The sequence below is a fragment of the Petromyzon marinus genome, chromosome 16 (genome assembly GCF_048934315.1).
Source record: "Petromyzon marinus isolate PM22_M1 ecotype Great Lakes invasive population chromosome 16, UKy_Petmar_22M1.pri1.0, whole genome shotgun sequence".
Lineage (NCBI taxonomy): Eukaryota > Metazoa > Chordata > Hyperoartia > Petromyzontiformes > Petromyzontidae > Petromyzon > Petromyzon marinus.
Genome location: NC_133682.1, coordinates 27,501 through 169,248, shown reverse-complemented (window position 1 = coordinate 169,248; position 141,748 = coordinate 27,501). Strand labels below are relative to the sequence as shown.

The window sequence follows — 141,748 nt, the reverse complement described above, 5'->3', positions numbered from 1 at the left end:
AGGTAAAAGTAATGGTGATGAAAAAAATTACTCTCAGATGGCCGTGTGTTCAACGGAATATATCAGAAAAAATATGTTTTTTACATGGAGAAACAAACATGGGAAGAAGGCGGACTGTCTGCTAATTTCAAAACTGGGCTGGCTATGGGTCCAAACGGGATTGTGAGGTGTCGCGTTAATGTGGTCAATGTTTCTCCACGTGGTCACAGAGGGCTTAGTGTGGGCTCTGCACTGACCTCGTTCCTACATCTCCTCCGCGCTCCTCGTGCGGCGTGAAGGAGCAGCACGACAGGAGGTTAAGGGTCATCTAAGAGGTTTAATGCAACACAGGACAATGTACATTTGATTCTGGCCTCACTCTGCAAAACATTTCATAGTGTACTTGGATTTCTTCCAGTGTGCTTTATCGATACAGTATTATACCTTTATTATAGTCATAGTTCACCTGTTACATGGGACATACGAGTACGGTAAATACACACGCGCGCACAAGGCGTGAACTCGTGACGACGTCGTCCACTGATACCCCCCCACCCCCCACAAAGCCACAGTGCCCCCTCCGCCCCTCACCACCCTTCAGCAAGCCACTGCCTCCCTCGTCCACAGTTCCCTCTACCCGTGCTCCATGCTACGATGGTGGCGGGGGCGTCCGTTTGATCCGCTTTGTGTTTACATCGCAAGCCAAGTCTACACACTTAAAAATATAAAATACGAGAGGTTCGTTGGCCTCGGCTCGTGGGGCCAAAGGCGCGATGCCGAGAGATCGCGGTCCCTCTCGTGGCATGATCGGGGAGCAGCGAGCGCCGTGGCTGTCGACTCAATCGGTGGAGAGGATGAGTGCACAGAATCGGACTTGCGGGGAGTGTGCCCAACGCAGCAGAGCACGTTTCAAATGCACGTGCACCTTGGCATTAAAGAGCTCCTCTCGTTCTGTCACGAAAACGGAACGAGGCCAGATCGCAGAATGAACCAGAGCCGCTTCGAGAAACCTCCCAGGAGGTGAGGGGATGGTCCCAAAACTTAAAGCTTTTAAAACAGGGCCCTGACCAAACATCCCAATGCTGAAACAAGCCCTGCAAATGACTCAACTGGGATTAGACATTGCATTGTCGCCCACGACTGCGAAAACCTGGCAGGACCCTCCTGAAAAAGAGTCTTGAGACTCGATCAAGCTTCCTGGGTAGATGAACATAATATGAATAAAAATTAATACTTTTTCGCTGGCAAATATCAATAAAATACCTAATTTTCAGGTCTCAATGGGAGCAAAGTGGGGAGCATCTGGCCCATTGCCCCCTTTGGATCCACCACCAGAACGAACTGGGTGAACAATGCAAGAAGTCACTGCTCACGGGAGATGCTGCATCCCTTCCACGTCTCTCACCCTCGCCCATACATCTCCCAGCGTGTGCTCAGCCATGTGGGATGTTTCCCATGATCTACGCCTGGGTCCGATTACTCGGAACTCGCCACCTCCACTCCCATCGCTCCCCAGTCTCACACCCTGTCCAGCACGTCTCTCGAACGTTACAAAAACTTCAGACACGGTACAGCTTGCTCTACCGCATGGTTAAAAACACCTCATCGTTTCATTGAGCCGTCGATAATGTGGTAATATGATGGCTAATACGTTTACACCACAGTATTTGAAATTAAATGTAAAGTATCTTCTATGAGTTGTCTACATGGGTATGCGTTCATAGATTACACAGACTAGGGACACTTAAACACAGGACTGGGGGAAAAGCGGGGTTCATTTGAAGCCCAGATGGTTAACCCCCTTGTACTGCATCATATCAAACAGTGCATCTTACTCAGAAATAGCCCTAAAAAGTACACGGCACATAAATGCTTAAAAAAACACCAATATTAGTGGTGAGAGGTGCTCCCCGAGTGATTACGAATCGAGTCACTTCCCACGGTTAAACAACGCCAGCTGTGTGCAACCACGGACTGCCTGTGACAGCAGCGTTGGACCAAGCAGTGCGGTTGCTGCTGCTGCCGCCGGTGTAACCATAGCAAATGCACGTGGCAGCCTCTAACACAGATTCAAAGCATTTCTTGCTGCACTGGGAAACATCGATGTTTCGTGATGACGGGACTCTTTCTCGAGAAGAACTCGTCGTGGGGAACAACACTCGTCGCTGTGAGGTTGGTTTGTCCACCTGTACGAAAAACGTGTTGCCCGGGTTGAGTCAAAGAGCAGGAAAGTGTGTCTCAGACCCCGTGCGGAGTGGAGAGACAACGTTCCTGAATCCCCCGCCATGGGATTTGTTTCTATAAACGTTTAACATAAATGGCACGATACGGTGGTGTAGGGGCACGACATGGTAAATGGTGAATATTGTATAAGCAACCAAAGATGCAGTATATACATTGTGTATTTTGTGGTTAAATGTCACCGTTTCCCATTGACGTTTAATCATATTCTGGAGTTAGAGCAGGAGATTACCGTGTCGTAACTAATTTGCTTCTATGGAAAAAACACGTATTTTCTGCTTGGGAGGTTTCCGTTTTCAAAGGGCTGTGTGCGAGTGGGACAGACATGCATGAGCAGACAGTACTCGCTCGCTCGCGTCGTGTCCCTAGGTGACTCGATGTATCCATGTGACTCGCCACATGTTCTAACCATCTGCCAAAAAGGTATGCTCGGCTTGACAGACCTCGTCAGTGCAGCCAGCGGCAGCGCCGCGCGGCCCGCCCGCCCGCCCGCCCCGTCACTGCACATAGTAGAGCCAGTAGACCGCGTTGAAGAACCCGAAGGTCACGGGGAAGATCACGCGCGACCACTTGTCGATGGCGTTGACGTTGCTCAGATCCGGAATCTTGATCTTGAGCTGCGAGGTGCGGCGCTGCAGCCGCGTCTTCTTGGCGCCACCCTGGCCACGCTGCAGCGTCCCGCGGCCCCGCTCGCCACGGGCCGCCCGCTCCAGCGTCTCGCCGCCTCCCTGCACCGGCTTGCGCAGCTGCACGCCGGGGTGGTGGTGGTGGTGGTCGAGGCCCAGGCCGGTCGCACGCGGGTCCCCGGGGAGGCCCGGGTGGCCATAGCCAAGCGGGGAACTGCGGGATTCCCCCACGAGCGCTGAGTGGCTGAGACCCAGCGGGGTGTTGCGCATGTCGCTCGGCAGGCCCGGGTAGCCCAGGCCCAGCCCCATGCCCCGCATGTCGCCCGCGAGGCCCGGGCGGTCCAGGGAGAGGCCGGCGGCTCGCACGTCGCACACGCCCTCCCCACCTGGGCCACCCATCTCGTTGCGGATCTCCAGACTCGTAAGCAGGATGTTACCGTGGGCATCCACCTGCGGCGAGCAACGGCCATCACGCCCAGCGAGCGATTTTCAACTTTCACGTTTTTCTTGTTTAATTATTCGGTGAGAATTCAAGAAGGCAGGATAGGCTCTCATTGCAACGGTGAGTTGAGTCACCACAACGAAAAAAGCAAAAAATTAACAGAGTTCAGCAATGAAGCAAATATAAATCAGAACAGAGACGACAGAACAAATTTAAACTACTTCACAAACGAACGGGAACACGAATGTGAATAGACTTTCTGTCTGGAAAATTAACTCTGACAAATGCCTTGGAGTGTTGCGAGTGTCGATAGAAAATTCAGCTCCTGTGTTGCTGTGTGGACCAACTACAATGCAACTACAATGCACTTGCAACAACTACAAGTGGATGGAAACAAATAACCAAACAATACAACTCCTTCATAAAAGATTTGTCTCTCTAAACAGAGATGCTTTAATACACATCCTATGAGCCACGTGGTTTTCTAAGCGTGCAAGTGGTCAGCAGCATTGTTTAATGCAAACCATTTATCATATTTTGCTACTAACAAAGGAGGTTCCAATGGTTTATATGTTAACCCCGAGCTCTGATAACTCTGATGGTGCATTGCCTTTGAGTTGTGCGCCTTTTGGCCTCATCTGGTCCAACACCATGTGAGACGAGGCTCTAAGGAAAGCTGTCTCGGGTGTGGGCCAATCAATTTCAAGGACAGTGCCAATACATTATCAGAGTTATGTTTTTTGTTTGCATTCCGACCGCAGGTATTGTGGTCAATGCAAACATAACTCCTTGTAAAAAAGGTGTCAGTTTTGTTGCCAGAAAAAGGGTAAAAAACCAATTATCATTCAGCATCTCGTCAACTTATGCATTTAATTGTTTATATTCCCCGCGATGATGCCGTTTATTATTTGATTGTAAGTCGGGGATCTAAATCAAAATATGTGGCTACATATTTGCAATGATCAGGCAGAACTGGCCGCACTGGGTGGGACACTCATTACACATAAAGTGTTTTCCACAAATGAACCGCAATACCTTGCTGATCTCGTCAAGGAGCTTAGTCTAACAAGCGAACTCCGGTGATCTTCGCAGCAGCTATTGGCTGGCCATTTAACATAGACGGTCACTGCATCGCGCACTTTCAGATGCACTTCTGCGCCGTCTGGAATGCTCTTCTTTCCATTATTCGGAAGCCACTGGAGCTATAAACTTTAAAATCATCTAGATTGAAAAATATTTTTTTCTACTGATTTTTATGTTTAGTTTGTTGTCCTTCCCCGGCACCTTTGATGAACAATTGGCTACGTACAGTGTGAATGGAGGAGAGCCAGATGCCCAGATAGGCATTGGAGTGGTTACTACGAGTCCGGCGACCTAAGAGTAGATGGAGTTGGTCTACTGTAAGGATAGATCTATGAGTACGCGTAGCTCTCTGTGTGGATCTACTGGCCTCTGTAGGAGTCTATAGGTCTCTGTATGAGTCAATGGCGCTCTGTGTGGGTCTTTTGGTCTCTGGGTGAGTCTTTAGATCTCTGTGGGAATATATTTGCCTCTGTGAGTCAAAGGGCAGATGGTGTGGGGAGACTGTCAGGGCAGATCTTGGAGGTCACCACTCATCTCCTGTGCAACAGCCGTGGGATCTGGCTCAGGGTGGAACACATCGGTAGCTCGGAGGCATGGTGGCACCAACGACTTTGGCTAAGATGACATCTCGATTTTGAAAACCAAACTTTACTAAAATTCCCTGACCCGCGCGACATACCCAACTTGCGCCACCCTGGCACTCGTAGCCGTCCCGCGGCCCCTCACCTTGCTGGTGTCGGCGGCCCGCGGCTTCTCATTGTTGGCTCGAGCGATCCTCTCGGCCGCCTTCTTGGCGCGCTGAGGCCCGCGGCCGAAGAACAGATAGTTGACGGCGGCGTACTCAAGCAGCGCCAGGAAGACGAAGCAGAAGCAGCCCATGAGGTAGATGTCGATGGCCTTGACGTATGGGATCTTGGGCAGCGTCTCGCGCAGGTGAGTGCTGATGGTGGTCATGGTGAGCACCGTGGTGACGCCTGCGAGGAGGAAGCGAGTTCAGCAGAATCATTGTTATTCTGCTTGTTTATCTAGGAAAGCCTCCTGCTTTTCCAGGAGGGTCCTACCAATAATTTGCAGTCGAGGGTGACATTGCTGCCATGTGTGATTTCAATTGAGTCATTTTGTGGATAATTTTTCAGCAATGAGATGTTTGGCCAAGATCAGTTACGTTGCATGTGTTTAGCTATGGAAATAAACTGGAGGACCAGGAGAAAAGCCACGCAGAACAAGAGGAGAACATACAAACTCCACAAAGAAAGGTGCCCAAGTGAGAAATTTAACCCATTCACTTTTTGCTGTGAGGTGCAAGTGCCATCACTGTGCAGCCCTGTAGGGCAGTTTGACAATGCATCTCAGAAATTATTTGAGAAATAAAGCATTTCTCCTATTACAGAAACAAAAACGATGATGATGCGCCATGGCAGGCATGGGTGTGGTTCACACAGTGGCAGTGTTTCCATTGCATGCCAAGTCGACAGCAACAAACAGCAATGTCAAAGTCTTGATTTGCACAATAGCTTGGGGAACACGATGATGCGAGGAGGGAATTACAAAGTGAAGCAGTGTGAGGGAAGATGCAGAAAGAAAGGTGCAGTGACCTGCAGTGTGGTGGGTGAGTGAGTGAATATGTTGTTGTGATTCTGCAGCAGTGTGGTGGGTGAGTGAGTGAATATGTTGTTGTGATTCTGCAGCAGTGTGGTGGGTGAGTGAGTGAATATGTTGTTGTGATTCTGCAGCAGTGTGGTGCTTTAATGCAACATGGATGAGACAAAATGATCAGTCTGGTAGACTTGGTCCTATCTACGTGACTTTACCGAAAGACCCAAAGAGTATGGGCATAGTAATCAATGAGTCAGGTTCATGGGGACAGTGACCGCCATAGTAGCGAAAGAAGAGTGACAAGAAGGTGACTTCGGTGAGCGATTGGAGTAAATCAGTGAGTGCTGGATCATGAATCACACTGACTGCTGCTTTACTCTGAATTCTATCGGATGCAGCAGTGCGGTAGGAACTGGGCTCTCCACCCTAGATGTGACAGCTGCAGCAGAATTCCATCTCAACAGGATTCAGCCACACGTGTGCTCTGTGCAGCAGCAGTGATCATTGTTGAGAGTTAAAGAGGAAAGTTTCAGCACAGAAAAGGAAGCTAAACAGAAAACGCTGACACAGACTCCTGTCCACGAGCACCTCGCATGCTGGGCAACAATCCACACGCAGCAGTGTCTGTGAGTTTTAAGCACTTATATAACAAACGCCTATTCATGCAGCAAAGTAACACTGAGTAGTCTGAATACCTTTTTTTTGGAAGGTACTGCTACATAGGGATGTTTGGCCAATACAAATGATGTTGTGGGCGTGTTTAGCTATGGGAGGAAACTGGAGAAGCTGGAGGAAATCCGTGTAGAACAGGAGGAGAACGTAAAAATACACACTGAAAAGCGCCTGAGATCAGGAATTGACATTAGGCCATTCTTGCTGTGGGGCACGAGTGCTGCCCCTGCGACGCCGCCGATGCCGTGCTGCCGCCCTGGCTTGCGGGTGACCATGGTAGGACTGTGGTGTGCCATCATACCCAGAGCGACACGTGCGGCGGACGCGTCGTAGTTGATCCAGAAGGAGACCCAGGAGAGGATAGTGATGAGGATCGTCGGCATGTATGTCTGCAGGATGAAGTAGCCAATGTTTCTCTTCAAGCGGAAACTCAGGGACAGCCGAGGGTAGGAGCCTGTGTCCAGCACAAGCACACGTCATTGCGCATTATCGTACGTCATTCCACCAAGTTTTGGCACAAAACTGTGCAATTGACACGAGTTGGCAGTACTAATTGTGCTGCCGATCCTCGTGCGAGTCACGAGCGGGTCTCACCGGTGGCGAACTGCACGTTGCGCGACACCTGGTTGTGCTTGACAATGGTAAACTGAGGCAGCTTAATCTCCCCCACGCCCGTGATGGCCGTGTCGCCTCCTCGCCAGTAGAATTTAATGTCTTCCGTGGTGTAGCCGTCTGGAGAACGTACGCACAGAAGTACACGTGTGTGCTATGCTAGAGTACGCGTGCGGGGTACAAGAGTACGCATGTCGGATGTTTACTGGACATGTCTCTATGTCAGGAAAAAACGGTGATTATTTTTGTTTAATAAAGCAATTTGTCGTCTCACTCACAGCTCTCGATCTCCAAGGTACAGTTCTGTTCATCGAGGGGGTATCGCCGCAGATCCATCATGCAGGCCGCCGTGGTGGTGATTCTGAGACAGGGGTGTATTAGCGGTGCTGTGCTCGCCCACGTATGCACGCGTTCGCAGACACAGGCGCTGTCACACGCTCTTCTTAAATACGCAGTGAGCGGTACCCAGTGGCTCACCAACAGAATATTGCAGGTTCAAGTCCAGATTTGCTCGACAAAATGAGCAAAAGTAGTTATCCTATGGATAGACTCACGGCCACGATAGGAATGTGGAATTTCCACCGCTGGATCTGTAGACTCTAAACAGGAGATATACACTGACTCAAGGCTCATTTGAGCAGCAGGAAATCAGTTGGACATTTTAGTAGACTGGAAAAGACAGGTGACTAGTCCCTACAGTCCTATAATGGATGTGGTGTGCCGGATGCGGGTATATTTTTAGGTTTTAACGGGTTGAGATGAAAGTCGCTTGCAACAGCCAGTGCGGCGGTGACGCGAAGGACGCGAGCAGCGCAGGGCGCTGCTAGAGGAACACGCGCCGGGGGCCAATGCCCAAGAGGACATCTGGTGCCAGGCTATGCCGCTGTGCCACCCCAGGGACCCCCTTGCAATGGAGATGTCCCATCTCAAGAGATTATGCAGGTGGTAATGTGACCTGGGTCAGCTCCACACGGAGACCCCTAGTCCCCTGCACACGCAGGCGCTGCATTCGTTTAGCTAATTAGTGGTACAATGGCGTGTCCGTTTGTCCTTGATGGGTGCTAATGCAAGGCTCCTGGGTTCAATGCGACACAGCGTCACAAGGGAGAATGCGCCAGTCAAGTGAAGCACGTTGATGTTGCTGTTTATATTGAACTATCAATCATTTAAATATAACTACATGCGTCCATATAAGATAATGCGTGATACGATCTAATTTCACGGGGTGTAGGGACTGGTCAGAGCTTTAAACCTTGTTAATGTAAATGTGCAGCGTGATGTCCTGCTACTCGCCCTGAGCCATATCGAGGCATCGATGCTTATCTCCTGTTCACAGCCCTGGAGAGCCAGTGGTGTAATTCCACATCCCTATGTCAGGGATGAGTCTCTGTGCAAAACAAACGATGTTGACTTCCCCACAAAGTGGTGCTCATTGTATGGACCCAGGGGGGATAATGGGCTGAGTCAACCCTCCCCCCCACAACCAGGATTGAACTCGCAACCATCCGATTGTGAGCTGCTCGCTCTACTGCTGAGCCACTCGATCGTGCCACACTTATACACGGTCCAAAAACTCAACACATTCGTCAAGAACACTGTTGCCTTAAAAGAAAACAATATAGAGTATAATTGGTGACGTTTCATACAATGACCCTTCTTCATCACAGCCAGAGTGAATAATACTGCAATGTACGCCATGGGGCCCAGTTCAAAATTAAATAAAGGATTAGCATAATGTATAGTGAGCTCACCTCACAGCGAACAATACGTTTAACCACTTCGTATGATAATTCCTCTTAATTAGTGTTGAGTGGTAACTGCACAGCAACATGAACATTCACAGGAAATGGATATATCATTCCGGTTTATAAGTGCATCACTCAAAATTGCATACATTCAACTGAGACGGTTCTTGCCCCGACTCCCTGCGAACTCTCCACCCACGTGCTCTGCTCACGCACCGCTGCTGCGGGCACAGCTGGCTGACCGTCGTTGTCCCGGGCCCTGCCCCCGTGACTCACCTGAGGCCGTAGAGTACCGTGCCGTCGGGGTGCAGGCGGATCATGCGGTTCTTCACTGTCACCACGTGCACAAACGACTTCTTGTCGTTTAGGAAATAGGTGTCGGGCACCCAGAGCTGGTCAGCCACGCGGTTATCGAGCGTGAGGTTGAGAGGAATGTCCGTGTAGGAGAGGCGCTTGTCCTGCCAGTACTGTTGGAAGTACATGGTGATGGTGTAGTCCTGGGGTGGAGAGAGGGGAGGGGAGAATGGAGACGCACATCGCTCTTGTTCCACGTGTGCCCACCCACTAAGGACATGCTTCACGCACAGACGACACAAGGCGCACGCTAAATATTTCTTTTAACACGGTTGCTGAACGCAGGCCCAAATACCCAAAACGCCAAGCAGCTAGGAACAAACAGCAATATCAAAGTTGTAATCGATAAATAATTTACACAGTTTTTTATTTTCACGAGCTTGTTAAATCAGAGCTTTGGGGACAAGAGTCGATGTGAGAGGATTCCAAGATGGAGCAGGATGGGGGGAAAATCAGAAAGAGAAGGGCTGTGACCTGCAGTGCGGTGGTGGTGGTGGTTGACTACAGAGTAGAGAGGTCGGGTTCACCGAGTCCTCAACGTCGGACAAGTGCAACGTGGAGGCGACCGGCCGCCGGTGACCGAATAAGCCAGGTGGAGTAAATCCGCGAGTGCTGGATCATCAATCACTCTGGGACGGAGGGAACGAAGGAAAGTCACTCACCATGTTCACCTCGGACACCATATCAATGCTCGCGATGTCAATGTTCATTCCCACAGCCACGGGCGTCCCTAGACGTGGGCACCCGGACCAACAAACAAAGACAGAGATCCCCTCATAGCCTTAACAGACTGTTGGGGCAAGTGCTGTTAGCCAGCACACGTGAAAGCCGACACCACAAGAGGGGATGGGTGACGAACACCACGCCCGGCCGCCTTTGTCTCCCGAGTGGCAATGTTTACAGATCTCACCAGGTACTCATTTGAGGCTGAGTCGACCTAAGGAAGGCCCAGAACCGCGCACGAACATACACATAGAAACGCACGGGACACACACAGATGCACGCGTAGATATACAAAGCAAACATCGCCCGTGTAGCCTACACAGGCTGTTTGGGCAAGTGCTGTTATCGAGCACCAATGAATAATGGCAGGGTGCACAAGGGAGTGGTGTGGTCAGTACGACGCCTGACCGCCTTTGTCTCCCCTTGTGCTGCTGTTTACACCACTGCACTAGGCACTCATTTAATATGGAAGTTTGAGGACTCGTTAAGATAATTACTCCTTATGTTATCAGAATAATTATTTAAACTGGATGGAATCCGATGAGCTATGAAGCTCTTTTTCATGGATGTCCAATATAGGCATGGTCAGGATTCGAGCTACCGGGTTCTTAGAGCATTGTGCTCAAGAGTACACTACCGCTTCTAAATACAGTACACGTAGCCACACATACCACGCATAACACACGTGTCCGTCGTGTCGATATTGCTGTTTCTGTTATCACCCGCCCCGACTGTATCAGGACCAAGTTTCTCACTCCAGACTCTTGGTGGACAGCCAGAGCGAGAGGTACACTTAATGTGGTATACCGGCTGTGCAAATGCACATACAGTGAGGGAAAAAAGTATTTGATCCCCTGGTGATTTTGTACGTTTGCCCACTGACAAATAAATGATCAGTCTATAATTTTAATGGTAGGTTTATTTGAACAGTGAGAGACAGAATAACAACAACAAAATCCAGAAAAACGCATGTAAAAAATGTTATAAATTGATTTGCATTTTAATGAGGGAAATAAGTATTTGACCCCCTCTCAATCAGAAAGATTTCTGGCTCCCAGGTGTCTTTTATACAGGTAACGAGCTGATATTAGGATCACACTCTTAAAGGGAGTGCTCCTAATCTCAGCTTGTTACCTGTATAAAAGACACCTGTCCACAGAAGCAATAAATCAATCAGATTCCAAACTCTCCACCATGGCCAAGACCAAAGAGCTCTCCAAGGATGTCAGGGACAAGATTGTAGACCTACACAAGGCTGGAATGGGCTACAAGACCATTGCCAAGCAGCTTGGTGAGGTGACAACAGTTGCTGCGATTATCCGCAAATGGAAGAAACACAAAAGAACTGTCAATCTCCCTCGGCCTGGGGCTCCATGCAAGATCTCACCTCGTGGAGTTGCAATGATCATGAGAACGGTGAGGAATCAGCCCAGAACTACACGGGAGGATCTTGGTAAGGATCTCAAGGCAGCTGGGACCATAGTCACCAAGAAAACAATTGGTAACACACTACGCCGTGAAGGACTGAAATCCTACAGCGCCCGCAAGGTCCGCCAGCTCAAGAAAGCACATATACATGCCCGTCTGAAGTTTGCCAATGAACATCTGAATGATTCAGAGGACAACTGGGTGAAAGTGTTGTGGTCAGATGAGACCAAAATGGAGCTCTTTGGCATCAACTCAACTCGCCGTGTTTGGAGGAGGAGGAATGCTGCCTATGACCCCAAGAACACCACCCCCACCGTCAAACATGGAGGTGGAAATATTATGCTTTGGGGGTGTTTTTCTGCTAAGGGTACAGGACAACTTCACCGCATCAAAGGGACGATGGACGGGGCCATGTACCGTCAAATCTTGGGTGAGAACCTCCTTCCCTCAGCCAGGGCATTGAAAATGGGTCGTGGATCGGTATTCCAGCATGACAATGACCCAAAACACACGGCCAAGGGAACAAAGGAGTGGCTCAAGAAGAAGCACATTAAGGTCCTGGAATGGCCTAGCCAATCTCCAGACCTTAATCCCATAGAAAATCTGTGGAGGGAGCTGAAGGTTCGAGTTGCCAAACGTCAGCCTCGAAACCTTAATGACTTGGAGAAGATCTGCAAAGAGGAGTGGGACAAAATCCCTTAGATGTGTGCAAACCTGGTGGCCAACTACAAGAAACGTCTGACCTCTGTGATTGCCAACAAGGGTTTTGCCACCAAGTATTAAGTCATGTTTTGCAGAGGGGTCAAATACTTATTTCCCTCATTAAAATGCAAATCAATTTATAACATTTTTGACATGCGTTTATCTGGATTTTCTTGTTATTCTGTCTCTCACTGTTCAAATAAACCTACCATTAAAATTATAGACTGATCATTTCTTTGTCAGTGGGCAAACGTACAAAATCAGCAGGGGATCAAATATGTTTTTCCCTCACTGTATGGCGTGGTAGTGGCAGTTATCAGACATGTGCAGGCCTCTGGCGATGATACGCACAATCAGCTGGTCGATCGAGAAAGAGACCGCGTTTACTGAACTAAGTCCAAGGGTTAATACACCCACTCGCAGTATTAACCAGGGCAGACTTTCACAGAAACGAACCGCGAACCTCCGTAGCAATCGGTGAACGTGCTAGCCCTGGGCCCCAGCTCGCACGCCAGATCGCGATTTCGTGTAAGCGGGCCTCACCGCCAAAGTCGGGTCGCAGCCGAATGTCGTAACCCTTGAGCAGCTTGTCCACGGTGTTCTTCACCACGGACACGTTCCTGGGACTCACGCTGCGCCGGGCGTGCCGGTGAATTCGTGGGTATGCAGGGTGAATGCATGGGAGTGTGTGGGGTGAATGCATGGGTGTGGGTGGGTGAATTCGTGGGTGTGCGGGGTGAATGCATGCGTGTGTGTGGGGTGAATGATTGGGTGTGTGGGGTGAATACATGGGTGTGGGTGGGTGAATTCGTGTGTGTGCGGGGTGAATTAGTGGGTGTGCGGGGAGTGGTGAAGGGATGGTGTGCGGGGTGAAGGCGTGGGTGTGCGGAGTGAATACGTGGGTGTGGGGGGTAGGCAAGACCAGAATTATTCACGGGTAGATTGCACTTGGACAATCGATAACGTAACCATGTCATTATTATAACACAACGAAGCCAACGTGGTGTTATTTTAACGTAACACAAAACACGCGCAGATGAGACGAATGGAAATGGTGGCTTCTAAGACGCGGGTAGAGGCGGGATGGGATCTCTGTGTGCGAGGTTCATCAGCGTTCACGAGACATGGAGGCGCGATGTCGGAGCAGACTAATGTCTCTGTTCCCATTATCCTCGCGGACACTGAGAGGCAGTACAATGTTTGTCCGTTGTTTCACCTTCATCAACTCACGCAGGGCACAATGTGACACCACCCAGCCCGCTCTCTCTCCCACTGAGCTCGTCCATTGTTTAATGAACGCTCATCACATTCGTCAATTCACAATGTGGCTCTACAAGGATACAACATATATACATAGAGCGACGGTTTGGGAAATGGTCATTCTTCATGAACGAGTGTGAGCGTGAATGAAATATCAGATATTGTTCAGCGTCAACATCCACGCTAATCGCTGGGTTACAGACTATATACACTCTACATCTACACTCTACATACACTGCCACAATGCTAGCGATGTGATATATAGAAAAGCATTGATAATTATATGAATGCCTCTAATAGCTGTAGTGACGTCGAGTGCATTGTTCCGCTGTAGGAACACCGTGGCGTGACAGCGGCGGTGCTGCAGCGCCTATCCCGTGGTGCCACATCACGGTATCCGTGGCGACAAATCTGCGCATTGGTGAAGGGGGTGAACACATTGATCGACCCTTTCGTCCCCGTGACTCGAGCACGCCCTATATGCCCGTGCCCTGAACCCCCTCGATCCCCTTGGTCCCACTTGACCCCCCTCGGTTCCCTCGTTTCCCACCTCAGAGTCCCGCACGCAGCCACGAGTAGAACCGTGGTGAGTGGCCCGTCCAGGCAGCTCCACGCGCGGCTTCCTCGCCCCATCACGGCTCGCACCCGAACCCCGCGACCTCCTCCTCCTCCTGTGTCGCCTCTTCCTCCCTTGTTTCTCCTGATGTAGGCGCAGTCAGGCGTGCGTCCTTGGGCGCATTACAGAGCGAGAGATGCGATCAGAGGCTTCTGCTGCTTCGACGTCAAAATCTCACGGCCGCCGTCGAGAGCCCTTGGTGCGCGACTCGCAGAGAAAATGGAGGTTCACGGTACGCGAGCGCGATCTCGCGTTGCGCAGCGCCGTGTCGACGTTCCGTGACCTGCAGCAGGAGCAGAGGTAGCAGCGGCGCTTCGCATGCGGATCCTGCAGCAAAAGCAGCAGAGAGAGAGATGGGAGGGGCGGGGCGGGGGGGCGAAGATCCCCCAACCTCACCCCTCGCTCCTTTATCCTGCACACTCACATATTCATCTCACACACTCCTACCCCGCTCACAATCCACACGTACAGCACACCCCCATACTCCACACAACCCACACAAATACCACACACCACCACTCTCCCACACAACTCCCCCCCCCCTCCTACACACACACCACTACCCTACACAACCCACACACCTCTACGCTGCACCACATGCCCCGACCGTGGGAACCCTAACCTTCGCTCGTGCTGCACGTGTGCTGCTGCTGATGCTGCTGGTACTGATTCTGGTGATGCTTACAAGCGGATCGTGTTCTCCCTGCGATTCACACGAACACCCAGCGTGCTCATTGGTTTTTTTCGATAAAGTCACGTATGTAGAAATACAATAAAATTATATTAAAACAATCACGACGTTTCGATCACAACGCAAGCGATCTTCATCAGGTGATCAACGCAAGCGATCTTCATCAGGCGATCTTCATCACGTGATGAAGATCGCTTGCGTTGTGATCGAAACGTCGTGATTGTTTTTTGTTTTAATATAATTTTATTGTATTTCTACATACGTGACTTTACCGAAAAAAACAATGAGTAATTTTATGCAGTCACGAAAGCTTTACTACTTTATCCAGCGTGCTCCCTCGGAGCGGTGACACGGCACAGCAGTAGCGAGTTCGCCCGCTTGTTGCACAGGTTCACGGTTCGAATCCAACGGCCGCTCTGGTTATTGCTACGAGTGTTTACCATAATACATGCGCCGTCTGCTTTACAGTGGGTATCTTTTGCAAAATCATGTCATTGCGTGCCGGCGTCGTAGTCCAAATTTGAAAAATTACCCACAAATGACTCATTACGATACACGCAGTATCATTGCCCCCTACTGGCAGACTACAGCTTGGTGGACCCAATGACTTCCTCTCGTTCGTCACCTTTCTGCCATTCTCTTGTTGATGCAGCCATTGAACGCGCTTACTCTGTAACACACTGCCGCTGTTCGCCTCTTAAGTTCCAGTAACGTCACCTCAGCGCATGTGCCAGGCTATGTGCGCTATGTGTCGAAGGCCGCATGAAGTGTAGAAGGCTCGCTGGCAGGCGGTCACGGTACAGACTCAGGTGCCATAGTTTGACTGAGATTGAATGGCAGATGCACCATCTGTGCTCCCCACTGTGGCACATCGCTGCTTTTTTAGCCACCCGGCGCTCCGCGTGTCACCGATGTTTGTCGTGAGCGGGAATCGAACAACTCCCTCACACACACAGCGTGGTGATACTCGGCTCTCGACACGTAGTCATTTTTGGATCCGAATGCCGCTATGGTTGGTGTTGATGCTGAGACCACCTACAGTCTAGCCTGCAGTCTACACGTGCAATATAGCCTTCGACACAACCAATCATCTGTGGAGCTTTAGCTTGGTGTTTATGTGTGCGTCCGTACGTGTTTGTGCCTGGACAAAGTCCTATCGGTGAGCTCCTCTGGCAGGCAAGGCTGCGTTGGCTGGGTCATGTAGCCCCGCATGCCCAGCCACCGCATGCCGAAACAGCTTTTGTTCGGCCGGATCGAGGGGGCTAAACGGGCGCGGTACGGGCTAGAGAGGAGATGGAGTGATGTGGTACAGGAGGACGTGGAGCTGAGTGGACTTGCCGATGACTGGTACCAGCGGTGTCAAGATCGGCCTCTGTGGAGGAGGTTCGTGAAGGACGCTGCTGGGCAGTTGGAGGCAGTCGCCCTCCAACAACAACGGAGGGCGGAGGAGCGACGCTCACAACAACGAGCAGAGCGCCGGGTGGCTAAAGCACAGCAGATTGGCACAGTAGGAGGCACAGGTGGTGCATCAGCCAGTCATCTCAGTCAGTCGACCCGTTGCACCTGGGTCTGCCCCGTGACCTCTTGCCAGCGAGCGTTCGACACTTCACGTGGCCTCAAGGTGCACATGGCCTGGCACAAGCGTCGTGGTGACGTCACCGCCACCTAGTGGCGAATGGCGGTTGTTGTTGTGCCTGTTCCGTGTCTTTGTCTTTGGGGAGCGATAAGTGTTGCAGTTAGCGCGCTACGCTACGAACCTGGCGACCCGATTTCGATTCTTGCTTATGGTCAACATCAGTGGCGAATATCTGAACTGGTCCAGGGCCTCCCCTAGGTCGACTCAGCCTCAAACCAGTACCTGGTGCGGCGTAAACATCGCCACTGGAGAGACAAAGGCGGCTCTCACCCCCTCGTGTGCCGTGCCTGCCTTAATAGGTGCTCGATATCAGCACTTGCCCGAGCAGTCTAAGGCGATATTGGGGATCTTTGTGCGTGCGCAGTAATGGCGGGCGGGGGTCATGCGAGGCTACGAGAGAGAGGGGGGGGGGTAATTAGCTGCTTCACCACTGAGACTCGCGCCCGTCAATGGCCATCACCACCAGCAGGAGCCTCTGAGCATGATGAGCCTGCAGTGGTCGCCGGCTCGGCGTGGGTGGGACACGGGGACACGGAGCCCGTGCGCCCTCGCCTTGACAGGGCAGTGAGGCGTAGGCGAGACGTGTCAGGCATGCGGAGCGACTCGGGCCTGAGTGCGGCGTGCGTGTGAAGGGTTGTGACTGTGGGGTGAGTGTGGTGTATACGGGGTGTGAGTGGGGGGGGGGTGTGGGGTGAGTGTGGTGTATACGGGGTGTGAGTGGGGGGTGTATACGGGGTGTGACTGTGGGGTGAAAGTAGTGTATACGGGGTGTGAGTGGGGGGGGGGGTGAGTGTGGGGTGAGTGTGGTGTATACGGGGTGTGAGTGGGGGGGGGGGTGTGGGGTGAGTGTGGTGTATACGGGGTGTGAGTGGGGGGGGGGTGTGGGGTGAGTGTGGTGTATACGGGGTGTGAGTGGGGGGGGGGTGTGGGGTGAGTGTGGTGTATACGGGGTATTAGTGGGGGGTGAAAGCGGGGTGATGGTGGTGTATACGGGGTGTGAGTGGGGGGGAGGGTGAAAGTGGGGGGGGGGGGGTGAGTGTGGTGTATACGGGGTGTGAGTGGGGGGGTGTTAGTGGGGGGGTGAAAGTGGTGTATACGGGGTGTGAGGGGGGGTGTTAGTGGGGAGGGGGTGAGTGTGGTGTATACGGGGTGTGAGTGGGGGGGGGTGTGAGTGGGGGGGGTGAAAGTGGTGTATACGGGGTGTGAGTGGGGGGGGGGGTGAAAGTGGTGTATACGGGGTGTGAGTGGGGGGGTGTGAGTGGGGGGGGGTGTGAGTGGGGGGGTGAAAGTGGTGTATACGGGGTGTGAGTGGGGGGGGGGGTGTTAGTGGGGGGGTGGGTGTGGTGTATACGGGGTGTGAGTGGGGGGGGGTGTTAGTGGGGGGTGAGTGTGGTGTATACGGGGCGTGAGTGGGGGGGGCGTTAGTGGGGGGGTGAGTGTGGTGTATACGGGGTGTGAGTGGGGGGGGGGTGTTAGTGGGGGGGTGAGTGTGGTGTATACGGGGTGTGAGTGGGGGGGGTGTTAGTGGGGGGGTGAGTGTGGTGTATACGGGGTGTGAGTGGGGGGGGTGTTAGTGGGGGGGTGAGTGTGGTGTATATGGGGTGTGAGTGCTGCGTGTGGCCGCTGTCGCCTCGCCCCCTGCTGTGCTCCCTCTCAGCTTCAGTTCTCGGGGTCCGCCCCTCAGCGTCTGATTGTGTTTCGCTCGCACAACGAAGCGGTGGACGGCGGCGCGGTCCCTGTCGGGGACACTCCAGACGGGAGACACGAGGCGGAGACACCAGACGGGACACAAGACGGGACACAGGGAGGTCGAGACAGCGAGCGAGTGAGTGATCTGCAGAGCGCCGCAGTGGAGTGCTATTCATGGAGACGCAGGGAGAGTCTCCAATCAACGCCTTTGCGAGTCTCCTGTGTGCGCTCCGCGTCTCTGTTGCGGGAATTCAGAAGCATCTGGATTCGTCGTCGCCCGGGCGGGGCTGGATGTGTCTTCGTGCGTCGTGGTAGCGGTGTGATTTGAGCGCTGCGCAATCGATGTCGCAGTCGGAACCAGCGCCACGCGGATACGCGTGATGCTTTGCGCAGAACCAACCAGTGAGATAAAGTCACAGCACAGGTGGCTTCAGCCTCTGTGGAGATCTCTTGCGCGGTAGAAGGCGAGGAGAGCAGGAGGGAGGGATGTGAGGAGATGAGCAGTTGAGAAGGGAGGTAAGCAAAGTCGATCTGGAGATTTGAGGGGTTGAGGATAAAGTCGTGTATTGTCTTTGCCTGGTGTCCGTGTGGAGCCCAGCTCCTTCCACGCGTGCCCCTCTGCGCTCTCGGCAGCGGCGCGTGGCCGGGATGAGGCTGAAGTGCCACGCATCTCACTGCCAAGGCGCCTTGATTGCGCAGATTCTATGCCTCAGCCTCTCCTGCCTGCAGGCGAGCTGCTGGTACGAGAACCCGCCCCTTCCGTCTCTCCCGTGCCCCGTACACTGCCACATACACGCGTACTGAGCAAGCCGCAGGACAAACGACGTACACAGTGCCGGATTAAGCTAGTGCGGGGCCTGTAGCATATGTTATCAAGGGGCCCTAAATAAATAAAAAGTATTAAAACACAACATTTTTACTTGCATAGTAAAGTAATTTTATTTTTTCATTTTCTATACAGCCAGATAATAGATCAGTCGCTAACCTTAAACACCCAGTCGTTCATAACAGTTGAAGGCAGGGTAGTACTATAGTAATAGAGCAAGTGCAGACTCACTGAACTGGAATTGATAGCTTGAAAGCATTGAGCGCGGGGCTCTTGAAAGTGCGGCGCCCGTAGCATTTGCTACTTTTGCTACTAGGGTAATGCGGCACTGGACGTCCACAGTCACCTCCTGATCACTCTTCTATCGTTATTACCTCGGTGAACCCATCAACATCGCTCGTTGATTCTGCCACCCATGCTGAGGACTCGGTCTACGAGACTGTTTCGTCTCATCTACACTGTTAAATCACCACACTGCAGGACACAACTCACTCATTGTCCCACTAACTCACCCACTCACCATACTGCAAGTCACCTCACTTCTATTTTTATTCCCGTGCACTGCTCCACTTTGGAATTCCTCCCATCATCCCATCTTTAATGTCTTTATTGAACCCGCAATACGAAGGGGTTAACAAACTCATGCATGGGGAGGGAAATCCCATCATAACCTCTTTTACAAAAAGCTTCTAACACAATACCCTTGCTCAATTCAAGAAACGCGTTACACTCTTACAGATTAAAACTCTGATACTCGTGCCGTCTATTGCTGTCCGAGAACGTGTTGTCGATAACCCCGAGTATTCATGACGTGATGCGTGTGCCGTGTGTCCCATGGCGGACCTCAGCCCAGGTCAGCTGAGCTTCCCGCCCGCGCAGGGCGCCGATCAGGATGACATCGCCGTGTTCACGCAGATCCTGGATCGCCTCCTTGATGGATACGACAACCGACTTCGGCCAGGGCTCAGCGGTGCAGCCCTCGCAGTGACACGCACATGCGCGACTTGTCTCCAGCATTTGTCTTATACCTATACATATGTTTATTGTTGTTGTTTATCCAGGAAAGCCTCACTGAATCTCAAGGTTATTTTTCATGAGAGTCCTGCCAGATTTTTGCCATAGAGAGCCATGTTATGCACACATCCAACTTAGAAATTTGGGGGGGGGGTGTAACTTTTCAGCATTCTAATGTTTTTAACCAATATCAGTTAGATTGTATTTTTTTATAATGTGAAGAAACCGGAAACCCCAGAGGAAACCCATGCAGAATAGGTGGAGAGCATACAAACTGCACACAGAAAGGTACCCGAGTCGGAAATCGAACCCAGGTGCTTCTGGTTGAGGCTAGTGCCATCCCGTGGACTCCCAACTCTTCTATCTGGATGGGATAGAGTGTTTCTCCCCCACGTGCATGAGTTTTCTCTGGGTGCTCCGGTTTCCTCCCACATGTAAACACTTATTAATTGACAAATAATCAATTAACATAGTGAACCCCAGAGCTTGGGCAATTTTTGGCGCTGACTCATCATTTGGCTGCCTTCCTGCTTGTCTATGGTCCCTTGTGCCTCTGAGTCGCGCTCTCTCTTCAATAGTGAGTGAATACTGTGGGTATTACAAGTGGAAATTATAAATGATGAAAAAACAATGTCTGATTTTATGCTGAAATGAGCATGGAGGCGGTGCCCATCTTCCATTTATAGCCCTGAGCCAGTAGTGGAAATTCCACATTCCTGAAACAGGGTTAGTCTATCCACAGAACAATCACTGTTGACTTTCCCATGATGTACTTATTTTACCGCCTCCGGAGGGATAATGGGCTGAGTCCACCGCGTCAACAAGGCCCGAAGCTCACTCCCCTGCTGAGCCACTTATTCAGGCAGTGCACATATCACGCTTTTAATCTCAGCTGTATGTTTTACTTAAGACCCATCGTCTCGAGGGAGTAGACGTCTCGTATTGTTTGTATTACCACTGTGCGAGCAGGTTGGCATCTTTAACTTATAACTCGGTGGGAATCCATTAAGACCGACGGCTTCATTCACGTGTTGGAACAAAATATGTTTGTGTCAACGTCTTACCGAAAACAGCTGAGCTATTTTCTGCTCATTTGTAAGTGAAAACGAGTGGGGAACCAGTTCTCGATATTTTCCAAATCAGCCCCACGGATCTCTGTTAGTTGAGAAGCCTGAAGTGAAATACTGAAATCGGAAAAATCCAAAAATACAAATGTACAATGTATTTGGGCTTCATAAAACAGTATAAAGAACAAGTAATATGTGCGAAACATAAACCTAATTGCATGTGTCATACTTAGAGTTTGCCACACATGGTTAAAATTCTAACATGATTATCTTAAATAATGCAATAAACCCATATGAATTGTGCCAAAACCCAAATAAACATATAAAACAATAGCAGCTGTCAACATGATGGTTACATTCGGGATCACGTGGTGGTAATTTGCTACCGTTGCTGACGGCCTGTATAGCTGCTCGCCACAATTAACTTGACAACTCAACATTCTATTTCAAATCTAGATTTGATGGCATGGAATACATGATACACATCATAGCAATATCATTCTTTGTAAATAAAGACCTATTATACAAACACTGGTGACATTTTTGGCTGAATGTTATTTTTTGGGATTATGAACATACATTCGTAAGTTTATGATCTATTTTCCTGCCATCTGAGCAACCGATGTTGTCCCATGGCTCCGTGTGAATGAGGCCGAGTGAGCTGCGATGTGCGCATGGCTGCGGGCTGTGCACCCTAAACGGGTGTCCACAACTCTTCCCACAGTGAGCAGTGGCTTGCACACAATAATTTGCATCATCTTGGAGAATGTGAGAATCAAAATTTATCCCTCCACGTAAAAAAATTAGATTTTAAATATATCCCATAAATCACACGGTCTTCTGAGAGTGCACAATTTCAGTAACATTGGCCTAATATAAGCACACTTTGGACTGGTGTGGACATTGTGTCTCATCAGCAGTCAGGCTTGCTTGAACCAACGAACATCTGGCAGTTAACGGCACTGGTGTAAGCGAGCCTGACTGGGTGAGACGCTGATTGACGAGATACCAGAAAGCCATGGTGCTGATGGGATGTGTTAAACACGCTTGTGTTTGTGTTCTCTCAGGAGCCACTGAGGTGAAGACCGACATCTACGTCACAAGCTTTGGGCCCGTGTCGGATACTGACATGGTATTTATTATATTACAATATTATTACACGTAGGTTTTCGGAACAAATATACATAATAGAGGGTTTTTTTTGTTATATCAAATGTGGCTGTCGCCTGATGGCGCTTGTTATAATTAGCGAAACGTCGTACTCGTAACGAATTGGCCAAATGTTTTGTTTACGTGACAAACCTGACTAATTTGCTGTGTCGGGTGGTGGCGGGTTTAACAACACATTCATATTTATGCGATCTAACCCAAAAAAACTGTGATGGAGTATTATTACTATGGGTCGTGGGTGGAGGAGTGGAGGTGTTTAAGAAGTCGATTATCCGACCCATCTTCATTCTCGGGAATGCATTATCTTTACTAGTGATTTGTGCAGTATTTTATATATTTTTTGTAAAGTGGTTGTTTCTGCTCTTTGTTTCTTTCTATTCTGAATTTTGTTTTTTTGTTGTAATTTATCTTTCTTTATTACTGTACTTGTGATTACATTCTTGCTTGTGTCATCTTGGCTTTTCACCTGGTTAAACAAAATGAACATTAACTTAACACAACACACCGAGAGACAGGCACCACTCGATAGAAAGTAACAAAATACAAATCACAAGAGGAGCTAGGCCATGGGATTCGCTCTCACTGAGGCAATGCACAGTGACGATGAGAAGATACTTTCTGAAAATTGGATTGGAGGAATACAGGCATATACACAAACAGAAAATACTATCCCTAAAAGAGGTTTTTTGGGTTAGATCGGGTAAATATAAATGTGTAGTTAAACATGGCAGCACCTGACGCAGCCAATTAGTAAGGTTTGTCACGCAAACAAAAGATGCCAATTAGTTACTAGTTCACCATACCATGGGGTGTTGGACAGTAAACCCACAACATTTACAATTCGAGTATGACGTTTCACCAGTAATTATAACCAGCCTCATCAGGCAACAGCCAGAATTATGAAGAAATCCTTTTTTGGTCTTAAATAGAGCAATAAATGTGATGTCATTGTAAGAGCCATAAGACAGAAAGTGAGTATTATTTCTGTATATATATTTGATGTACATCCATCATACATTTGTTGACGGACTGGTTATATTTGATTTGGAATATCCCAACTGTGTAGAAACCCCCCTGTGGTTAGACGCTCCGTTGGTTGAACCCATGACATCACTTCCGGTTTTTACAGTATAAACGGGGGGGGGGGCTATGAGAAGAGCCGATGGGGAGCGAGTGGTTACAGTCTTTTGACTGTGCGACAGGATGATACAGTACTTGCGACGAAGTGATACAGTATGTGCGATGAAGTGATACAGTACGTGAACAGGCGAAGATATAACTTTAGAAAACGCTCGTTTTGTGCAACTAAGAAATAAAAAAAACAGTTTGATTTAAGACACCTCAAACACGTCAGACTTTTTGCTCCCACAAGTTAAGGCGTAGCTTGTTTTCTGGTACAAGAAAGCTGCGCCTACATTAGTCGAAAGACTCCTACTCACGTGGAAGAAACCTATTCAAGTGTAGAGTAGTAGTTAGTGACGTCATGTCACGCTCGCCCTCCAGTACGATGACGTCACGTATGGTGACGTCATGGACAGGGGGCGGGATGGTGACATGTCCCCCTGGGATATTTAGGTTGGGACCCGTGACGTGTTCAAGGTCGTTGCAGGGAGCCAGGAATGTGTGAAGTTGGGAGTTGGGACCCAGGGTAGGGGGAGGGGGAAATTAGCACCAGGCTAGAGTAGCCTGGGGGTGTGCTAGGGACTTCCCCAGTACCCTTCCCCTGGGGTGTGGAGTGTAGGCAGTGAGTGTGCAGTACACGGAGTCGTGTATGAAGAAAAGTCCTTAATAAAACAACTGGCGCAAGCCCCTACATGAAGATCTGCCTCCGAGTCATTTACGCTGCAACAACTGGTGTCAGAGTGCCTGCGCTGCCGCCACCATGTCAGCATCGGGAGCGGCGCGCAAGAACCCACCGACGGGACGATCGGAGGATGAAGACGGCGTGGAGGAGGCTTCGGCAGTGACCCTGGAGTCCAGGGCCCCGGTGACGGCCCCCGAGAAGAAGAATGGGACAGAGCGGGAGGAGAAGGCGTCCGGGGGTGCCAGCGCACCGCAGCCGGGCGCGGGGAGCGCGTTCGCGGGGCAGCTGGAGCTGCTCACGCAGGCGATGGCACAGCTCTGCGCCCGAATCAACATGGTGAAGGCGTCCGGGAGTGCCAGCGCGCCGCCGCTGGGGGCGGGGAGCGCATTCGCGGGGCAGCTGGAGCCGCTCACACGGGCGATGGAGCAGCTCTGCGCCCAGATCGACGAGGTGGAGGCAAGGGTGCGCGCACTCGGCACGCGTTTTGGATGGGAGCGGCGGATTCCCGCCAACCCGCTTCCCGCTAATTTCGAGATTGGCGTCATGTTCCCGATGGGGGCGCCGCGGGAGGCGGTCGCCATTTTGGCTGCGACGCCGCTGGCGGCGACCATGTTGGTTGGGGCACCGCAGGCGGCCACCATTTTGGCTGCGACGCCACATTGTTTATGCGACGCCGCATGTCGGCGCCATGGGCGCCGTGACGCCGCTCTCCACCGTGGGTGCCGCCGCGCGCGCGGGGTCTGCTGTCGGCGACGCCGCAGCTCCGCACCACGCCGCGTCCGCCGGGGGGGCCCCAGGTACGGCCGGGGCTTCGCACCTCGCCGCGCGGTGTGGGTTGCCGCCGGCGTCACCGCGGCTCCGGAGTGGGCCGAGGGTCACGCCGCGGCTCCGCACCTCGCTGTGCCGGCGGGTTTGGCCGCACCCGCCGCCACGGCTCCACTTGTCGCCGCGGTCGCGGAGTGGGCCGCCGGCTACGCCGCGACCCCTGTTCTCGCCGCGCCTGGGGGGTGGGCCGCCGACGCTGCCGCGGCTCTGCACCTCGCAGTGCTGCGCATTGCCGTGCCGACGCCGCGGCTACGCATCTCGCCGAGGGGTGGGCAGCAGGAGCCGCCGCTCGGGCCGGCACGCACCTTGGGTTTTGGCTGCGGAGGCGGGAGGGGGGGGAGCCTCCACTCGCCCTCCGCAGCTTACTGCTGGTGCTGCCACGAGTGGCCTACCCGGGCCTGGAGGGGGGAGCGCTGGGCTGCTGCAGCTCTCCCGGGGCCTGTCACTAGCTGGCGCAGTGCCTGGCCTGGCGGTTGATGCCACATGGGGAGGTGGGCCTGCGGTTCGTGTGCGCTTGGGGCAGGCGCTCTGTGATGACCAGACGGACCGCTGCCCTCGGCCTCCAGCCCTCATCGCCAAATTGTCGTTTTATGTGTTGTCGGGGCTGCCCAAGTGTTGTTTTGTTGTGTTATGTCTGGGCTGCCAAATTGTCGTTACCGAGTGATGTGGGCTTTGTAAATTTTACTTTATTGTTGTCGGGCTGCCCTGGTGTTGTGTTTGGTTCTGGGGGCGGTCCGTCTTCATAGCCACTTCCATGGGGTTGTCAGTTATTGTAAATGTGGTTGTTTGGGTTCCGGCGCTCCTCTACTTTTATATTCTTTACAGCCGAGTCGGCTGAATTTTTTTTCACAGGGGGGGTAATGTAGAGGAGTAAAATGGGGACGTGACGTCATGTGTGCCGTCCGGTGCGATGACGTCACGGAACGTGGCGTCATAGCTACAATCCGTGAGGCCATAGAACCGACCCATTGGAAGTATTTCAATACCTTAGTGAACCCAGCAGATCATGTTTCAAGAGGTTTGAAAGCTGAAAACTTTATCAAAAGTGAAAAATGGATTCAGGGACCCAAATTCCTGTGGATGGCTCCAAGTGAATGGGACGAACGACCAATTCGAATGAGTCAAAACTCAGATGATGATGAGATCAAGAAGTGGGTAACAGTCAATCTCCTCAGTATCAAAAGAGAACTTTAATACAGTGAACAGACTTGTCAATCTATACTCAAGTTGGTATCATCTGAAGAGAGCAGTGGCATGGTTTTTCCAATTGAAAGCGCTTCTGCTGCATTTAAGGAATAAAATGAAAGAGTATCCAGCTACAATAAGTCAGGCTGAAAGTAACCCCGAGAGGCAGAAGATACTTCTTAAGCAGTGCACGCAGAAACTCAAAGCAACACTGCAAAAGGAACTGCTTACAGTGGAAAATTTGACCCAGGCTGAGATCGATCTAATCCACTTCAGCCAGAAGAATTATCAAGACCATGCCAGACTCCAACAGTTCAGTCTGTTGTGTGTGTTAAAACGAAGTTCAGCACACTAGAGCGACCTTTAAAAAAGCTCTATCTGTTACAAGAAGCACCATGAAAGTATATGGATAAGATAAAGAGAAGGCTCAAGAAAGCCAATAAGTTGCAGAAATACAAGAAATTATTATTGTTATAAGTATAGATTATTATTTAGAGTTTGTGGCTCTTAAGGTTAAAGTTAAAGAGTAATTGGTATGCTCCCTGCCTAGCCAATTAGGGGCTGGTAATGTAAGAGCCATAAGACAGAAAGTGAGTGTATTATTTCTGTATGTAGATTTTATGTACATCCGTCATACATTTGTTGACAGACTGGTTATATTTGATTTGGAATATCCCAAATGTGTAAAAACCCCCCTGTGGTTAGACGCGCCATTGGTTGAACTCATGACGTCACTTCCGGTTTTTACAGTATAAACGGCAGGGGGGGGGCTATGAGAAGAGCCGATGGGGAGCGAGTGGTTACAGTCTTTTGACTGTGCGACAGGATGATACAGTACTTGCGACGAAGTGATACAGTACGTGAACAGGCGAAGATATAACTTTATAAAACGTTCGTTTTTGTGCAACTAAGAATAAAGAAACATTTCGATTTAAAGCTTTCGTGACTGCAATGATTCATCTTCTTTGGTTCTTTCGGTAAAGTCACGTAGAATGAGAATAAAATAATAAATTGATAAAAGGTCGTGATCTGAACGTGGCTCTTTCACTCCAGCGCTGTCCTACCAGACAGTCTCGTCCCTTCACCTGATGAAGGCCGCTTGTGTTGTGGCCAAAACGTCGTGAGAATATTATTGTGTTATTTTATTTTATCAATTTATTTTATTCTCATTCTACGTGACTTTACCGAAAGAACCAAAGGAGAATAAAGAAACAGTTTGATTTAAGACACCTCAAACACGCGTCAGACTTTTTGCTCCCACAAGTTAAGGCGTAGCTTATTTTCTGGTACAAGAAAGCTGCGCCTACAGGCATCACTTATGAGCCAATCACCAGAGGGAAGGGGGTTAATGTGTTACGCCGTTTTTGGGTTCAAAAATCGCAATACTATCGAGGGACACCTCTACTTATGCACATTCGATGTATTAACTTTCAAAGATACGAACAAACCTGTCCGTATATTCAGTTGCCTGTTCGGACTTAGAGTTGCAAGTTCAACTACTGTACAATAGATGGTGGTGGTGGCATCTACATCTGCAGAACATGAAGAACCAGTGGCATCTACATCTGTTCCCCGTGTTTAGTGCACATGCCGTATATGTTTGAATCCTACGGACACATAGACTTACAAACAGACCTCTGGAACTAACTCGTTCGTAAGTAGAGGAGTCCCTGTACCTGTTATTGGTTGCTCACAGTTAATCTCCATCGACGTATGGTGACCTGTATACGCATGAAATGAAACAGTGTATTGATAATACGCTCCCAAGCAGCACTAAGTCTGTAGCTATCAGAACGGTAAATAAATTGTTTTCTCAATTTAAATAGATTCTCTAATTAGTCTTGGTCAGTAGTAACTATTTCTGCATAAAACCTCAATATCAATTGAGTGTCCTTGTTGGCACGTGTGTTCTGCAACTGCCGACAGTTGTGTTTGGAAGTATTATTTATTTCTTTGGTGTTTTTTTAGTCTCATGCTGATCATTCTTCCCCTATCGCCAACATAGCATTTGCCACAGGAGAAATGAATCTGGTAGATACCTTCTACTGATAGCTTCAGAAAACACTGTAAGAACAATCTCAAACTTGCCAGTGCCATAGTTATATCACAATGAAATGAAATGAAACATTTAACACATAAGCAAAGAAGGCTGCAAAGTTGGGCTTCAGATCAATATAACCATGAGGGGCAGTGACGCGGTGGCCCAGTGGTGACGCGTTCGCCGCTCGTTGCAGAGGTTCGCGGTTCGACCCGAGCAGGCCACCCTAGTTAATACGGCAGGGGTATGAACCCGAAAATACGATGTGGCGGCTGTGGTTCACTGTGGCTATTAAAGATCCCCAATGTCATTCAAAACGAGTAGGCCATTGTGTGCTGGTATTGTTGGTCCAGATTTTCCAATTAAAATAAATCCTGTAAATGACTCAATGGGATTACGCATAGCAATCATGGCCTCCTATTGGCAGACTATTGCCTGATTAAAGGCCAGGTGCAAAATCACCTGTGACCACAGGGGAAGCTGCCACTGAGGGTGCCCTCATATGTTTGAGATAAAATGTTATGTAAGTCACTTATCGCATATAAAGTGCTGTGACATGACCCAGCATTAAGCGAACTATGTCAAAATCAAGAATAATTGTTCTATTTATCTTAATGTGTATGTGTATATGAGCGCTGTAATATTCCATCTGTCCAGGAGTACACGGTGGATGTGTTTTTCCGTCAAAGCTGGAGGGACTTACGGCTCAAATTCAACGGGTCCATGAGGATTCTGCCTGTGAACAATATGATGGTGTCTCACCTATGGACGCCAGACACATTCTTCTACAACAGCAAGAAGTCCGTGGCACACAACATCACCACTCCCAACAAACTCCTGAGGATCTGCGATGACGGATCTCTGCTGTACACCATGCGGTAAGCATTGTGCAGCTCCGCTCATGTATCACACCTCAGCCACACGTAACATTTGCCAGCGGACGCCTAATATGATGCATCGCAAGCTAAGCACAGTAGCCACTGTGATGTGGATTTTGTGATAACTCCACTTGCAACTGTTTGACGAATGTCTTTGGCTGTTTACATATGAGTGCAATAATCACCCTACATCTATTCAGATGTTTCTGTCAATTAGATGATGTTGCAGCACACGGGAATCACAACCTCATTCACTGTTTTGTACAAATGTTAATGTGAAAAGCCTGAAAACTGACATGGAAAGTAATTTAACCATGAATCCAAAACTGCACGTCAGTGATGTCTTTGCGAAGGTTTTTTACTTGTATATTATGTGCAATATTCAAGTTGATTTTGTTTAACTAGGTGATACCTCAAGAGACCACTGTTAATGTACACTGTTCTCTTAGGCTGACTATTAATGCAGAGTGCCCGATGATATTGGAGGATTTCCCGATGGACACGCACGCCTGCCCACTCAAGTTTGGGAGCTGTGAGTATGTGGAGACACATACACTTTAACAGCATGCAGATAATTTGCCTCCTCATGCTTTAAATATGCGTTATATATTTTTGGCGGCAGAATGACGTAGTGCCTCACAACAAGAGTATATGGATTTAAAGCTTTCGTGACTGCAGGGATTCATATTCTTGGTTCTTTCTGTGAAGTCACGTAGAAGGGAAACAATAAAATAAAAATATAAAACAATAAAATTATCACGACGTTTCGACTGCAACACAAGCAATCATCATCAGGTTGATTGCTTGTGTTGCAGTCGAAACGTCATGAGAATTGTATTGTTTTATATTTTTATTTAATTGTTTCCCTTCTACGTGACTTTACCGAAAGAACCAAGAATAAGAGTATATGGGTTCACTTCCCATCTTAGGCTCTTTTAAATGCAGAGTTTATATCTTCTGCCCCTGTTCTGCATGGGTTTCTGTGTTCTCTGGTGTCCTTCCATAGCTAAAAACACTATAAAATATAACTTGTATTGATCAAACGACATCCAAATGCTGAAAAACTACTGTACCATGCAAATGACTCAGTTGGGATTACGCACGACATCACTCCCAACTGCAAAAACTTTGCAGGCTCCTCTTTAAAAATCATCTTGAGACTCAGAGAGACTTCCTTGGTAAACAAGCAAAATATTTCGATGAAAGTAAACCTTTACGTGAACCACAGTCGTAGTGTTCATGCAGCAAACCAGCTGGGGCCTGGGTTTGCGGAAAAACGAATGTGTGTGGCCATTGCTGTGGTTTGGTACACGGTGATTCTAGATTTAAAGCTTTCGTGACTGCAAGGATCCATACTCTTTGGTTGTATTCGGTAAAGTCACGTAGGTAAAAAATAAAACAACAAAAATCACGACGTTTCGGCCACAACACAAGCGGCCTTCATCAGGTGAAGGGATCAGGCTGTCTCGAGGACAGCGCTGGAGTGAAACACAGCCACGCTCAGACCGCGGACCTTTAAGCTGTGTGCGAGGAAACAAGGTGCCTTGACAAAGGAATTAGCATAAAATTAGCATTTGATTGGCTGACTTAGCATAGAGGTGGTGTACGTGCGGGTGCACTTGCCGTTTGGCGCGGGGGGGGGAGGGGGAGTTTACCTATTGATGGTGTGAAAAGGGAATTTTTAAGAGCTGCGAAAGTTTGGGGTACCACTACTTGAAAAATATACTGTACCATTGAAAATTAGTTTAATGTTTAGTTCGATTTACAACATCTTTCCAATGGTTGCTTAATTTGACACCATCTTCTCGGTTGAAATTGTGTCTGTGTTTGTAGATCTGAATTGCCTCGTGAACAGATCTCTGATAAAAACCCGTGGGTTTGCAAAGAACCTTGGTATCGGAGAAAATTATATCGTGATCACCCACAGCATTGTAACAGTGATCAGCTACGGCAGAATAATTTGTTTTGCCATGTTTCAAATCTGATGTGTGCTCGCGAATTCGGTCAGAGACATGTCGCTTTGTCTCCCCGATAAAGCAATCACCGCAGGTACAATTCGATTTGTAAACCCCGGGGTATTCTAAGTCAGGAATGACATCCTTCACGGATGGGATCAGATCATGAATTTTGTGTACTGTATTGAACCGGACCTGGATCTTGTGTTTGTTTAGAATTTTGGAAATCTTTTTAGTAACGCCTGCTATATATGGTAGTGTGATGGTTTTGACCGGAGTATCAAGTGGTTGTTTCTGTATGGAGGGAGAAACAGCTTGGCGGATGGTACGGTCAGAGTATCCATTCCTTTTGAGGGCCAGGTGTACATGTTTTAATTCACTGGTCAGGTGGTGTTGGTCCGAAATGCAATGAGCCCTATGGTATAAAGTTTTGATGAGATAATTCTTTTGGGCTGGGTGGTGGTGGGAATCAGGTTTCAAGTAGGAATCTGTGTGGGTGGGTTTCCTGTGGACAGAATGCCCCAATGAGCCATCAGGTCTAACCTGATTTCTAAATTCAACCACCTATCAAAGAAGAACCCAGTTCCACATATAACAAAACTAGATGTTAACAAAATCGTCATTAATCAGAGTAGCACCCCGATTTCGGACAATCTGAAAACAGTACTGGCTAGGGGACTGAATTTTGCTGTCACCCCAAAACACATACTAGTAGATGATATCATCTCTCAGGTCGATGTAGCCCTCAAAGGCGTAGGACACATCCAAGCAGACGTTGCGAGAGCTGAAATAGCCACTATTCTTAAGAATGCTAAGAAACCCATTAGTAACATCAGCAAAAATTGACGCTCTGAACTCGCGAATTTAAAAAACAGAAGTGATATTGTCATCCTCTCAGCCGATAAAAGCAACGCTACTGTAATTATGGATAAAGATTCATACAACAAAATCCAGAATCTGCTCAACGATGGAAGTTACTCAAAAATAAAAAATGACCCTACCAATAGCCTAGCGATAAAAACCAACAAGATCATCACAAGTTCGACCTCCCTAATCGACCCAACTAAACGTCCCTCCCTAAAACCTTCTGCTGCAAGACCCCCTAGATTCTATGGTCTTCCCAAGATTCATAAAGAAGGCACCCCACTACGACTCATCGTATCCACGATCAACTCCCCTACCTATAGACTAGCCCGTTTTCTGTCAGATACCTTGCTGCCTTTCACTGGCAAGACCGCCTCAGCAGTACTTAACTCAGCCCAATTGGTCTCTATGCTCAAAGACGTTGTACTGTCCCCTGACGATATCCTTGTCAGCTTTGATGTGGTCTCTTTGTTCACCAAGGTCCCAGTACCTGATACCATTGAAATAATTGAAAATTTGGTCCAACATGGACTAGACTCCGACACACCTGCACTGAATTTTGATTTAAAGCTTTCGTGACTGCAGTAATTCATATTCTTAGCTCTTTCGGTAAAGTCACGTTGAAGGGAAACAATAAAATATTTATAAAACAATAACAAATATTTTATTATTTTATTGTTTCCCTTCAACGTGACTTTACTGAAAGAGCTAAGAATACACCTGCACTGGTTAGGCACCGCCTCAACAATACCTATTTTACTTGGAATGGATCCTTCTACAAACAAAATGAGGGTACCCCCATGGGATCCCCCTTGTCACCAGTGATAGCCAATATTTTCATGGCGAAATTTGAATCAGACGCCATCCAGACTTCCACCCTCAGACCTTCCCTGTGGAAGAGATATGTGGATGACACTTTTGTCATTTGGCCACATGGCCTCCCAGCTCTGAACCTTTTCCTACACCACATCAATTCCAGACATCCCGCCATCAAATTCACCATGGAAGTGGAGAAAGATGGCAAGCTACCATTCTTAGATGTTCTGTTTGAGAGGAGACCTGATGGCTCATTGGGGCATTCTGTCTACAGGAAACCCACCCACACAGATTCCTACTTGAAACCTGATTCCCACCACCACCCAGCCCAAAAGAATTCTCTCATCAAAACTTTTTACCATAGGGCTCATTGCATTTCGGACCAACACCATCTGACCAGTGGATTAAAACATGTACACCTGGCCCTCAAAAGGAATGGATACTCTGACCGTACCATCCGCCAAGCTGTTTCTCCCTCCATACAGAAACAACCACTTGATACTCCGGTCAAAACCATCACACTACCATATATATCAGGCGTTACTAAAAAGATTTCCAAAATTCTAAACAAACACAAGATCCAGGTCCGGTTCAATACAGTACACAAAATTCGTGATCCGATCCCATCCGTGGAGGATGTCATTCCTGACTTACAGTACCCTGGGGTTTACAAATTGAGTTGTACCTTCGGTGATTGCTATATCGGGGAGACAAAGCGACATGTCTCTGACGGAATTCGCGAGCACAAATCAGATTTGAAACACGGCAAAACGAATTCTTCTGCCGTAGCTGATCACTGTTACAACACTGTGGGTGATCACGATATAATTTTCTCCGATACCAAGGTTCTTTGCAAACCCACGGGTTTTTATCAGAGATTTGTTCACGAGGCAATTCAGATCTACAAACACAGACACAATTTCAACCGAGAAGATGGTTTCAAATTAAGCAACCATTGGAAAGATGTTCTAAATCGAACTAAACATTAAACTAATTTTCAATGGTACAGTATATTTTTCAAGTAGTGGTACCCCAAACTTTTGCAGCTCTTAAAAATTCCCTTTTCACACCATCAATAGGTAAACTCCCCCTCCCCCCCCCCGCGCCAAACGGCAAGTGCACCCGCACGTACACCACCTCTATGCTAAGTCGGCCAATCAAATGCTAATTTTTATGCTAATTCCTTTGTCAAGGCACCTTGTTTCCTCGCACACAGCTTGAAGGTCCGCGGTCTGAGCGTGGCTGTGTTTCACTCCAGCGCTGTCCTCGAGACAGCCTGATTCCTTCACCTGATGAAGGCCGCTTGTGTTGTGGCCGAAACGTCGTGATTTTTGTTGTTTTATTTTTTACCTACGTGACTTTACCGAATACAACCAAAGAGTATGGTACACAGTGCTGTAAACCCAGTAACCCGAGGTTGAATCCTGCTCACAGCCAACATTCGTGACGAATATCTGAACTGGCCCTGGGCCTCACCGAGGTCGACTCAGCCTTACAGTACCTGATGCGGTGTGTAAAGAACACCATTGGACGAGACTAAGGTGGCCAGCCATGGAGCTGACCTCCCAACCCCCTTGTGTGCCGCTAACAGCGCTTGCCCCAACAGTCTGTTAAAGAATGGGCCCTTTTTGCCAGTATCAAAGTATGAAAAAATAAGAATACTTTTAGCCTTTCTGGCAATAAAACAGGTGTTAAGATGTTCAAACACCAAATATGAATGTTTTTCAAGGAATCAAGTTTGCATTAACCACACGTACTTGTTGTGAACATGCAAACAAACATGCTCTGATAATATATGCAGTCTTTGAAACTGATTGGTCGACAGCAGAGACAGCCTTCTTTAGGTCCTAGACCAGTGTCAGAACAGAGAATGCCAAAAGGCGAATAGTACATAGACAATGCACTATCAGGAGAATTTATACCTCGGGTGAGCAGCTACAAAATGGGACATTTTTGCCAGTATCAAAGTATGAAAAAATAAGAATAAGTTGTTTCATTTCTGGTGAGACTAGGACCGAAAGAAGGCTGCTGTCTCTGATGTGTTAAAGGTTATACGGAGAATCTTTTTTTATTTGTGCAGATGCATACACTAGCTCCGAAGTATTCTACACGTGGACGCACGGCCCCGCCAACTCTGTAATCGTGGCAGAGGATGGATCTCGACTCAACCAGTACAACCTGATCAACCACACGGTGGGCAGCGAGCTCAGCCGCTCCAGCACCGGTGAGCTCCGGTTGTGCCTCTGTCACACGGGCTTCATTTATCTCATAAACACAGTCGCTGAGCACAGGCCCAAAATGTCAAGCGGCCAGCCACAAACAGCATGTCCAGAGCTGTAAAAGATGAGACTGAATATATATTCTTGGTTCTTTCAGTAAAGTCACGTAGAAGGGAAAGAATAAAATAATCAAAATATAAAACAATTGTTTTATATTTTATTATTTTTATTTTTTATTTTATTGTTTCCCTTCTACGTGACTTTACCGAAAGAACCAAGAATATGAATCCCTGCAGTCACGAAAGCTTTAAATCAAAATTTAAGACTGAATGCGTTTCTTAAATTGAGCAAGGTTATTAAAAGAGCTTGGAAAAAGAGATGATGGGAGGGAATTCCACAGTAGAGCGCTGTGAGGGAAGAAGCAAAAAGAGAAGTGAAGTGACCGCCCTCCTCCACACTGTCCCGCGGATGCCCTGTGCCTCCCCTTCCTGGTTTAGCCACTCTGGGCCCTAGCTCCCTGATTTGCTACCGACAGGGGAGCAGTCGTACGGGATTCGCCAGCACCAATCACGTGACGCCGACTCCCCTTTCACCGCTGCCCACCTCCCTCAAATGCCCGTTGACTATCAATCAAATTGTGAATTACTGTTTAACACGTAGGCTTTCACGACCAATAACATCCATAATAGAGGTTGTTTGGGTTAGACCGCGTAAATATATAAATGTATCATTAAAACCCGCCACCACCAGACACAGCCCAGTAGTAAGGGTTGTCACGGAATAAGAACATGCCAATTCGTCACCAATACAGGACACCGTTGTGTTGGAGAGCCAAGCCACAACATTTACAATCTGAGTACGACGTTTCGCCAGTAATTACAACTAGCTTCATCAGGCAACAGCCAGATTTGTGGAGAAGTCTAACTGTTTCGTTCCTTATATAGAGGGTTAGATGTGGTGACTGCTTCTGCGCTGTTTGGCAATATGGGGGGGGGGGGAATTACTGAGTCAATGTACATTATGCATGTGCATTATGCGAGCCCTTTGAGCTTGTCCTTCCTATCTATTGTGTGTATTAAAATTTCCATACTAACGGTAATCCCTATTGAAGTATGCCGACCTTTATAGGCATGCATTTAAATCATGTATTATTTGATGATTCACTTCCATGCAGCACTAAAGCGGTAGCTATCCGAACGGTTAAAATTATTATGATAATAATAGGTTTCAAACATATACGGCATTTACTCGATGAAGGTACCTACCTTAAAATTAAATGAGACCCAACCAACACCTTGGAACGTAAAACAACGCCAATTGTCGGGGAGGCTGATCCCCGTCTTCCCGCTCATCTTCGACCCACTGCTCTCCGACTCCCCCCCCTTCGCAACGGCCCCTCGAGGCATGATTTTAAAGGGGCTGTACGAACCGTCCCGCGAGGTCGCCGCTGTGCACCCGTCGCACACGCTAACCACGAGCCACGCGGTGGCGTGCGCACCCACGCGGGTAGAATACCCGCCGGCGTGCGAACACAGGACACTCCAACGAGTAGGTTCACGGGCTTAACGTGCGCGGCGAGCGCGCACACGTGGGTGAAATTACACACCCGTGCGCAAACACAGGAAACCACAGCGAGCAGGCTCACAACACCGTGCACCCCTCTCCGTACTCGCAGAGACAACATGACAAGGTTTAATGTCTACTGGCGATTTATTCTCCGATTAATTGAAGTTAATCTACCCGTGTCAGTGTGGGCCAGCAGGGCAGGTCTAACCTATCTCCCGGCGGTCTAGAACTCAATTTGCCTGGTCTCTCCCTACTCGCTTTCCCTAAGGAATATTCCCCTTTGTCGTACCTCTCTCCTCCACACTTACGATCCGATCTCAAGGTGTAGGAAGTCACGGAAAGGTGAGGCTGCACGTGGCTTTTGCTGGGAACTGGACCTGGCTGCTCAGCGACCCGTCTCACGGACGTTCGAGTAGCAGGGGACGATGACTCCTCCGTCCCTCACTCCAGAAGACCCCGTACAAGAGAGGGATTGCTCCCTGATCTCTATCCCTTTTTATCCCCCTACATCAAAGCCAACGCGCCGCTAACCCGCTGGCCTCTCGTCCAATCCGGAGTCTCGGATTTCCCGCTCTTGGCCAATATAGTCCCCTCTCCGACGCCCGCCCTCCATTGTTTAACCAAGTGCACGGCCGAGGGATCCTCCACCACTACCGCCCCAACACACGTGGTGCCAGGGCGAGGTCCCTGCACACATGGTGCGGAGACGAGGGCCCCCCTTGCCTTCCTGTCGCTCGCTACTCTGCCCCACCCCCCTACCCACCTGCTGACCCGTGTCGAGTGTGGATGCTTTCTACCCGCGGTGGCTTCAGCAGTCCCCGTCGTGACCATGTAATTACTACTCAGGTCACGGCGCCGCGGTGCACACCAGCCTCGGGGGAGGTCGCTCAATTCCCTGGTCGCAGGAAACCGTGAAGTTTTCGTCCCATAAGGGGGCATCTGGGTGAAAACCTGCTGGCCAAGTGACTTCCCCTCAGGGCTCTATGTGGGGGTGGTGTGTGTGTGTGTGTTCATGTGGGGGGTGGTAGGGGAAGCGCTGTGACGGAAGCCGGGTGGCTTCGTTGCTGCAGCCCCCCCGCCGCAGGTATGGCTCCCATGGAGTGGCTTCGCTGCCGTGGCACCACACAATCATTGCCAAGTCATCAATTCCCAAGCAAGAGCAATAGCTGATCAAACAAAGGGCATCAAAACCACCAAGATTTTATTGGCTACCAAAAATTCACAAACCTGATGTCCCATTAAGACCCATAGTTAGTATAATAGGCTCTGCCACGTACAAATTAGCACAATACGTAACGAAACAAATACAGCCCTACATCGGTAGGACCTGTTCGTTCATCAAAAACTCTGAACATCTCGTAAATATAATGAAAGATTAAGCTTAACCCTAATGATATTTTCGTAAGTTTTTATGTGACTTCTCTGTTCAAGAGGGTTCCGGTCAACGAGTCAATTAAATTACTCGGCACTCTGGTAACGAACAAAGGTTTCGCCAAAGATAACCCACGGCTAGCTGAACACTGTCTAAAGAACACTTCTTGTGGCAAGGTGACTTCTATAAACAAAAGGAAGGAGCAGCAATGGGCTCTCCTTTGTCTCCTGTGATAGCGAATTTGTACATGGAAGATTTTGAAACAAAAGTAATAGCTTCAAGAACACTATAACCTATTCTAGATTTAAAGCTTTCGTGACTGCAAGGATCCATACTCTTTGGTTCTATTGGGTAAAGTCACGTAGGTACAAAAAGCAAAAAAAAAGCAATAGCTTCAAGCAGACTAAAACCACCTGGTTGGTTTAGATATGTGGATGACACATTGGTGGTCTGGCCACACGGCAAAGATACACTGAACGCATTTCTAAATAATTTCAACTCGCAAAACCCATCCATCCAGTGCACCATGGAAGTGGAGGCTGTCAGAACTCTACCATTTCTGGATATTATTCTCAGACGGGGTCAAAATGGTAAAATAACACAGTGTTTACCGAAAGAAAATGCATACTGACGCCTATCTGAATGCAGTCACACCATCACCCCACACAGAAATCTGCTCTTATCAAGACGCTCATTCATCGAGCTAAGAAAGTGTCAGATGGTGACAGTCTGAGAAGTGAAATTCAACATGTTAAAGAAGTGCTGCAAATGAACCGTTACAATGATGCACAAATCAACAGGGCATTGAATGCCAAAACCAAATCAAATAACACAAGCATTGAAACTGCCCAAGTAATTAAAACGATCAAAATACTGTACATTGCGGGAGTAACTGATAAATAAGCCAGATGTTTGGGAAAACAAAATATCCGAGACAGATTTGGCATGGTACATAAAATACAGAAATTAATATCTGGTACAAAAGATGTATTACCGAAGCGATCAACAGAAGGTGTGTACAGGATTAACTGAACGTGTGGGAAATGTTATGTTGGGCAAAAAGGACGAATGATCAGCACGAGACTAAAAAGAACATCAGAGAAATATTACATTCTCCCAAATACAACTGTCAGCAGTAGCAGAATACGTGTGCCAACAAGGACACTCAATTGATTTTGATAATGTTGAAGTTCTGTGCAAAACTAGCTACTACTGGCCAAGACTAATTAGATAATCTATCGAAATTGAAAGAAATAAAAATAATTTTAACCGTTCGGATAGCAACCGCCTTAGTGCTGCGTGGAAGCGAATCATCGAATAATACCTTATTTAAATGCATGCCTATAAACGGTAGCATACTTCAATAGGGATTACCGAAGGTACTGCTATTTTGATAATACTCATTGGTTCTTTCGGTAAAGTCTACCTACGTGACTTTACTGAAAGAACTAAAGAGTATGGATTCCTGCAGTCTAGGAAGCTTCAAATCAAGATTATTTTAATACACACAATAGACAGGAAGGACAAGATCAATGGGCTCGCATAATGCACATACATAATGTACGTTTACTCAGTAATCCCCCTACCCCCACTTTGCACAAGAGCGCAGAAGCGTGGTCACCTGATAAAGCTAGTTGTAATTACTGGCAAAACGTCGTACTCAGATTGTAAATGTTGTGGCTTGGCTCTCCAACACACCGGTGTGCTGTACTGGTGACGAATTTGCATGTTCTGTTTGTATTATGGATAATATTGGTCACGAAATTACTCCCAGTGAGAATCGGTCGTACCCATAGGCTTTGGCGCGGCCATTTACATACTTCTGCTGGGGACCGCCACGTATTTGATGACATTGAACCTCGTACATTAGGAAAACAGACCTCTAACTTGGAGTGACTTGGCCTAAAAACGTTTGTCCGAGGTGTGGGGGAATGGCGGTCCTAGCATTAACAGAGAGAAACAAAGAGTGAGAGAGAGCGGCCCACAAACACCGTGTCTCCCACATTCTGCTTAAACCTCCGGCGTGAACGCAGGGAGCCTTAGCCCTAGATTCCTTTGTCTCTGGCCGTACCGTGTACCCATTTACGTAGCAATTATGGCTATGCACTTAAGTTAATATGCTATAGCTGCACCCCCCAGGGATGCCTGCCCCGCCCACATCGGCAAGTAACCTGCTGGATTCAGGTTTTGCCTCCACACAGCTCCACATACTCCCATACCGCATCAGTCTATCTCTTCTCCAGGCCGTGCCATGCCTATTTAACCCCCTCTATCTGCCAAAACAGAAGCTGCTTGTTTGACTATAACACTCAGTCAATAACATACATACATGAATAATTAATGAGGTGCACTGCCATTTCTTGTAGTATTCACTCAGATGTTAACAGCTGCCAGTGTTGTGCAAGGGTCCATACTCTTTGGTTCTATTGGGTAAAGTCACGTAGGTGAAAATAAAATAACAAAATCACGACGTTTCGGCCACAACACAAGCGGCCTTCATCAGGTGAAGGGACGAGACTGTCTGGAGGACAGCGCTGGAGTGGAAGAAGCCACGCTTAGATCACGACCTTTAAGCTGTGTGAGAAGAAAAAGACCACGCGCCTTGACAAAGGAATTAGCATATAATTTAGCATTGAAATGGTTTCAAATTAAGCAACCATTGGAAAGATGTTCTAAATCGAACTAAACATTAAACTAATTTCAATGGTACAGTATATTTTTCAAGTAGTGGTACCCCAAACTTTCACAGCTCTTATAAATTCCCCCTTTTCACACCATCAATAGGTAAACTCCCCCCTCCCCCCTTTCCCCCCCCCCCCACGCCAAACTGCGAGTCCACCGACACGTACACCACCTCTTTCCTAAAATCCGCCAATCAAATGCTAATTTTTATGCTAATTTCTTTGTCAGAACACCTTGTTTGCTCGCACACAGGTCCGATGTCTGAGCGTTGTGTTTCGCTAAATTCTCCTGTTTGATGAGTACTAGGTGCCTCGGTGAATGTATATGCTCTAACTTTAACATAGCTATTTCTGTGACCAGTTACAAGCTAATCACTCAGCTATTTCAATGCTAAATTCGATGCTGATTCCTTTGTCAAGGGGTATCTCTGCGGATGTGTATACTTTAACTTAGCTATTTCAATGAGCCATTTCAATGCTAAATTATATGCTAATTCCTTTGTCAAGGCACTTGGCCTTTTTCTTCTCACACAGCTTAAAGGTCGTGATCTAAGTGTGGCTTCTTCCACTCCAGCGCTAATTCCTTTGTCAAGGGGTACCTCTGCGGATGTGTATACTTTAACTTAGCTATTTCAATGAGCCATTTCAATGCTAAATTGTATGCTAATTCCTTTGTCAAGGCGCGTGGTCTTTTTCTTCTCACACAGCTTAAAGGTCGTGATCTAAGCGTGGCTTCTTCCACTCCAGCGCTGTCCTCCAGACAGTCTCGTCCCTTCACCTGATGAAGGCCACTTGTGTTGTGGCCGAAACGTCGTGATTTTTTGTTATTTTATTTTCACCTACGTGACTTTACCCAATAGAACCAAAGAGTATGGATCCTAGCAGTCACGAAAGCTTTAAATCTAGAATTGTGCAAGGGTGTTGTAATTAAAGATAAGTTGACACTCGTGGCCTGTATAGAGAGTGTCTGGGAGATGGTTTCATGTTGAGGCGGCTCTGTGTCTGAGCGAGAGTGCACCTGTTCGTGATTTTTATTCCAGATACGATTAAACAGCATTCATTTTTTGCCAAGCACTGGAATTTCAAACAACACTCTTGATTTACATGTATGTTTGTGCTTTCTCTTGTGTGTGCTCCCTCATTACGAGAAGTGTTAGTGCACTGTGCTACAAACCCGTGGCTTGAGTTTGATTCTCACTCATGGCCAACATCAGTGACAAATATTTCAATTGGTCCTGGGCCTGCACTATGTGGACTCAGCCTTAAACGAGCACCTGGTGTGGTGGGTAAATATCGCCACTAGGGAGACAAGATGGCTGGTCATGGTTTTGGCCACGCCACTCCCTTGTGCGCCATGCCAGCCATAATTGGTGCTCGCTAATAGCATTTGCCCCATCAGTCTGTATTGTTATCTTTGTGTTTGTCCCACATGCACTTGTGGTTGCAGGAGTGTACACAGTGATGACCACCCGCTTCCACCTGCGCAGAAATATCGGCTACTTCGTGATCCAGACGTACCTGCCGTGCATCATGACCGTGCTCCTTTCCCAGGTCTCCTTCTGGCTCAACCGCGAGGCGGTGCCAGCACGCACTGTGTTCGGTAATACAGCAGCGGAGACGCTGGCATTGATAGCTTCTGCTGCGTTACAAAAACACACATGGTGATGATAACAATTATTTGTTTTTTTCAGAGCACCCCCCTTTATGTTGGGGTCAGAGCGCTCTATATGCAATAAGCGCCATACATATCAACAACTTTGAATGGGCACCCTCAGTGGTAGTTGTCCCCAGGCACCTGTCCTGCAAACGTGCATTAGGATGCCAGTAGGGACGATGATTACTTTGTGGTCGAGCCTATTTCATCCCTTTAACGTCCACTTTGAAGCAGACGGTACATACTTTTTATGGTTAATACACCCACAGTGATAACCAGGGTGGCCATGCAATGTGCATTGTATTGTATTTTGGAGATCGTCGTCAATCATGATGTCAAGTCGCAGTGATTTCCTGCTGAAATGAACAATGATACATTTGTGCTAATCTCCTGTTTATAGCCATGACCAGTGGCAGAAATTTGATATTCCTATGGCAGAGACGAGAGGATTATAGCTTTAGTTTAAAACAATAATACTTAAATCAAGTTTTAATAACATTGTTTAAAATTAGGGTTAGATTATAAATAATCGAATATTGCACAATTTAGATGTAAGGTTGAAATCAGAAATATATTGCATATTACTGCTTTAGGGGTGAAGTGATGGCAAAGTGGTTGACGCACCACGTTGTGAACCCAGCTGAGTTTGATCCTGCTCACGGCTAATATCAGTGGTGAGTGATAACTGAACTGGTCCTGGGCACATCTCCCTCCATCAACCCGCACTGATCAGCGTGGTGAAGTATGGTCAAGCAACTTCCATGACTGCCATGGTGTGGGGAGGATTTCATCCAGCAGTTGATAAAGGAAGGGCTGTCAATTATAATTTAATCCGAATTGCATAAACTATTTTGTAACATTGCGGTTATTTATACATTTACCACGCGAAAACACTCGCCTATCACAAAAGGACTCCTGCAAGTGTGATGCATAAACATGATATGACAGCTCATGATTGGCATTGTGGGTTTTTTGTTGGGCACCACCAGAAGCCATACACTAAGAGATAACAAAACAACTTGTCAGACAATACGCTCTTATCTGTCACGTCCACGTAAACAACTAAAGTATTTTTGACATTTTATTTTTTACCTACGTGACTACCGAATAGAACCAGAGTATTTTTGACATCCCATCAGAATTATTTTTTGCAGCAGATTTTTAAACTAGCAAACTGGACCAGTTTTGTCTTACCAGTCAGGCATGCTTGAACTAATGCTGGTGAACTGCTCGAGGTTTCTCCAGATCTTCCAGTTTTTCCCTCCACATTCAGAAAGATACATTGAGATTATTTTGGTGCTATAAATGTCCAAATGTTGGGTCACTTTGTTGAGCTATCATTTGTGGTAGCCAGGTCACTTCTGAAAAATAAGTTAATACCCTGTATACATGTGAGTAATTTCTTTACCTTTCTTGTACTTTGCACTACTATCATGTTTTTGTACCGTTTGTTGTTGTAACGTTCTTACCCGCCCCTACTGGACATCTGTGAAAAAGAGCTTTATAGCTCATCGAATTTCTCCAGTATAAATAAATATTCTGATGATTGCTTATAGGTATGAATCTTCTCTATAAGATATGGGTCCTAGTTGCACACAAAGTGGAGAAGTTAAGCTCTCGAGTGAGTCTGATTACTGGGTCAGTGGCCATCATCTTTCCCTCCAAATTGCATATTTAAATTAAGATGAACCTCACAAAAACGGAGTCATGTCTCATTTGGGAATGACCCTGAAGTTTGTCTGAGCACAACTTCCAGACATTTTGTGGTATCTAGATGGCACCATTGCAACACATCCATTGGATAAGCCCCAGGGCTGGCCCAAGCACACTAAATGAAATAATGAAATATTCATAATTGGTTTTCATTGCATTTATTAGTTATTAAGCTGAGAGCCAACTTGCATGCAAATATGGCATCTACCTCAGGTTGGGATCTGCCTTAGTATAATGGTCACAGCAAACTGGACATGCAAAGCAGAGGACACCGGTTCGATTCCATCTCCAGGTGCGACAGTTGAAACAATTCAACCCCCCATCATCACCTCTGTCCACCCAGCAGAAAAATGGGTTCACAGTCAATCGGCAGGTCGTGTGTGATGGGGTTAAATGTGGTACACTCACCTCTTCAAAAGTGGAAGAGGAGATCAATTACCCTCTAGTGGAGGCTCTTCTGGAGGTGATTGACTTGCTGAGCGTTTGCATTTTTCTGCTCTTCTAAGGTGTCACCACAGTGCTCACCATGACGACGCTCAGCATCAGCGCACGCAACTCCTTGCCCAAGGTGGCGTACGCGACGGCAATGGACTGGTTCATCGCCGTATGCTATGCCTTCGTCTTCTCAGCGCTCATCGAGTTCGCCACCGTCAACTACTTCACCAAGAGAGCCTGGGCCTGGAATGGGAAATTCCCTGCGCCATCGAAGGTGCATAGGGAGGGACACGGGGAGGGACATGGGGAGTCACACGAGGAGTGACATGAGGAGGGACACCAGGAGTGACGGGACTGCAGGGATGAGGGTGTGTGGACAGTAAGAGGTGTGCGCGAGAGGGGAGCATGTGGTGTTAGGGAGGTGGATGTGAGGGGTGGGTGGGATGTTAGTGAGGTGTGTAAAGGTTGGGTGGGGTGTTTAGGAGTGAGGTGTATGTGGAGTGTCAGTGAGGTGTGTGTGAGCAGTGGATGGTATTGATGAGTGGTGTTAAGATTTGTCCTGAGTGATCATTTGAGTCAGGGCTTATGCCTTTACATACCTGTACCTAATCTGATTTATGTTATTTGGCTGCATCATTGCAGAAAAAGGACGCGGTGACTTTGATCAAAAAGCGCAAAAACGCCTATACCACAGGCCTGTGTCCCGCGGGCCACCGCACGCTGCTGGCCAGGGAGGCAGCTCTGCTCAGCGTCTCTCAGAAGGTCGTGCCGCACCACGGACAACATGACAGCAGACCCCTCGACTACAAGAAAACCTACAACAGCGTGAGCAAGATTGACAAGCTCTCCCGCATCGTGTTTCCCATCCTTTTTGGAATCTTCAACCTGGTGTACTGGGCCACGTACCTGAACCGTGAGACTCATGCAAGTGGTGCGTTGCCTTAGGGCGCATGAAGCAGCCAGGGACTGCGAAGAGTGGTAACAGGTCACACGCGCTTGAGAGAGATGACAAAACCACTGTATCCAATACACCTAAATAGTAAATTTGTGATTGATGTGTAGAAATTCAGAAAACATGAGGTTTTTTAATTTTAATATTGGAAAAATGCTCATGCAAACATGTTTTATATTTTTTGTTATCATGTAAAATGTTATACTTTTTTTTAGTGGGAAGGGCCCAATGAGCTGTTAGGCTCTATTTCATGGACATTCTGAAATGGTACAGATGTTGTACAGTACAGATCTTAGTTACAATCATGGCTACAAAGGTCGTGTTACAAACAGCAAGTATCGGTACATGCATGTTTCAGAAATAGGGAACTGGTATAAAACGTTAAAAAACATAAAAAAGTATGATTACAGCATTTTATGAACAGAAATAATCGGAAAACAATGTAATTTAGCAAAGCGGACATCGAAGTGTCTTTTACGCGATTGTACTGTAAGGTATTCATATGACTGTGGCTGTGTCTTTAGCTCCCTGTCTTGTAGAAATGTTCGTCAGTGATTATCTGCAAGCTGGCGGCTAGCACAGGCCTTTCCTCTGTTGCAAGAAATTAGCAGTGTCTTTACGATAAGTATAATACTTTCCACATATTGCTGTTGCGCTTATCAAAAGAAAACGTCTTGTTTTACAAAGCTGTCAACATGCAAACGTAGTGTCCCAGCTTTATGTGCACTAAAGCATTTGAAACAAGTTCACCCTCACCATCTTTAATGTTCTGCTTCGACTCGCCCCCAAATGTTCTTTCCCCTATAATCTCACTCTCCTTTCCTTCGTGTGCTCTGCTCCAGTAAGATAGACCTCTACTCTATAGACAGTTGCTTCTTTGGTGTTACTTGCATAGTCTGGAACTCACCTCCTTGGCTGTCCATTCTATTCTAGTTCAAGATAATCTGTCTCTTCTCTGTGCCCATGTGTATCCTTGCACTCCTTGCCCTGTACCCTCGTTGCTCCACTCCCTCTTAAAAATAAACAGGGATATATGCATGGTCCTTCCAATTGCACAGCATCTTATGCCAGTCCCATTTATATGCTACAGAAATACTAGGGTTGCCGTGATACGTAATATATGTTGTACAATAAAAGAGCCATTAAAATCATATTGTCCGTTTTGAAAAATATTTTAATCATGATTTTTTAAATATTGTATTTACTGAAATAGTATTTCTATAATACAGGTTTTTTGGATTAGATCGCGTATATATAAATGTGTCGTTAATCCCGCCACCACCCAACACAGCCAATTAGTAAGGTTTGTCACGTAAACAGAACATTGCAATTCGTTGCTAGTACAGCACACTGGTGTGTTGGAGAAAAAATCCACAACATTTACAATCTGAGTACGACGTTTCGCCAGTAATTACAATCTGCATCATTGTAATTACAAGATAGATGTGATGTCACTTGTGACCCCTTCTTGTGCGAAGTAGGGGGGGATTATTGAATGCATATAAATTACAGTTGGTATCCATTAAACAATGTGCATGCACATTATTGCATGCACTTTGTTCTGGTACCTCCTGTCGTTTGTGTGCACTAAAATAGCAGTATCTATTGTCTGCTCTTAGGTTATCTCCATTGATGTGTAGTGACGTAAATGGTGTCATTAGGGTGTTCGTGCCAGCTGCTGTTACAGGAGTGCAGCTGTGCGTCTGGAGCCTCTCTCTAGCACTAGAGTGGGTACGGCATGTCAGCCAGCCCTAGGGGGCGTGGTTCTGGTGGTGGCCTGAGTGAACCCAGGAGGGCGCGTGATGGCCGGCTGAGATCCTACGGGAAAGGTCTCGAAGGGGGCGTGGCTGAAGGCGGAGCGAGGCCACTTGTATACGGCCCTTTTTCCACAATATCAATATTTGCCGATATTTTTTTTAAATAGTAACCGAAATAATGAATGAAGACACACAAACCAGACTCTCAGCAAACACAGATGGAGGTCGTGAAAAGGCCATTAAAAAAATAATAAATTCCGTGGTCCTCCCCACACACACAACGGGGCGCCAGGAGATAGACCATAAAAGGTAATATACCAAATCAGAGGAGACGGGGGGGGGGAACACTCCAAGAAATTCCAGAGTAACGCCAACGAGTTAAACAGTTGCCTCTTATTTTGCTATTAAACAACGGTTACAAAGTTCAAAATTCAACAACAAGAATAAGATAACATCGATCCACACACCCACTCCAATTAAAAACCAGGCCATAATCTACATCAGTGAATCATTACCCATTTATTTATTCGATACTAAATTATTATCACCTTTAATACTCATACTGTTAAATCACAAATCTTGGGAACAAAACATACAGAGCCACATCAAGGGTTATCGAGAAGGAATGAGGCGAACGGGCAAACTTACGAAACGAGTTTAAACTATTCCAAGAGACCCCGACCGCCTTTGTCTTCCCGCAGCGCGGGGGAGCAGGAATTACACCTTATCGCAAGGGCCATCTGTGCAGCGGATATACGGGACTTAATGAGAAAACACACAAACACCACAACCCCATAACACCCTTCGAGATCAAAGGGGGAAGGGGCCGGAAAGGAATCTCTCTTGCCGAGCAGCGTCCAGGACGGCGAAAAACCAGACAGACAGCATTTGATTATTTTTAATTAACGGAAAGTCCAAAGAAAACTTGACAACAAGAATAAGCTGACATAGGAATAATCTCGGGAAACATAAACCAAAAATAATAATGATGAGGGTTAAACCGAGAGCAGCCAGAGAGAGAGACTCCCGGCCGTCTTTGTCTTCCCGCAGCGCGGGAGAGAAAGGAATTTAACACCAGAGCGAGATTAAAGGGATTTCCCTGACAGCTTCCAGTCAGCGAAGCCAAGCAAACAAGTAATTAACAGCGAAGCCCGGTCACAATACATAGTTTCATACATAACATTAATGTTAACGTTATTCACTGTAAACTATATTCCGTTTATATAACCTTGCAAACACCAAGGAATACGAATTCCCAGGATCAAGAAACATACCTCTTAACCCAGGATATCAGAAATAAAATGATATAAATGATAAGCATACACACGGAATGACGAAATTAATGAAAACTGAGGAAGGGCGAGGATAACGGGGTGAATCACAACCTTGTTGAACATAAAACCAAATGATATTTGAGCGATGTTAAACCAAGGGCCAGGGAAAGAGAGAGCCTCCCGGCCGTCTTCGTCTTCCGGCAGCACGTGAGAAGAACATGCATATGCTCAAGAGAGCATCATAGCCTCGTGAAAATAAAAAGCAGATACCGGGAGTCACAGACAAAATTCTAACTGCGAGTGGTACGGTACCAAAAACTATGATGGAATAAATGTTAACTTTAAAAACCTTAAAATCCTTTGTGCGTCGGAAAATATCATACAAGGGAGGGAAATCGCCCCTCCCTCCAGATTGTATAACACAGACAGAGGGACGCCTTCGGGACTATTTTGAAGCATCTGTTTCTTTTTGATGGTTTATGGCTCGAGGAAGCCAACAACGGAACTATGCCATAAATGACACACACATGCACACAGACACGCACACCCCAACCCCACGACACACAGCTAGATCAAAAGGGAGCTCCGCCCTCGTAAGGAGGAGGAGCCAAGGGGAGAGATTTTGTTGTAAAAAGAATTCAACATCAGCCAGCGGACAGCTCATCGACCAGCGCACCAGCTCAGCAACCAGCAGCTCCTCATCAGCAGCAGAAGAAGATGGCGACCATCAGAAGAACAGCCCTACCGACGCAGAAGGAGTCTCTACGACTCGCCTGAATGGCAAGACTCGCTAGTTAGCTACGTGCTAGGTCATGCGAATTCAACATCATCAGAAGATTTCGATTTCAAACTTTCGTGACTGCAAGGATTCATCTTCTTTGGTTCTTTCGGTAAAGTCACGTAGAATGAGAATAAAATAATAAATTAATAAAACAAAATAATACAATAAAATTCTCACGACGTTTCGGCCACAACACAAGTGGCCTTCATCAGGTGAAGGGACGAGACTGTCTGGAGGACAACGCTGGAGCGAACACAGCCAAGCTCAGACCGCGACCTTTATGCTGTGTGAGAAGAAACAAGAGCGCCTTGACAAAGGAATTAGCATATAAATTAGCATTTAATTGGCGGACTTAGCATGATGAACGGTGTAGAGGGGGTGAACATGTGCAGACCGGCGAGGGGGGGAGGGGGAGTTTACATATTGATGGTGTGAAAAAGGAATTTAAGCTGCTGCGAAAGTTTGGGATACCACTACTTGAAAAAATATACTGTACCATTGAAAATTAGTTTAATGTTCAGTTCGGATAATTTAGCATTGAAATAGCTGCGTGATTAGCTTGTGACTGGTCACAGAAATGGCTATGTTAAAGTCAAAGCCTACACATCCACAAAGGCACCTAGTACCAATCAAACAGGAGAATTTAGCATTGAAATAACTGAGTGATTAGCTTGTGACTGGTCAAAGAAATAGCTATGTTAAAGTCAAAGCCTACACATCCACAGAGGCACCTAGTACAAATCAAACAGGATAATTTAGCATTGAAATAGCTGAGTGATTAGCTTGTGACTGGTCACAGAAATGGCTATGTTAAAGTCAAAGCCTACACATCCACAGAGGCACCTAGTATAAATCAAACAGGAGAATTTAGCATTGAAATAACTGAGGGATTAACTTGTGACTGGTCATAGAAATAGCTATGTTAAAGTCAAAGCCTACACATCTACATAGGCACCTAGTACATGGACGCCAAAGGGGGCTGCAACAACTCGACTATCATATAGTAAACCGATGTGAAAAAAACCAAGTCTAAATTACATCAATATAATAAATGTACTCAATATATTCTTCAATAAGCTGAGCTATTAACAGTTACTGGGTATACACTACACTATATAATGAATACCATATAGTAAACCAATAAAAAATATATAAACTACCTCAATGTTATCAATAAACTCTATATATTCTCCAATCAGCTAAGCTACCAACAATAAGTCGTTATTTATCACAATGCTATATGGCGAAAAAATGGGTGGATTCTTGCCCTCAACTTTAGCACCACGGATAGCTACGAGCCCCGTTCAGACGGACGAGTTCATCCATGGTCGGAACGGAATAGGGGGAGAGAGACAGCTGCGAGGCGCTGTTATACTCCATGTTGTAAACCATACCATTAACCGTGGTGTGAGAGGTATTAAGAGTCAATGCCAGCGAAAGAGCTGCGGTCTGAAGGTCATCGTAAAATACAATTAATTAAGAACCGAAATGGTTTAAAACATCTTTCCAATGGTTACTAAGCCAGAATCCATCTTCTCGGTTGAAATTGTCTCTGTGCTTGTATATGTGAATTGCCTCATGAACGAATCTCTCCTGGTAGCCGGTTGGTTTGCAAAGAACCTCTGTCTTGGAGAAGTCAATGTCATGTGAGCCCACTGAATTATAACAGTGGTCTGCCACGGCAGAGGAGTTCGTTCTACCGTGTTTCAAGTCTGCTTTATGTTCGCGGATGCGGTCTGAGATATGTCGTTTGGTTTCTCCAATGCAGCTACTACCACAGAGGCACTTTAGTTTGTAAACGCCCGGGTACTGTATGTCTGGAACAGCATCTTTTACAGATGGAACCAGATCACGGATTTTATGTACAGTGTTGAATCGGACCTGGATCTTGTGTTTATTCAGGATTTTGGAGATCTTTTTAGTGACCCCTGAAATGTAGGGTAAGGTGATGGTTTTGAGTGGCTCCACAAGAGGATCTTTCACCTTTCTGAAGAGATGCCGCGACTCTAAGGTAATACCAACCGCATTTACACTAACCTCTGCTGCTGCTGCAACTTCTCTCAATGCAAAACGAATTCTAGCTAGAACTAGCTTCGCTATTATCTCGGAAAAAATCAGACGTACACGCACCGAACTCGATCAGTTAGACAAGACACTCTACAAATCACACTTAACATTGACAGCAACAATGTCTACATCGGATTGGGAACATGTAGACAATATGACTACCTCTTCGGCTGCCACTATGTCGACCAAATGTAGGGACAATTTGATTTCCAAATTCAATCACCTCTCCAACAAAAAATCGGATCCACACCCCGAAAAGATAGACGTCAACAAAGTCGTAATTAATCGCAGTAACAGTTCCATTTCTGATGGTCTGAAATCCGTTTTAGCTAAAGGTCTAAACTGTGCTGTCACACCGAGACACATACCGGTTAATTATATCATTGCCCATGTCGACGTTGCACTCAAGGGCTTGAGTCACATCTCTGCAGACGTAGCAAGATCTGAAATCACTGCAACCCTCAAAAACGCTAAGTTGCCACCTAGCAACATCAGCAAAGATGAACGCTTTGCATTATCTCAATTAAAAAAGAGAGATGATATTGTCGTCCTCTCAGCCGACAAGGGCAATGCCACTGTCATCATGGACAAAACAGAATATAACAACAAAATTCAAGAACTACTCAACGATGGCAGCTATACAAAAATAATAAGAGATCCCACCAACAGCCTGGTTACCAAAACGAACAAAATCACCTCTGATTCAACAGCATTAATTGATCAGACCAAACAGTTCTCGTTGAAACCCTCTGCTGCCAGACCACCAAGATTATATGGCCTTCCAAAGATACACAACGAAGATACACCCCTTCGTCCCATCGTCTCTACTATCAACTCCCCCACCTATAAACTAGCACGTTTTCTTGCTGATATACTGCGACCTTTCACTGGAAAAAACACCTCTGCGGTACTAAATTCTACTCACCTGGTATCGACAATCAAAGGCATTTCCCAGTCCCCAGACGACCTGCTTGTCAGTTTTGATGTGGTGTCCTTGTTCACCAAAGTCCCGGTACCTGACACCATCGCTATCATTGAAGACTTGGTTCATCAAGGACTGCATACTGATGTACCCCCCCTGGTGAGACATTGCTTAACCAACACATACTTCACCTGGAATGGAACTTTCTACAAACAAACTGAGGGCACCCCAATGGGCTCCCCCCTATCTCCGGTTGTAGCCAACGTATTCATGGAAAAATTTGAAACTGACGCCATCCAGACTGCCACTCTACGCCCGACCTTATGGAAGAGGTACGTGGATTACACTTTTGTTATCTGGCCACATGGCCAGCCTGCTCTAGACCAATTCCGCGACCACATCAATTCCATACACCCAGCCATCAGATTTACCATGGAGGTCGAAAAAGATGGCAAACTACCCTTTTTTGGATGTCTTAATTAAAAGGAGACATGATGGTTCAATGAGCCACTCTGTCTACACGAAAGCTACCCATACAGATGCTTACTTGAAACCGGATTCCCACCACCATCCATCCCAGAAGAACTCCCTCATCAAGACTCTATACCAGTGGTTCTTAACCTTGTTGGAGGTACCGAACCCCACCAGTTTCATATGCGCATTCACCGAACCCCTCTTTAGTGAAAAATAAAATGTGATTTTTTTCAAATTCAAGACATAGATATGTTTTTTACTGGTACACAAAATGAGCCGTGCATGAACATTACCTTGTTCAAAGAATAAAACCAACACAATGCATAAACTCACAACAAATTACATACCTGGAAATCAATGTGACTTCTGCTGTTGCCTTTGAGAGATCAGTTCAGATATGCGTGGCTTCACCTTGGCAAGTGCCACTCTCATGTCATTTTCACAGCAAAGTCTGTTCCTTTTCTTCGTTTTTATGTCCAGCATCCTCGAAAAGGATTGCTCACAAAGATATGTTGTAACAAATGGTATAAAAAAATCCAGGGCTTTCTTAGCAATAACTGGATACTTGTTCATTTGTCGACACCAAAACGTTGAGAGCGTTGTTGTTCTGAAGAGTTGCTGTTGAACCTGGCTCTGCTGAATTTCAATGATTTCGTCGAGGAATTCATCATTGACATCTGCTGTTTCAACAGCAAACGTGAACGGCTGTCTCACCCATGCTGGATATGACTCTCTTGTAGGGAAATATCCGTCGAGAGACTTTGCAAGCTCATCTAAGTGCGTGGCAACTGTTTGCTTCAGTTCCGTGGATACAAAAATATCTCCGATTCCAGACACATCTTCGATCTTACTTGCACAGTCGTCCAGAAGCGGGAAGTTTGCGAAGTTATTGTTCTCTGTTCGTCGTTTCCATAACGGTAGCTTTTTATGAAAAGCCTTCAGGTGTTCTTCCGCTTCCATGATATTGACTCCACCACCCTGCATCTGCTGATTGAGATGATTGAGAGCTGCGAATATATCAGCCATGTACGCTAAAATGAGAATGAACTCAGGATTTTTGAAGCAATCTGCATGGCAGTGTTGGTGCTCTTGCAAAAACAGGGCTAATTCCACACGCATGGCAAAAACACGATTCAGCACCTGTCCCCGGGATAACCACCGAATATTAGAATGGAGCAGAAGTACCTCAAATTCAGAGCCCATTTCTTTACACAGCTCACTGAAGATGCGGTGCCTCAGAGCACTTTTTCGCACATAGTTCACACATTCCACCACAGTTTTTAATACTTCTGCCATTTTTGGAGGTAAGATTTTTGTTGCCAACGCATGCCTGTGCAGAATACAATGCGTCACAATGATGTGTGGTGCATCGGCCTTTACTAGCGCACCAAAACCAGACTTTCTTCCCAGCATGACTGGAGCTCCGTCCGTACAAACTGCAGAAACCATATCCCATGAAAGATTGTTGTCTCTGAAGAAGTCATCCACAAGCTTCTTCACATCGGCTGCCTTCGTTGTTGTTGTAAGAGGCTTACAAAATAAAAACTCTTCTTTTATCATGTCGTCTTTCACATAGCGTACAAAAACAGCAAGCTGGCTTAGATCAGAAACGTCTGTGGTTTCGTCGAGTTGAAGGCTGAATTTTGCCGGGCTTGAAATCAGATCCGCGACTACTTGAGCCAAGATGTCTTTACTCATGTCTTCTATTCTGTCACTGACGGTGTCATTTGAAAGGGGAATTTGGGATAATTTACCTTCGGCCGCTGTTCCGAGTATCCGATTCGCCATCTTTAATGCAGCTGGTTTCACAAGTGTTTCACCAATGGTGTGTGGCTTGCCCTGCTTTGCGATCAGGTAAGCAACTTCGTACGATGCTGTCAGGATCGGTTTGTTAACAGGTACAAATCCAAGAGCAGGCAGAGTGGCCCTTTCATCGAATCTGGCTCTCTTCACCCTGAATTCAGCAAGTGTTGTGTTCTTGTATTCCCCGTCTCCATGCAGCTTCAAGAAGTGTTCCTTTAGTTTTGCCGGTGCAAGACTAGAGTTGCTCAACTTGGCGTTGCAAATCATGCAGATAGGACGCTCACTCCCATCACGTTCCGTGATACATGAGAATCCATGTTGTACATATTCGTCCGACCACTTTCTTCTTTTGCCCGACATAGTTAGTATGGATAAAATATTAAAGAAATCACACGACGTACGACAACAACAGTCACACGTTGACTACTGAGTACGCACTAAATTCCCCGCAGCGCTGATTGGCCAAGCAGTGTAGCATGATCATCTGCAGCCAGTGATGGCCAAGCGGGCCGTGTGTGTCATCACAAATTTACACAATAATTCAAGTGTGTCCGGACCTCCGTGGCGGGGGCTCTGCCGAACCCCTGAGATCGACTCACCGAACCCCTGGGGTTCGATTGAACCCAGGTTAAGAACCACTGCTCTATACCATAGAGCCCAATGCATTTCTGACCAGGAACACATTACCAGTGAACTCAAGCACGTACACCAGGCTCTCAGGGCTAATGGTTACTCCGACTACACAATCCGCAAAGCCATCACTCAAGTCATGAAGAAGGATCCTCTTGTGGAGCCACTCAAAACCATCACCTTACCCTACATTGCAGGGGTCACTAAAAAGATCTCCAAAATCCTGAATAAACACAAGATCCAGGTCCGATTCAACACAGTACATAAAATCCGTGATCTGGTTCCATCTGTAAAAGATGCTGTTCCAGACATACAATGCCCGGGCGTTTACAAACTAAAGTGCCTCTGTGGTAGTAGCTACATTGGATAAACCAAGCGACATATCTCGGACCGCATCCGCGAACATAAAGCAGACTTGAAACACGGTAGAACGAACTCCTCTGCCGTGGCAGATCGCTGTTATAATTCAGTGGGCTCACATGACATTGACTTCTCCAAGACAGAGGTTCTTTGCAAACCAACCGGCTACCATGAGAGATTCGTTCATGAGGCCATTCACATATACAAGCACAGAGACAATTTCAACCGAGAAGATGGATTCTGGCCTAGTAACCATTGGAAAGATGTTTTAAACCATTTCGGATCTTAATTAATTGTATTTTACGATGACCTTCAGACCGCAGCTCTTTCGCTGGCATTGACTCTTAATACCTCTCACACCACGGTTAATGGTATGGTTTACAACATGGAGTATAACAGCGCCTCGCAGCTGTCTCTCTCCCCCTCCTCCGTTCCGACCATGGATGAACTCGTCCGTCTGAACGGGGCTCGTAGCTATCCGTGATGCTAAAGTTGAGGGTAAGAATCCATCCATTTTTTTCACCATATAGCATTGTGATAAATAACGACTTATTGTTGGTAGCTTAGCTGATTGGAGAATATATAGAGTTTATTGATAACATTGAGGTAGTTTATATTAAAACAAATTATTGGTTTACTATATGGTATTCATTATATAGTGGAGTGTAAATCCAGTTACTGTTAATAACTCAGCTTATTGAAGAATATATTGAGTACATTTACTATATTGATGTAATTTAGACTTAGGTTTTTTCACATCGGTTTACTATATGATAGTCGAGTTGTTGCAGCCCCTTTGGCGTCCATGTACTAGGTGCCTCTGTAGATGTGTAGGCTTTGACTTTAACATAGCTATTTCTATAACCAGTCACAAGCTAATCCCTCAGTTATTTAAATGCTAAATTCTCCTGTTTGATTTGTACTAGGTGCCTCTGTGGATGTGTAGGCTTTGACTTTGACATAGCTATTTCTATGACCAGTCACAAGCTAATCACTCAGTTATTTCAATGCTAAATTCTCCTGTTTGATTGGTACTAGGTGCCTCTGTGGATGTGTAGGCTTTAACTTTAACATAGCCATTTCCGAGACCAGTCACAAGCTAATCACGCAGCTATTTCAATGCTAAATTATCCGAACTAAACATTAAACTAATTATCAATGATACAGTATATTTTTTCGAGTAGTGGTATCCCAAACTTTCGCAGCAGCTTAAATTCCCTTTTCACACCATCAATATGTAAACTCCCCCTCCCCCCCTCGCCGGTCTGCACATGTTCGCCCCCTCTACACCGTTCATCATGCTAAGTTCGCCAATTAAATGCTATTTTTTATGCGAATTCCTTTGTCAAGGCGCTCGGTTTCTTCTCACACAGCTTAAAGGTCACGGTCTGAGCTTGGCTGTGTTCGCTCCAGTGCTGTCCTCCAGACAGTCTCGTCCCTTCACCTGATGTAGGCCACTTGTGTTGTGGCCGAAACGTCGTGAGAATTTTCTCGTGTTATTTTATTAATTATTTTTCCCATTCTACGTGACTTTACCGAAAGAACCAAAGAAGATCATCAGAAGAAGCTGACGAGAATCCCAGCATCAGCCACCAGAGAGCGCCGACGGCGCACCACCATCGCCAACAGCTGCAGCAAGCTGTGAGCGCCATCTACCGACGGAGAGGGCGCCAACGACGAGCACCGAGGCAGCTGCTACGAGCGAGCTGTGATCGCCATCTACCGACGGGTCACCGCACCTACAGCACCGTGCCACTCCGTCAACCAGCGAGGGCCGAATCAACTTCTGTGAAAGGAGAATCAACCATACGTATGATGCACTGCCCCCCCCACCACACGACAAACCAGGCGTTTGCTTGACGCAAATAATTAATTCCAAACACTGGCCTAGTCCACAATATCCATATCACTCAAAACACACACAAGTCATTAACTAAAGCCTAATCCTCAAGACGTGAACCATCAGCGGCCATAAAAGCATCGCGACAGACCAAGTGATAACCATCCGTCGTTTATAAGTACAGTAATAATTTTTCCTCCTTAATTATTTTGTTTTGGGTTGTACTTCTAATTACATAAATTACCAACATATCCATCAATACGAATTAATCCTTGACACCTTCGCCACGGAGCTATGCTCAAAGGGGGAAATAGCGTATCCAACCGGTTTCCTTATCAGGCGGTCTGGTCCACAATGAATTAAAAGTTGGCTCAAGATAAGGATCTCAGATGAAAGCGCGCACCCCATCGCATACCCTCACTACAAGCCATTTCTGTAATCATATAATCTTGCCGATGGATCTATTGATATATTTGTGCCTTTGGGAATAATAGCTGTTGTGATTGCCTTTTCATATGAATATTGTCATATAATCTTTAATAATAATACATTTTATTTGTGAGCGCTTTTCTGAATACTCAAAGACACTTTACATAAAATTATAAAAGCAGCAAAAACAACATCAAATGGTAAAAACACTAAAAACACATCAAACTTAGCTAATTTTAAAAAGGTGAGTTTTAGTCAATGATTTGAACGCTGGAAGGTCGGTGCAGTCACGGATTTGTTTTGGGAGAGAGTTCCAAAGTGAGGGGGCAGCTATAGAGAAGGCTCTGTCGCCCCAGGTTCGATGCTTGGTTCTGAGAGGTGGAGTCAGGAGGTTGACGTCAGATGAGCGAAGGCTACGGGATGGGTTGTGGCGGTGGAGCAGGTCAGTGAGGTAGGAAGGGGCCTGGTTATGAAGGGCTTTATGTGTGAGGAGGAGGATTTTGAATTTAATTCGTTGTGGGACCGGGAGCCAATGGAGGTTCTGGAGGACAGGGGTAATGTGGTCACCGGTGCGGGTGTGAGTGAGCAGACGAGCAGCAGAGTTCTGGATGTACTGGAGTTTATTTAATATTTTGGTTGAGGTGCCGTATATGATGCTGTTGCAGTAATCGATTCTGGAGGTGATGAAGGCGTGGATGAGGGTTTCTGCAGCGGAGAAAGAGAGTGATGGGCGAAGCCTGGAGATGTTTTTGAGGTGAAAAAAGGCAGTTCTGGTGATTTGTTTTATGTGGCGTTCAAAGGAGAGGTTATTGTCAAAAATGACTCCAAGGTTGCGACTTTGAAGGGATGGAGACAGGGTGTAGGTGTCGACAGTGTAGGAGAAACTGCGAATGGATTTAGTGATAGATTTGGGACCGATGATGATCATATCTGTTTTGTCGCAGTTATGTTTAAGGAAATTGGTGTGCATCCACGATTTAATGTCAGCGAGGCAGTTAGAGAGAGTAGAGTGGGTGGCAGAGGTGATGGATTTGGTGGAGATGTAGAGCTGGACATTATCGGCATAGCAGTGAAAGTTAAGACCATGGTGGCGAATGACGTTGCCAAGGGGAAGCAGGTATAGTATGAAGAGCAAAGGACCAAGCACCGAGCCCTGGGGGACACCTTGGGACAACGGAGCGGTGGAGGAGGTGCAGTTGTTGCGGTGGATGAACTGTTGTCTGTCGGTGAGATGAGATTGGAGCCAGGAGAGGGCGGTGCCAGTGACGCTGAGCGAAGATTTGAGGCGAGAGAGAAGAATGGTGTGATTGATAGTGTCAAAAGCTGAAAAAATGTCACCTTCTGATTGGAATCACATAGACAACATGACTGCTTCTTCTGCTGATTCACTGCTAGTCAAATGTAAAGCTAACCTGATTTCTAAATTCAGCCACGTATCAAAGAAGAACCCAGTTCCACATATAACAAAACTAGACGTCAACAAAATCGTCATTAATCAGAGTAGCACCCCGATTTCGGACAATCTGAAAACAGTACTGGCTAGGGGGCTAAGTTTTGCTGTCACCCCAAAACACATACAAGTAGATGATATCATCTCTCAGGTCGATGTAGCCCTCAAAGGCGTAGGACACATCCAAGCAGACGTTGCGAGAGCTGAAATAGCCACTATTCTTAAGAATGCTAAGAAACCCATTAGTAACATCAGCAAAAATGAACGTTCTGAACTCGCAAATTTAAAAAAATAGAAGTAATATAGTCATTCTCTCAGCCGATAAAGGCAACGCTACTGTAATTATGGATAAGGTTTCAACGATGGAAGTTACTCAAAAATCAAAAATGACCCTACTAATAGCCTAGCGATAAAAACCAACAAGATCGTCACAAGTTCGACCTCCTTAATCGACCCAACTAAACGTCCCTCCCTAAAACCTTCTGCTGCAAGACCCCCTAGATTCTATGGTCTTCCCAAGATTCATAAAGAAGGCACCCCACTACGACCGATCGGATCCACGATCAACTCCCCTACCTATAGACTAGCCCGTTTTCTGTCAGATACCTTGCTGCCTTTCACTGGCAAGATTGCCTCAGCAGTACTTAACTCAGCCCAATTGGTCTCTATGGTCAAAGACGTCGTACTGTCCCCTGACGATATCCTTGTCAGCTTCGATGTGGTCTCTTTGTTCACCAAGGTCCCAGCACCTGATACCATTGAAATAATTGAAAATTTGGTCCAACATGGACTAGACCCCGATACACCTGCACTGGTTAGGCACTGCCTCAACAATACCTACTTTACTTGGAATGGCTCCTTCTACAAACAAAATGAGGGTACCCCCATGGGATCCCCCTTGTCACCAGTGATAGCCAATATTTTCATGGAGAAATTTGAATCAGATGCCATCCAGACTTCCACCCTCAGACCTTCCCTGTGGAAGAGATATGTAGATGACACTTTTGTCATTTGGCCACATGGCCTCCTAGCTTTGAACCTTTTCCTAGACCGCATTAATTCCAGACACCCCGCCATCAAATTCACCATGGAAGTGGAGAAAGATGGCAAGCTGCCTTTCTTGGATGTTCTGTTTGAGAGGAGACCTGATGGCTCATTGGGACATTCTGTCTACAGGAAACCTACCCACACAGATTCCTACTTGAAACCTGATTCCCACCACCACCCGACATAAAATAATTCTCTCATCAAAACGTTATACCACAGGGCTCATTGCATTTCAGACCAACACCACCTGACCAGTGAATGAAAACATGTACATCTAGCCCTAAAAAGGAATGGATACTCTGACCGTACCATCCACCAAGCTGTTTCTCCCTCCATACAGAAACAACCACTTGATACTCCGATCAAAACCATCACACTACCATATATAGCAGGCGTTACTAAAAAGATCTCCAAAATTCTAAACAAACACAAGATCCTGGTCCGGTTCAATACAGTACGCAAATTCATAATAAAGGTTTTTGGGTTAGATCGCGTTTATTTATAAATGTGTCGTAACCCTCCACCACACGACACGGCCAATCAGCAAAGAAAAGTGTCACGTTGACAAAAGACAAATAATTCACTACTTCAGCCCACCGGTGTGTTGAAGAGTTAATCCACATTTACAGTTTGAGTACGACGTTTCGCTGGTAAATACTTCCAGCATCATCGGGCAATTCGCCAGAATGGTAAAGCCCTTGCTTGCTCCCGGTTTTATATAGAGCAGAAGAGTGACGTCATCACTTAACTCATCAGGTGCAGTGATTAGAGGCGGAGGGGGGGGTAATGTAATTATATAATCGATTAGTAATCAGTCATTGGTTATGATTAGTAATGAGTTGTAGATTAGTAATTCTTTAAATCAAAATGTAATGTGTATTATTTAATAATACGCTTCCAGGCCGCACTGAGCCGGTAGCTGTCAGAGCGATTAAAGTTATTCTTGTTCCTCTCAATTTCAATGGATTCTCTGATTAGTCTTTGCCAGTAATAATTAGTTTTACACACCACTGCAACATTGTCAAAATCAATTGAGTGTCCTTGTTGACAAGCATGTTCTGCCACTGCCGACAGTTGTGTTTGAGATAATTTAATATTTCTCTGATGTTCTTTTAGTCTTACGCTGATGTTACGTCCCGTCTGCCCAATGTAGCAGCTGCCACATGAACAATTAATCCGATATACACCTTCTGTTGATAGTTTAGGTAATGCGTCTTTAGTGCAAGATACTAGTTTTTGAATTTTGTGTACTGTACCAAATCTTACTGTAATGTTTTGCTTTTGCAAAACGCGGGCTAATTTGTCAGTTACTCCTGAGATATATGGAATTTTTATTGTTTTAACAATCTGGTCGCTTTCAGTAGTATTCCTTTGCGATCGTGATTTGGCATTCAGTGCTCTGTTAATTTGAGCATTATTGTAGCCATTCTGTCGTAGTGCGTCTTTAACGTGTTTAATCTCTCTCACTAGACTCTCACCATCTGACACTGTTTTCGCCCGATGCACGAGCGTCTTAATAAGAGAGGATTTTTGAGCTGGATGATGATGTGATTCTGCATTCAGATAGGCATCAGTGTGCGTTTGCTTTCTGTAAACGCTGTGTGTTATTTTACCGTTTAGGCCATGTCCAAGCAAAATATCTAGGAATGGGAGTGTATTATTCACCTCCATTTCCATGGTGAACTGGATGGCCGGGTTTTGTGCATTGAGATGATTTAGAAAATCATTAAGTGTATCTTTACCATGTGGCCAGACAACCAAAGTGTCATCCACATACCTAAACCAAAAGGATGGTTTTAATGTGCTCGAGGCAAGTGCTCTTATTTCAAAGTTTTCCATGTACAAATTTGCTATAGCAGGGGATAAAGGAGAACCCATTGCTGCTCCTTCCTTTTGTTTAAAGAAATCCCCTCTCCATAAGAAGTAAGTGTTATTTAAGCAATGGCCAGCAAGTTTCGGAATATCTTTTTGTAAACCGGTATTCTTTACTAGTGTATCAAGTAATTTAAGCGATTCGTCCACTGGAACCTTAGTGAATAGAGAAATCACATCAAAGCTTACCAGAATATCATCAGGAGTAAGTTTAATATCTTTAATCACATTCACAAGATGTTCTGAATTTTTTATGAATGAAGATGTCTTACCGATGTAGGGCTGTATTTGTTTGGTTATATATTTTGCTAATTGATATGTGGCAGAGCCAATTGTACTGACTATGGGTCGTAATGGGATGCCGATTTTATGAATCTTTGGTAGCCCATAGAGTCTAGGTGGTTTTGAGGCCCTTGGCTTAATTAGGTATTGCTCATTTTTAGGGATTAATGAATTTGCAATTATTGCAGTGGTCTTACGTTCTAAAGTATTAGTTGGATCTCGTTTAATTTTAATGTAGGTACTTTCCTCTAGTAAATTTCTAATTTTATTATCATAATCGGCTCGTGACATCAGTACAGTAGTGCGGCCTTTATCAGCTGCTAGGATTTGGATATCCTTATTTACACGCAGCTCTCTTAAGGCTTTTGCCTCGTTAGAGCTAATATTTACTTTTGGAACTTTGCTATTCTCAATTATTTTAGCAACCTCATGTCTAGTCATCTCTGCCTCATTATGTGGAAGGAGTCTAACTGCTGATTCTACCTCAGCAATTATCTCATCCACTGGAATTGTGCGTGGGGTAACGGCAAAGTTAAGGCCTTTAGAAAGGATAGAGACCATGTCACCGGTTAATACAGTGTTGGTCAAGTTCAGTACAGTTTTGTTTTTGCATTTTTGGTTTTCAGTAGGGATTTTTTTATTATGTAGTCTAGAAAATGTATTAATTTGGTTAGTTTTTGTTAGTTTAAACACATTATCAGCCGATTGTTGTGTTATGTTATCGATTATATTCCAATAATGCATAGATACACTATTGTTTATATCTAAGTGTAACTGCTTTAGCGATTCCGAAATGTAAGATAATTCACTCCTATTGTGCTGTATTCTCTCTATTAATAATAATTCGCTAGCTTTGTGTAGTATTTGGTTAGCTTTAGAAGACTTTATGTGATGTGTTATTTTAACTGCGTTTGGTATTACCTTTGAATCTCTGCACCTTTTGAGGAACGCCAGTGAAGATATCAATTTCATCCGCTTAATGCGAAGCTTCTCCAATTTTCTGGTTTTAAGAAAAGTATCCTCCCCATAGAGGTTAGTCAGTTTAACACGTAGGCTTTCGCGACCAATATTATTCATAATAAAGGTTTTTGGGTTAGATCGCGTTTATTTATAAATGTGTCGACACATTTATTTTTGCTATTCTCAATGTGTCGACACATTTATAAATAAACGCGATCTAACCCAAAAACCTTTATTATGAATAATATTGGTCGCGAAAGCCTACGTGTTTAACTGACTAACCTCTATGGGGAGGATACTTTTCTTAAAACCAGAAAATTGGAGAAGCTTCGCATTAAGCGGATGAAATTGATATCTTCACTGGCGTTCCTCAAAAGGTGCAGAGATTCAAAGGTAATACCAAACGCAGTTAAAATAACACATCACATAAAGTCTTCTAAAGCTAACCAAATACTACACAAAGCTAGCGAATTATTATTAATAGAGAGAATACAGCACAATAGGAGTGAATTATCTTACATTTCGGAATCGCTAAAGCAGTTACACTTAGATATAAGCAATAGTGTATCTATGCATTATTGGAATATAATCGATAACATAACACAACAATCGGCTGATAATGTGTTTAAACTAACAAAAACTAACCAAATTAATAAATTTTCTAGACTACATAATAAACAAATCCCTACTGAAAACCAAAAATGTAAAAACAAAACTGTACTGAACTTGACCAACACTGTATTAACCGGTGACATGGTCTCTATCCTTTCTAAAGGCCTTAACTTTGCCGTTACCCCACGCACAATTCCAGTGGATGAGATAATTGCTGAGGTAGAATCAGCAGTTAGACTCCTTCCACATAATGAGGCAGAGATGACTAGACATGAGGTTGCTAAAATAATTGAGAATAGCAAAGTTCCAAAAGTAAATATTAGCTCTAACGAGGCAAAAGCCTTAAGAGAGCTGCGTGTAAATAAGGATATCCAAATCCTAGCAGCTGATAAAGGCCGCACTACTGTACTGATGTCACGAGCCGATTATGATAATAAAATTAGAAATTTACTAGAGGAAAGTACCTACATTAAAATTAAACGAGATCCAACTAATACTTTAGAACGTAAGACCACTGCAATAATTGCAAATTCATTAATCCCTAAAAATGAGCAATACCTAATTAAGCCAAGGGCCTCAAAACCACCTAGACTCTATGGGCTACCAAAGATTCATAAAATCGGCATCCCATTACGACCCATAGTCAGTACAATTGGCTCTGCCACATATCAATTAGCAAAATATATAACCAAACAAATACAGCCCTACATCGGTAAGACATCTTCATTCATAAAAAATTCAGAACATCTTGTGAATGTGATTAAAGATATTAAACTTACTCCTGATGATATTCTGGTAAGCTTTGATGTGATTTCTCTATTCACTAAGGTTCCAGTGGACGAATCGCTTAAATTACTTGATACACTAGTAAAGAATGCCGGTTTACAAAAAGATATTCCGAAACTTGCTGGCCATTGCTTAAATAACACTTACTTCTTATGGAGAGGGGATTTCTTTAAACAAAAGGAAGGAGCAGCAATGGGTTCTCCTTTATCCCCTGCTATAGCAAATTTGTACATGGAAAACTTTGAAATAAGAGCACTTGCCTCGAGCACATTAAAACCATCCTTTTGGTTTAGGTATGTGGATGACACTTTGGTTGTCTGGCCACATGGTAAAGATACACTTAATGATTTTCTAAATCATCTCAATGCACAAAACCCGGCCATCCAGTTCACCATGGAAATGGAGGTGAATAATACACTCCCATTCCTAGATATTTTGCTTGGACATGGCCTAAACGGTAAAATAACACACAGCGTTTACAGAAAGCAAACGCACACTGATGCCTATCTGAATGCAGAATCACATCATCATCCAGCTCAAAAATCCTCTCTTATTAAGACGCTCGTGCATCGGGCGAAAACAGTGTCAGATGGTGAGAGTCTAGTGAGAGAGATTAAACACGTTAAAGACGCACTACGACAGAATGGCTACAATAATGCTCAAATTAACAGAGCACTGAATGCCAAATCACGATCGCAAAGGAATACTACTGAAAGCGACCAGATTGTTAAAACAATAAAAATTCCATATATCTCAGGAGTAACTGACAAATTAGCCCGCGTTTTGCAAAAGCAAAACATTACAGTAAGATTTGGTACAGTACACAAAATTCAAAAACTAGTATCTTGCACTAAAGACGCATTACCTAAACTATCAACAGAAGGTGTATATCGGATTAATTGTTCATGTGGCAGCTGCTACATTGGGCAGACGGGACGTAACATCAGCGTAAGACTAAAAGAACATCAGAGAAATATTAAATTATCTCAAACACAACTGTCGGCAGTGGCAGAACATGCTTGTCAACAAGGACACTCAATTGATTTTGACAATGTTGCAGTGGTGTGTAAAACTAATTATTACTGGCAAAGACTAATCAGAGAATCCATTGAAATTGAGAGGAACAAGAATAACTTTAATCGCTCTGACAGCTACCGGCTCAGTGCGGCCTGGAAGCGTATTATTAAATAATACACATTACATTTTGATTTAAAGAATTACTAATCTACAACTCATTACTAATCATAACCAATGACTGATTACTAATCGATTATATAATGACATTACCCCCCCCCTCCGCCTCTAATCACTGCACCTGATGAGTTAAGTGATGACGTCACTCTTCTGCTCTATATAAAACCGGGAGCAAGCGAGGGCTTTACCATTCTGGCGAATTGCCCGATGATGCTGGAAGTATTTACCAGCGAAACGTCGTACTCAAACTGTAAATGTGGATTAACTCTTCAACACACCGGTGGGCTGAAGTAGTGAATTATTTGTCTTTTGTCAACGTGACACTTTTCTTTGCTGATTGGCCGTGTCGTGTGGTGGAGGGTTACGACACATTTATAAATAAACGCGATCTAACCCAAAAACCTTTATTATGAATAATATTGGTCGCGAAAGCCTACGTGTTAAACTGACAGTACGCAAAATCCGTGACCTGATCCTTTCCGTGAAGGATGTCATTCCTGACTTACAGTACCCCGGAGTTTACAAATTGATCTGCACCTGTGGTGACTGCTATATCGGGGAGACAAAACGACATGTCTCTGACCGAATTCGCGAGCACAAATCAGATTTGAAACACGGCAGAACAAATTCTTCTGCCGTAGCTGATCACTGTTTCAACACTGTGGGTGATCATGATATAATTTTCTCCGATACCAAGGTTCTCTGCAAACCCACGGGTTTTTATCAGAGATTTGTTCACGAGGCAATTTAGATTTACAAACACAGACACAATTTCAACCGAGAGGATGGTTTCAAATTAAGCAACCATTGGAAAGATGTTCTGAATCAAACCAAACATTAAACTAATTTTCAATGGTACAGTATATTTTTTCAAATGGTGGTATCCCAAACTTTTGCAGCTGCTTAATTTCCCTTTTCACACCATCAATATGTAAACTCCCCCCCCCCCCTCCCCCCTTCTACATAGTTCATCATGCTGAGTCCGCCAATTAAATGCTAATTTTATGCTAATTCCTTTGTCAAGGCGCTCTGCTTCCTCTCACACAGCTTAAAGGTCGCGGTTTGAGCTTGGCTGTGTTCACTCCAGCGCTGTCCTCCAGACAGTCTGGTCCCTTCACCTGATGAAGGCCACTTGTGTTGTGGCCAAAACGTTGTGAATTTTTTTTTATTTTTGGTTGTTTTTTACGTGACTTTACCGGGATAGAACCAAAGAGTATCGCTGAAGTGAGGTCCAGGAGGATGAGGATGCTGAGGTGACCAGAGTCTGCGGAGAGGAGAATGTCGTTGGTAACTCTGAGGAGGGCTGTTTCAGCGCTGTGTTGTGAACGGAAGCCGTATTGAAATGGTTCGAACAGGTCATTTGAGGAGAGGTGGTTTTTGAGTTGTTTGGCGACAGTGCGTTCCAGTATCTTAGGCAGAAAGGGGAGATTGGAAATGGGCCGAAAGTTTGACATAATGTTGGGGTCAAGTCCAGGTTTTTTGAGAATGGGGGTGACAGCAGCCAGTTTTAGTGAACGTGGGATTGAGCCAGAGGTGAGAGAGGAGTTAATGATTTTTGTGATGAGTGTGGAGATAGCTGGTAAACAGTCTTTGATGAGGTGGGATGGGATGGGGTCCAGGACACATGTTGATGTTTTCATCCCTGTCAAGATTTTAGACAGCTCCCCCTGGGGAAAACTGAGACAGTGGCTGAGAGGTGTGGTGGGGGGGAACAAATGATGGAATGACAGAGCAGACAGTGGTAGCAGAAGAAGAGGACAGGTTGGTGTAAATGGTGTCAATTTTGGTCTGAAAGAATGATTGAAAGGTGTTGCATTTATCAGTTGTGAATGAGTTGACGATATTGTCACTGGGTTTGAGAAGTGTATTTACTGTGTAGAATAGAGCCTTTGGGTTGGTAGAACCAGAATGTATGAGGTGTGAGTAGTAGGTGGACCGGGTAGTGTTAAGAGCTTCCTTATACTGCTGAAGGTAATCTGTGTAAGCTTGTATATGAACAGTTAAACCAGTTTTCTTATGGACCATTTCAAGCTGACGCTTACGGGATTTCATTTTGTGCAGAATAGAAGTGTAACAGGGAGTAGAGTAAGTGAATGAGAAAGTTTTAGTTTTAATGAGAGCCAGATGATCAAGACTGGTGGAAAGTGTTTCATTGTAGTAGTTGGTGAGGTCGGAAGGGTTGTCAGTCACGGGTGGGGGGGAGGAGGATATTTTGCTGGCAAGAGAGGCTGAAAGGGCAGGACTAGAGATGGATTTAAGATTTCTGAAAGAAATTGTCCTTTTATCCTTGGTTGTAGAAATGGGGAGATCAATGTTCATGGTGATTGCCAGGTGGTCCGAGATGTTGAGGTTGTGGGGCTCGAGGAGCGGTATGGTGGGGCCAGTAGAGCAGACCAGAATCAAAATATGACCACGGCTGTGGGTTGGAAAGTTGACATGTTGGGTGAAATTGAAGCAGTGTAGCAGTACCAGGAATTCAGTAGCAAATTTACAGTCATTGTCAATGTGGATGTTGAATCTCCCAGGAGCAGAACAGAAGGTGAGATGGCAGATAACTGAGTTAAAAAGTCAGAAAAGTCAGAGAGAAAGGAAGGATTTGCTTTGGGGGGTCAGTAGATTATGGCAGTGACCAGAGGAGTGGGATCAGAGAGTTTGAAAGTGATGTGTTCAAAGGACTGAACAGCAGGGATGGAGATGGTGGATGTTTTAATGTCCTTTCTGTACACTGCGACACCACCTCCCCGCCCTTCAGATCGGGGTTTGTCCATGTATATATATCCTGTAGGTGAAGTCTGGTTGAGTGCGAAATAGTCCATAGGTTTATGCCAAGTTTCAGTGATACAGAGAAAATCCAGGTTATTGTCAGTAATGAATTCATTTAAAATGAGGCTTTTATTGTTTAGTGAGCGGGTGTTGAGCAAAGCCAGTTTTAGGTGACTTTGCTTCGTGGTGAATTGAGAGGACCGAGGGATGGGGCGGAGATTGGTTAGGTGCACGTGTCATATGTTGTGATGACGTATTAAGGAAGTTGTGGGGCGCAAACAGGACCAGATGGATGGGATGGAGTTTGGGGTTGAGTAGTAGTAATTGAACACACGACCAGAGCCTCTGTGAAGCGGACGGCGAATTAGTCCAGTTTCTCGGTGAATGTCAATGGAGTCCAAATGAAGGTGGTTGTTGATTGAGTAGTAGTCGATGGTGGAGTGGAGTGGTGGCATTATCCAGGTGTGGAGCTAGCAATAGCTTCTACCCAGATGCCCGGTGTTTTGTAAATGGGAGGGCGTCCACGGCTCCCAGGCTCCGCTCCGGCTTCTCAAAGGTGGCGCTGCGACCGCTGCATGACGGGAGCCACGGGAGCAGCTCAGGCAGGCCCAGGGAGCAGCAGCTCAGGCAGACCCAGGGAGCAGCAGCTCAGGCAGGACAGGGAGCAGTAACTCAGGCAGGCCCAGGGAGCAGTAGCTCAGGCAGGCCCAGGGAGCAGCAGCTCAGTTAGACCCGGGGAGCAGCAGCTCAGGCAGGCCCAGGGAGCAGCAGCTCAGGCAGGCCCAGGGAGCAGCAGCTCAGGCAGGACCAGGGAGCAGCAGCTCAGGCAGGCCCAGGGAGCAGAAGCTCAGGCAGGCCCAGGGAGCAGTAGCTCAGGCAGGCCCAGGGAGCAGTAGCTCAGGCAGGCCCAGGGAGCAGCAGCTCAGGCTCACTGAGCTCCGAGCTAGAGGAGCCGGTCGAATAAGTCTGTGTGCCGGGGCCGTGGGGATACGGCTCCTCCGCTGCTGTTCCCATGCATGCGGGAAACCCAAGAAACGCAGCGTGGGCGGCCGCCATTTGCGGCCGGGCGGGACGGGGTTCCTGCCAAAACGCGTTCCTGCCAAAATCAACGCCTGCGGAGGGGGAGTTGCCTTTAGTTTTAGATTGGGGAGAGTGGAGCAGCCGTCACCCATTCCTGCTTCTCCCATTTGTTTTTCTTCCTGGGAGAGGCCGCACCCGTTGGACCTTCTTCAAGTTCGCCCATCGAAATGACCCTTCCCCACCGTCTTATTTATCCCTACGCCGTTGGAGATCGCACACATGATCACACACACACACGATCACACACACGAGCCGGAATGTGCTGCCGGTTGGACTTGGTCCCTCATGTGCTCGTGGGTCATGACATGTTGTGGGTGTTGAGGGGTGTACATTGTCTGGGGGTTGTGTTGGTCATGTGTTCGCAGAAATATTTTTTGGGTGCTCCTCCGTTGATGTACATATTGTCTGGGCGACGGTTGCTGCTTGCTTTGTTGTCATTGGGTTTTTGGTTATTGTTACACAGAACATTTTGGGAGGCTTATTTTGTTGTTGGTTGTTGCTGTTGTTAAAGGTATAGTGATCAGCCAAGGACGGCTGTTTTAGAAAGGGGGCGGGGGTGATGTAGTGACGTAAATGGTGTCACTATGGTGTTCGCGCCAGCTGCTGTTACAGGAGTGCAGCTGTGCGTCTGGAGCCTCTCTCTAGCACCAGAGTGGGTATGGCATTTCAGCCATCCCTAGGGGGCGTGGTCCTGGTGGTGGCCTGAGTGAACCCAAGAGGGCGCGTGATGGCCGGCCGAGATCCTACGGGAAAGGTCCGAAGGGGCGTGGTCGAAGGCGGAGCGAGGCCACGCTCAGGAGCATAAGGGAGCGGTGGGACAGCGATCGGCGTACGTTGGTGTATGGGTGACTATAAATCAGTGTGGGTGTGACGCGCGCGCATATTAAAATACCACCGATTGCCCGCGCCGGTGCGTGTCTATGCGTGCACCGCGGTGTTAACGGTGAGACACACGCGAGTGTCACGTGTGTATGTGTGTGCACCACAGTGTTAACGGTGAGACACACGTGAGTGTCACTAGTGTCTGTGTGTGCACCACAGTGTTAACGGTGAGACACACGTGAGTGTCACTAGTGTCTGTGTGTCTCACCGCAGTGTTAGCGGTGAGACACACGCGAGTGTCACGTGTGTCTGTGTGTGCACCGCAGTGTTAGCGGTGAGACACACGAGTGTCACGCAAAGAAGACACGTGGGTGGGTGGGGGCCGCGCGATCGCCGATTAATTTATTAATATCCGGACCGCGCGGGAGCGTTCGCCTTGCTGACACAACGGCTTAGTGGAAATTATTAATTAAACCCCACACAGCGGCGAGTCAAACAATTACGTAATCCACGCGGTTAGGACACGTGAGTGGGGGGGGGGCACACGCGTAATCAACCCCTCGGCGGTGTCGGCCAGCCGCTAGCTATGCCGGTCAGAGAGGACCCTGGGACGGGGGGGGGGTCACCCGATCGATGGGGCGGGGGGGCACGAGCGACACAAACGCGGAGGGGACAGGGGGGGAGGAGGTGATTGACCCCCCCCCCAATGGCGGGTGGGGGGGAGGGCATCAGCCCCCACCAATTGGAAGTGGCGCCCCCCCGCCCGTGGTGGGTGAGGTCGGCCCCCACCTAATGGGGAGTGAAGGGGGGGGCATCAGCCCCCACCAAGTAGACGTGGCGCCCCCCCCCCGCTCGTGGTGAGGGAGGGGGGGATCGGCCCCCACATCGTGGGGGAGGGGGGGCATCAGCCCCTACACATGTCGGGAAGTAGGCTAAACATTTTGAACAGACACACATATTCACAACTTTGCCTTTAAATTTTGATTTAAGGCTTTCGTGACTGCAGGGATTCATATTCTTGTTTCTTTCGGTAAAGTCACGTAGAAGGGAAACAATAGAATAATAAAAATATAAAACAATAAAATTCTCACGACGTTTCGACTGCAACACAATCATCATCACAGCCACAGTGCTTTTCACACCTGATGATGATTGTGTTGCAGTCGAAACGTCGTGAGAATTTTATTGTTTTATATTTTTATTATTTTATTGTTTCCCTTCTACGTGACTTTACCGAAAGAAACAAGAATATGAACTTTGCCTTGCATCTTCTTTGGTTCTTTCGGTAAAGTCACGTAGAATGAGAATAAAATAATAAATTGATAAAATAAAATAACAATAATATTCTCACGACGTTTCGGCCACAACACAAGCGGCCTTCATCAGGTGAAGGGAGCGAGACTGTCTGGTAGGACAGCGCTGGAGTGAGAGAGCCACGTTCAGATCACGGCTTTTAAGCTGTGTGAGAGGAACAAAGAGCCTTGACGAAGGAATTAGCATAAAATTTAGCATTGAAAAGGCTGAATGATTAGCTTGTGACTGGTCACAGAAATAGCTATGTTAAAAGTTAAAGCATACACATCCGCAGAGGCACCCATTGTTAAAAGGAATTAGCATAGAATTTAGCATTTAAATAGCTAAATTAAGGCATTCGCTTGTAACTGCTACAGAAATAGTTACGTTGAAGTCAGAGCATACACATTCACCGAGGCACTTAGTACAAATCAAAACAGGAGAATTTAGCATTGAAATAACTAGGCGAATTTAGCATGGAAATAACTGGGTGATTTGCTAGTGACTGGTCACAGAAATGACTACAAATCTGAGCTATTCACAGTACTATATAGTGAACCAATAAAAACTAAAATATAAATTACCTTCATGTTATCAATAAACTCTATATTCTCCAATCAGCTAAGCTACCAACCATAAGTCGTTATATAACACAATGCTATATGGCGAAAAAATGGGTGGATTCTTACCCTCAAATTTCCGTACCACGGATAGCTACGGGCCCCGTTCAGACGGACGAGTTCGTCCATGGTCGGAACAGAGGAGGGGGAGAGAGACAGCTGCGAAGCCCTAGTATACTCCATGTTGTAAACCATACCATTAACCGTGGTGTGAGAGGTATTAAGAGGCAATGCTGGCGAAAGAGCTGCGGTCTGAAGGTCATCGTAAAATTACAATTAATTAAGAACAGAAATGATTTAACACATCTTTCCAGTGGTTACTGAGCCTGAATCCATCTTCTCGGTTGAAATTGTCTCTGTGCTTGTATATGTGAATGGCCTCATGAACGAATCTCTCATGGTAGCCAGTTGGTTTGCAAAGAACCTCCGTCTTGGAGAAGTCAATGTCATGTGAGCCCACTGAATTGTAACAGTGATCTGCCACGGCAGAGGAGTTCGTCTTACCGTGTTTCAAGTCTGCTTTATGTTCGCGGATGCGATCCGAGATATGTCTTTTGGTTTCTCCAATGTAGCTACTACCACAGAGGCACTTTAGTTTGTAAACGCCCGGGTACTGTATGTCTGGAAGAGCATCTTTTACAGATGGAACTAAATCACGGATTTTGTGTACTGTGTTGAATCGGACCTGGATCTTGTGTTTATTCAGGATTTTGGAGATCTTTTTAGTGACCCCTGCAATGTAGGGTAAGGTGATGGTTTTGAGTGGCTCCACAAGAGGATCCTTCTTCATGACTGGAGTGATGGCTTTGCGGATTGTGTAGTCGGAGTAGCCATTAGCCCTGAGAGCCTGGTGTACGTGTTTGAGTTCACTGGTAATGTGTTCCTGGTCGGAAATGCATTGGGCTCTATGGTATAGAGTCTTGATGAGGCAGTTCTTCTGGGATGGATGGTGGTGGGAATCCGGTTTCAAGTAAGCATCTGTACCGAAAGAACCAAAGAAGATGAATCATTGCAGTCACGAAAGCTTTAAATCGAAATTTTGCCTTGCATATATGGAGATGAGCTCGATTCTGAATCGATATGATGCTGAGTGCCATTGGTCAATCAGGAGCCAATAAGAGTGAGACCAGCGCTTCCGGGTTAACGGGCGAGCTCAGTTTGAATCTCAAGTGGCAAGAGCGAGAAAGGCGGCGGCTGTCGGGGGGCAGCGGAGTCGCTCCCGGTGTAGTAGGGTCAGTCCCGGTGCATCAGGGTCAGTCCCGGTGCATCAGGGGTCAGTCTCGGTGTTATCAGGGTCGTGTTTTTTCGTGTCACGTTTTCTCGCCGACTGCGCCGACATGCTGGCGCAGGCGAAGTGCTCGGCCCTGCTGGACTGGGTGAGTAAGCGTCTTCCCTTTTCACCCTGGGGATGTGGAATGGGATAATGATTACGTGTTAAAATGTTTAGATAGTTTATGGGATAATATCTTGAGATGGGAATTCATGTTTGAAAGTGTGTCGATTGCCACGTATATAGGAACATATACATGATACGTTTATACACGAAATCGGTTAGGAGTTATATAAATGCTGCTGTTAGCGCGCCTCGAAGGCCACTGGGCTGATAGACGTAACGATGTTTGTTGTACTGTATCTGGTTTAACTCGTAGATTTTCGCGACCAATATCCATGATACAAGTTTTTGGGTTAGATCGCGTAAAGATAAATGTCGTTAAACCCGCCACCACCCGACAACCAAATAGTAACGTTTGTCAAGTAAACAAAACGTGTTCATTCGTGACTAGTACAACACACCTAGCGTCCTAGTTGCAAATACTTGCAAAACGTCGTATTCCGATTGTAAATGTCGCTTTACTCTGCAACACACCGGTGTGCTGTACTAGTAACGAATTGGCATGTCATGTTTACGTGACAAACCTTAGTAATTGGCTATGTCGGTTGGTGGCGGGTTGAACGATACATTGATATTCATGCGATCTCACCCAACAAACCTGTATTATAGATGTTGTATTTGTAGTCCGCTAACGAAAGGTATTTTATGTATTCGCTGGAATTCTGCTACAGTGGTCCGTGAGATTTAATATCACAATTTGTACGTGAGTTATTTTCTGCATTGCTAGAGGTCTTCTTTCGAATGGCTGATGTAGATGCAGAGCAACAACTGCCAGACAACCTGTCAGGGGCAGCAGAATTTATGGTGTGATGTCTCTATTTGTGGACCGGGCATCTAATCGTTATATGTTGTAGGGTCTGTTCTGGATGCTCACACTCGTACACTGGATTTGTATTTGTTTTGCATTTGTGCATCAGGTATCCGCATCTGCTGTGATTTGTTTGGATGTGGTTTAGGGTAGACCACGAGCTTCATGGAAGATCAAAGGGATCTTCTGTGTTGGGTCTTTCATATTGCTAGAGGTCAATTGGTGATACAGTACTGATTTGGCAGTGGTGCACAAGTACAAACAAAGAACTCCACATCCGCCAATAACACTGCATTCATATGAAAATATAAAATCGGCAGCGTTTTGGACACTGCCCTTTATCTAGCACGTAGAGGCCAAAAAGATGGTGGATTCGAGTTCGAGACAGCACTTTACACCATGAGGCCTGATAATAATTAGATATTAAAATGTTTCTTAATGTACAGATTTTTAAAAAAAATGGTATATAAGCAACCCTGTAATACTATATATGTGTTACTAAATGAACACATTTGTGTTCAAAGTAAATGTTAAAATATTGAGTTTTTAAAAGTGAAAACTAGACTATAAAAACTATTTATTATCTTACCAGGTAAGGCCCATTGACATATATAGCTCTTTTTCAGAAGAGATCTTGCCACAAATGATCGCTCAACGAAGTGGCTTATCATGTAGACATTTATAGCAGCCAAATACTCTAAACGCGTGATTCCAACTGCGGAGGGAAAACCGGAGGACCCGGAGAAAAATCCACACGACCACGGGGAGAGAGACACGTCAACAGGCGTCATGATCGGGATCAAACCCACGACCTCTTATAAACCAAGCGAGGTAGTTAACATCTCGCCACCGTGGCGCCTTAATGGTCTTGGTTAATTGAATAAGTGTACCTCTTTAGGTGATTTACATTGTGGTTACCGGTTTGGTCGATGATTGAGCAATCTCAAGTCTTTCATTATCCATTTCTGGAGAATGTGTCTGCATCTGCCATGTGGTTTTGATGTGTTCATTAAAAATGCTGCCGTATAACCTTGGTTTCACAGATAAACTGTCTGGACGTTTCACGGACAGAAGTGCTCTCAGAGCTGCAAGACTTCAGATTATTTTTAAGTCTTGTTGAAAAGCTGTAAGTACTTTTATGTAAAGCTAGTTATTGTGTGCATGCCTTCGTTTGATGAAATTCGTGTATTACATAGTAGTGCTTGAATGCCACCAAAGTAAGGACATTACTGGCTGTTGCGAGCCTTCAGTTTCATATCTTGAAATTCTGGGAAGAGTAAATGTCCATTGAAGGTATTTAATTTAATTGGGGAGAAATGTGTAAATAAAACATTGTGCACATGAATCATATTAGCTGCAACAGAGCTCATTTTAAAAAAAACCCTTCAAACAAATAGATATTTTTAAATTAAACATAAGTGGCATCCTTGATTATATAGTCCAGTTAGTCCTCGTTTAAAGTGGTAAATGTGTTCCTGAAAAGTGCTGTGTTAAGCTAAAAACGTGTAAAGCGGAAATAATGTTCCCCTTAATAATATAACGATAAAGGTTGGTGAATTAAGTTGTATGCATGCCCAGTAAGAGGGCGGGACAAATAACGGAGGTTACGCCGCAGCGTTGTGGGAAAATTGTTCCCTCATGGAAGAACTGCGTAATAGCGAAAACGCTTTGTGAGAACACGTTATAAGTGAGGGATTGCTGTTAGAAAAAATAATGAAAATATGGCACCAGTCACTGAAGAGCAAATTGTATATAATTTTTTGACTTAAAAGTTTCGTGACTGCAGGAATACATATTCTTTGGTTCTTTCAGCAGTCTATAATGTAGGCTGCCAGTATACTCACCCAGGTTAAGAACAGTTTCACAGTCTACATTATAGACTGCCAGTACACTCACCAAACTTAATAACCAGGCTACAGTCTACATTATAGACTGTCAGTACAGTCACTCCAATTAAGAACCAGGCTACAGTCTACGTTAGTGGTTTTTTGTTTTCTATTTCATGTATTATTTTTACAAACTTTATTATTTTATTATTTTTCTTCTATCTACGTGACTACCTAAAGATCCAAAGAATATGAATTGTATATCAATATTTTCATACGTTTTCAAGATGCACGCTTTGTAATAGAGGCAGTAGGTATACTTTTGTTGCATCTATGCTTTTGGGTTGAATGTTCAGTTTTGTCTCTTTAGCATTATAGTTCTATTTCTATTTCAAGATGAGTGGTCTGTCATAGTGTTTAAGTTTATTATATTGCTGGTAGAGTGCACTGCGCTGAACTAGCAAGCAAATTTCGATTTAAAGCTTTCGTGACTGCAAGGATTAATCTTCTTTGGTTCTTTCGGTAAAGTCACGTAGAATGAGAATAAAATAATAAAATAAAACAATAAAATTCTCACGACGTTTCGGCCACAACACAAGTGGCCTTCTTCAGGTGAAAAGAACAAACCTGTCGGGATGACAGAGCTACAATGAACGCTCCTAATATTCGCAGCGTCTTTTAAGCTGGTTGAGAGAAGTGAGGCACCTTGACTTTGAACATTCGCGGTGAATACTATTTGAACTGTTCCTGAGTGCCCCTTCAATAACCCGCACTGATCAGCATGGTGAAGAATGCTCAAGCTACCCTCATGTCTGACACAGCATGTAGAGGTCTTGAGCAGGGAATTTATATCTCCATATATATGAAAGACAAAGTTGTGATTATGTGTCTGTTCAAAATGTTTAGCGTACTTCCCGACATGCAACAAACTTGAAATTTGCCATTTGGGTACTTTCCAGACTGTACACCATGCAAAAATGATAAAAAATACACATTTTTTGGAGGGGGGGAGCTCAATAATGCATATATTATGTATAACGTCAAATCTGTCATGTGACCTGCACATGTGTAAGCGTGTAGTGGTTAGTGCGCTGCGCTACGAACCCGGCGAACCGAGTTCGATTCCCGCTCATGGCCACCACCGGTGAAGATTATTTTAACCAGTCCTGGGCCTCCCCTAGGTCGACTCAGCCTCAAACGAGTAACTGGTGTGGTTTGTCAACATCACCACTGGGGAGACAAAGGTCGTGGTGAATCCAAGTCCCGGGCGAAGCCGGGTAATACAGCTAGTTTCATTATATTTTTGTCTTATACGTTTTTAATTTATTTTATCACCGTTATTCTTTCAACAGAAACAATGGCACAGATGTTAGCTCTGTGGAGGACTCTCACGAAAAGAAAGTTACATTCGTCTCTACCTTTTTGAAAAGTAAGCTATCTCAATAATATTATCCCAATGTTACTTGTATTGTTTATGCCCAAAACGCCAATAAGACCCTCCTAGCTTTAATGTTGAAAATTTTAGTCAATAGTATATAGTGTTATGTCTCATCTCTAGAATATTTAGAAAGTTAAACTCATGCCAATTGCAGTTAATTATATCTTGGGCCATACGTGAGGATTTGGTTCTGATCACTTAGGCTTGCTACAGATGCTGTGTGCCACAGCCTCCACGTATCTTCTCCCTCGTTGGAGCTTCTGTATTGCTTTAGAACAGAACTCCAATAATCTGGTGATATGGGGGGACCATATCATGGCTCCTGTAGCTCAGCGATTCCATCTGTAAGCTCCACTGTTTAAACCCTTAAGCACATTGCAAAACAGCCGGCAACCTCATTTGAAATTCCTAATGCTATACACTAATTGAAATGAAAATACATGCTACTCTGCTGACGCTGCCGATGCAGTGTGCCGTGGTTTAAGGATGGAGTAGAAAATTGGGAGTAATCTGTGAATTAATGTACTTCGCAGATTCCTGTAAGTTGTGGCTTTTGGAGCTTGGATTTTGTCATTTTGATGTGTTTAAACCAGCTAAAATTGTGATATATGGCGATGCTGATAATGCTCCCTGTGTCATTCTATGTAATATTCATACAAATAGATTCAAGTAAATCAATGCATTTGGCAGGAAAATTACATTGTACGTGTGTTTGGTGTCACATTTTAAGAACAGATGGATAATAGGTGTTTTGCTATGCTTTGTGATATGTGATAATATTTGTGGTAATGTAGATATTCATAGTGTAATGAGTGGTCTCCGACACGGTAAGTAACTTCGGTTGTTTATTCAAACAAAGCTCGGTACAGCCACGTGTCTCTTTCTCTTGCGGACGTCCACTCTTCGTGTGGCTACGCTGCCCCGCGCCACGTGGCGCTCACCCTGCGCTCTCCAACGCACCGCTGGCTGACGGTGCGCTAGGGAGCGGCTGGAGGACGAGCCGCCACATGGTCGATGGAGATGGCGGGGCAGCAGCGGCGAGGCTCCTCTTCAGTCTTCAGCACCGACTCTTTGCGTTCCTCTTTGTCCCGCTTATATCCCCCTCCCGATACTAAGCCCTGCCTCTGGCCACATCTCTCCTGGAACCTTCCCGGACGTTTCAGAGTCTTCCCTGGTGGAACCACCTCTTACCTTTCCCCCAGATGTAAACCCCACTATGGATAAGCATGGACTGTATAATTAATATACGCCCCCCTGAAATCCAGGCGTTGGCGCTCTCATTAGCAATGCAAGTGTAAAGTCAGTACGGAGCGATAGTGGGACAATATGGTTCCCTGGGACCATAGCTACTGATGGACGTGCTAATGACGATTGATGAGACAAACGTTCACAGGGTCACGTGAGGGGGAGCACGGGATCCAATGGCGGGGGAAGTGTAATTGGGGCAGTTATTGACAAAGCAGGTGTGGCGAGGAGAATTCGAGAATAGGGGCGTGGCCAGAACGGGCGAGGCATAAGAACCGGCACGAGCTGGTGGCTGTTGGTGTGGGGAATTGCCATCGTCGTCGTCACCTTGGAACGGGTCGTCTCCATCGTCTGCGAGTTGTCTTGAGACTAGAAGCAATATTGTCTCAGAATAGAGTCGTCTAACTAGCCAAATGTATATAGTCACTCGTGGTTACTCGTTGAGTTGTTAGTGGACTTTATTCATAATAAATATACAGAAAGACAAGACCGTGTTTCTGAGAGCTACATTACACAAGTGTAAGATAAGCACAGTTTGTTACCCCTTGTACAGCATGTCAACTCAGTCACATGTATTTTTATTCATGAAAATATTTAATCTTGGAAATCCCTTGAGATGGTACATCTCGTTTGCAAGGGTGTCCATGATGTAAATTGACACGCACATTGCTCACATGTGTAGTGGGTTCCACGGAGGCACACACTTGACTTGGAGGCAACACGTTTATTTCTCGACCCCAACAAGGCACTTACATAAACCACAACGGGGTAACTACATTACCGGGTCAGTCAGTTAACATACTGCCTGACCCACGAGGCTGAACGTGACGATCGAAGAGCGAAGAGGTGTAGCACGGCGAGTCCCATTCCTGCAGATAGCCCCCCTCGGCTCTCAGGGCCCCCTTTTTATCCCCTGAGCGTGGCCTCTCCTGCCGTCGGCTCCGCCTCCTCGATCTTCCCAGAAGGTTCTGGGCCCACACCACCTTTCCCTCTCGGGTTCAACCACCTGTCACATCCTCTCTGCCCCCTTTCTTAACGGTCACCAGAACTATGCCCCCTAGAGCCCCCTTTCCATGCCGTAACATACCCTGGTGCCAGCGAGAGGCTCTCTAACACTTCTTATCAGTAGCTGGAGCTAAACGCCGTAGTGACCCAATATACGTCACTACACATGTAATGGCACAATTATTTTAAATGTATAATTTATGCGTCAATTATTAATCTTTTGCATATCACACCCAATAAAACATGTAGATAAATACATAAATAATTAAGTGGTGTACACTGGCACTTTATAGAGAATGTACTGTAGCTGTAAAATCTGTAAATGTTGTGCAAGTGAATTTTAAGATTTAACAAAATGGTTTGATAACACAGGAAAAATATGCAGCTGGTCAATCATGTATTAATAATTTACATTTATTTGTAAGGTGCCTTCCACTAATGTTACAAGGCGCCTATGACAGTTGTGTATAAGCCTGTGTGATATGGATGTCATTCGTGTGGCTTCAGAGCGGCAAGCTGTGATGGGTTCGGTGGTGGATTGGAGTGAGCTGCTGACCCGGAGTGCCTCTGACATGGAGCTGGCTAAGGTAAGAGGCCTCTCACAATGCCAGACAGTAATGTTCACAAGGTGTCATTGTTATTGCTTGGATGAACATAGATGATGAAGCAAAAACAATAGTTTCATCCATCTCAGCCTGCCACTCTGAAGCCAAACGTTTTTTGCTTCATGCCAGTATTTAGTCAACACATTAACTAAAAATGTTTTAGTTGTTTTTACTTCGATTTCTATTTTCTGCACTACATACCCTACTTCAAGGTGTGTGTTCAGTCTGAGACACCTCCTGGTCTCTCTAGTTCTTACCTGGTTGAACATAGTGTGGGTTTTGTGCACATGTTTTAAAAGACCCCCCCCCTCATGTATCCCATGTTGTATGCCATGTGTTGTGGTTGGCAGTTGGCAGTGGCCTTCCTGTTCTTCTTGATGACAGATCCCGAGGTGCAGCTCAAAATGGAGACGCTATCACTCCACACACAGGTGCTGAACAGTTGCCTTCTCCATCTGTAATAATCGCCATTGAAAAACCCATTTTTGCCTGAGGCACGTTGTTTTATGGAAGCTGTCAAAGTGGTGTAATGGTTAGCACACCGGACATGTCATCCAGACTTCACCTATTCTATTACATCTTTTGGCACGGCAGTTTAAGTAATGGGGCAAATCACTGAAAACGCCACCCCCACTGCCTCTCTACCTAGTGGTATAAATGGGAGCACCGCAGTCGATTAGTAGGTCGTGTGTGGTGGGGTAAATTGTGGCTATGGCTACCCATTCCAGTACATCTGGTCAACCTGGAAGCTTATTTTGCAGCAGTCCCTTGAACACGCAATTTCAGGGCTGCTCCTTTAATACCGTTTTACGTTGTTCCATACATTTATATTTTAATGGTATTATTTTTACCAAACGCTTGTATATTGACATAAAGGCTATGTGCCTCAATTTATTCTACTTGAATGCAATAAAAGTCAAATTGGTTACCTGTTCCAGTGAGCATTGAGACGGTGCCCCTCTTCCATTTAGAGGTCTGGCCCAGTGGCAGAAATCCCGCATTCTTATGGTGAGGGGCGAGTCGATAACCACTGATTATTTTACCACAAAGTGGTATTAATTTTTATGAACCCCAGAGGAATGATGGGCAGAGTAAACCCCCCAAACCAGGATTTGGACTTGCATCCTTCTGATTGTGAGCCACTTGCTCTACCACTGAGTCAACCTCAGGAAACAGTAACAATTTGATTGTATAAACATGTTCTAGCTTCTGAGTGGTGATTTTATTTTTGTAATATACAGAATGAGTTGAGAGAAATAATGCAGTTTCTGGTCGATAACAAGGATTCAAACAACTTGGCAGATGACTTGGAATATCTTCTGCATTCTGTAGGTAAGTGGAAATTTTGACAGTATCTGCATATTTAAATAAAGATACCTCCAACATTCCCACATCTTACAATTATCGTGCACGCCCATAAAGAAACGAACATCTCTGTGCAGGAATACAGAGGAGGAACACTCGAGGGAATGGGAGCGACTGAGCTAGGGAAGAAGAAAATGGAAGCGATTCACTTGCTCGCTCATCTATTCACAGACCCCCAGCTACTCACCTGCTCACCCACTATTCCAGCATATATCAATATGTTCAGGAGCTATATGCTAATGTTGAGGTCTGCTAGCCACGACGAGAGGGCTTGAGAAAGTTAATTTGTGTAGATTCACTATTCCTCAATCAGGCACTTGCACCTACTCAGAATCAGAATATTTATCCTGGAAGAATCTGATGAGCAATGAAGCTCTTTCACAGATGTCCAGTCGGGGTGGGTAATAAAGTTACAACAACAAACAATACAAAGTATAGGAAAGGTAAGCAAGTGACTAAAAATAAGAAATAGAACTACAGTAAGTACAAATTGCGTAAGTACATCAATTCCTGCCGATTTTTCAACACTAAATGCAAGCTTGGGCAAGGCAGCAAAGCAACTACAAAAACATTCCCAGACCACACGAAGACAATAAACAGTCCCTCTAAAATTGCACATTAAAATGTAAATATCGATACATGGGTAAGGATCAAAATTACAAATCACATTTTCAAATATGGTTGTATCCAACACGAATTTTCAAGAGAAGGAGGGAACGGAGGCAATGAAGGGGTTGTGAAGGCATGGGGCTGAAGAGGAAGATTTTGAGCAGAGAGAGCATTGCAACCAGGCTGAGTTGCTTGGGTAGGGAGTTCCAGTGGGTGCGGGGCATAGTGACTAAAAACCCACTTTTTCAACTTGTTATCTTGCATCGTGAAATTTTAAGTGCAGTTGATATTATTTATGCATGTGACTGTCCATTGTCAGCACCAGCGATGGGACTGATGGAGTCGTTTCAGGAGGCAGAGGATACGTATGCTACTGTCACTCCCTTGCGAAACAAAACCAGACATATGCTGCAGCACGCACCATCCAAAACTTCGTAAGTATGAGTTTGTAATTAACAGAAATTCCCTTTTAACAAAGCCCACATTCAATCAAATATATCGAATCTGGACACGCAAACAATATGTCCATCTCAAGGCATGAATCCGGGTGAATTATTTTGATTAAAAAAGCACACCTTTTTATTTAATTCCCATGCAACTTTTTTTGCAAAGTCTTATTATTACTTAAAATATGGTACATTTAAAACAGGTCATTTAAGAGTTAGAACAAAGCATGCACTTTAGTTTTTATGAATGTTAAAGTTTGCTAAACTAAATATTAGGAAGGACACATTTTAGGAAGGAGATATAATATGTACAGAACTAACCTTCCCTCATGTGACCCTCCACATAAATGTAATAATTTTAACACATCTCATTAGCCACATGGACTTCCGGGAGTGCATCATTTTAGTAGCATTGATTCAATACGATGGAAATTCGGGACCTCTTTTGACATTCAGTGTCTCATCAGAAGAGTCAAGAAGTCACTTAATTATCTGCTTCTTTATGTTCTACTTACAGTATATTATTATTATTTGGGTCTTTCGGTAAAGTCACGTAGATAGGTTCAAAGAAAATAGCAAAAAACTCCGAAGTTTTGATCGCAACACAAGCGGTCGTCATTAGGAAAAGGGGGTTAGCTTCTAAATGCAAACTGTTTATAAAGGTTATAAATGGGTGTAGCCCAAATGTCAGCAGCATGGGCGGGGTAGCTATTGTTAATGTGAGTGGTGGACGGCGACTGCGACGGTGGTGGATTTTGCACCAATTGAAGGGCTGCCAGGTAAAAATTAGCATGTTAATGTAAGATCGGTGAGCAGCCTCCACGGCGAGCGCGCTGAGGTGGCTATGTTAATGTGAGAGATTAGCATGTTAATGTGAGAGATTAGCATGTTAATGTGAGATATTAGAATGTTAATGGAAGATCGCAGAGCCGCAACCTTTAGGTTGGCGCGCGAAGGTGGCTGTGTGAGAAATTTAACCTGTTAATGTCAAATCGGAGAGCCGAAAATAACAACTAACATTGGAAGGTGGTAGGATGTGAACATCACAGCCAGTTATGACTTAAACTGATTGATAACGTCCTTCCAATGTTTGCTCAGTTATTACCTATCTTCTCGGTTGAATTTGTGTCTGTATATATGGATCGCTTCATGAACGAATCTTTGTTGATAGCCAGTGGGTTTGCAAAGTACCTTCGTCTTAGAGAAATACATTTCGTGTGAGCCCACCGCATTAAAACAATGATCAGCCACGGCCGAGTTATTGGTCCTACCGTGTTTCAGATCTACCTTATGTTCACGAATACGGTCCGAGACATGTCACTTAGTTTCCCCAATGTAACTGCTGCCGCAGATACAGCTTAGTTTGTAGATGCCGGGATATTGCATGTCAGGAATCTTGTCCTTCACAAATGGGTTCAGATCACGAATTTTATGTACTGTGTTAAATCGGACCTGGATCTTGTGTTTGTTCATGATTTAGGAATTATTTTTGGTTACCCCTGCTATGTATGGCAGATTTAGACAATCTGATAGTTCCCAATCAGATGATCTACATCTGATTGGGAACATTTAGACAACAGGACAGCCTCTTCAGCTGCCACAATGTCAGCTAAATGCAAAGATAACCTGATTTCCAAGTTCAACCTCCTTTCCAAGAAGAGGCCAGATCCACATGTTAGAAAGTTAGAAGTTGACAAGATTGTTATCAATCAGAGCAACAGTCTAATTTCCGACAGCCTAAAATCGGTGTTAGCTAAAGGGTTGAATTTCGCAGTCACCCCTAAACACATCCCAGTTGATGATATCATTGCCCAGGTTGATGTAGCCGTTAAGGGTTTGGGACACATTACTGCAGACATGGCAAGATCGGAAATCACTGTAATCCTCAAAAACGCTAAGACACCTTCTTTGGTTCTTTCGGTAAAGTCACGTAGAATGAGAATAAAATAATAAATTGATAAAATAAAATAACACAATAATATTCTCACGACGTTTCGGCCACAACACAAGCGGCCTTCATCAGGTGAAGGGACGAGACTCTCTGGTAGGACAGCGCTGTCCTACCAGACAGTCTCGTCCCTTCACCTGATGAACGCCGCTTGTGTTGTGGCCGAAACGTCGTGAGAATATTATTGTGTTATTTTATTTTATCAATTTATTATTTTATTCTCATTCTACGTGACTTTACCGAAAGAACCAAAGAAGATGAATCATTGCAGTCACGAAAGCTTTAAATCGAAACATAAGACACCTATTAGCAACATCAGTAAGGATGAGCGCTTTGAGCTTTCACAATTAAAAAAGAGAGATGACATGACTTTACCGAAAGAGCTAAGAATAGAGATGACATCGTCATCCTCTCAGCCAACAAGGGCAATAACTAAGTGATTAGCTTGTGACTGGTCATAGAAATAGCTATGTTAAAGTCAAAGCCTACACATCCACAGAGGCACCTAGTACAAATCAAACAGGAGAATTTAGCATTGAAATAGCTAAATCACCTTCGCGCACCGACCTAGAGGAGGCGGCGGCTCTGCGATCTCCCATTAACATTCTAATCTCTCACATTAACATTGCCACCTCAGTGCGTTCGCCGTGGAGGCCGCTCACCGATCTTACATTAACATGCTAATTTTTAACCTGGCAGCCCTACAATTGGTGGAAAACCCACCACCGTCGCAGTCGCCGTCCATCACTCACATTAACATTAGCTGCCCCGCCCATGCTGCTGACATTTGGGCTACGCCCATTTCAAACCTTTATAAACAGTTTGCCTTTAGAAGCTAACCCCCTTTTCCTGATGATGATCGCTTGTGTTGCGATCGAAACGTCGTAGTTTTTTGTTATTTTCTATGAACCTATCTGCGTGACTTTACCGAAAGACCCAAAGAATATGAATTCCTGTAGTCGCGAAAGCTTTAAGTCAAGATTTGCAGTATATTCTTTACAACAATGCTAATTATTATTTTGTGAGAATGTGCAGTATAGTGGCTGCATGTCGATGCTTTATGCATTTAAATTGTATGGAATAGGTATAAAATAAGCTGGTGTTAAGATGGCATGTGCTTTGTTTTCTGGCAGGCCTGCCACACCATTGCAGGATTTCTTCAAAAAGAGCCAAGTGCAGCAGGTACTGAAGCTGCAGGAGCAGGTGTGGAGAGAGAGGAAAGCCTGTGAGCAGCTGGAGGCTGAGCTGTCAGCACACCAGCAGCTGGTGATTGACAGAGGTATCTCTCTTTGAATATGTGTGTATGTTGAACTTCTTTTGTACAGCACGTAGTAGCCAACTGCTCATCGGAGGTGCAGAGGAAGGGCAACAACCTGAAGCAGAGTTTGTGTTTGAACATTCATGTGTTTAGATTTGAAGTTATTCATCACAATTGCCTAGTGTGCCGGGGTCACGGTCCAAATTTGCCACATTTGAAATATTCCGAATCACTTAATTGGGAAACATGTAGCAATCGTTACTCTCCTGTGAAAACTTGGCCTGGACACTTCTAAAGCAGTTTTGAGACTTTGTGTGGCTTCCCTATGTAAAACAAATTTTCGTGAAAAAAACATGCTGATGAAATGTTTCCCTTCATTATATACGTATATTAACTCTTCAGACCCCACCTGACTGTCTGCTTTCTAACATTGGCAGTGACATATCCTAGCCATAGCACATTCATCGCTTGTTCCAGAGGTTCATTGGCTGCCAGGTTAATACTGCAGGTGTATTTACCTTAATTTTACCCTCAAATTTCTCAATTGGGATTATATATGGCAACATTGCCACCTTCTGGCAGACCACATAGATTGGGCAATTGTGGGTAGTAACAATTTCTGGCTGCCTTCTGACTTGTCTGGTTTTCTTCCCAAATGAGCGATGTGGACTGAACGACCCCCTCTCGTTTGTCACCTTTCTGATGATCTGATGCCTTAATGAGGTCCCATTGTTGTATTTCTTAAAGCTATGTCGGGTGGTGGAGGGTTTAACGACACATTTATATTTGCGCGATCTAACCAAAAAAACCTATATTATGGATGTTACATCTTCTTTGGTTCTTTCGGTAAAGTCACGTAGAATGAGAATAAAATAATAAAATAAAGCAATAAAATTCTCACAACGTTTCGGCCACAACACAAGTGGCCTTCTTCAGGTGAAAGGAACAAACCTGTTGGGACGACAGAGCTACAATGAACGCTGCTAAGATTCGCAGCGTCTTTTAAGCTGGTTGAGAGAAGTGAGGGACCTTGACAAAGGGGTTTACATATCAAACAGGAGAATTTAGCATTGAAACAGTTGAGGGATTAGCTCGTGACTGGTCACAGAAATAGCTATGTTAAAGTCAAAGCCTACACATCTACAGAGGCACCTCGTACATGGACGCCAAAGGGGCTGCAACAACTCAACTATCATACAGTAAACCAATGTGAAAAAAACCTAAGTCTAAATTACATCAATATAATAAATGTACTCAACATATTCTTCAATAAGCAGAGCTATTAACAGCAACTGGGCATACACTACACTATATAATGAATACCATATAGTAAACAGATAAACAAACTAAAATATAAACTACCTCAATGTTATCAATAAACTCTATATATTCTCCAATCAGCTGAGCTACCAACAATAAGTCGTTATATATCACGATGCTATATGGCGAAAAAAATGGGTGGATTCTTACCCTCCACATCAGCACCACGGACCGCTACGAGCCCCGTTCAGACGGACGAGTCCATCATGGTCGGAACAGAGGAGAGAAACAGCTGCGAGGCACTGTTATAATCATGTTATAAACCATACCATTAACCGTGGTGTGAGAGGTATTAAGAGTCAATGCCAGCGAAAGAGCTGCGGTCTGAAGGTCACCATAAAATAATTAATTAAGAACCGAAATGCGGTGGTGATGACGACCGTTTGCGTTATGGTCGAAACGTCGTGAGAATTTTTATTGTTTTATATATGTTTTATTATTTTATTGTTTCCCTTCAACGTGACTTTACCGAAATAGCTAAGAATATGAATTACTGCAGTCACGAAAGCTTTAAATAAAAAAATATAGCTATTTCTGTGACCAGTCACAAGCTAATCCCTCAACTGTTTCAATGCTAAATTCTCCTGTTTGATATGTAAACCCCTTTGTCAAGGTCCCTCACTTCTCTCAACCAGCTTAAAAGACGCTGCGAATCTTAGCAGCGTTCATTGTAGCTCTGTCGTCCCGACAGGTTTGTTCCTTTCACCTGAAGAAGGTCACTTGTGTTGTGGCCGAAACGTCGTGAGAATTTTATTGTTTTATTTTATTGCTTTCTTCTCATTCTACGTGACTTTACTGAAAGAACCAAAGAAGATGAATCCTTGCAGTCACGAAAGCTTTAAATCGAAATGGATGTTACAGTTATGTTCAGATTAACGTTTGCAACAAACAGTATGGATCCTTGCTTTCACGAAAGCTTAAAATCCTGAAAAGTATACACCATCTCATAATTTTTTAGTTTTGAGAATGTGATGCCCATTTAGTCGTTGCTGTTTTTTGCTGCCCATTTGACGTTTTGGAGATTTTAAATTAAGGTCAAACCCAAGATAGGAACGTGTCATTTAGCACTGCAGTATATTATTGCTTCAAGTGACTCTACTCATGAAAGGAAGCTGAATGACAGCCTGCTCATGTTATGTGCACAGCACATTAATTCCCTTCATGTTTTGTTGTAAAGATGCGCAGGTGTTTGCTCTGCAAGCAAGATTGAAGACACTAAGAAGTATTTACGAACAGAAACCATCTTCTCCACAGTCGGGGGTGTTGAAGGAGTTACAAGAGAAATCAGACCGGTAACGATGCCCGCCTAACACTCCTACTGACGATTTGTAATTAAGTCACGTGCAGGCATCTTTCTCTCGACTTTCTGTTAGTGGGCAGATGGGCACTTAATTGGTAACTGGATAAGTGGTGATTTTGTTGTGTATGGTAACTGGTGAAGGGTAGTAATTTAGAAAATAAGTGAGTTTTTCCTCCTCTTATTCAAGTGATTGGACATGGCACCTATGGAATATCTACTCATGAAAGCTTTAGCATGTGTTTTTACATCGCTTCACAGACACCACCTCGGGGCGCAAGCACGTTTTACTGTGGCTCCAGTGTGTTTAACTACATTTTTTGGTTTTACTGTTGTTTGCGTAGTACGAGTGTAGTGTTGTACTCACATGGATACTCTTAACTTTTTTCCTGTGTCACTTTATTTACCTTCCATCCAATGTGGATGCTCCTCACCTACACTAACACACACACCCTTGTTCCGAACTCCCCGACTTCCCCATACTCATCTCCGCACACCTCGTGCGCGGTAACTACTCTGTTTCCCCCGCTCTCTCACTCTACACTCTGTTATCCTGTCCTGCTTCCCTCACACTTCCGCCCTCGTCCCTGCCCCCAGCAGGTGATCAGCCAACACTGCTGGGGAGGTGAGGGCGAGGTCCCAGGCGTCTTCTCCCCGACTCTTGTGTTCTTCATCCCTTGGGCACCAACCAACTCACCGTGCTACTCCGCACACTCCCTGATATATATCCCTTCTCATTTTGGGTCCCCACTTATCCCCCATTAAGCTGGCGCCTCCACGGCGCCTCCGGCACGCACTCTCTCTTATCGTCTCCATCTCCCGCCTCTCTGGTATCTACCCCGTGCCCCAATGCTCACACCTGCTCGTCCTCAAATGCACCCGCTCAATCAATGCTTCTCCCCCTAATTGCTGCCGCTTCTTCGGCACCTAATCCATGTCTCCACGCTTGCACCTGCGCGACCTCAATTGCACTATCTCCATCCATGCTGCGCCCCCTAATTGCTACCACGCCACTCCAGTGTCACCTCACATCACCCTTTTGCTAATCCCGCGCGTTACGCTATTACACGAGCATCAAAAAAATCTGTAATTCAAACCCTTTTATTTATTCTTTTATTTTTTAATATTTCAACAAATGGATTTAAATTCATTATTTTAATCAGTAACTTTTATAGCAGCCTTGCTCACCTGGCCATCCTGGCAAGCACCACCAGCATTAGCAGCTACAACAATATAGCAGCTACAATGGATGATCTCAAGCAGTTGTACAATTTAATGCTTGGTAATATTCTGGATTTGTTGGTCCCCCTTCAAACAAGGAGGATTTCAGCCATCCGGCCATTTCCCTGGTATAACAATGAACTGCGCTCAATCGAGACGATAGTAAAGCTGAGCGAACTTGCAGAAGATGAGTCCTCATGGTTCATCAACAGGTTTTTAAAGAGCTGCAACATCTCTACCAAGATGCCCCTGGCTTGAGCTAAATCGGCTAATTTTTCTAAACTCGTTGCTGATAACTCCAACAAACCTCAGCTACTTTTTTGTACCAAATCTCAGATGTTAAAACCCCCTCCACAAACACATTTCCTTGCCTCCACCAAAACATAATACATTCCTCGAGTTTTTCCTCAGCAATATTAAAGCTATCCGCCATTAAATGCAGTCTTCTTTAACATAGCCACCAACCATTTTGCCGCCCTCTTTTCAGAGTACTACCCTGTCTTCTCTCAAAAAAACAGTCCTTGATTCTGAAGTACCTAAACTATCGCCCTACCTCCAATATGCCCTTTCTTTACAAGGTTCTCAAGTGTGTGGATGCCTCTTGGCTCCAAAAACTTTCAATTGACTTCAAATCTTTCCAATATAGTTTTCGGCCTGGATACAGCACTGCGACGGCATTTGGTGAGGGTGGTAAATTATTTATTGACTGCCGCCAACACTGGCTCACTCAGCATTCTAGTTCTACTCGACCTGAGTGCTGCTTTTGATACCATCTGCTTAAATGATTGAAACATAATATGGGGGTTAATGGTACCGCACTGTGCTTGACTCGATCCTGTTTATCGAATCACAAGCAATTTATTAGCCTGCGTGGCTCTTACAGTTTGGGAAAAAAGTATTTGATCCCCTGCTGATTTTGTACGTTTGCCCACTGACAAAGAAATGATCAGTCTATAATTTTAATGGTGGGTTTATTTGAACAGTGAGAGACAGAATAACAGCAAAAAATCCAGAAAAACGCATGTCAAAAGTGTTATAAATTGATTTGCATTTAATGAGGGAAATAAGTATTTGACCCCTCTGCAAAACATGACTTAATACTTGGTGGCAAAACCCTTATTGGCAATCACAGGTCAGACGTTTCTTGTAGTTGGCCACCAGGTTTGCACACATCTCAGGAGGGATTTTGCCCCACTCCTCTTTGCAGATCTTCTCCACATCATTAAGGTTTTGAGGCTGGCATTTGGCAACTCAAAGCTTCAGCTCCCTCCACAGATTTTGTATGGGATTAAGGTATGGAGACTGGCTAGGCCACTCCAGGACCTTAATGCGCTTCTTCTTGAGCCACTCCTTTGTTGCCTTGGCTGTGTTTGGGTCATTGTCATGCTGGAATACCCATCCACGACCCATTTTCAATGCCCTGGCTGAGGGAAGGAGGTTCTCACCCGAGATTTAACGGTACATGGCCCCGTCCATCGTACCTTTGATGTGGTGAAGTTGTACTGTCCCCTTAGCAGAAAAACACCCCCAAAGCATAATGTTTCCACCTCCATGTTTGACGGTGGGGATGGTGTTCTTGGGGTCATAGGCAGCATTCCTCCTCCAAACACTGCGAGTTGAGTTGATGCCAAAGAGCTCCATTTTGGTCTCATCTGACCACAACACTTTCACCCAGTTGTCCTCTGAATCATTCAGATGTTCATTGGCAAACTTCAGATGGGCATGTATATGTGCTTTCTTGAGATCATTGACAAGATCCTCCTGTGTAGTTCTGGGCTGATTCCTCACTGTTCTCATGATCATTGCAACTCCACGAGGTGAGATATTGCATGGAGCCCTAGGCCGAGGGAGATTGACAGTTTTTTTTGTGTTTCTTCCATTTGCGAATAATTGCACCAACTGTTGTCACCTTCTCACCAAGCTGCTTGGCAATGGTCTTGTAGCCCATTCCAGCCTTGTGTAGGTCTACAATCTTGTCTCTGACATCCTTGGAGAGCTCTTTGGTCTTGGCCATGGTGGAGAGTTTGACATCTGATTGATTGATTGCTTCTGTGGACAGGTACATTTTATACAGGTGTGGTGGTCACTCTGTAAACACGCACACGCTACACAGTACCTACCAGAGCGGGGTCATTCATAACCCTGATTGAGACCCCGGCTGAGGGGTAGAGGCTGTGAAGTGTTGTGTGTGTGTGGGATCCCCTGGAACCCTGGTTCGAGGCAGAAAGTGGGATCAAACAAACACAGATTGGTTGGGCTTCCTGTGGCCAGAACCCCTCCTGAGGGGAGGGGGCTGCGAGGGATCTGTGATCCCTCAGAACCCCGCCCCTCGGTGGGGGAAATCGTATAAAAGGCGGGCTCCTGGGTGCAGAGTTCAGTTCGTCTCAAGCCGAAGCCGAGGAGCCGCCTGAAGAGGAGATCCTGGACCCCAAGCCCCGACGTCCTTCTGAGGGCCGGGGCTCAGTGTGGTACCAGTGATCAGCAGGCTAGGACCCTGAGGTTCCCTCAGCCCGACGCCCTTCTCAGGGCCGGGTCTGGACGGGCCAGTGGTCGAAGACCCACCGGTGCCAGCGGTGGGTCAGCCTCCCCTAGGTCCAGCTAGCCGGAGTGCTAGAGTAGTAGTCAGACCCAAAGCTAGAGTATGCTAGCCCGGAGGCTGTACCTCCCTAGGTTGTGGGTAGAAGGGGCCCGTTACCCCTTCGTGTTAAGGACCTTGTGAATCATTGTTAAGGACATCAATAAAAGTGTTTAATTCCTACTACGACTCCGTCTCCATCTACGACTACTACAACTGGTGACAGAAGTGTCCGAATACTTTGCCACCATGGAGACTAGATGGAAGACACTTGCCAAGGCTCCGGAAAATGAAGCCGATCAAGAAACTGCTCCAGAGGGAGCCAAGTCGCAGCCGGAGGATGGTCCTTCAACGGGGGATCTACGACCTCCCCGACCACCGATCGACTCACCGCCAGCGGGAGAGACGCTCCTATCGGTACACTCCCGCCTCGCCCTGCCGCTGCCATCCTCGATGAAATAACGCGGGCGGGTCCGGGAGGGGATGCTGCGAGGCCGTGCCAGCGGGCGAGTGGCGTTCCCGCCATCGCCGCGGGAGTTCCCGCGCAACATTTTGAAGAAACGGCTGGGAGCGATGTCCCTTTCCGCGCGGCGTTACGTCACTGCCGCCGGAAGCGGGGCTGGCGCGGCCGGAGGTGATGTCACTTCCACCGAAAGTCACGGGCTCCCGGAACTACACGTCACTTCCGCCCGGAGCGCCCGCCAATGGGACGCGGCCGCGTCATCAGCTATGTTTTTGGAGGACATACCGACGTATGGCGCTCCCACGAACACCGCAGCCGCTGTGGGAGAAGAGTCAGCGGGTTGGGAGCCGGCGCTCCAGCAACGCTTGCTGGCACTGCAGGTGTTCAAGCCAAAGGGTGGTGATTGGACGGCTTTTTCACGCCGTTTCATCTCCAATTGTGAGACAGCTGAGTGGACGGAGGGGGTGGCACTTCGGGCTCTCCCGTCCACTCTTGACGACGACGCGCTGGCCACCTTCCTCACCATCCTGAGGGCTCGGCGTGCAACGCTGCAGGACGCCCTCCACCACATGGCGTTGGTGTACGGGCCCCCGTCAGAGATCAGGCATCACTTTACCACCCGGACGAAGGAGGCAAACGAGACTCCCCTCGGCTTCCGAAGCGCGCTGCTGGCGCTGACCAAGGCTGCCTACCCTCGCATGGACGACGAGGGCATCGACGCCATAGTTCTAGAGAAGCTTTTGACGCTTGCTCGTGAGTTACACATTGCCGTTCACGTCACGGACGAGGACGATCTCTCCTCCCTGCGTGCGGCAAGATACCTGCACACCGAACTGCTCCTCCAACGCTACAAGCCGAAGACGGCATGCGCTGCACACACGGACATCCCGGTGGGAGAGGGCCGGGACAACCAGGCCTTCGCGTCGCATCACGCCTCCAGCTGGAGGGCGGGTGACCGGCCTCGCCAGGATGAGTCACGACGGGGGAGACCGCTTCCCCGCGGACCGGAGGCCGCGTCACGTGCTACAACTGCGGACAACAAGGACACCTGTCATCTGGCTGTCCGGCTCCTCAACGACGCGCTCCGGGCTGCCCGCCACCCTCTACCCGCCCGCCTGCAGCTTCACAAGGGCCACAGGCGAGTCGCGACGCACCACGCATTCAGCCCCTGCCTTCATCTCATACCCCTCACTCGGTTGCGTCGCTCGATCATGTTGCGTTGCGAGTTCGGGACCGAAATGTCATACACCCTGAGGGGCCACTCCAACCGGGTCAATGGTCGGAGTTGGCCCATAGGGTCGTCGCTGCGATCACGGGTTCCTCCGTTATCATCGGCACCATTGCTGGGATTGAAATTTGGGTACTGGTTGATACCGGGGCATCGGCAACCATTATTTCTGACCTGATCTACAATGTGCTGCCCCAGCCGTGTCAATCATTGACCCCTGTCGCTGTTTCTTGTTTCGCTGCGAACGGGGGTTCTTTGGAAAAATTGGTCAAATTAATGCCCAAATTTGTATTGGCGATATTAAATTGACAGGTCCCATTTTGGTTTCTAATACCCTTGCCGTTCCATGTCTGTTGGACACTGATTTCCTCCGTAAAATGCCCATTAAGATCATGATGGACAAAGGCTGTATTGAGCTTCCTTCGGGCCGCTGTATGTCGTTCTTACCCTCGCTCACCCGGTTGCGTACGGCCTGTGCGACGATTCAGGCAATGGCGTCCCAGACGGTTCGGATTCCGCCGGGCACACAAATGCTTGTTCCGCTTCGGCTGCGTAAGCCACTCGAGCCAGGGGGGACATATGAGATGTTGCTGGCTCCATCCAACACAGCCGTACGGGGATTGGAGCTGGTGGGCGCACAGACACTCGTGCCTAGTACGAGCCAACCTTTCATCCAGGTATTGAATGCAAGGTTGCGAACGAGGGTCGTACCCCAGGGGGCCATAATTTCCCACACGTCACTAGCGCTCTCACGGTGACCATGTTGTGGGCCATGTGGATGACGCGCCTCGATTCAACACGCATTCCGACCTCGATGATGGTTGGATGGATTCCCTTTGTTCTGCGCCTGGCGAACTTTCCGACTCCCAGCGATCCCAATTACGCGCGTTGCTCCGTGAATTTTCCGATGTTTTCAGTAAACACAAATTCGATATCGGACGCACTACCCTGCTGAACCATCACATTGATACGGACGATTCCGCTCCCATTCGGCAGAATCCGTTTCGGTTGAGCTCGGCTGAGAAAGAACATGTCCGGTTGGCCGTCAACGACATGCTGGCCGCGGACATCATTTCTCCATCCACCAGCCCCTGGGGGGCCCCGATTGTACTTGTCAAAAAACATGATGGCAGTTTTCGGTTTTGCGTTGACTTTCGGAAACATAACAAAATTTCGATGGCAGACGCATATCCACTCCCTCGGATGGACGAGTCTCTAGATGCCTTGGCGGGGAAGCGGTACTTCTCCACCTTGGATCTTTTGTCTGTATTTTGGCAACTGCCCTTGGACGAGGCGTCCAAACCTAAGGCCGCATTCCGTACGCCACAGGGTCTTTTTGAATTTAATCGGTTGCCCATCGGTTTGCACTCGGCCCCAGCGACGTTCCAGAGACTCATGGAGCTGGTCCTTGCTGGGCTGCAGTGGGACTCATGCCTCATTTATCTCGACGATGTGATTGTTTTTAGTCGTACATTCGAGGAACACTTGGATAGGTTGCGGGCCGTGTTTATTAAGATGCGTGCTGATAATCTCAAATTTAAGCCCCAAAAATGTTTTCTATTGCGTCAATCGGTACGGTACCTCGGACACATTGTCAGCCGTACGGGAATTGCCACCGACCCTGAAAAAACCGATTGCGTCAGAACATGGGCGACTCCTACGTCTGTGGGCTAGGTCTGCAGCTTCATAGGGTTCGCGTCCTATTACCGTCGGTTTGTTGAGGGGTTCGCGTCAATAGCCAAACCCCTTCATGCGCTGACGGCTAAAGGTGCTAAGTTTCAGTGGGGGGAGGTCGAGGACAGGGCGTTTAAGGCCCTCCGCGATGCCCTTATCAGCGCTCCTCCCTTGTGTTACCCTGACTTTATCTTGCCTTTTATTCTGGACACTGATGCCAATAACACGGGAATTGGCGGGGTGCTCTCCCAAGTCGTGAACGGCGTCGAGCGCGTGGTCGCCTACGGCACTAGGGTGCTGTCCCCGGCGGAGCAGCGCTACAGCGTTACTTGCCGTGAACTGCTGGCTATTGTCTTCTTTGTACAACAGTACCGGCCGTACCTGTACGATAGGCACTTTACCGTTCGTGCCGATCACGCAGCGTTACAATATGCGCTAAAGATAGACCAGCCATCCGGCAAGTTGTCACGGTGGCTGGAAGTCCTACAGGACTAAGCGTTCACGGTGATCCTACCGTAAGGGCACTCGGCATTCGAACGCTGATGGTCTGTCGCGCCTTCCTCCGGGGGAAGGATGCGCGTGTTTTACGGGCTCTGGGAGGTGCAAAGTGGCCGTTGTAGCTGCGCCTACCTCTCCCTTGGCTGCAGCAGCAGAGGTTGTCGGCCCAGAGGACGGTTTTGCTCAGGACCAGCACGATTCGGTTGCCCGTGACTCATTGCTTGAGCTGCCTCTTGCCGAATGGGGATGTCTCCAGATGGAGGATATCTCCCTCCTTAGACTGCGCCGCCGTGCCGAACGTACAAGTACCTCGAATGGCCGGGAAAGTGTTGGGACATTCGTTTTGCGAGATGGTCTCCTCGTCATGGGATGCCAGCTCTCGCCGTTACAGGGTTGTTGTTCCTACCGCTCTGCGGAGAAGGGCCGTGTGGGCCGCACACGAACGACTCTTACATTTGGGCACTCATAAGACACTCGACACTCTGAAATTGGATTTCTTTTGGCCAGGGATGGCCTACGATGTAGCTGACTTGCTAAAAAGCTGCACACTGTACACGGCGGAAGCACCCAGCTACGCCAGCCTGCCCGCCGCTTCAGTCAACTCAGGTGTCCCGCGTCAACGAACTGGTGGCGCTGGACATTCTCGGGCCTTTTCCGGTCACTGCCCGGGGTAATAAGTACCTACTGGTTGGTCGAGTATTTCACCCGCTGGCCCATGGCCTGGCCCCTCCCCAACCAGTCGGCGGCGGCCGTTGCGGAGGCCTTTCACCAGGGCTATGTCCTGGATAAGGGCTCCCCGGAACGGCTGTTGACCGACCAGGGAAATAACTTTTCATCTGTCCTTCTGCGGGAGGTTTGTGACCTGTTAGGCACCCAGAAGGTGCGCACTTCCCCCTACCATCCGCAGACCGATGGTATGGTCGAGCGTCTACACCGGACGATTACCTCTATTTTGTGCCATCAAGTATATGAGGCGGAGCTCGATTGGGACCTCCGCATGCCCGGGGTTCTGGCCGCGTACCGATTGGCACCTCACGCAGCCACGGGTTATTCGCCCTTCAACTTGATGTATGGCAGGGATGTTGACCCCCCTTTGGACGTACAACTGCAGGTAAAACCAGCCGCGTCGCGGTCGAAACTGTCCGACCACATTCGGTTCAATATACAGAAGTTGGTCGAGGCGCGGCAAGCCGCAAGGGAAAACTCCGGGGCGAGGCAACAGGCAAATGAACGCCTGCACAACCGCCGCGTATCCACACACACATGGTCTGTGGGGGACAAGGCATGGTTACACTGCCCCCAAGTACCCTTGGCGACGTCGGCGAAATTGCTCAAACCCTGGCGGGGTCCAGTGGACATTGTTCGGGTGGTTCGGGACCAGTGCGTTCGGGTTGCGTGCGGGCGGCGCTCATGGTTTGTTCAACCGTCACGACTGAAACCCTACATCACGCCTCTCACTGTCACCTCACGTTCATCTCGCAGGGGCCGTGCGCTTGGTGTGTCCGATGGCCTGGGGGGTTGTTCTCCTGACCCTTCCTATGCACCATGCCGTGTTGCTGCTCCCCCGGTTGCCACAGGAGTGAGTTCTCCGGCGGCGCTCACGCCGATGGATCGCCGTGCTGCTTCGCCGGCCGTCCGACAGGGAGCTGACCCGCAAGCACCGGCATCCGCCTCAGCTGACAAACCGGAGGTCCATCGCCCGGCCCCTCCCAGTCCCCCACCAGGGACTCCTGGCCCTTATGATGGTCCCGCTACAAGGACTCGCTCCAGGCTTTCCCGATTCTCTTAAGGCCTGTCGCCACTTCCCACACTGTCCGCCTCCTCCCCCTGTGTATGCGCCGGTCATTGCCTCACTTGTCCCTTCTTCAGTCTGCCGGTGCGTTCATCGGCGGGTGGGATTCAGGACGCAAGGGGAGTCGAAAATGCGCGTGGTCGAGTTCGGGTTTTGTATGTTTTATTCATGGCGTGTAATTGTACAGGTGGGTTTGGGCGACTCCTGCGAGTTGCTACTGTTCGTTGTTGTTGTTGTTCTTGCTGAGGCACACGAGTTCATGTTCAGTTTAATTTTAGTATTGTCAAAAGTAGAGGCTTATTGTCATGGCAGCCGGGACGGCTGCGGGCTATACAGGGGGGGGGGGGGTGATGTGGTGGTCACTCTGTAAACACGCACACGCTAAACAGTACTTACCAGAGCGGGGTCATTCATAACCCTGATTGAGACGCCGCCTGAGGGGTAGAGGCTGTGAAGTGTGTGTGTGTGTGTGGGATCCCCCGGAACCCTGGTCCTAGGCAGAAAGTGGGATCAAACGAACACAGATTGGTTGGGCTTCCTGTGGCCAGAACCCCTCCTGAGGGGAGGGGGCTGCGACGGATCTGTGATCCCTCGGAACCCCGCCCCTCGGTGGGGGAAATCGTATAAAAGGCGGGCTCCTGGGAGCAGAGTTCAGTTCGTCTCAAGCCGAAGCCGAGCAGCCGCCTGAAGAGGAGATCCTGGACCCCAAGCCCTGATGTCTTTCTGAGGGCCGGGGCTCAGTGTGGTACCAGTGATCAGCAGGCTAGGACCCTGCGGTTCCCTCAGCCCGATGCCCTTCTCAGGGCCGGGTCTGGACGGGCCAGTGGTCGAAGACCCACCGGTGCCAGTGGTGGGTCAGCCTCCCCTAGGTCCAGCTAGCCGGAGGGCTAGAGTAGTAGTCGGACCCAAAGCTAGAGTACGCTAGCCCGGAGGCTGTACCTCCCTAGGTTGTGGGTAGAAGGGGCCGTTACCCCTTCCTGTTAAGGACCTAGTGAATTGTTGTTAAGGACATCAATTAAAGTGTTTAATTCCTACTACGACTCCGTCTCCATCTACGACTACTACACGGGTAACAAGCTGAGATTAGGAGCACTCCCTTTAAGAGTGTGCTCCTCATCTCAGCTCGTTACCTGTATAAAAGACACCTGGGAGCCAGAAATCTTTCTGATTGAGAGGGGGTCAAATACTTATTTCCCTCATTAAAATGCAACTCAATTTATAAAATTTTTGACATGCGTTTTTCTGGATGTTTTTGTTGTTATTCTGTCTCTCACTGTTCAAATAAACCTACCATTAAAATTATAGACTGATCATTTCTTTGTCAGTGGACAAACGTACAAAATCAGCAGGGGATCAAATACTTGTTTCCCTCACTGTAAGTCTGCAACCAGCACCGTTTATTTCAGCGTCCCCCAGGGCCCTTCCCTGGGTCAACTTTTCTCTATCTACGTGATCTCGTTAGGTACCACCCTTCCTCAATGTTCACTTTTATACTGATAACACTCAAATTTACATACACTGCGTATCGAATGCTATTGATTCCCTCCGCTCTCTCATTACCACTTTCACTTATCCGAGCTTGGATGCAGCACAGCTTCCTCCAGCTGATTGGGAATAAAACAAAGGTTATGCTCATTGGGTCTCACCACCAGTCTGATGATCGATTGTTTCAACATACGCCCTGCATATCAATAAAATCGTCAAGGTCGATTTTTTTCATTTACAGAACATTGTGCGGCCCTCTCGTCCGCTTACGCAGAACAATTGGTTAATTTTATTTTCTCATGCATCGATGCCTGCAACTTCTTGGTATCTGAAACTTCCAGTATGGTTCTCAGATGACTCCAGTCTATTCAGAATACAGCTTTTATGGTTCTGACCCTCACATTGAAGGCAATGAATGATCTTCACCTCCAAATATTGGGGAGTTAATACGCAGCTACTCTCCAACAACAAAAACTCTGAGGATGGTGGACTGAAGCTCAAGTCCATGTGTGATCGGTTCTTTGCTTCCATAGCAGATGGACTTTGGATCTTTCATCCGAAGGCTGTTAGGGAGTCCGGTTCATTTGGATCTTCAAGTTCTCGCCGAAAAACATTTCTCTTTCATTTGGCTTTTTGCATTTTAACTGAGCCACTTCTTACCCAACCCCACCCCCACCATGATGGATGTGAAGTGCCTTGAGATTTTATAAAAGGTGCTATATAAGCTGTACTTATGATCATTATTTATACTGCACATATAGTATATAGGTTGTGAAACAAACTTCTTTTAATTTAACATTGTAAATTAGTATAAAGAATTGGTGCATGTTCATAACGTTAGTTAGTACCAAGCAATGTTGGTTTTACATTGTGTTACACTTGTTTCCCATGGAAAGCCTCACTAAGTCTCAAGATCTTTTCAGGAGTGTCCTGCTAAGTTTTCACATGAGTGGGTGATCACTGCTATGTGTTTCCGAATCGAGTAAAACGTGTTATTTTCACATTTGGCCTGCAAAGGCAGATGGAGCGTAGTATTTACGGTTAAATACACAACCCACTAACCGAGGCGGCCTGCCAGATACCACTGCGCCTTATTTCTGTGTATATAGATATAATTTAGAGAGTACCGGCATGGCTCTTGCAGCGCTGCCTCTTACAATTCCGTTTCATTATAGCGCTCCTTGTCCTGGTTGAAAATTCCTGCCGGATCAGACCATATATGGAAGGAAAGTGGGCGTGGTGTTGCCCATAGGGGTGCCTTTGCCCATATGTGGTCTTGGGGAACCAGAATTGAAATGTCTTGTATCAATTCTGCTCATAGTCGGTCTTTCAGCCGTGTTAAGAGTATCCATTCATCTAGGGTTAATCACTGCATACATTAATTGGCGTTCTATGGATCGAGCAATCCCATTGGTTAGTACAGTATAGCTTTCCGTGTGAAGCATGTGTTTATGGCAGACGGTGGTTAATCTTACACAAGCTCCAACCGAATGCACTGGTGAGTGTATAACTTATTGTATTTTTACATCATGGTTTAAAGTTATTTTTATTTATACAATTATTTAATCATTTTCATGATGTGTACAGTATCATTTATTAAGGCTATTATCGATACCCCAATGAAGCCCTCATATCGGTCATCGGGACAAAATAGTGTTGTCGGTACGCATCTCCATTGGAGCCATGTTATAATGACCTCGTATAGTGGCTCCGTTTACCAAGAACGCATCCTGAGCGCTATACGAGTAGTACTACAGTATTGTAGCAATGTTTGTTAAGAATATATGTGAGCATGTGTATGTGTAGGGTGGTTGTTATGGTTGCAGCATTGTTGGACATTTTGTGCGTGGTTGCAATTTACTTTGCTGCGTGCTTGTTAGCTGTTGAGGGCGTGACGGGTTTATTTTTTCCATTCCTGTTGCTGTATGTCCCTGTACTTTTCCTGTTCAGTTGTAATGTGCACTGTTGCTTACTTTATTGAGGGCGATATTGGCATGAGGCCCACCCCCCCCCTCATTAATATTCATGAGTGGGTGGATTTTTACACTAACACAGAAGGTCGAGCTGAATTAAAAATGTATTACGCAAAGTCGCTTCAAATATGTTTCTTTACAGAAAGTGGCGGTAAAACATAAATCTAAGCAGCACAGTACTACATCCGTGCGTGACGTCACTGCAAAAGGCCCCCCCTTCATTAATATTCATGCGAATATGGAAATTTACAATAACGCACAAGAAGGTCGCGCACTCCACATGCAGCACCCCTCCTCTCATTAATAAGTAGGTGACGTCACTCCACATGCCGCACCCCTCCACAATAACCATTAGCGGGTGATGTCACTCTACAACCCTCCCCCTCAATAATCATGAGCTGAACAATTTTTATATTGAATATTTCATATTTACTGCAATATACACCCGTCCTTGGACGGGCAAAAAAGCTAGTATAAAATAAAGATTGATTGGTTGTGGTGTGCTCTACTCTCTGTTGATGCCCGTGGCGTAAGTGGCTGCATTGTGTGTCGCTAACGATACTGGGCTGTGGCAGGCTGCAGGAAGTGATGCGCCAAAACCAAGAACTGCGGAAAGAGAATGCAATCAGTGAACACAGGGTGGACACCCTGAAAGATGAGAATGGGAGCCTGTCTCGCAAGGTTTGTTTTAAAGACCAGATTTCATATTTTACAAATTTTGTCCTGCTCATCTCCTGTTGACAGCCTTTATCCAGTGGTGGAAATTCCCCATTTCTGCATACGTGATGCTTTGTAAAATGCTTTATTGTTCCTAAATGGGGTGACCTCTACCAATTAAATTGGTGTCTAATTTACTCAACCCAGATGTGCTATAGGCTGAGTAAAACCTCAACCAGGATCTGAACTCACAACCTCTCATTTGTGAGCTGCTTGCTATATTTCCAAGCGACCTGGCTGGAGCATATTTTCAAATTTTTACGTAAAGTATTTACCCGATTCTTTTCTTTTTAATGGTATCCTTTAAAATAAAACAAATCCATGTGTTTTTGTGTTTTCCACCTATTGTGTTCCCATTGTACTATTGGTGCCATGTCATAAGACAACCAATCCATTTGAATCTGTCAAGGCAGTACAACCCATTCTATAATTGAGATGCTTTCAACTGACCTCTGGTCTATACAGTAGAAGGCAAAACTTTCCTACACACCCCATCACCGAGAGTAGTGTCTTATGGCATAACAGTTCAGCAAATATTTTTCATTTACAGAGATAGAATTAAGTCTGGAACCAAATATAATGTGCTGATGTTTTTGTGCAATCATTGGTGACCAGACTGAGACCATCGGCTCGCTACACTTGAGAACACGGTTTGACCAATGACCTCGGTGGTGCCAGCTCAGCGTTCTGACGTTTGTGCCACCTGGCCACATCTGCCATGTTCTCTCCACACTCTCGTGTCTCCCCTTTCAGTGCAATCGTGTTTGCATTGTCTGGTCTGCTGAGCTGATAAAAGTTTCAGCTAGGAATGAGATAAACTAGTTTATGGCTGGTTTAAGTAGTTGGCTAAGGCTGATGAAGGTAATCGTACAAATAATATTAGTACAGCTTCAAAGTGACATTCTGTTCGTGGTTTGCAGCTTACGGATACTGGAGTGAAGCTGAATGAAAGTCGGACTAAGTTGCGCGAGGTGGTGAGCTGCAGTGAAGGGGCGCTCCTGCAGAAGGAGAGAGAGTGTGTGGAACTGAAGACTCGACTGCAAACATTGCTGGACATAAAGGTAGCTCCAAGAATTTCACTTATTACAATATTTCCCCTGGATCATCCCTTGAGATGGAACAGGGCATCGATTGATACGTACATGGCAAACAATTAAAGACATGTACACTCACACACAGCTTCACCATACTCAACATCATGCTCATCGTACGGTGCAAAATAAGTTCCACATACATACATCACACATAGCATCATTAGTAGTTATAGTGTCATCACACACAGCATCATTGTGTGCATTTGCGTATGTGCTGTGGGCTATGCAGTGTAAGTGGATTGTACATGGTGTGTGGCATGTAGGCCGAGTTGGAAGAGCGAAGGGACATCCTGGAAGCCAAAGTGGCTGTTCTTGTGGAGCAGCTAGAGGAGATGCGGCAGGAGGTGACCTGTGGGGAGGTTTTGGGAGATGCTATTCAGGTACAACAACGGTAATTAAATAACTAATGGAATCCTGTAGGATCATCGGACTATTAACAGTCCTACCAGGAGGAGTCTTTTCAGGAAGAAGCAATCCAAAAGACCAATACCCCTTTGCCACGACTGGGCTGTCTGTGCCCCTGATATAAGTTCAAAAATATTGTTAATGCTCGAATGAGCATTGAGGCACTGCCTATCTCCTGCTTACAGCCCAGAGCCAGGGCTGAAAGTTCTCCATTCCTATGGCCGGGGGCTGTCTGTATAGGGCAACCACTATCGACTTTCCCACAAAGTGGTACTAATTTTAATGACCACGAAGTGAGGGGTGATTGGTTGAGTCAACCCCCCAAACCACTCTCTCTATCAATGAGCCACCTCAGTTGTTGAAAACAAACACTATTAAATCCAAAACTACATTGATAGAAAAACGTTACAGTGAGGCATTCTATTAAAGGTCTCCATTGATATTACTTATGCCACTGCCACGTATTTCTAGAACATGAATGCAGTGATGTGACTCACGTACTGGCAAAGCACCTGACTGGTTTTAAAGCCTTTTTTTCATTTGATCAGCCTGTAACACAGGTTATTGTGTGCCACACAGATTATAGATTTTTGCGTTCCACCTTCATTTAATTTACTGGTGCTTAGAGTGACAAATGACACTGTTAAGATGTAAACAATGATTTTACTGGTGTTATTTTGGGTGGCTGTAATGATTTCCCATATTTCTCTGTAGATGGACTCACTAAAGCAAGAAATAGCGACTTTGGTGAACACTCAGAACCATCATAATAGTTTAGTTCAACAACTGCAGTCTGATAAACATACTCTGCAGTCAATTATAGATGAAAATGATAGGCAGCTGGAGCTGCAGCTATTCCAACATCAGAACACGGTGATGGAATTCCAAAGGGAGTTGGACTTAATGAAAAAAAAAATAAAGGATCTTGAAAGGAAAGCAGATCAGAGAGAAAATGAATTGTTAGCTGAAGTGGAAGAGAACAAAATTAGTGTAGAAAAGCTTCAGAGAAAGTTGGAACAGAAGGAAGAAGATGTAATTTGTTTTGAGAAGGTTAACGAACAAGAGAGATGTAGATATGTGTCAAGTATTTCAAAGATTGAGCAGAAAATTCTAAACATTGAAACTGAAAAGTTAGAGCTGTCTGAGCAGATGAAACACATGCAGGAAGAACTCCGTTGTTTCTTGGCGAATGAATCCATTCTTAAGGAGGAGAGGGATATGCTGAGAGTGAAAATATCTGATACTGAGAATGAAAAACAGACACTTCTGAATGCAGTGTCTGACTTAGCACAAGAGAGAAACAGGCTCATAGGAAAACTGTCACTCCTGCTTGAGGAGAGTGACTGTCTAGGAAGGAAAGTGGTTGGCCTCGAGCAGGAGAAGGAAGGTCTTGTAGTGAGGATGGCTGGTCTTGAACAGGACAAGGAAGGTCTTGTAATGAGGGTGGCTGGCCTTGAGGAGGAGAAGGAAGGTTTCGTAGTGAGGGTGACTGGTCTTGAGGAGGAGAAGGGACATCTTCTAGTGAGAGTGTCTGACCTTGAAGAAGAGAAGGAAGGTCTTGTAGTGAGGGTGACTGGCCTTGAGAACGAGAAGATAGGGCTGGTAGTGAGGGTGGGAGGTCTTGAGGAGGAGAAAGAAGGTCTTGTAGTGAGGGTGAATGGTCTGGATGAGGATAAAGGACATCTTGTAATGACTGTGACTGGTCTTGAAAAGGAGAAGGACGGTCTATTAATGAGGATGGCTGGCCTTGAGCAGGAGAACGGACATCTCGTCATTAGGGTGGCTGACCTTGGAGAGGAGAAGGAAGGTCTTGTAATGAGGGTGGCGGGCCTTGAAGAGGAAAAGGAAGGTCTTGTATTGAGGGTGGCTGGCCTTGAGGAGGAGAAGAAAGGTCTCGTAGTGAGGGTGACTGGTCTTGAGGAGGAGAAGGGACATCTTGTAATGAGGGTGACTGACCTTGAAGAATTGAAGGATGGTTTTGTTGTGAGGATGGCTGGTCTTGAGAATGAGAAGGAAGGTCTTGTAGTGAGGGTGGCTCACCTTGAGGTGGAGAAGGAAGGTCTTGTAGTGAGGGTGGCTCACCTTGAGGAGGAGAAGGAAGGTCTTGTAGTGAGGGTGACTTGTATTGAGAACGAGAAGGAATGTTTTTTAGTGAGGATGGCAGACCTTGAAGAGGAGAAAGAAGGTATTGTAATGCGGGTGTCTGGCCTTGAGGAGGAGAAGGGACATCTTGTAATGAGAGTGTCTGATCTTGAAGAAGAGAAGGAAGGTCTTGTCGTGAGGGTGGCTCACCTTGAGGAGGAGAAAGAAGGTCTTGTAGTGCGGGTGACTGGCCTTGAGAACGAGAAGGAAGGTCTGGTAGTGAGGGTGGCAAGACTTGAAGAAGAGAAGGAAGGTCTTATAGCGAGGGTGGCTGGTTTGGATGAGGAGAAAGGGCATCTTGTAATGACTGTGACTGGTCTTGAGGAGGAGAAGGGACATCTTGTAATGAGGGTGGCTGACCTTGAAGAGGAGAAGGAAGGTCTTCTAGTGAGGTTGGCTGATCTTGAACACGACAAGCAAGGTCTTGTAATGAGGGTGTCTGGCCTTGAGCAAGAGAAGGAAGCTCTTGTAATGAGGGTAGCTGCCCTTGAAGAGGAAAAGGCAAGTCTTGAACGGGACAAGGAAGGTCTTGTAATGAGGGTGGCTGATCTTGAACACGACAAGCAAGGTCTTGTAATGAGGGTGTCTGGCCTTGAGCAAGAGAAGGAAGCTCTTGTAATGAGGGTAGCTGCCCTTGAAGAGGAAAAGGCAAGTCTTGAACGGGACAAGGAAGGTCTTGTAATGAGGGTGGCTGATCTTGAACACGACAAGCAAGGTCTTGTAATGAGGGTGTCTGGCCTTGAGCAAGAGAAGGAAGCTCTTGTAATGAGGGTAGCTGCCCTTGAAGAGGAAAAGGCAAGTCTTGAACGGGACAAGGAAGGTCTTGTAATGAGGGTGGCTGATCTTGAACACGACAAGCAAGGTCTTGTAATGAGGGTGTCTGGCCTTGAGCAAGAGAAGGAAGCTCTTGTAATGAGGGTAGCTGCCCTTGAAGAGGAAAAGGCAAGTCTTGAACGGGACAAGGAAGGTCTTGTAATGAGGGTGGCTGATCTTGAACACGACAAGCAAGGTCTTGTAATGAGGGTGTCTGGCCTTGAGCAAGAGAAGGAAGCTCTTGTAATGAGGGTAGCTGCCCTTGAAGAGGAAAAGGCAAGTCTTGAACGGGACAAGGAAGGTCTTGTAATGAGGGTGGCTGGCCTTGAAGAGGAGATGGAAGGTCTTGTAGTGAGGGTGACTGGTTTGGATGAGGAGAAAGGACATCTTGTAATGACTCTGACTGGTCTTGAAAAGGAGAAGGAACGTCTGTTAATGAGGATGGCTGGCCTTGAGCAGGAGAACGGACATCTCGTCATTAGGGTGGCTGACCTTGGAGAGGAGAAGGAAGATCTTGTAATGAGGGTGGCTGGCCTTGAGGAGGAGAAGAAAGGTCTTGTAGTGAGGTTGACTGGTCTTGAGGAAGAGAAGGGACATCTTGTAATGAGGGTGACTGACCTTGAAGAGGTGAAGGATGGTCTTGTCGTGAGGATGGCTGGTCTTGAGAACGAGAAGGAAGGTCTTGTAGTGAGGGTGGCTCACCTTGAGGAGGAGAAAGAAGGTCTTGTAGTGAGGGTGACTGGCCTTGAAAACGAGAAGGAAGGTCTGGTAGTGAGGTTGGCTGGTCTGCATGAGGATAAAGGACATCTTGTAATGACTGTGACTGGTCTTGAAAAGGAGAAAGAAGGTCTGTTAATGAGGGTGGCTGGCCTTGAGCAGGAGAAGAGACATCTCGTAATGAGGGTCGCTGACCTTGAACAGGACAAGCTAGGTCTTGAACAGGACAAGGAAGGTCTTCTAATGAGGGTGGCTGACTTTGAAGAGGAGAAGGAAGGTATTGTAGTGAGGGTAGCTGGTCTTGAGAATGAGAAGGAAGGTCTTGTAGTGAGGGTGGCAAGACTTGAAGAAGAGAAGGAAGGTCTTGTAGTGAGGGTGGCTGGTCTTGAAAATGAGAAGGAAGGTCTTGTAGTGAGGGTGGCTGGTCTTGAGAATGAGAAGGAAGGTCTTGTAGTGAGGGTGGCAAGACTTGAAGAAGAGAAGGAAGGTATTATAGCGAGGGTGGCTGGTCTGGATGAGGAGAAAGGGCATCTTGTAATGACTGTGACTGGTCTTGAGGAGGAGAAGGGACATCTTGTAATGAGGGTGGCTGGCCTTGAAGAGGAGAAGGAAGGTCTTCTATTGAGGGTGGCTGGTCTTGAACAGGACAAGCAAGGTCTTGTAATGAGGGTAGCTGCCCTTGAAGAGGAAAAGGCAAGTCTTGAACGGGACAAGGGAGGTCTTGTAGTGAGGGTGGCTGGTCTGGATGAGGAGAAAGGACATCTTGTAATGAGGGTGGCTGGCCTTGAAGAGGAGAAGGAAGGTCTTATAGCGAGGGTGGCTGGTTTGGATGAGGAGAAAGGACATCTTGTAATGACTGTGACTGGTCTTGAGGAGGAGAAGGGGCATCTTGTAATGAGGGTGGCTGGCCTTGAAGAGGAGAAGGAGAATGAAGGTCAGTTTTTAATCTCGGCCGTGTCACAAAGGCAAGAAGAGCTTGAAAAGACACGAAAACAACTTGAAGAAAAAGAAGCGCTGGAGAATAACTTGAACGCACGCATTCAAGACATGCATGTTCAATTCTCGTCATTCGAAGACACAATTACGGACCTTAATGGCACGATTATGGATTTGCAAAGTCGATGTAGTTCCCTGCTAGGTGATAATCAAAAGATTGCTGACAAGTACGAGATTCAACTCGCGCAGGAGCGTTATTTGCAGAATAAAGTTCACAAACTAAAAAACAGCATATTTGAACTGAAAGAACAGCACGCTTTTCTCGCATTACAGAAGGAACAAGACAAAGAAATGTTCCAAAAGATTATTTCTGCTGCAGCTGCCAGAGAAAAGGTAGCAGCTGACAACATCAAGAAGGCATTGGACTCACAGTTCAACGAGTTGGAAGTAACGTCAGCGCTCTTCAAACGCCAGAAATGCGCAGCTGAGCAACGACTGCAGGTTCATCTTGAGGAAGCTGACAGGGTTAAGGAACAACTGGAGAACATGAGCCTGAAATATGAGGCAACACGGCAGAAGATGCTTGAGGATGGAGATGTGGCGCAGGGCGATAAGAGGAAGCTTCAACAAGAGGTAGCTTTTGTTTATCTCTTGCATTAGAATTTAGTACATTTGGTTATCTGTGTCATTTTTAATAGCAAGGTTACTATGAAGAAAGGCACTATGTTTCACAGACATTATTTGGCTTGTTGAACCAGCAAAGCTTTAGTGAGTCTCATGACGATTTTTCAGTAAGGGGCAATGATTGCTAGGTCTTCCCCAATTGGGTATTGTCGGTACATTTGAAAGTGTTGGCAAATTTGGACTGTGATGCCGGCACACAATGGACTACTCGCTTCCAAATATATCATGGCATCTTTAACATTGACTTTGAAGCAAACGGTGCATATTTTTTCATGGTGAATACACACCGCAGTATTAAAACTAGGGCGGTCTTCCAAATTTTAACCGAATATCTGCAACTACCGCTCGGTGATGTCAATTATATTTTATTGATTTATAAGTATTTTGGACTGTTCACAATGTTTCTTGTGTTTGTAGGCTGATGATTTAAAGCAAAAACTAAAAGAATGTGAAGGCAATCACAAGGTGCGTATTCTCAGTGCAATGTCATTAATAAAACGTGTACAGATGTGCATTGATGTCATCCAGTTTCAGGAATAACAAGTGTTGGTCTTATACAGCATCTTGCGGTTATCTCACTTAAGATGTCAATCCGTTTAACGTATTTTGAAAATGCATTTAAAATAGAAAACAACCTTTCTACTTTTAAAATCATGTGCGATTTAAAAAAGATTAACGGCACACATAGACTCAGCAATCCTTGAAAAAATGTCATCAACCTCTTTGGGTCATGACTTGATTTGTGTTTTCTTGTCAATCAACCTTCACCGTCAGCAGTGTGGTGTGTGGAGCGGGATGTAATGATTTCCTGGCGGCCCTCGGCTGCTTGCCATTGCTGCATTAGCATTGTTGCTGCATTGGCATTGCTGCCCCGCCCATGCTGCTAATGCTGCTGAGACACTTTATAAACAGTTTGCCTTTAGAGGCTAACCCCGTTTTCCTGATGACGACCGCTTTTGTTGCGATCGAAACGTCGTGATATTTTTATTCACTTTATTTTTATTTTTTCTATCTACGTGACTTTACCGAAAGAACCATTGAATATGCCGTGCATGTGTTCTTGCAATGTGTTTTGGACCTAATCTCTGTAGCGTGTGTGATTTTAGGTCAAAGAGCAGAGATGGTCAGTTAGCCTGGAGCAAAGCCAGAAGCTGTGTCGGAGTTTGCAGTGCGAACTGGCTGAGAGCCAGAGGGATTCGGCCAACAAGGATGTGCTTATCCAGAACCTAAAATCACAGGTGAGCAGGTCCTATAACATTCTATTCAGTTAAGCACATTCCAATCTGCTTAGGTCGATCGGTGCTGTTCAAGTCATTCCTGAATGCTGTCCAATCTTGAAGCCTCGGCTTTTAATTATCATTGTATTTTTGGCAGATGGTGTCTGCTCGAGTCGGCAAGAAGTTGCGTCTCCCGTCCACGGATATGGATTGCAGGGTGTCCGCTGTCTCCCACGGCACTGATAAAGTTGTGTGCAGGGCAAGCCGTGACCGCCTCACGTCGGTTAAGGCCAGCGGTGGGGGTGGTGGTGCGACTTTCACTTCAGTAGCGGGTGGTAAGGGGCAGGCTGAATTGGAGAATGTCCAAGTGTCTGCGAGAGGCTGCCGCACTAGCAAGCGCAATGGGAGCACTGCCGCCCGGCGGAAGGAGAGCGATGAGCTGAGTACAGACTCCCTAGATGAGTCGGGCACGGTGGAGCACCACTGCTCCAAACAGATCATCCACATCAAGGTGTGCACAATGATGAGGCTGCTTTCAGTAATTCTTTCGTTCAGTGTCCTTCAAATAGGTTTGTCCTTTTGCAATAGATCTGTGTGCTTTTCGTCAAGAGTTAAATTTTAATTTCTCAGATTTTTTTTGTCTCAGATTTTAGAATTGTTTTTCTATTGACTGTCAAAAAAATTAAGTTTTCTTGGGCAGGACACAGTTATGCCCTCCCTTCTCTTTGCTTGTTAAACGTTGACCCCTTTATAGGAGCTTCTGCACTGGTTTTAAACATTCAGCCTGGTCTCCCTACAACCCACCCTGGGATTAATCAGGCTGGATTGCGTGACAAGCTCACAGATCCTTGAAAGTTCTGGACACAGTCCCATCATTGAGCTCCTCCGGCAGGTAGGCAAAGCTGCGTTGGCTGGCTCATGTAGCGGCATGCCCAGCCACCACATGCCCAAGCAGCACGGGCGTGATAAGAGATGGGATTGTGGTATAGAATAATGCGGTGCTGAGTGGAATTTTTAACACGTAGTGGAATTAGCCAATGATTGTTACCAGCGTGGTCAGCCTCTGTAGAAAAGGCTCATGAAGAATGCTAGAGGGCAGTTGGAGGCAGTCGCCCTCCAATAAAACAAGAGGCATATGGCTAAAACGCAGCAAGTTGGCACAGTAGGGATCACAGGTGGAGCGTCTGTCAGTCATCTCAGCAGTCAACCCATACCAACTGGGTCTGTGCTGTCATCTGTCAGTGAGCCTTTGACACTTCGCATGACCTCAAAGTGCACCTATCCTGGCATAAGCTTCCTCGTGACATAACTGCCACTCAGTGGCGAATTGCAGTGGTTGTGGCTGTGGGAAGCAATGTCAGTATGTGTGTGTGTAACTGGAATTCTGTTTTAGGAATTGAGCAGAGACCCTCAGGAGTGCGACACTACCCAGGTCTGGGGTGCCGGGTCTACACGTGATTCTCTGCTGGCAGAGCGAACGGCGTGTACAGTGCCCAGCGGGGTGCAGGGGCACAAGAGTAGTGCTGGTTTGGCTTGCATTCATTCACCGTGGCTGGATTTATTCTGCTCGCACTTAGTCATTTATTCACCATTATCCCATTCACATTTTATAAATACTGCAGTATTGATTAAGGTGATGATCCAGTTCAAACTGCAAACCTCCATAACAAGCGGCGATCATCTTACCGCTGGGCTGTGTCACTTCCCTGAACTGGGAGAACCAAGACCGAAAGTAATAAAACTAATACTCAGCATGTGCGTGGCAGGAGAGGACACGTCGTTTGAGCTGGGCTCCATTGCGGATGAGGAGGATGATATAAGTGAACGCATCGCGGAGCTGCAGTCGAGGAACATGCGCTGTGCCCCGCACATGAAGTCTTCCTACCCAGTGGAGACGCAGGTGAGTGGGGGACCGTACACTCTGCACTCAAGCAACTGTGACTGATAAGAAACAATTATGCTTATATTTCGATTTAAAGCTTTCGTGACTGCAAGGATTAATCTTTTTGGTTCTTTCGGTAAAGTCACGTAGAATGAGAATAAAACAATAAAACAAAATAAGACAATAAAATTCTCACGACGTTTCTCATTCTGTATGACTTTAAAAGAAAGAACCAAGAAGAATTATGCTTATTTCAAGGATATCCCTTTCTACAACCCACAATGACCAGCGTGGTGAATTATGGAGAGATCATCCAGCAGTGGATTGATACAAAGTTGTATATTATTTTTAAAATGTATTAATAAATCAATATAATGTCTTATTTTCCCCTTAATATTTGCCCTTACGTAAAAGTAAAGTTTGGCAGGGTAGCATTCACAATATACACTACAGAACTTTCTATACGTTCTTAATGGGCTGTGGACTTGGGTAAAACCGTATCGGGCACAGAACATTAAATTTCGATTTAAAGCTTTCGTGACTGCAATGATTCATCTTCTTTGGTTCTTTCGGTAAAGTCACGTAGAATGAGAATAAAATAATAAATTGATAAAATAAAATAACACAATAATATTCTCACGACGTTTCGGCCACAACACAAGCGGCCTTCATCAGGTGAAGGGAGCGAGATTGTCTGGTAGGACAGCGCTGGAGTGAGAGAGCCACGTTCAGATCACGGCTTTTAAGCTGTGTGAGAGGAACAAAGAGCCTTGAAGGAATTAGCATCAAATTTAGCATTGAAAAGGCTGAATGATTAGCTTGTGACTGGTCACAGAAATAGCTATGTTAAAAGTTGAAGCATACACCTCCGCAGAGGTACCCATTGTTAAAAGGAATTAGCATAGAATTTAGCATTGAAATAGCTAAATTAAGGCATTCGCTTGTAGCTGCTACAGAAATAGTTACGTTGAAGTCAGAGCATACACATTCACCGAGGCACTTAGTACAAATCAAAACAGGAGAATTTAGCATTGAAATAACTAGGCGAATTTAGCATTGAGCTATTCACAGTACTATATAGTGAACCAATAAAAACTAAAATATAAATTACCTTCATGTTATCAATAAACTCTATATTCTCCAATCAGCTAAGCTACCAACCATAAGTCGTTATATATCACAATGCTATATGGCGAAAAAATGGGTGGATTCTTACCCTCAAATTTCCGTACCACAGATAGCTACGGGCCCCGTTCAGACGGACGAGTTCGTCCATGGTCGGAACAGAGGAGGGGGAGAGAGACAGCTGCGAAGCCCTAGTATACTCCATGTTGTAAACCATACCATTAACCGTGGTGTGAGAGGTATTAAGAGGCAATGCTGGCGAAAGAGCTGCGGTCTGAAGGTCATCGTAAAATTACAATTAATTAAGAACAGAAATGATTTAACACATCTTTCCAGTGGTTACTAAGCCTGAATCCATCTTCTCGGTTGAAATTGTCTCTGTGCTTGTATATGTGAATGGCCTCATGAACGAATCTCTCATGGTAGCCAGTTGGTTTGCAAAGAACCTCCGTCTTGGAGAAGTCAATGTCATGTGAGCCCACTGAATTGTAACAGTGATCTGCCACGGCAGAGGAGTTCGTCTTACCGTGTTTCAAGTCTGCTTTATGTTCGCGGATGCGGTCCGAGATATGTCTTTTGGTTTCTCCAATGTAGCTACTACCACAGAGGCACCTTAGTTTGTAAACGCCCGGGTACTGTATGTCTGGAAGAGCATCTTTTACAGATGGAACTAAATCACGGATTTTGTGTACTGTGTTGAATCGGACCTGGATCTTGTGTTTATTCAGGATTTTGGAGATCTTTTTAGTGACCCCTGCAATGTAGGGTAAGGTGATGGTTTTGAGTGGCTCCACAAGAGGATCCTTCTTCATGACTGGAGTGATGGCTTTGTGGATTGTGTAGTCGGAGTAGCCATTAGCCCTGAGAGCCTGGTGTACGTGCTTGAGTTCACTGGTAATGTGTTCCTGGTCGGAAATGCATTGGGCTCTATGGTATAGAGTCTTGATGAGGCAGTTCTTCTGGGATGGATGGTGGTGGGAATCCGGTTTCAAGTAAGCATCTGTATGGGTAGCTTTCCTGTAGACAGAGTGGCTCATTGAACCATCATGTCTCCTTATAATTAAGACATCCAGAAAGGGTAGTTTGCCATCTTTTTCGACCTCCATGGTAAATCTGATGGCTGGGTGTATGGAATTGATGTGGTCGCGGAATTGGTCTAGAGCAGGCTGGCCATGTGGCCAGATGACAAAGGTGTCATCAACGTACCTCTTCCATAAGGTCGGGCGTAGAGTGGCAGTCTGGATGGCGTCAGTTTCAAATTTTTCCATGAATACGTTGGCTACAACCGGAGATAGGGGGGAGCCCATTGGGGTGCCCTCAGTTTGTTTGTAGAAAGTTCCATTCCAGGTGAAGTCTGTGTTGGTTAAGCAATGTCTCACCAGGGGGGGTACATCAGTATGCAGTCCTTGATGAACCAGGTCTTCAATGATAGCGATGGTGTCAGGTACCGGGACTTTGGTGAACAAGGACACCACATCAAAACTGACAAGCAGGTCGTTTGGGGACAGGGAAATGTCTTTGATTGTCGATACCACATGGCCAGCCTGCTCTAGACCAATTCCGCGACCACATCAATTCCATACACCCAGCCATCAGATTTACCATGGAGGTCGAAAAAGATGGCAAACTACCCTTTCTGGATGTCTTAATTAAAAGGAGACATGATGGTTCAATGAGCCACTCTGTCTACAGGAAAGCTACCCATACAGATGCTTACTTGAAACCGGATTCCCACCACCATCCATCCCAGAAGAACTGCCTCATCAAGACTCTATACCATAGAGCCCAATGCATTTCCGACCAGGAACACATTACCAGTGAACTCAAACACGTACACCAGGCTCTCAGGGCTAATGGCAACTCCGACTGCACAATCCGCAAAGCCATCACTCCAGTCATGAAGAAGGATCCTCTTGTGGAGCCACTCAAAACCATCACCTTACCCTACATTGCAGGGGTCACTAAAAAGATCTCCAAAATCCTGAATAAACACAAGATCCAGGTCCGATTCAACACAGTACACAAAATCCGTGATTTAGTTCCATCTGTAAAAGATGCTCTTCCAGACATACAGTACCCGGGCGTTTACAAACTAAAGTGCCTCTGTGGTAGTAGCTACATTGGAGAAACCAAAAGACATATCTCGGATCGCATCCGCGAACATAAAGCAGACTTGAAACACGGTAAGACGAACTCCTCTGCCGTGGCAGATCACTGTTACAATTCAGTGGGCTCACATGACATTGACTTCTCCAAGACGGAGGTTCTTTGCAAACCAACTGGCTACCATGAGAGATTCGTTCATGAGGCCATTCACATATACAAGCACAGAGACAATTTCAACCGAGAAGATGGATTCAGGCTTAGTAACCACTGGAAAGATGTGTTAAATCATTTCTGTTCTTAATTAATTGTAATTTTACGATGACCTTCAGACCGCAGCTCTTTCGCCAGCATTGCCTCTTAATACCTCTCACACCACGGTTAATGGTATGGTTTACAACATGGAGTATACTAGGGCTTCGCAGCTGTCTCTCTCCCCCTCCTCTGTTCCGACCATGGACGAACTCGTCCGTCTGAACGGGGCCCGTAGCTATCCGTGGTACGGAAATTTGAGGGTAAGAATCCACCCATTTTTTCGCCATATAGCATTGTGATATATAACGACTTATGGTTGGTAGCTTAGCTGATTGGAGAATATAGAGTTTATTGATAACATGAAGGTAATTTATATTTTAGTTTTTATTGGTTCACTATATAGTACTGTGAATAGCTCAATGCTAAATTCGCCTAGTTATTTCAATGCTAAATTCTCCTGTTTTGATTTGTACTAAGTGCCTCGGTGAATGTGTATGCTCTGACTTCAACGTAACTATTTCTGTAGCAGCTACAAGCGAATGCCTTAATTTAGCTATTTCAATGCTAAATTCTATGCTAATTCCTTTTAACAATGGGTGCCTCTGCGGAGGTGTATGCTTCAACTTTTAACATAGCTATTTCTGTGACCAGTCACAAGCTAATCATTCAGCCTTTTCAATGCTAAATTTTATGCTAATTCCTTCGTCAAGGCTCTTTGTTCCTCTCACACAGCTTAAAAGCCGTGATCTGAACGTGGCTCTCTCACTCCAGCGCTGTCCTACCAGACAGTCTCGCTCCCTTCACCTGATGAAGGCCGCTTGTGTTGTGGCCGAAACGTCGTGAGAATATTATTGTGTTATTTTATTTTATCAATTTATTATTTTATTCTCATTCTACGTGACTTTACCGAAAGAACCAAAGAACACAGAACATTAGTCTAGGATTGCGCCAGACTTGCATACAAATATATGATCAGCTGCTTATTATATAGTTAGTAGACTAGCATTTCAGACATTTGGCCTTGAGCTTTTAAAAAGCACAATTTAGCTTTGAATAATGAATATTGTCAAAAACATTAGCCAATGTAGATACTCTTTAGTTTAACACGTAGGCTTTCGCGACCAATATTATTCATAATAAAGGTTTTTGGGTTAGATCGCGTTATTTATAAATGTGTCGTAACCCTCCACCACCCGACACGGCCAATCAGCAAAAAAGTGTCATGTTGACAAAAGACAAATAATTCACTACTTTAGCCCACCGGTGTGTTGAAGAGTGAATCCACAACATTTACAGTTTGAGTACGACGTTTCGCTGGTAATTACATCCAGCATCATCGGGCAATTCGCCAGAATGGTAAAGCCCTCGCTTGCTCCCGGTCTTAAATAGAGCAGCAGGGTGACGTCATTTAACTCATTTCAGGTGCAGTGATTTGGGGGGGGGGGATTGTAATTATGTAATTGATTGGTAATCAGTCAATGGTTATGATTAGTAATGAGTTGTAGATTAGTAATTAATTGTAATGTGTGTTATTGTGATTATATGCTATGTTAGTAATCCGTTAATTAGTATGTGTTTCCCCTATAAGGAATTGTAATATGTATTATTTAATAATACGCTTCCAAGCCGCACTAAGCCTGTAGCCATCAGAGCGATTAAAGTTATTTTTATTCCTCTCAATTTCAATGGATTTTCTAATTAGTCTTTGCCAGTAATAATTAGTTTTACACAACACTTCAACGTTAAAATCAATTGAGTTTCCTTGTTGGCAAGCATGTTCTGCCACTGCCGACAGTTGTGTTTGAGATAATTTAATATTTCTTTGATGTTCTTTTAGTCTTATGCTGATGTTACGTCCCATCTGTCCAATATAGCATCTGCCACATAAACAATTAATCCGATATACACCTTCTGTTGATAATTTAGGTAATGCGTCTTTAGTGCAAGATACTAGTTTTTGAATTTTGTGTACTGTACCAAATCTTACTGTAATGTTTTGCTTTTGCAAAACACGGGTTAATTTGTCAGTTACTCCTGAGATATATAGAATTTTTATTGTTTTAACAATCTGATCGCTTTCAGCAGTATTGCTTTGCGATCGTGATTTGGCATTCAGTGCTCTCTTAATTTGAGCATTATTGTAGCCATTCTGTCGTAGTGCTTCTTTAACGTGTTTGATCTCTCTCACTAGACTTTCACCATCTGACACTGTTTTAGCCTGATGTATGAGCGTCTTGATAAGAGAGGATTTCTGAGCTGGATGATGATGCGAATCTGCATTCAGATAGGCATCAGTATGCGTTTGCTTTCTGTAAACGCTGTGTGTTATTTTACTGTTTAGGCCATGTCCAAGCAAAATATCTAGGAACGGGAGTGTGTTATTCACCTCCATTTCCATGGTGAACTGGATGGCCGGGTTTTGTGCATTGAGATGATTTAGAAAATCATTAAGTGTATCTTTACCATGTGGCCAGACAACAAAAGTGTCATCCACATATCTAAACCAAAAAGATGGTTTTAATGTGCTCGAGGCAAGTGCAATATATGTGTAATGAGGACTTGACACACTTCTCTTGAGATGGCACTTTATTGAACACGCGTTCACTTGACATCAGGCGGAGATCCCACTGCAAAAGCCCCGAGTCTCCCGCGCATCTCTATTATATATCAAGACGAGGCCACGCCGTCCTACTCAATCATTCTCGCTGACTCTGGACGCTCCCTCTACATGCAGACTTGGCCGTTCTTTTCCGTCACCTGACCACACTCCCTTCTCGAACATTCCTGTAGCCACCAGTCCATTCGCACTGCAGGCTGACTCCTGTGGCCACTAGTCCCCTCACACTACATGCAGGCCCTATTGTCATTACATATGCATAATAAATTAGACACGTATATTGGGATGTTTAACATTATGGGCTTAAACTTCACATACACAACAAATAAGTTTGATTTCTTGTAGGAAGCCAGCATGACTGCAGTTAACATCGTTATAACTATGCTTTTGTTCATGCAAGAAACTGACACCATGTTGGCGTTTGTTTGTATCTGTCCTTCACCATGTGGGTAGGTAGGGGCTGTTGTGGTGCTGAGGCTGCGTGTTTGTGTGTTTGTAGACATGTGTACAGACGACAGATGAGCAAATGAAACAGGGCGACCCCGTGGAGACGCTGCGCAGAGCTTCCATGTTGAGCTGCACTGGGCAAGAAAGACATTCACAGGTCCACACTTTGCTCCGACACTGCGCCGGAGGGGGTGATGTGGCAAACAACAATGCCCGGACGCTTTTGTCTCCCCAGTACTGATGTTTAAATGCAGCATCAGGTACTCATTTATTGCTGAATTTGCCTAGGAGAGGCCCAAGACCGGTTCATATATTTGTCACTGATGTTGGCTGTGAGCAGGAATAATCGCTGTGCTACCGCATGACAGTAATTTATTTTGGGTTAGATCCTTGTAGGGGTTTATACCAATATTTTAACATAACCCTTCACCCATTTGGCTAATCAACAAGCCGATTTTGCTGAATAACTAAATCAATTAGCATATTTCCCCACATGGCAGCTTGATATGATTGACTCTGCAATCAAGAGTTCCGTTCAAAATTTACATTATAGATACAGGCTAACCAAAAAGAAACTATGAATTGGATGATATATTTTAAGTATTTTTCAATTGTTAATGTCAAATATGGATGTTATTCTTATGGCGTTAATTAGTGGAAATGGAATGTGGTGAGTGTTCATTTATGCAAAGTTAATCAAAGCGTAGTAATGGTGTCCTTATTTAATTATTCACAGTCTGACAGACATCCCCCATAACCAGAATTGCTCTGCCCCCAATTACTCTGGCTTGGAGAGGTTTCACTGAATTCTGTTTGGGCCACAGAGGCAAATGACCATTGTTGACTGACCACAAAAAGTGGCACTTATTTTATTGATCCCAAGGCGATGATTTGCTGAGTTGACCCTTGACCAGGATTTAAACCTTCAACGTTGAGTTAAATGCTCTAGCCACAGTGGCACTGGTTAAGGCTGTGCATGTGTGATTCAATATGAGGGAACAGTAAGAATTAAAAACGGACAATGAAAAATAAAAACTACTTGCACAGTGAGAACCTTGACTGCTGCATATTGTTGGGTGATCCCACGGAACATGTGTGCATGCTTTGTGACGGCAGAGCTTGGCTCCACGACGGTTCACCTTAGTGCCCAGGGGTCACGTGAGTCCCTCCGGCTTGTGGTCGCTCAAGTCCACGGTGGACAGAAGGCCGGCCACCAACATGGCCACTTTGCTCTCGGACACGGTGGCCAGGGAGAAGAAAGGGCCTCCTTCACAGGCCGCTACCTTCTCCAGGAAACGCCCTGCATCTTCAGGGCAGTTCTCACTGCAGGTCGGTGATAACCACGATATATTCTATAAAACAGCAATGCCCGTTCATCCACGCAGGTGTTAAATCGTGTTGCGACATTCACAAAGCTTGTGCAGTGACATGGACCACCGGTATCGCGTTCACCACTTGTTGCATAGGTTCACTGGTTGTCACTGCTGGTGTATTAACCATAAAACAATATGCGCCCTCCATTTCACAGTTTACATTAATGATCATTATTTTCGTCTCCCCCCTCCTCTTTTCCAAACATAGATGGACTCGTCCATCTGAATAACTGCCATATCGCTCTCCGTGGTGCTAACGTTAAAAAAACGCCACTTTTTTCAAATTTTCTTGCTGTGGTTTTCACACCTGATGATGATTGCTTGGGTTGCAGTCGAAACATCGTGAGAATTTTATTGTTTTATATTTTTATTATTTTATTGTTTCCCTTCTACATGACTTTACCGAAAGAACCAAGAATATGAATTCCTGCAGTCACGAAAGCTTTAAATCAAAATTAATGATCTCGTGATGTAATTCATAAGAGTAGGGCATTTTTTATGGTGTCCTGGTCCAAATATGAAAAATTACATGCAAATTAATCAGTTTGAATATGCCCGGACTGCATAAACTTCAGGGACCTCCTTAAAAAGTTATGAAGGTAAACGCTTTCTTAGGTAAACGTGTGTAATAAATAAATAATAGACTGGAGAAACTGATCTTAGAATCTGTGTCTATTATATCTGACCAGATATTTTATTTATATTCATATTCTTAGTTCTTTCGGTAAAGTCACGTTGAAGGGAAACAATAAAATAATAAAATATATGTAAAACAATAAAAATTCTAACGACGTTTCGACCATAACACAAACGGTCGTCTTCAGGTGTGTCGGTTTGCATAAATTTATTAATTTGTAAACGGTGTGTTTATTTATTTATTTAAAAAACGTTAGCGCCATGCGCAGCGATTTGGCAGTTTATTTAGAAGGACTAGTCCATCTATGTTCTGAAAAGAGGAGGGGGGCGACGAATTTTTTTTTTTAATGTATGCTGTCTGAAAGCCACTGTAAGCGTGAATAATCAATTAAGACCTGAAATGGTTTATCAAATCTTTCCAATGATTGCTAAGCCAGAATCCATCTTCTCGGTTGAAATTGTCTCTGTGCTTGTATATGTGGATAGCCTCATGAACGAATCTCTCATGGTAGCCAGATGGCTTACAAAGAACCTCTGTCTTGGAAAAGTCAATGTCATGTGAGCCTACTGAATTATAACAATGATCTGCCACGGCCGAGGTGTTGGTCCTACCGTGTTTAAGGTCTGCTTTGTGTTCACGAATGCGGTCCGAGACATGGCGTTTGGTTTCTCCAATGTAACTACTACCATAGAGGCAACTTAAACAGATATTTTATTGTCATTGCAAAGAATCAAGGACAAGTGTATGTATGTTGAACTTCTTTCGCACCGTTCGCAGCCAACCATGCTAATTGAAGGTGTGGTATGTGAACCAACCACATCAAAATGTATCAGACACATCATTGGAATGGACCCAAGAGTTGAACAAATAAGGATGCATTGAGTAAGATGAATGTCCACAAGTTCAGTCTAAAAGATCAATCCAATCAACTGTTCAGTAAAATCACAAAAGTTTTCTTTCCTTGAGCAGCAAAATTTAAAAGTAGACTGCACCGAGTAAACATGAGACTATATCTACATGTAGTTTGTAAGCAAACATTCGCATTTTGACCATAAAAAAATAATTCCGTGCTTCACTACTCATTTGCTTTGTGTTGAATGTTTATTTGTACAGAACAAACGATTTCAAGGGGCAAGTATATCCAAACCTTATTGCTCAGAAGCAGAAAACCAAGGCAGTGGAGACTTTGAGTCATTTGAAAACATCATCCCAGAGGAGTCAGACTTTACAAATATCGAGGTACCTCATCCCCCACCCCTCGCTCCACATTTTCATGGTGCCGACTACTTATTAACCCAGAATCAGAATATTTATACTAGAGCAATCCGATGACCTATGAAGCTCTTTCTCACAAATGTCCTGCCAAGTGTTCACAGAAAAGGTCAATGTTGCTATCTGTAGTCTTAATGAAGTAATTTGCAGGATATTCTTAGCATTGGGTTGTTTGGCCAACACCAGTTATGTTCAATGTTTATTTTTAATATGGGAGGAAACCGTAGAAGCTGGGTGACAACCATGCAGAACAGGGGGAGAACATAGATACTCAGGAATTGGACCGATGTCCTTTTTTCTGTGAAGCACACGTGTTCCCACTGCACATCCTGCTGCCATTGTATCTAATGGAACATAAATATCAGTGGAAAACAGAAATCCACAGCCAGCAGATCGTAACTTAATCGCTTTGACTGAGCGTCACTTCCACCAGGCTTATGTGATTTGAGAAAACTCACTACTATTAGCCACTTCAAGAAATGTATGCTAAGGGATACTCAGCAATGGGTCTGTGTATCATATATAATTGTGTGGTGTCATTAGAGCTACAACATGCTTGTCAAAACGTACTATAACATGGCACTTATAATTCGTTATCTTTGAGGAACATAATACAAGACCAATAATACTTTATAAAATATACTGCATATTTTATAAAAGTGGTATTGAGGAACATAATACAAGACTAACTATACTTTATAAAATATAATGTATATTTAATAAAAGTGGCATTCTTATGGATTGCACTTCCCATGCTCGTGTGAGCCATTTGTGGGTGAGAAACCACTTTAAATTGACTACCATATTGAATTGTACAAAGAGTTGTGCATGAACATAGCTTGCAAGTCCCTTCAGGTGGTTGGTGATGAGATGTTTTGAGTCGTTGTTCTTGCTTATCTGTCAGACATTGACCATTCGCAGCAGCGCACGGATATTAACCAAGAATTCGACCACTAGCTTGACTCACACTAGAAATGTATTCACTGATTCATTTATACATTCACAAGCATGTCTAATGAAGGCAACATGTAATCCTCTGAATTCCGACTTGCAGGCTTTGAGGCGGCAGAGTGTGGCTTTCCAGGTGCCAATCACTCCAAAGGTGAATCGTCAACTAAAACCCTTGCGCCGAATGGTGTTGGGAGCATCCAACAAAGCTGTAAAAACCCAGAAGAAGCACTGAAGCAATTTGTAAATGTAAACACAACAGGATAGATTGTCATGATAATCACTTTGCATCACCTTGGCTATGTCTCACATTTGTTGATGGATACCTTGCCAAATTATCATGGAAAAATCAGAATTTTTTTTACATTCATCAACACTTAAATGGAGCCCCATGTTCATATGTTAAAAATCTGTGAGTTTGTTTTGAACTCATGGGGGGTGTATAGCTATTTGCAGGCTGGAGAAATTTTTGTTTTTATCGTGTTTGGAGCTTTAAAATCCAAGCATGGTTTATTGGACCAAATGGTTTTGAATATGCAGACATTTTATTTGATACGGATCCTGACATTGCATTGGAATTTGCATTTCAGATTGTGTAATGAAAGCTGCGTGGAGGTGACTTGTTAACTGTACAAATAAAACGTTGATTTAATTATATTTTTTATCTGCTGTGTTCTCTGAACTGCGTAAGGATCGAAGCGTTTTTTAAGAAAGCGAATGGTTGTTTTATTTAGAGGGTTGTGTCCTGGGGTGGGTCTCTGTTTCTCTCTGTGTCCGCTAAATTAATTAACCAACATGGACGCCTGCTAAATGCATCCGTAGCAGCAGCTAATTACAGTGCTACTGCTGCTGTACCTGTATATCAGCAGAATGTGGTGCTTTTGAGGATGCTTCTGCTTGTTCCATCATCATCAGGTTCAAGCAATGATGAGTTTTGTATCAGCTAATGATGGGGATGCACCAGCAGCAGCACATATTGAGGATACCAAATCATCATCAACAGCAGTAAGTGATGTTGATAATTCTGCATCATTACTCGCTGATGATGCTTCTGCTGTTCCACCATCGGCAACATCATTGTGATCATCACCAGCAGCATAATCAGTAGTAGAAAGTGTTGATCATTACCTATTTTCCCGCATATAACTTGCGGGGTATACCACTTTTCACAAACAAAACAAGACCCTGCGGGGTATATGGATGTGCGGGCTATCCCAAAAATATTTTACACGTGTGACATGTCATAACTCATATTTTTTCATGGTAGGACTATCCATTATGCAACACTTACCTTTGACGAAAGCACTGCTGTATAAACCACTCGCACTAAAATTGCACATGTTATCACGTTTTAAATGAAGTATTTGTACAATTGAACGACAATGTTTTAAGTGCGTGCACTTTACCGGCGACGGGAGAGCTGGGGGGAGAGAGAGGTGGGGGGTGGGGCACAGCAAGATCTGCAGCGGCGACGGGAGAGCTTCTTTACTGTTTTAAGTTCACTCGTTTCCGATTAGTTTGTTTTCTTTGTGCACGTTATGATTTTAATGTTAACAATTGATAGTGGAATGTAATACAAATGCAAACTTCGTATTAATATGATGGAATTAAGCTGCAGTAACAACGTTAAAGATATGAATGCATGCGGGGTATATGGAGGCGCGGGCTATCTAAAATGTCGATTAAAAGCTTTCGTGACTGCAGGGATTCATATTGGTTCTTTCGGTAAAGTCACGTAGAATAAAAATAAAATAATAAAAATGAAACAATCAAATATAAATTCTCACGACGTTTTGGCCACAACACAAGTAGCCTTCAGGTGAAGAGGCAGAACTGTCGGCAAGACAGCGCTTCAGTGAACACAGCCAAGCTTTGGCCGCGTCTTTTAAGCTGGGTAGGAGGAGCAAAGCGCCTTGACGAAGGTGTTTACATATCAACAGAATAATTTAGCATTGAAGTAGCTATGTTAATGTGTTGGATTAGCATGATGTTAAAGTCAGAAATTAGCATGTAACTGGGGGATTAGCATGATGTTAGTGTGAGGGATTAGCATGTGACTGTCGGAACTATGTCGGAAAAAAGTGGCGGTTTCTTTTTCTTTTCAACGTTAGCACCACTGTGGTTAGCACCACTGTGGTTAGCACCACTGTGGTTAGCACCACTGTGGTTAGCACCACTGTGGTTAGCACCACTGTGGTTAGCACCACTGTGGTTAGCACCACCGGAAAGCGACGAGCTTTGTCCAGACGAACGAGTCCATCTATGCTCGGAACGGAGGAGGGAGGAGAGAAGAAACAGCAACGATGCGCTGCTCCGTCCTGTGTTGCGTTACTACTATGCTACAAACTAGACTACTATAAATTTCGATTTAAAGCTTTCGTGACTGCAATGATTCATCTTCTTTGGTTCTTTCGGTAAAGTCACGTAGAATGAGAATAAAATAATAAATTGATAAAATAAAATAACACAATAATATTCTCACGACGTTTCGGCCACAACACAAGCGGCCTTCATCAGGTGAAGGGAGCGAGACTGTCTGGTAGGACAGCGCTGGAGTGAGAGAGCCACGTTCAGATCACGGCTTTTAAGCTGTGTGAGAGGAACAAAGAGCCTTGACGAAGGAATTAGCATAAAATTTAGCATTGAAAAGGCTGAATGATTAGCTTGTGACTGGTCACAGAAATAGCTATGTTAAAAGTTAAAGCATACACATCCGCAGAGGCACCCATTGTTAAAAGGAATTAGCATAGAATTTAGCATTGAAATAGCTAAATTAAGGCATTCGCTTGTAACTGCTACAGAAATAGTTAGGTTGAAGTCAGAGCATACACATTCACCGAGGCACTTAGTACAAATCAAAACAGGAGAATTTAGTATTGAAATAACTAGGCGAATTTAGCATTGAAATAACTGGGTGATTTGCTAGTGACTGGTCACAGAAATGACTACAAATCTGAGCTATTCACAGTACTATATAGTGAACCAATAAAAACTAAAATATAAATTACCTTCATGTTATCAATAAACTCTATATTCTCCAATCAGCTAAGCTACCAACCATAAGTCGTTATATATCACAATGCTATATGGCGAAAAAATGGGTGGATTCTTACCCTCAAATTTCCGTACCACGGATAGCTACGGGCCCCGTTCAGACGGACGAGTTCGTCCATGGTCGGAACAGAGGAGGGGGAGAGAGACAGCTGCGAAGCCCTAGTATACTCCATGTTGTAAACCATACCATTAACCGTGGTGTGAGAGGTATTAAGAGGCAATGCTGGCGAAAGAGCTGCGGTCTGAAGGTCATCGTAAAATTACAATTAATTAAGAACAGAAATGATTTAACACATCTTTCCAGTGGTTACTGAGCCTGAATCCATCTTCTCGGTTGAAATTGTCTCTGTGCTTGTATATGTGAATGGCCTCATGAACGAATCTCTCATGGTAGCCAGTTGGTTTGCAAAGAACCTCCGTCTTGGAGAAGTCAATGTCATGTGAGCCCACTGAATTGTAACAGTGATCTGCCACGGCAGAGGAGTTCGTCTTACCGTGTTTCAAGTCTGCTTTATGTTCGCGGATGCGATCCGAGATATGTCTTTTGGTTTCTCCAATGTAGCTACTACCACAGAGGCACTTTAGTTTTTAAACGCCCGGGTACTGTATGTCTGGAAGAGCATCTTTTACAGATGGAACTAAATCACGGATTTTGTGTACTGTGTTGAATCGGACCTGGATCTTGTGTTTATTCAGGATTTTGGAGATCTTTTTAGTGACCCCTGCAATGTAGCGTAAGGTGATGGTTTTGAGTGGCTCCACAAGAGGATCCTTCTTCATGACTGGAGTGATGGCTTTGCGGATTGTGTAGTCGGAGTAGCCATTAGCCCTGAGAGCCTGGTGTACGTGTTTGAGTTCACTGGTAATGTGTTCCTGGTTGGAAATGCATTGGGCTCTATGGTATAGAGTCTTGATGAGGCAGTTCTTCTGGGATGGATGGTGGTGGGAATCCGGTTTCAAGTAAGCATCTGTATGGGTAGCTTTCCTGTAGACAGAGTGGCTCATTGAACCAGCATGTCTCCTTTTAATTAAGACATCCAGAAAGGGTAGTTTGCCATCTTTTTCGACCTCCATGGTAAATCTGATGGCTGGGTGTATGGAATTGATGTGTTCGCGGAATTGGTCTAGAGCAGGCTGGCCATGTGGCCAGATGACAAAGGTGTCATCAACGTACCTCTTCCATAAGGTCGGGCGTAGAGTGGCAGTCTGGATGGCGTCAGTTTCAAATTTTTCCATGAATACGTTGGCTACAACCGGAGATAGGGGGGAGCCCATTGGGGTGCCCTCAGTTTGTTTGTAGAAAGTTCCATTCCAGGTGAAGTATGTGTTGGTTAAGCAATGTCTCACCAGGGGGGGGGTACATCAGTATGCAGTCCTTGATGAACCAGGTCTTCAATGATAGCGATGGTGTCAGGTACCGGGACTTTGGTGAACAAGGACACCACATCAAAACTGACAAGCAGGTCGTTTGGGGACAGGGAAATGTCTTTGATTGTCGATACCAGGTGAGTAGAATTTAGTACCGCAGAGGTGGTTTTTCCAGTGAAAGGTCGCAGTATATCAGCCAGAAAACGTGCCAGTTTGTAGGTGGGGGAGCTGATAGTAGAGACGATGGGACGAAGGGGTGTATCTTCTTTGTGTATCTTTGGAAGGCCATATAATCTTGGTGGTCTGGCAGCAGAGGGTTTCAACAAGAACTGTTGGTTCTCATCAATTAATGCTGTTGAATCAGAGATAATTTTGTTCGTTTTGGTGACCAGGCTGTTGGTGGGATCTCTTTTTATTTTTGTATAGCTGCCATCATTGAGTAGTTCTTGAATTTTGTTGTTATATTCTGTTTTGTCCATGATGACAGTGGCATTGCCTTTGTCGGCTGAGAGAACGACAATATCATCCCTCTTTTTTAATTGAGATAATTCAAAACGTTCGTCTTTGCTGATGTTGCTAGGTGGCAACTTAGCGTTTTTGAGGGTTGCAGCGATTTCAGATCTTGCTACGTCTGCAGAGATGTGACTCAAGCCCTTGAGTGCAACGTCGACATGGGCAATGATATCATTAACCGGTAAGTGTCTCGGTGTGACAGCAAAGTTTAGACCTTTAGCTAAAACGGATTTCAGACCATCAGAAATGGAACTGTTACTGCGATTAATTACGACTTTGTTGACGTCTATCTTTTCGGTGTGTGGATCCGATTTTTTGCTGGAGAGGTGATTGAATTTGGAAATCAAATTGTCCCTACATTTGTTCGACATAGTGGCAGCCGAAGAGGTAGTCATATTGTCTACATGTTCCCAATCCGATGTAGACATTGTTGCTGTCAATTTTAAGTGTGATTTGTAGAGTGTCTTGTCTAACTGATCGAGTTCGGTGCGTGTAAGTCTGATTTTTTCCGAGATAAGAGCGAAGCTAGTTCTAGCTAGAATTCGTTTTGCATTGAGAGAAGTTGCAACAGCAGAGGTTAGTGTAAATGCGGTTGGTATTACCTTAGAGTCGCGGCATCTCTTCAGAAAGGTGAGAGACTCGATTAGTTGAGCCTTCTTATCCCGAAGTCTGTTGAATGATCTTAAGGATGTGTGGAATCCCTCCCCGTAGAGGCGGTTAAATTTCGATTTAAAGCTTTCGTGACTGCAATGATTCATCTTCTTTGGTTCTTTCGGTAAAGTCAATTTATTATTTTATTCTCATTCTACGTGACTTTACCGAAAGAACCAAAGAAGATGAATCATTGCAGTCACGAAAGCTTTAAATCGAAATTTAACCGCCTCTACGGGGAGGGATTCCACACATCCTTAAGATCATTCAACAGACTTCGGGATAAGAAGGCTCAACTAATCGAGTCTCTCACCTTTCTGAAGAGATGCCGCGACTCTAAGGTAATACCAACCGCATTTACACTAACCTCTGCTGTTGCAACTTCTCTCAATGCAAAACGAATTCTAGCTAGAACTAGCTTCGCTCTTATCTCGGAAAAAATCAGACTTACACGCACCGAACTCGATCAGTTAGACAAGACACTCTACAAATCACACTTAAAATTGACAGCAACAATGTCTACATCGGATTGGGAACATGTAGACAATATGACTACCTCTTCAGCTGCCACTATGTCGAACAAATGTAGGGACAATTTGATTTCCAAATTCAATCACCTCTCCAGCAAAAAATCGGATCCACACACCGAAAAGATAGACGTCAACGAAGTCGTAATTAATCGCAGTAACAGTTCCATTTCTGATGGTCTGAAATCCGTTTTAGCTAAAGGTCTAAACTTTGCTGTCACACCGAGACACTTACCGGTTAATGATATCATTGCCCATGTCGACGTTGCACTCAAGGGCTTGAGTCACATCTCTGCAGACGTAGCAAGATCTGAAATCGCTGCAACCCTCAAAAACGCTAAGTTGCCACCTAGCAACATCAGCAAAGACGAACGTTTTGAATTATCTCAATTAAAAAAGAGGGATGATATTGTCGTTCTCTCAGCCGACAAAGGCAATGCCACTGTCATCATGGACAAAACAGAATATAACAACAAAATTCAAGAACTACTCAACGATGGCAGCTATACAAAAATAAAAAGAGATCCCACCAACAGCCTGGTCACCAAAACGAACAAAATTATCTCTGATTCAACAGCATTAATTGATGAGAACAAACAGTTCTTGTTGAAACCCTCTGCTGCCAGACCACCAAGATTATATGGCCTTCCAAAGATACACAAAGAAGATACACCCCTTCGTCCCATCGTCTCTACTATCAGCTCCCCCACCTATAAACTGGCACGTTTTCTGGCTGATATACTGCGACCTTTCACTGGAAAAACCACCTCTGCGGTACTAAATTCTACTCACCTGGTATCGACAATCAAAGACATTTCCCTGTCCCCAAACGACCTGCTTGTCAGTTTTGATGTGGTGTCCTTGTTCACCAAAGTCCCGGTACCTGACACCATCGCTATCATTGAAGACCTGGTTCATCAAGGACTGCATACTGATGTACCCCCCCTGGTGAGACATTGCTTAACCAACACATACTTCACCTGGAATGGAACTTTCTACAAACAAACTGAGGGCACCCCAATGGGCTCCCCCCTATCTCCAGTTGTAGCCAACGTATTCATGGAAAAATTTGAAACTGACGCCATCCAGACTGCCACTCTACGCCCGACCTTATGGAAGAGGTACGTTGATGACACCTTTGTCATCTGGCCACATGGCCAGCCTGCTCTAGACCAATTCCGCGACCACATCAATTCCATACACCCAGCCATCAGATTTACCATGGAGGTCGAAAAAGATGGCAAACTACCCTTTCCGGATGTCTTAATTAAAAGGAGACATGATGGTTCAATGAGCCACTCTGTCTACAGGAAAGCTACCCATACAGATGCTTACTTGAAACCGGATTCCCACCACCATCCATCCCAGAAGAACTGCCTCATCAAGACTCTATACCATAGAGCCCAATGCATTTCCGACCAGGAACACATTACCAGTGAACTCAAACACGTACACCAGGCTCTCAGGGCTAATGGCAACTCCGACTACACAATCCGCAAAGCCATCACTCCAGTCATGAAGAAGGATCCTCTTGTGGAGCCACTCAAAACCATCACCTTACCCTACATTGCAGGGGTCACTAAAAAGATCTCCAAAATCCTGAATAAACACAAGATCCAGGTCCGATTCAACACAGTACACAAAATCCGTGATTTAGTTCCATCTGTAAAAGATGCTCTTCCAGACATACAGTACCCGGGCGTTTACAAACTAAAGTGCCTCTGTGGTAGTAGCTACATTGGAGAAACCAAAAGACATATCTCGGATCGCATCCGCGAACATAAAGCAGACTTGAAACACGGTAAGACGAACTCCTCTGCCGTGGCAGATCACTGTTACAATTCAGTGGGCTCACATGACATTGACTTCTCCAAGACGGAGGTTCTTTGCAAACCAACTGGCTACCATGAGAGATTCGTTCATGAGGCCATTCACATATACAAGCACAGAGACAATTTCAACCGAGAAGATGGATTCAGGCTCAGTAACCACTGGAAAGATGTGTTAAATCATTTCTGTTCTTAATTAATTGTAATTTTACGATGACCTTCAGACCGCAGCTCTTTCGCCAGCATTGCCTCTTAATACCTCTCACACCACGGTTAATGGTATGGTTTACAACATGGAGTATACTAGGGCTTCGCAGCTGTCTCTCTCCCCCTCCTCTGTTCCGACCATGGACGAACTCGTCCGTCTGAACGGGGCCCGTAGCTATCCGTGGTACGGAAATTTGAGGGTAAGAATCCACCCATTTTTTCGCCATATAGCATTGTGATATATAACGACTTATGGTTGGTAGCTTAGCTGATTGGAGAATATAGAGTTTATTGATAACATGAAGGTAATTTATATTTTAGTTTTTATTGGTTCACTATATAGTACTGTGAATAGCTCAGATTTGTAGTCATTTCTGTGACCAGTCACTAGCAAATCACCCAGTTATTTCAATGCTAAATTCGCCTAGTTATTTCAATGCTAAATTCTCCTGTTTTGATTTGTACTAAGTGCCTCGGTGAATGTGTATGCTCTGACTTCAACCTAACTATTTCTGTAGCAGTTACAAGCGAATGCCTTAATTTAGCTATTTCAATGCTAAATTCTATGCTAATTCCTTTTAACAATGGGTGCCTCTGCGGATGTGTATGCTTTAACTTTTAACATAGCTATTTCTGTGACCAGTCACAAGCTAATCATTCAGCCTTTTCAATGCTAAATTTTATGCTAATTCCTTCGTCAAGGCTCTTTGTTCCTCTCACACAGCTTAAAAGCCGTGATCTGAACGTGGCTCTCTCACTCCAGCGCTGTCCTACCAGACAGTCTCGCTCCCTTCACCTGATGAAGGCCGCTTGTGTTGTGGCCGAAACGTCGTGAGAATATTATTGTGTTATTTTATTTTATCAATTTATTATTTTATTCTCATTCTACGTGACTTTACCGAAAGAACCAAAGAAGTAGACTACTATACATTACAATATTATACCTTCCAATCTAAACTACATTGTAGAATGTCGTATACACAGCCCAATGTAAGCTCTGACATGCATTATATTGATATGCCTCCAACTAAACTTTATTCTAAATTACACGACTATACACCTTAATATACACTGCCATAGACAATCCCCACCCTTGAATTATACAATGGGTTACTATACACTACCCTATACTTTAGACTATGAAATATTAGACTTGTAATATTACACTGTATTATTCTACCAACCCTACTGTGTACCACACTGCTGTATATTCACTATACAATTACGATACTATATATTGCCTTATGAATTATGTTAAACATTACACTTATACTATTTTATTATTATACAACATGCTATAAACCATACCATTGACCGTCGTGTGAAAGGTACTAAGTGGCAGTGCCAGCGAATGGACTGCGGTCTGAAAGTCACCGTAAAATATCAATCAATCAAGAACCGAAATGGTTTATAACGTCTTTCCAATGGTTACTGAGTCAGAATCCATCTTCTCGGTTGAAATTGTCTCTGTGTTTGTATATGTGGATGGCCTCATGAACGAATCTCATGGTAGCCGGATGGCTTGCAAAGAACCTCCGTCTTGGAGAAGTCATTGTCATGTGAGCCTACTGAATTCTAAGTGATCTGCCACGGCTGAGGTGTTCGTCCTACCGTGTTTCAAGTCTGCTTTATGTTCACGGATGCGGTCCGAGATATGTCGTTTGGTTTCTTCAATGTAGCTGCTACCACAGAGGCACTTTAGTTTGTAAATGCCCGGGTACTGTATGTCTGGAACCACATCTTTTACCGACGGAACCAGATCACGGATTTTATGTACTGTGTTGAATTGGACCTGGATCTTGTGCTTATTCAGGATTTTGGAGATCTTTTATGTGACCCCCGCAATGTAGGGTAAGGTTATGGTTTTGAATGGCTCCTCAAGAGGATCCTTCTTCATGGTTGGAGTGATGGCTTTGCGGATTGTGTAGTCGGAGTAACCATTAACCTTGAGAGCTTGGTGTACGTGCTTGAGTTCACTGGTAATGTGTTCCTGGTCGGAAATGCATTGGGCTCTATGGTATAGAGTCTTGATGAAGGAATTCTTCTGGGATGGATGGTGGTGGGAATCCGGGTTTAAGTAAGCATCCGTATGGGTAGCTTTCCTGTAGACAGAGTGGCTCATTGAACCATCAGGTCTCCTTTTAATTAGGACATCCAAAAAGGGTAGCTTGCCATCCTTTTTGACTTCCATGATAAATCTGATGGCTGGGTGTATGGAATTGATGTGGTCGAGGAATTGGTCTAGAGCAGGCCAGCCATGTGGCCAGATGACAAAAGTGTCATCCACGTACCTCTTCCATAAGGTCGGTAGTAGAGTGGCAGTCTGGATGACGTCAGTCTCAAAATTTTCCATGAAAACGTTAGCTACAACCGGACATAGGGGAGAGCCCAATTGGGGTGCCCTCAGTTTGTTTGTAGAAAGTCCCATTCCAGGTGAAGTATGTGTTGATTAAGCAGTGTCTCACCAGGGGGGGTACATCAGTATGCAGTCCTTGATGAACCAAGTCTTCAATGATTGCGATGGTACACTCTACAAATCACACTTATCATTGACGGCAACAATGTCCACATCGGATTGGGAACATATAGACAATATGACTGCCTCTTCAGCTGCCACTATGTCGACCAAATGTAAGGACAACTTGATTTCCAAATTCAACTGCCTCTCCAACAAGAAATCTGACCCATACACCAAAAAACTAGATGTTAACAAAGTCGTAATTAATCGCAGTAACAGTTCTATTTCTGATGGTCTGAAAACCGTCTTAGCTAAAGGACTAGACTTTGCAGTCACACCTAGACACATACCAGTTAATTATATCATTGCCCATGTCGACGTGGCACTCAAGGGCCTGGGTCACATCGCTGCAGACGTAGCAAGATCTGAAATCACTACAACCCTCAAAAACGCTAAGATGCCAGCTAGTAACAGCAAAGATGAGCGCTTTGATTTATCTCAAAAAGAGGGATGAAATTGTCATCCTCTCAGCCGACAAGGGCAATGCCACTGTCATCATGGACAAAATAGACTATAACAACAAAATTCAGGAACTACTCAGCGATGGCAGCTATACAAAAATAAGAAGAGACCCCACCAACAGCCTCGTCACTAAAACCAACAAAATCATTTCTGATTCAACAGCATTAATTGATCAAACCAAACAGTTCTCGTTGAAACCTTCTGCGGCCAGGCCACCAAGATTATATGGCCTTCCAAAGATACATAAAGAAGATATACCCCTTCGTCCCATCATCTCTACTATCAACTCCCCCACCTACAAACTGGCTCGTTTTCTGTCTGAAATCCTGCGGCCTTTTACTGGAAAAACCACCTTTGCGGTACTAAACTCTATTCACCTGGTATCAACAATGAAGGGTATTTCCCTGTCCCCAGACGACCTGCTTGTCAGTTTTGATGTGATTTAAAGCTTTCGTGACTGCAGTAATTCATATTCTTAGTTCTTTCGGTAAAGTCACGTTGAAGGGAAACAATAAAATAATAAAATATATAAAACAATAAAAATTCTCACGACGTTTCGACCATAACACAAACGCTCGTCTTCAGGTGTGTTGGTTTGCATAAATTTATTTTTAAACGGTGCATTTATTTATTTATAAAAAACGTTAGCGCCACGCGCAGCGATTTGGCAGTTTATTTAGGACTAGTCCATCTATATTCTGAAAAGAGGAGGGGGGAGACGACATTTTTTTTTTAATGTATGCTGTCTGAAAGCCACTGTAAGCGTGAACAATCAAGACCTGAAATGGTTTATCAAATCTTTCCAATGATTGCTAAGATAGAATCCATCTTCTCGGTTGAAATTGTCTCTGTGACTTGTATATGTGGATAGCCACATGAACGAATCTCTCATGGTAGCCAGATGGCTTACAAAGAACCTATGTCTTGGAAAAGTCAATGGCATGTGAGCCTACTGAATTATAACAATGATCTGCCACGGCCGAGGTGTTGGTCCTACCGTGGTCCGTTTTAACACATTACATAAAATCCGTGATCTGGTTCCGGACATACAATACCCTGGTGTCTACAAACTAAGTTGCCTCTGTGGTAGTAGTTACATTGGAGAAACCAAACGCCATGTCTCGGACCGCATATAGCTCATCGGATTCCTCGAGTATAAAATGTTCTGATTCTGAACTGTATGTTGAACTTATTTTGTACTGTAAATAGCCAACCATGCTAAGATATACAAATCCTTGCTGCTGATAAGGGCCGATCAACTGTTGTGATGCCTTGTGAGGATTACGATAATAAAATCTAATCTTTACTCTGAAAGTATCTACATTAAAATTAAACTAGACCCAACCAACACCTTGGAACGGAGGACAACGGCAATCATTGCCAAGTCATCAATTCCCAAGGAAGAGCAATACCTGATTAAACAAAGGGTGTCAAAACCACAAGATTTTATGGGCTACCTAAGATTCACAAACCCGATGTCCCATTAAGACCCATAGTACAATAGGCTCTGCCACATAGATTTGCACAATACTTAACGAAACAAATACAGTCCTACATCGGCAGGACCTGTTCATTAAAAACTCGCAACATCTTGTGAATCTATTTTTACCACAAACTTCGTGAAGCCTTAAATCTGCTATAGATACAATGGGAGGGCTGATCGATGCCCGGGTATGGTCAAGGGATGGCTCCCTATTGCTCAACCATGTTATGTATGCCCATGATCTGGTAATTGCTGCTCACTCAGAGGACGAGTTGGAGGCGCTGCTGCTGAACCTGGAGCTTGCCACTAGGACGTGGGGCCTTGCCATCAGCCCCACCAAAACTAAGCACCTGCCCGGGTATTTTGTACCATCGGACACTCCACCCCCACAACTCCCAATAGGTGATGGCCCTGTTGTGGAGAGAGTGGAGAGTTTCCCATACCTGGGCAGTGTGCTCATGACTGGCTCCGGTTTAACAGTAGAGGTCTCACTCCTAATCAGTCCAGCGGCATTATCTTTTCATCGGTTGCATAACGCTGTGTGCAAGCTACCTCCTCTGTCGCTCCGCACGAAGCCTCAGGTCTTCTCAGCCACAGTCATTCCCTTCTCTACACATGCGAAACGTGGACCGCCACTAATGGAACATCTTCACCGGTTACAAACATTTAGGCTGGCCTGCCTACGATCCATCCTGGGTCGAACCAGGCTGGATTGTGTGAGGAGCTCACAAATCCTTTAAACATGTGGACAAAGTCCCATCGGTGAGCTCTTCCGGCCAACAAGGCTGCGTTGGCTGGCCCATGTAGCCCGCATGCCCAACCACCGCATGCCTAAACAGCTTTTGTTCGGCCGGATCACGGGGGCGAAATGGGCACAGCACGGGCTAGAGAAGAGATGCATCATGGGACCTCCTTTGCCAGTACCAAAATATGAGAATAGGTTTTCAGTGGACTTGCTGATGACTGGTACCAGCGGTCTTAAGATCGGCCTCCGTGGAGAAGGCTCGTGAAGGACGCTCCTGGCCAGTTGGAGGTAGTCGTTCTCCAACAACAACGTGAGGCGGAGGAGCGACGCTCACAACAACGAGCGGAGCGCCGGGTGGCTAAAGCACAGCAAGTTGCCACAGTAGGGGGGCACAGGTGGTGCATCAGCCAGTCGTCTTGTCAGTCGACCTGTGGCATCTGGGTCTGCCTCGTCACCTCCTGCCAGCGGGCGTTCGGCATTTCACGTGGCCTCAAGGTGCACATAACTTGCCACAAGTGTCGTGGTGACGTCACCGCCACTTAGTGCCGAATGGCGGTTCTTGTATGCTATTGTGTTGTATATTTTACACTTTTCATTACTTTTCTATCTGCGTAACTTTACCGAAAGATACAATCAATGTACATTAATAATGTTTGTGTGCACAACTAATTTTTGTATTCCATGCTTTTTTCGCTCAATTCTTGTACACAGAAACCTGGTATTTTTATTATCACCTTCAAAATATTCACATTTTCGTTTGTGTGCTCAACTATTATTTGATTAACTTGCTCTGCATTCATTTTTTTCGGTGTCAATTCACCTTCATAGAAACCTATTTTTACAATCATCACCTTGCTAATATTACAATCATAATGTTTGTGTGCAGACAAATTATATTTCTGTTCTTGCTTCTTCCACTAAACTCATGTCCATGCAAAGTGTGTGTAAATCGATGTGTGTGTTTGTCTTTTTCTCCCGGGCAACGCCGGGTACTTACCGCTAGTATAATTATAGATCTTTAGTTTGACCCTAAAGATATTCTAATAAGTTTTGATGCGACTTCTCTGTTGACGAAGATTCCGGTCAACGCGTCAAATAATTTACTTGCTACTCTGGTAACGAACACAGATTTAGCAAAATATATCGCATGAATAGCTGAACACTGTCTTAAGTACGCCTATTTCTTGTGGAAAGATGAGTTCTATAAACAAAATGAAGGAGCACCAATGGGCTCTACTTTGTTTCTTGTGATTACGAATTTGTACATGGAAGATTTTGAAACAAAAGTAATAGCTTCAAGAACACTATAACCTATTCTAGATTTAAAGCTTTCGTGACTGCAAGGATCCATACTGTTTGGTTCTATTGGGTAAAGTCACGTAGGTAAAAAAATAAAATAACAAAAATCACGACGTTTCGGCCACAACACAAGCGGCCTTCATCAGGTGAAGGGACGAGACTGTGTGGAGGACAGCGCTGGAGTGAAAAAGCCACGCTCAGATCGCGACCTTTAAGCTGTGTGAGAAGAAACAAAGCCCCTTGACAAAGGAATTAGCATAGAATTTAGCATTGAAATGGCTGAGTGATTAGCTTGTGACTGGTCACAGAAATGGCTTGTTAAAGTTAAAGCCTACACATCCACAGAGGCACCTAGTACTGTGTGCTTGTGCCTGTGCTGGTCCGCTCTGCTTGGGTGTCTGTGTGTGTGTGTGCCGTCTGTGTCTTGGATTTCGTGCTTGACTTGCAGTTTGGCAATCTTTGAGGTGGCGTGATCAACCAGGCTGTGCGTTGGTTGTGTTTTGACCGACCGTCTGTGTTGCTTTGTGTGGTTTCCAGGTTCTGCTGGACTCTGTCTGTTTGGTGTGCTTCTCTCTCTGTGTCTCCTGTTGTGTCGGTGTTGGTTCCCCCTGCTTGTTTGTCTGTGTGTGCATCTGGGGTTGTGTGTTTCCCCTCTCTCGTGGATTTGGCTCTTCTGTGCCTGGTGGTGGCTGCTTGAGTTGCAGCCGAAACGTCGTGCGCTGTTGTGTAGTTTTGTTGTTTCTTGTTTATGCGTGGCTTTGCCGAAAAAAACAAAGATTAATAGTCTGATAAATGAAATTAAACGTGTTAAGACAGGACAGGGAACTAGCGGTCTTGGGAGTAATAACAGGGGAATTAGCATGGGAAAAGACTAGGGGCACAGAGGGTAATGACAGGTTAATGGACAAACGGGAACGATCTAGGGTCTACAAGAAGGATCGAGAATAGGGGCTGTGGCCAAGTGATAGAAGGGAGCAGATCAGGGACTGAGAGCCATCGAGAAGGTTCTCGAGAAGGGGTGTGGCCATGCTGAGGATAAAAGGGGTCGAGACGAGAGGCTCGCGGCTGCTGTTGGAGTTTGGGTCTTCACCTGTCATGTGTACGTGTCTTCAATAAAGATCATTGCAAAAACCGTGTCTCCTGGGGTCATTACACATGTTAAATAAGCACAGCAATTGAACAGTTACAATAATGACAAATGTTTAGGACACTGAATGCCAAAACAAAATCAAAGAACACGAGAGTTGAAACTGACCAAGTCATTTAAACTATTAAAATACCGTACATTGTGGGAATAACTGCTCAACTAGCCAGATTTTTGGTACTAAAGATGTATTACCGAAGCTATCAACAGATGGTGTGTACCGGATTAATTGCACTTGTGGCAAATGCTATGTTGGGCAGACAGGACGAATGATCAGCACAAGACTGAGAACACCAAAGGAATATTAAATGCTCCCACAATACATCACTGGCAGAACACTCGTGCCAACAAGGACACTCAATTGATTTTGATAAAGTTGAAGTTCTGTGCAAAACTAGTTACTACTGGTCAAGACTAATTCGAGAATCTATCGAAATTGATAGAAAAATATTTTAACTGTTTGGATAGCTACAGGCTTAGTGCTGCTTGGAAGTGAATAATCAAATAATGCATCGTTTAAATGTATGCCTATACAGGTCACCATACGTTAATGGGGAAAACCTGTACGCAGACAATAACAAGTACTGCTATTTTATTGCACGCAAACGACAGGAGGTACAAGAACAATGTGCATGCATAATGTATGTTTATTACCATATAAATATCATAACCAGAAATGGATACCCATTTTTATTTATATACATTAATCCTCCCCTTCGCACATGAAGGGCTCACATGTGACATTACATCTATCCCTCTATTTAAGGAACGAAACGGGAGGATTTCTCCACAAATCTGGCTGTCCGCCTGATGACGCTAGTTGTAATTACTGGCGAAACGTACGCAGATTGTAAATGTTCTGGATTTGCTCTCTAACACACCGGTGTGCTGTACTAGTAACAAATTGGCATATTCTGTGTCATTGATGGTTGGTTTAATGACACATTCATATTTACGTGATCTAACCCAAAAAAACCCTATATTATGGATGCTAATCACTGAAAATTTGGCCAGTTTTAACAAAAAACTACAGGTTAGTATGTTGATTTTTGGGAGGAAAACAAATATTACAAATTCCCCAATTTTTATTTTATATCGAGCATAGTATGACTAAAGACAATGGAGGAGGATCGCTCCTCTGAACAAAATATATCCACAGTTCTGTTTGCAATTGCCAGTTCGCGTTTTAAGCCAATATTTGATTTTAAATAATATTTTTTGGAAGTTGTTTTTTTAGTGTAATGACAACTTGACACACTTCTCTTGAAGTGTGTCAGTTTATTGAAGACACGTTCACTTGACATCACGTGGAGATCCCACTGCAACAGCCCCAAGTCTCCAGCACATCTCCCTTATATACCAACTGAGAACACGCCCCCCTTCTCGATCATTCTCGCTGACTCTGGACGCTTGCTCCACCGGCAGACTACCGTCTACTTCCGTCACCTGGCCATGCTCCCTTCTAGAACATTTTCGTAGCCACCAGTCCCTTCGCACTCACAACTGATGCGCCTGTCATTAGCTCTCGTGGATACTAGTGCATTTGCACTGTAGGCTGACTCCCTTGTCATTACCTCCCATGGCCACGAGTCCCCTCACACCGCATACAGGCTCTGCCTGGGTATTTTGTAGCATCAGACAATCCACCCCATAACTCACAATTGGTGATGGGCCAGTTGTGGAGAGTGCAGAGTTTCCCATACCTGCCCAGTGTACTCATGACCGGCTCCGGTTTAACACCAGAGGTCTCACTCTGAATCAGTTGAGCGGCATTATCTTTTCATCGGCTCTGTAACACTGTTGAAGCTACCTGGTCTCTCGCTCCACACGAAGCTCCACGTCGTCTCGCCCACGGTCATTCCCTCCCTTCTCTACACTTGCGAAACTTGGACCCCCCTAATGCAACATTTTCGCCGGTTACAAACATTTAGGCTGGCCTGCCTACGATCCATCCTGGGTTTAACCAGGCTGGATTGTGTGATGAGCTCACAAATACTTGAAAGATCTGGACACAGTCCCATTGGTGACCTCCTACGCCAGGCAAGGCTGCGTTGGCTGGGCCATGTAGCCTGCATGGCCAGGCAAGGCTGCGTTGGCTGGGCCATGTAGCCTGCATGCCCAGCCACCGCATGCCTAAACACCATTTGTTCTGCCGGATCGAGGTCTCTAAATGGGTGCGGCACAGGCTAGAGAAGAGATGGAGTGATGTGCTACAGGACGATGTGCAGCTGAGTGGACTTGTCGATGACTGCTACCAGCGGTGTCAAGGTCGGTATCTGTGGAGGAGCCTCGTGAAGGACGCTACAGGCCAGTTGGAGGCAGTCGGCCTCCAACAACAACGGAGGGTGGAGGAACGACGCTCACAAAAACGAGCGGTGCACCATGTGGCGAAAGCACAGCAAGTTAGAAGGGTACAGGGCACAGGTGGTGCATCTGCCAGTCATCTCAGTCGACCTGTGTCATCTGGGTCTGCCCCGTGACCTCCTGCCAGCAGGTGTTCGACACTTCAAGTGGCCTCAAGGTGCACATAGCCTGCCACAAGCGTTGTGGTGACATCACTGCCACTTAGTGGTGAATGGCGGTTAGGGTAAAGGGTCAGGGTCAGGTTAGGGGTTAGGGTGAGGGTTTAGGGTTAGAGTTAGAGGTGAGGGTTAGGGGTTAGGGTTTAGGGTTTGGGGTTTGGGGTTAGGGTTTAGGGGTTAGGGTTAGGGATTAGGGTTTAGGGTTTGGGGTTAGGGGTTAGGGTTAGGGTTTAGGATTATGGGTTTGGGGTTAGGGTTAGGGTTAAGGGTCAGGGTTTAGGGTTTATGGTTAGGGATTAGGGGTTATGGTCATGGTCAGGGTG

General features: G+C 45.6%; 3 protein-coding genes across 8 annotated transcripts; 2 read left to right on the top strand and 1 right to left on the bottom strand.

Moving 5' to 3' along the window:
* Window positions 1-296: 296 nt before the first annotated feature.
* LOC116943055 (gamma-aminobutyric acid receptor subunit beta-3-like) lies at window positions 297-14,539 on the bottom strand. Its single transcript, XM_032955691.2, has 9 exons — window positions 14,014-14,539; window positions 12,747-12,835; window positions 10,013-10,080; window positions 9,273-9,493; window positions 7,530-7,612; window positions 7,234-7,371; window positions 6,941-7,093; window positions 5,098-5,345; window positions 297-3,296 (listed from the first exon to the last, which is right to left on the bottom strand). The coding sequence occupies exons 1-9, from the start codon at window positions 14,094-14,096 to the stop codon at window positions 2,718-2,720; spliced, it is 1,662 nt and encodes a 553-aa protein (XP_032811582.1). The 5' UTR covers window positions 14,097-14,539; the 3' UTR covers window positions 297-2,717.
* A 178-nt stretch (window positions 14,540-14,717) lies between these two features.
* LOC116943053 (gamma-aminobutyric acid receptor subunit alpha-1-like) lies at window positions 14,718-46,280 on the top strand. Of its 5 annotated transcripts, none has more exons than XM_032955689.2 (11): window positions 14,718-14,741; window positions 18,064-18,231; window positions 18,729-18,835; window positions 19,770-19,891; window positions 22,070-22,134; window positions 28,682-28,902; window positions 29,352-29,434; window positions 34,618-34,761; window positions 41,823-41,975; window positions 44,249-44,451; window positions 44,820-46,280. In XM_032955689.2, exons 1-11 carry the CDS (start codon window positions 14,733-14,735, stop codon window positions 45,120-45,122), a joined length of 1,578 nt encoding a protein of 525 aa, XP_032811580.2. In that variant the 5' UTR covers window positions 14,718-14,732; the 3' UTR covers window positions 45,123-46,280. The 5 variants fall into 5 exon arrangements, with proteins under 5 accessions (XP_032811580.2, XP_075923487.1, XP_075923489.1 ...); XM_076067374.1 differs by lacking the exon at window positions 14,718-14,741 and adding an exon at window positions 16,988-17,053; XM_076067372.1 differs by lacking the exon at window positions 41,823-41,975.
* A 27,083-nt stretch (window positions 46,281-73,363) lies between these two features.
* Window positions 73,364-123,760, top strand: LOC116943056 (uncharacterized). Of its 2 annotated transcripts, none has more exons than XM_032955692.2 (22): window positions 73,364-73,623; window positions 75,492-75,574; window positions 77,627-77,703; window positions 80,470-80,549; window positions 80,918-80,998; window positions 81,809-81,899; window positions 82,861-82,975; window positions 86,069-86,214; window positions 88,691-88,805; window positions 102,295-102,400; window positions 103,357-103,497; window positions 103,794-103,910; window positions 104,650-109,176; window positions 109,645-109,692; window positions 110,334-110,465; window positions 110,602-110,955; window positions 111,838-111,970; window positions 112,211-112,344; window positions 118,926-119,030; window positions 119,990-120,202; window positions 121,997-122,122; window positions 123,210-123,760. In XM_032955692.2, the coding sequence occupies exons 1-22, from the start codon at window positions 73,585-73,587 to the stop codon at window positions 123,336-123,338; spliced, it is 7,092 nt and encodes a 2,363-aa protein (XP_032811583.1). In that variant the 5' UTR covers window positions 73,364-73,584; the 3' UTR covers window positions 123,339-123,760. The 2 variants fall into 2 exon arrangements, with proteins under 2 accessions (XP_032811583.1, XP_075923486.1); XM_076067371.1 differs by lacking the exon at window positions 73,364-73,623 and adding an exon at window positions 73,642-75,279.
* The last annotated feature ends 17,988 nt before the right edge of the window (window positions 123,761-141,748 follow it).

Bases quoted from the DNA above. Each gene is read 5' to 3' on its own strand.
- LOC116943055 (XM_032955691.2), bottom strand. From the start codon at position 14,096: ATGGGGCGAGGAAGCCGCGCGTGGAGCTGCCTGGACGGGCCACTCACC. The intron at 7,094-7,233 runs GTGAGACCCGCT...TGCTGGACACAG, and splicing joins CAACGTGCAGTTCGCCACCG to GCTCCTACCCTCGGCTGTCC. The intron at 3,297-5,097 runs GTGAGGGGCCGC...TGCTCGCCGCAG, and splicing joins GGGCCGCCGACACCAGCAAG to GTGGATGCCCACGGTAACAT.
- LOC116943053 (XM_032955689.2), top strand. The intron at 29,435-34,617 runs GTGAGTATGTGG...TTATTTGTGCAG, and splicing joins CCCACTCAAGTTTGGGAGCT to ATGCATACACTAGCTCCGAA. The intron at 34,762-41,822 runs GTGAGCTCCGGT...TTGTGGTTGCAG, and splicing joins GCTCAGCCGCTCCAGCACCG to GAGTGTACACAGTGATGACC.
- LOC116943056 (XM_076067371.1), top strand. From the start codon at position 75,238: ATGATCGGGATCAAACCCACGACCTCTTATAAACCAAGCGAG. The intron at 80,999-81,808 runs GTGCTGAACAGT...TGTAATATACAG, and splicing joins CGCTATCACTCCACACACAG to AATGAGTTGAGAGAAATAAT. The intron at 111,971-112,210 runs GTTTGGCTTGCA...TGTGCGTGGCAG, and splicing joins GGGGCACAAGAGTAGTGCTG to GAGAGGACACGTCGTTTGAG.